We start from the raw sequence: 144,179 nt of genomic DNA on the forward strand, positions 1-144,179 counted from the left end.
TCATCTGCTCTGTTCCGAAGGTTGGGTATTATTTGTATCCTTAATGATAGGATCCAAGACTCCTGCTACTTAGATAGAAATGTTGTATTTCTACTTTGTATATCTGATCTGCTATGGCCACAACCTGTCTTAAGTTTGAAGACAGCAGTGACAGTGATGGAAAATGGTATCATAAAAGATTCTCCGAAAGCAAGAGAATCATCCCTTTGTCACACCCTTTGCCGATTTCTACCAATGTCTTTGAGTAATAGTAATAAATCCTTTTGGCCCAAAACATGCCTGCTACATTTCTTCTAGTTCTGAATACAACTTTAGACAATTGCAACAACTCCTAGAATGTCTTGGAAAATGTCTGGAAAACAGCTATCTTCCTACTTAGTATTAAATTTTGTTCCAGAAAAATTTAGTTATTTTCCTTAACTCATTGCTGATTAGTTTGGGTCAATAATTAGTGGGAAGGCAGAGTGCTTACGGTAACTCTCCAACCTTTCATCATGTCACAAATTTTATTAATTCAGGACGTCCTGTTTCAGGCTGAAGATAGTATAAATACAACTCCAGTTGTAAATTAGGCCTTTCCAGTGTTATTATGGAAGATTATTCAGCATACAAATATATCATGTTGCTTCTTACTCCCACAGGAAACAGGAGCCAAGGCCCCCTTGTGCGTTGCCAGCAGATTCTATATAAAGTTAAATGTAAAACTGTAGCATCTGCTCAGATTTGTTCAGTGTGCTTACAAATAGCACCTTTGGCAGCCCTGCTTATTGTGCAATCATCAGAAGATAAAGTTCGCAGTGACCCAGCAACAGAATTAGACTTTATGGCATTTTGTGCATAACACAGTCTTTCTGATGAATGAACGAAATGTCACCTAAGCTGGATAAAGGCTTTGCTTTGGAAGACAAATGGGACAGGAGCAGCCACAGATACACTTGTACAAGCACAGCTTTCAATCTTACCTTGCAATGGCAGCTGCAGTCTTAGTGTAAATCACTGAACGCCTGTGAAAATACTCACAGACCTTCCTACTATTCTGAATGTTGATAAGCATTGCTTACCAAACTGAATATTCAAAGATGCATCTTAGTTCTACGGGAAGGTTTCTAAAGCAACCGAGTCTATGGTGACTGTTTAAGTGGTTTCCACATTTCCCTTCTTCAGTGTAGCTCTATATGTAGTGCATAGAACCTCTGTGTCGACACGATTTGCATTCATAGCTTCAAGTGTTTTTTAAAAAATTATAAGCTGCCTGGAGCCATCTACGGTGAGCTTGGTGCTATATAAATTTGTTTAATAAATAAAATAAATTCTGATAAACCACCCCCACTCCTGAAAAGCAGATACCTTTACCTCAGGGGGTGGATTTATGTTTCCCATGGGAAACTATGGCTAATTTTAAGCCATTAAATGTAAATTACATAAAACATGCCATCCCTTTGCTTATGTTTTCTGCCGCAGACATCAATAATCAGATGGATAGATGGAAGATAAGCTTTGCTATTGCCAGAGGTGGGGCGAAACATTAACCGTAATTAAATTATTCTCTGAGGGAAAAGGCTACTTCAGACAACTTTGGCTGTTTCAGACTTGTATGGTATTTTTTTTTCCAAGTAATTGATCTAAAAACTCTGAAATGAGAAGTAATAACTGCATAGTATTTTATTGCTGAAAGGCCACAACCATTTCCAAAATTCCAAAAAGCATCATTTTTCTTTGTATATCAGAACTTTCAGTTTCTCTGTATGTACTGATCAAACCTCATAAAATACAGGTGGTGAGTCCAGAATTTATCTTGCTAAATGAGAAATTTGTTAAGTGAGTTTCGCCCCATTTTACGATCTTTCCTTGCCACAGTTGTTAAATGAATCACTGCAGTTGTGAGATTACTCACGTGGTTAAGTTAACCTGGCTTCCCCATTAGTCAATGCTCACCAGAAGTTTGCAAAAGGGGATCACATGAGCCTAGGACACGGATCATCATCAACACGAACCAGTTGCCAAGCATCTGAATGCAAATCATGTGACCCTGAGGATGCTGCAATGGATGTAAGTGTGAAAAAGTCACTTTTTTCAGGGTCGCTGTAATTTTGAACAGTCACTAAATGAACTGTTGTGAGGACTACCTGTATGTGTTTTTTTTCCAGAACAAATAATGTAGTCCAGATAATATAGATACTGAGTAACACATACTAACTCTACCATGTTCATCTGCATAGGAGAACTTCCAATTCAACATTTTCTTGAAACATCACCTCTATAATTACCTTGCCACGTGAAGTATTTCATATTGGATTTCCCTTAAGATGAATATAGGAAAGAAGCTTAGCAAATGAATATCCACCTTGCAACACGTATTCCTACTCAGTTCACAGTCTTAGCTAGAGCCAGGCTTAAGAAAAATCTGGGTGAAGAGTGTAGGGCAGTCATGACTTCTTTCTAGGGCCTGCCAAGAGCAGGGGAAGCGCAGGGGAGTCGTGAACGGGTGTGCCCACACCCGTAATGCTATGTGTGCGACCCCAGCGTGCATGTGCAAGCTCCCCCATGCGCATGCACAGCGCGACAAGTACTCCCCCCACCCCCGCTTTTGGCATGCTTTTTTCACCCTCCCCAGGCTCCAGAGGTTTTCCAGGAGGGCAAAAACAGCCTCTGCTGCCCCTCCGGAGGGCGAAAAACGGCCCAAAAAGAAGACCGAAGTGGAGTTTACAGGGCAACGCCTGGCACGCCCTAACAAATGGCTACGTGTGCCACCTATGGTACGCGTGCCATAGGTTCCCCATCACGGGTGTAGGGAAACCAGCAGCTCCAGTTTGTTGCTGCATAAAAGTAATGCACAAATAAGCATTTCCCTTTTGCACATGTGGGATTTGGAAAGCCTGCGATACTTGAAAATGCTGCTCCGGGAGCCCTTTCTATTTATCCCCAGAATATCTGCTTCACAGCTACCTTCGCAGGCTGGGCAGCTTCAAAACTAGGATGTTTTCTATACCAACGTAGAGAGATATCCGACTCTCTTTCTGACGGCAAAGCCAGTGGTAGAAGCTGAGACTTTGCATCTCCTGGCTTATCCCAAGGGAAGCATCTGATCAGTTCTGCGCACAGCACCTGACTGCTTATTCTTGCTCCTGAGGAAAAGCTACCCCACTGCCAACTTTTTCCTCAAATACGAGCTGAGAAATAGAAATCCTTTCACATGTAATCCTCGGGTTATGACTGTTTCCTTAGCGAACATTCGAAGTTATGTGATAAGCACCCCTACCGTTTGCGAACAAGGCCCGAAAGTACGAATTCTGCAACACCACAGCAGTTGTTCGCCTTATGGACAGCCGCAGAGGTTCTGCAACATTTGCCCTCCACATTGCTGGCCGATACGGAGCCGCCCCTCAGGAGCTCAATTTGGGCATCCAGAGGCCTCCCCTGGCCTGTTGCTGGCTGAAATGGAGCCTCCGAGGGCCTGATCCAGCCCTTCAAGGCTCTGTCCAGCCCTCTGCAGGCCTCCCCTGGGTCTTGGCCCACCGAAACGGAGCTTCTGAGGGGCAGTTCCCTGGCTCCATTTTGGCCTGTAATGGACTGGGGGGGAGGGCCAAACGGATCATTGGCAAGCCGGATTTGCCCCTTAGAAGCTCCATTTCAGGCGGCAACCTGCCAGGTGAGGCCTGCGGAATCCCGAGGAGAACTGCAGAGGGGCGCATGGGACTGAGATGCTGGAGGGGAGGCTGCCTGCTAGACCTTCACAAGGTAAGTGACCTGGAGTGACAGGTTGGGGGAGGAAGCGATTGTGGGGAGCGTGAGGTATTTCAGTGAGTCGTGGAGGCCTTGGTGGTCTTAGGCAGGTGGCCTGTTCCATCAGTGGGACCTCCATGGCCTTCACTGAAGTATCTGTTGTTCACTTAATGAGCCTCACATCTGATTAGCAAAGGCATGGGAGAAAGGATCCTGTTCGAGGTACGAGATTCACTCCCACGAATCCTTGAGTTACGAACGACATGGGCTCCATTACATTTGTAACTCGAAGATTACCTGTATTTAGTTATGATCCTCCTGAGTTTATTAACAAATCTTTGAGAACAAAAACAAATTTACAGTTGTTCAAAGATGGGGAAGAAGCTGACGGGGTCCCTATTTGACAAGTGGACAAATCCTAGTTTTGTTGTTTGTTAAATGGGGAACTTTCAGCTCTTTAAACAATCTGTGCTATTAAAACTCTCATTGTCAGGATCTTTAACTGGGTAAATCAGTGCATCAGTTTTTGAATTGAGTTATTTCAAATGGGCTTATAGGGTGTGTTCAAAATCTGGGATTCATGTTTCCTGGTTGAAGTTTGGAAGCATGGCTGCTTCAGTGCTACTGGCTGCTGCTGCTGCTTTGTTGGACTGCTGCTGGGGGGGGGTGTCATGTGACCTTCATTTTCAACATACCGTGGGAGTTTCCCAGCCACTCTTGCAATCCCTCACTTTCTCTACCACCTGGGAGCAAGGAGTTGACTCCTGCAAGATTGGGCACACCAACTGGAAAAAAGAAAACAACTTTGACAACTTTGGTTCTCTGCAGCCACAGCTTTCCTATGAAGTAATGGGAGCATCAAGGAAGGTAGGAGGCCTCCTCAAGCCAAAGTCTATGATGTCTCTTTGGCATCTATTTTCATTCCAAGTCCCAAGTTCCAAGAACCGATAAAAGGTTTCCCAAGGGAGGTTCTTTAGGGGACTTGAAAAATAGTCAGTGGTTGAAGAAGAAAACAGAAATCATGTTGCCAAGAGGCTTGGAGGCCTTTATCTGAGGACTCTCTCTTGTGACATCGGCACCTGAGGATTCTAACCCGGGAATTTTCCTTCTGCAATGAGAACTGTTGTATTTATTTTTATTTATTTATTAGAGCATTTACATTGCTGCCTATTTGCACGTGGCGACTCAAGGCGGCTTACAGGCAGGGGTGAAATTCAGTAGGTTCTGAAAAACCAGTGGTGGGCAAATACCATCTCTGGCTGGAGTGGGGAGAGAATGGAGATTTTGCAGTATCCTTCCTCTGCCCCGCCCACAGAACCGGTAGTTAAAAAATGAATTTCACCACTGCTTACAGGGTTATAAAAATATCATATAGATGTTTTTGTAGATTTTCACGTGTGTAGATATGCTGGTCTTGTTGTATTCGGGTCTTTTCCCCTGTAAGATTAAGATTGAGATTGTCTTGGCAACGTTTCAGCGGGGTCTCACTCGCCATCTTCAGGCTGGGTTTTGGGCTTAAAGTGTGATCGGAACTGCCATCTTTCTATAAATCTTGGTGGGTGGGTGTGGAGTGCTGGCTTTGTTTCAGTAAGTGGAACAATTGGTTGTGTGGTTGTATCATGATTAATAGATTGGTGCTGGCTGTGTGTCTATTGTGGTTTTGTGTTGTAACGGGTGGTGGCCGTTTTATATATATAAAGAAAATAAATAATAAAGCAACATAATAGTCCCCCCATCCCCCTAAGGACACATGCTCTCCCCCAAGCAACCTTCGTTCGATCAGCGTGATCTGGAGGGACTTGGGTGCTTCTCCTCTTCCCAGTACAAACCAGGAAGCCCAGGAGGGAGACCCCCCCAGGCAAGAGGGGGGCCGGGAGAGAAACAAGAGCCAGCCCTTTCCCACGGCTCTCTCGGGGAAGCTCAGGGGAACAAGGCTTCCCTCCTGGAGGCTTTGAAGAATAGCCTGGCTAAGCATTTGGCCGGGATAAAGTCTTCAGCCTGGCGCGAGGGGCCTGGGGGGAGGCTGGACTAGAAGACCTCCGGTGCCCCTTCCAGGATGTCCGTTCTTCGCCTCCAGCTGCAGGCGAGGGGAGGGGGAGCCTCTTGGCGCCGCCTCTCCTCCTCCCGGCGCTCGCCTCCCTCACAGCTGGCGGGAAAGGGGCAGCCAGGGGGGACCGGCCGAGGGGCCGAAAGCAGAGGCAGAGGCGCGCAGGGGAATCCGCGGCGGGGCGGTCGCTCCAGCAGCCCCCCTCCCCATCGCCTCCTCCTCCTCCCCCTCCTCCCCCTCCGGGCCGAGCGCTGCGGAGGTTCTCGCTGCTGCAGCCTCTCCGTCCGCGGCTCGCCCAGCCAGCGCTGCCAGCGGGGATCGCCAGCCGGACAGCGCGAGCTTTGCCGCCGCCGCCCCTGCTCGCCCCCCGGCAGTCTCGCTGGCCCTCGGCGGCATGGCGGGGAGCCTCCCGGGACTGCGCTGCGGGCTCCTGCTGCTGCTGCTCCTCTTGCCGCTGGCGTCCCCGCAGCCGCCCCCGGCGCCCTCGGCGCTCCAGCGGGGGAGCGTGTGGTGCCCCAGCCGCTGCCTCTGCTTCCGCACCACCGTGCGCTGCATGCACCTCATGCTGGAGAGCGTCCCGGCCGTGGCCCCGCAGACCTCCATCCTGTAAGTGGGGGCCGCGCTCGGGGCCGGCGGGGAGGAGGAGGAGAGGGGCGTCCCCGGCCCTTTGTCTGCCGCCCGCGGGGCTCCTGCGGGGAGGGGAGGGGAGAGGGGGGGGGGCTCGGCTGCGGCTCCCTTTTGTTCGCTCCGGCCGCAACTTTGGGCGTTCGCTCCGGAGAGTCCGCTGGCCGCCTCCCCCCCCCCGGCTCCAGGGGTTGGAGGGCGGGGAAGAGACCCGGCGACGTTCAGGGGCCTGAAAGGGAGTTTTCAGCGGTGGGAAACTCGGAAAGGATTCCAGAGTTGGCGACTTTCCGGATAAAATGTAGCCTGGAAAAGTTCGCCGTCTTTGGGACTCGCCTGGATTGTCCCACAAAGGCCGGTTGGGGCTCCGCTTGAATCCGCGGTGGGCTTTCCACGCCCCGGCAGAAAAGGCCGCCTGGGATTTCGGCTCTCGGAGTTGTTTGGCGTCGCCTTTCTTTTCTGAGGGTTTGACCCGCAGCTTCAAGGTCTTTTGTCTTTTAGTTCTGCACTTAAGCACTAAAGGAAGCTCCTTCATCTTTCCCCAAGTCTTTGCGAAGCCTTTGTTGCACAGTAGTGACTTTCCCCTTCTCCTGAATTCAGAATATATATGAAAAGATCTGGGATATCCTAAAAATCTTACAACTAGGCACCCGGTGATTTTTATGCATATACGGATTCTCCTTATGGGAATGTGAGCTTTGTATGGAGGGTTTGTATTCGGGTCAAGGAGAGGAGAGTTTCACACGTGAAGCCTTCAGAGGTTTTGTAAACAAAACATTCAGACATTAATATTTGTATATGAATTCTCATTTTGCCCCCTTTCCCCGTTAGAACCAGTTATGGGATGTTTTAAAACATAAATCTTATCAGTGGCTTTAAGTATGACATTTTTAATCAGAGAGGGAAACAATTGTGGGGAATACTCCATTGAAGTGATGTAAGGTCTCACCTCTCTCTCTCTCTCTCTCTCTCTCTCTGTGTGTGTGTGTGTAAAAGTGTCTTGTATAAAAACACAAGCCTAGTTGAATTAAAAATGGTGCAGAATTCTGTTGTAACATCAGTGCTTGACTTCATCTGTTTCTATGCAGTTATCTGGAAGTGATCCTGTAGTTTCCAAAACACTGAAATACATCTGTATCCATTTCAGAAAAAGATGCATAAACCACCTTCCACTTATCTTTACACTTATATATATCGTGTAGATGTGAACAAGATAGTTCCACATTTGCTACAAGCCATCCAAGTCCTAGTCACTTAAGAAACACATTCATATAGTTAACTTGGCAGCAGTACAGAAATGACTGGTCATTGCCTTCTCCAAGTCTCTTTTGTTGTTTTCCTGTCTAACTTCCAGTCCTGAGATTAACAACTAAAGACATCTGCTTTTTCATGTTGTGGTCATTCTCTGACAAAAAGGCATCGCCTGAATTGACTTTCCCCACTTCCAAATGGGATGGACTGTGTGACCCAGCATTTCCGGCACCCAGCTATATTGGCTGGGAATTTAAGCTATGTTGTCCACGGATGTTCCAGCATATTTGGGCAACAATGGAGAAGGTATTTGTGTACTCCATATGGAGAATGGCTTCAAATTCACAGGAGTTAAAGTCTGCAAGAGCCAGTTCCTTAAGGCTGCTATATAAATATTTTAAATTTTCTGGCAGTCAGGTATCTGGGATTTTCCAAGAATTGTCTTTTGGCATTTTCTTTTTTAAAAGTGTTTTTCAACTCTTTCTTCTTTTATATATATATATATATATATATATATATATATATATATATATATATATGTATGTATGTATGTATGTATGTATGTATGTATGTATGTATGTATGTATGTATGTATGTATGTATGTACACACATACACATACATACATACATACATACATACATACACACACACCCCCACACACCCCCACATATATATATACATACACACACACACACAAAATATATATATAAACAAAACCATTGATTCTTTTTTATTATTTGTAATGTTCACGTTCTTGTACAGTAACAAACTGCAAGGCTCCAATGTTCAACTTTACTTTCAGAAGTATTCCTGAAAGACAATTACCTTTTCATTCTTTATTTAGAAATAATTCCTCTACATGTTTCAGGATAACTTTTCCAGATAAATATGCTTGGAACTGTGTTTATTTGTGAATGTTACAATAATTAACCATACTGTAACATCTTATAAATCCTACTGAAAAATTGCTTTGAGTTTAAATTCCTCTAAAAATATTTTCTTTTGTTTCATAAAACCAAAAAATAAAAAGTGCTATTTTGCCATTAATTGAGCCTTGGCTTAATGCATGATCTTTTCATTGGATGTTCTTCAAAATCCTATAACAGTTGTTAAATAACTGACTAATGTGGAAAATGGGTGCTTAATGTTTCTTGCATTGCATTGAAAAACTACACTGACAGAGAACTTTTGTGTTGCTCAAAACGTTCTTTGACATTTCCTGTCATTCCCTTTTGCAAATGAACCTCAATGAGGCTTTATGTTGAAATTTTCTGTCAAGTCAGAAGATTTAAATAGATGTATGAATAATAGTTGATTGATAAAACTACTCATACAGCTAGTCCTTGACCTACGACCCCAATTGACCCTGGAGTTTTGGTTGTAAATCATTGTATTAAAAAGTCTCGATGTGAGTCATAAGTCATATTCTGTAGATCAAGAATTGACAATCTGGTGATATTACCTAGATGCTTTGGACAATAACCAACATCATCCTAGATTGTAGATCATAATGCTGGTTGAGATTTGTGGGAGATGTGATGCAAAATATTCAGAGGGTGTCACATCGCTTACTCCTGATACATAGGAACCAATTGTTGAATAATGAATAAGCAGGATTTGTATGCATATCTGCCCAATAAATATGAAACCATTATTTTATCTTCCATGTTACATTATCATAGTGTCTTAAGTTTTAATTATAACATGGACTTCGTGATAACATATGTGTTTTCGACATTAAATTATCACCAGATTTAAAATATATGAATGTCGTAAACTGGGTGTAAAATAATCAGGTTTCCTCTTCCATACTACATAGAACAGAAGAAATTTTATTTATTTTTTGTTCTGTCTAAAGCTTGTTCATGATATTAGATGTCATAGTTCGAAGGGAAATCTCTGTGACTGAGATAGGAATGAATCATTGTAAGCATTCCAGCAGAAGGCATTCTGTGAACAAAACCACTGTCTTTTATCTCATTGGTTTACAGGATGTTGGAACAGCATTTTATGGCTTGTTAAGTGAAGTGTTATGTGTGGAAACAGTCTTACGAAATAAAAGTAGGAAATTCTTTGTTTTAAGTCTAGATTGGTATAAAATTGGGCCATCTGTCTGGCAGTCTTGAAAATTGAAGGAGTGAAATATAAATGCATTCCTCTTCATATTTCTGCAACTTTCTGCAGTTTGAGTGAATTTTATGCTGATGACATAAGATTCCTCCTCTTTCTATTCTTTTAGTCTCTGTGATTGAGGATCGCCAAATCCCATGTTTTCCCAAAGAAACGTGAAGGGGTGATGCATGGGTTGAAGGTTTTCAAGATTCTGAGTTGGTTCTCTCTGTACCTCAGATGCCAATAAAGTATTATGGGCACCTTAGCAGGAATTAAGAAAAATGCCAAAGTTGAGTTCTGGTTTAATCATTTCATTACAATTTGCAGTGTCTGTCTGTGTGTGTGTTTGTGTGTGTGTGTGTGTGTGTATTTGGTCCCCCTGAATTTTCTCTGTAATACTATAAGTAAATTAGTCTTTCTAGTAAAGGTTGCACCTCGCTTATTATTGTCAGATCACCAGTAGGGACTTTTATCTTGTTCTGAGAACTTTTTTCTATTTCTTCATCTTTGGCAACGTCTTTTGATATTCATCCTTGATGCCTTCTTTAGGTTCATTCCACGGTTCCTCTGGTTCCTGATCAGTAAAGTTCAGGACTTCAAATGATGATGTTCTCTTTGAAAAGGATGGTTGTGTGGTTAAGATTATATCCCAGAAGCTTTAGCTTAAATTTGATCTTTCCATACTCCGTCTGCTGATATCTGTACATATAAGCCTCCTTTTGGTTGTTTCAATTGCTGGGATAATAATATAAGCAGCCCCAGTCACAGTGGAATCCTTCTGGATCAAATTAGGGGAGTGGGAGGAACATTCTTGTGGTCGTCCTTTCTCCAGGATTGTTCCAGGCTGTCTTGGTGCAGGAGGAAAAGTCTTTGCTGGATTCCACGCACTCCACCTTCTCCTGTCTAATAACTACACGAAGTTCCTGGGTGAGATTGAATGAATGTGAATAAAAGTTCAATAAAAATATGGTATGCAATCTGGAATTTTAAAAGAATGAAATTAATAGAACAAAAAATAGCTGCATGTTTATATCACAAGACAAGCTACTCAGAAGAGTTTGGCTAAATTGCCCAAGTGTTCTTTCTTGCTCTTTATCAAAAAGGAATTTATTCAAATGTTGATGGAGAGCAGACTCCTTTATTAAGTGAAGAGCCGTCCAGGGAGACATAAGAGCAGCCAAAAAGGAGCAGCCTGATTTCCTTATCACACAAAGAGAGTTACCTTTTTTATAGAAAAAAAATATATGTCTATCGGTATGTGTGAGGGGAGCTTCAATGGCCTCTTGTACCCAGGTTGAGAGAAACCCAGGTTGAAGATAAACAACAACAAAAAAAAAATTAGGAAAGAAAATAGGCAAAACAACTATTGGAGGGAACAGAATCACAACATCTTGTTGTAATTGATTCGGAACAAGGGTGACAAATGGAAATATTGAGGCTTTAATTTATATAGGTGTCATGCTTACATTATGTTAAGTATGTGCATTTCCATACTATACTTCCATATTAACCATCAAGTTTGTACATTTGGTAAATAAATGCATTTCCACACATTGTGTATTCTGAGTCTGCGCCCCAGATCTTTTCAGTAACTAACAATGCTGCTTCTGCATCTTTTTCTATTCTTTCCCTATTCAATCAAATCCTGGGAGCGCTGAGCAAACAGATCTAAGGCACAGAGCTTGTCATGTGCTTTGCAAAACTTTTTCCTCATGCAGTTAGAAAAAGGAGAGTGCTCTTATTTACGTATCGGTCCAGAATCCACCATTACCAGACCTCATGGCAGGCTTGGTAGTAAATACTCAATTATGCAGACGCTTCTCCCTGTATTCTGGAACTCACTAACAACAGGAATTCACAGGCATGGATAAGATGCTTTATTGCCGACAAGATTTAAGCCATATGGATGCAGAAGGTCTGCCTGCCATAGAAATTGGAATCTAAATTGATAGGGAGGTTTCTCATTCAAGTCTAGGATTTTTGTCTCAGCTGTTTCAAAAATGTGGCTGTTCTTTTCCTGGGGTTGAATGGGGAGAGACATTATTTAGTATTGCAGTAATATAAAGATGGATCTAATGGTTCTCAACCTGTGGGGGGTCATGACCCCTTTGGGGGCCGAACGACCCTTTCACAGGGGCCGCCTAAGACCATCGGAAAAGACGTATTTTTGATGGTCTTAGAAACCGAGACCCCCGCGTGCCAGTGTTTGGAGCCAGGGGAGCGGAGGGGGCTGGTGGCACCAGGCGCTGCCTTTGGAAAGACGGGAGCTGGAATTGATCATGCCTCACCTAACGGGGTGGGGATACTCATAAGCGTTACAGACCTAAAGTTAAGTCACGTATTTTCCGGCGTATAAGGCGATTGGGTGTATAAGACGACCCCCTACTTTTCCTGTTAAAATATAGGGTTTGTTCTATACTCGCCGTGTAAGACAACCCTTCTTCTGAGGAACACCAAGTAAAAATTAAAAAGCATCAGATTTGATTTCAATAGGCTAATTTTAATTCAAGTGTCTCTGACATATAGGTATTTAGCAGTTAAACCGTCACTTATAAAGGCTGTTTCTCATCAAACATGTCATATCAAACATTGCAAGTGGATTAAACTTTTCCTAATTCACTCTAAAGCTGAAAGGAAGGATCAGATGAAAAAACCCAGGGGGGGGGAGGTGCAATGCTGTTTGTTTTCTAAGCTGTCAATCAAACTGGAACTGATGGTGAGAGGGGGAAGATGAGGGACAATGGAGATGGAGAGCAACTCCCTGGTGAGTCAGCAACACCCATCATAGCCCCCCCAGCCCCCCCCCGCAACTCAACCGTTGCCTGCTTTGAGTTCTTCCCAGCCTCTTTCAACTGGCATAGTTTGCACTGGGCCTCCCAGGCCCCCTCTGGACTCCTCAGTTGCACCCCCCCCATTCTTCATCTGGCCCTACCCCCACTTCTCACTTAATGACTTGTAAGTCTTGGTCACATGATGTCATTTTGTTATGACCACATTCAACCCCTGTCCCAATTCCACTTCTAAGCCCAGGATTCTCTGCCTAAAGAATCAATGGATTCTGTCCCTTTGAATTCAGCGTTAACAGCTGCTATTCAGCCACATCTGTGTCTGTAGCTCGAAGGCTGCTTCTGGTTTTCAAACAGGGGTTCCCAACCTTGGCAACTTTAAGACTTGTGGACTTCAACTCCCAGAATTCTCCAGCCAAGGAGTTGAAGTCCACAAGTCTTAAAGTTGCCAAGTTTGGGAACCCCTGTTTTAAAATATAAACTTCGGAGGGAGAGAGAAAAAGGCAAAGTCTATTCAGGGTCCAAGGCTAAGATTTACCTCAGGAAAGATTGGGAAAACCTGTCTAGTTAGCAATATTGCATAAGATGATTTTTATTCTGGCGTGTGTGTTGGGCCTAATCTCTGACGTCTGTCGTCCCTCGTATTTCTCTGCCTGCACATAAATGGTGTGATTTTTATCCCTCCTGGCTCCCTCTTTGATCAGATACTTTCTTTGTTGGCAGACCCCTCATCTTCTGCCTGCCAAGGAGGTTCTCTTCTCCTTGAAGGTTTTCTGTGGGAGGTTCCATTAAGGCTCTGGCTGTGATTTTTATTCCCCTTCCGACTCGATAGTTTACCTTCGACTACTTGAAAATGAGAAGGGGGTTTTCTTGCCTTTTTAAAAAAACGAAGTAATTTTATTGATTGCTTGTAAGATTGCTCCATCTCCAAAAGAAAGGGGGCTGTTTTCCCCATCATGTGCTGCAAAGATGGTGTCATAAAAATGATTTCATTTTAATCATTTGGGTGGGGGGGGGACGATACTTGTCTCTAAGGCTGTGGATGATGGGACTCTTCTTCATTTGACATGCTGGTGTCAGGGGAAGGACAGCGGTTAAAGATTTCCCTTGGCAGGAGAGGTAATGGCACCAGGTAGCTAGGAAAAAGGCGGCCAAAAGGGGTAAAACCCAGAGTATTTTGGGAAAGGGGGCAACTGAGAGCCCCCACTATTCACTCTGCTCCTACAAATGCCTCTGTTCACAACCAAGTGCACCCATGTGCATAGAGTCCCATACTCTTTCTGCACCTTGTGCATCTCTCTGGGCGAGGTGAGGCCAATGGAAAGGAACCTTTCTGAGTGAGCCTGGGGCGTCTCTTGGTGCCAATCAATGGGAAGAAATACGATACTAGAGCATTGCTGTAGTGAAGCCCTCCACCCAGTGAAAAGGCTCCGTTTTCATGATTTCAGTTAGACATAAGAGAAAGTGGGGAAAACATTGTGATGTCCATAAATTTCAAGGTGGTTCCAAGCAGAAGCAAAATGAATCCTGGCCCAGCAGGGACGGCAGGTGTCGGAGGTTGGGGGAGGAGAAGGCTCCTCGTAGGCCACCAACCTTGGATCCCTGTCCTTCTGGGGCTTTTGATGCTGAGCTGAATAAAGGACTGAGACCCACCCGGAGAGATGGAGAAAGCCTGCAGGCTTCCTTTCATTTAGGCAGCTGAGACACGACAGTTGTTGCATCCCCCTATTTTCCTTCTGCTAACATTCTTCTAATTTGAGGGAAAGTTATTTTTCATCAAGTAGTGCATATAACACATACAATTCTCTTAGAAAGCCTAGAATGGAAGAGAATTGTATGGTGATGAAAGGTAGGGAAAAATAGCATTAAAGGGCCAACTGCAGTGCATTAACCTTCTATTGAAGGACTGTTAGAACCTATTTCGGTTACTGAGCGTGATTCCTCTGTTAGAATAGCTTGCTTTGGAATTTAAAGTTGGGGAAAACTCAGTCCACTCAAGTCTGCCTCTCGTCATGTGCTGAGGAAAGGGCCACTGGTGCCTATTGCATAAGCCTCCCTTATGTGTACACAGAACGAGGGACGCTATCAGGTCAGGATCAAGAGGCAGAGGTGAGCTCCATTCTGCAGAAGGAAGAGGATATGGACTCCAGGCGCTTCAGAAATCACTTGCTGCCACGTTGATGTGGTAAATCCCCTACGTGACCATTAAATCTAGAATTAAACAAATAGATAATGCTACTACGGTTTGCCACCTGCTTGCCTAAACAACTTCTGATTGCAGCTTTACTTACTGATGAGATCTGTTAATAACCTTCTATTGTCAGATCTACTTGTTAAGCTTCATTGCTAAAATACAGTGAGTAATATCAACAGCACCTATCTGCTGACTGAACTTCATCTGCCAGAGAATGGATTCTTTCACCCCTTTGTTGATGAAATCTTCAGATTTACTGGGACTCTGATGTCAGCAAAGGGAAACGGGGGGGGGGAGGAGATGTTTGGAAAGTCTCTTATGAAGGGAACCCAGGGACTCCTTTACATTGTTTGTAAATGCCCCGTTAGCATCCATTCCTTTTTTCTTTTCTTTTTAGAATTATCCCGCATGGTTAATTTCCAAATTATAATGATGGTATAGTTAATAGCAGTAGACTTATATACCGCTTCATAGGGCTTTCAGGCCTCTCTAAGCGGTTTACAGAGAGTCAGCATATTGCCCCCAACAATCTGGGTCCTCATTTTACCCACCTCGGAAGGATGGAAGGCTGAGTCAACCCTGAGCTGGTGAGATTTGAACCGCTGAACTGCTGATCTAGCAGTAGCCTACAGTGCTGCATTTAACCACTGCGCCACCTTGGTTAAAAGTTAAGAAGATGCACCATTAGCAACCCAGGTTATAAATTGAGGACAGATAGTCCTCAATCCTGAGCCGAGGTGGCGCAGTGGTTAGAGTGCAGTCCTGCAGGCTACTTCAGCTGACTGCGGTTCTGCAGTTCGGCTGTTCAAATCTCACTGGCTCAGGGTTGACTCAGCCTTCCATCCTTCCGAGGTGGGTGAAATGAGGACCCAGATTGTTGTTGGGGGGCAATATGCTGACTCTGTAAACCACTTAGAGAGGGATGAAAGCCCTATGAAGCGGTATATAAGTCTAACTGCTATTGCTATTGCTATTGCTAACTTATGGCCACAATTGAGCCCAAAATTTATGTAAGTGAGTTTTGCCCCATTTTATGTCTTTTCTTGCCTCAGTTGTTAAGTGAATCACTGCAGTTGTTAAGTTAGTAACCCAGTTGTTAAATGAATCTGGCTTCCCCGTTGACTTTGCTTGTCAAAAGGTTGCAAAAGGGGATCACGTGACGCAGGGACACTGCAACCATCATAAATATTAGTTGCCTGACATGTGAATTTTGATCACATGACTGTGGGGATGCTGCAAAGGCGGTGACTCTGAAAAACTGTCGTACGTCTCTCTCTCCAGTGCCATTGTAACTTTGAGTGGTCACTAAAGGAAATGTTGTAAGTCAAGAACTACATGTATTTTGTAAGCAAGTTGAACCAAGTGTGCTTGAGGGAATCGTCTCTTCATGAAGCATCAGTGCAATTCAAGTGAGCAGCAGCCCCTGGCTAAACGTGGTCCACTTGGGGAAAATTTAACAAGGTGAGACCTGATCACTACTTGAATGGGAAACCGGACTGGGAAATGGAAAAAAAATATATGAAACTATAGTAAACCACTTAAGTTTTGTCGCCAAGACTACGATTTGTCTCCATGAAATCATCAGAGCTAAGCTCAGTTTGAAGTAGACTTTCAATCATGAAGAAGTTCAAAATGAATCCAAAATGCTTGGAGATGTTCTGAAGGAGCCTCTAGGATGAGCAGCGAAACATCTTCAAGGAAAAACAGAGAAAGTCAAGATGCCTTTTGAAAAAGCACTTTGGGAACAACCATGATCTGGATTACTCTCAATCATAATAGACCAGTCTTTCTCAACCTTGGCAACTTGAAGAGGTCCGGACTTCAAGTCCCAGAATTCCCCAGCCAGCATTCGCTGGCTGGGGAATTCTGGGACTTGAAGTCCAGACCTCTTCAAGTTGCCAAGGTTGAGAAAGACTGCTATAGACAGTTGGAAACCCTGCCCACCCCCCACCCCCCAATGCCTATTTTCTCTCTAATTCTTCTTTCAAGATTTGTGGGATTTCAACTCCTGGGGATTCTAGCATTTATTTGGGAACAATTATTCCAAGAGTGACGAAGGAAACCTCTCCTATCCCAATCCTTTCTCCTGCTCTGCTTCCTATTTCCCCCAGGCTGCTTCCTTTGAAATCCATTAGAAAACTTCATATAAGCTGGAGACTCTGCTGTCATTTTGGCTTAGTTTGTGCTGTGAGGCTTGGTTTACTTGAAGAGCCCCGGTTGTAGGAAGGGCATCTTAACAAGTGTGGATGTAACACTATAACAGCAGCACAGAGTTTGACTTCTGGCAGTGAACCAAGCAGCACAGCCCCAGCTCGGCAGATATTATAACTCAGAAGAAGAAAACTTTGCATTTTTAACATAAATGTTATGTCGACTGGCCACCACGCGGAGGAGAGCCTTCTCGGTGGCTGCTCCGACCCTCTGGAACGAACTCCCCGTGGGGATTCGCACCCTCACCACCCTCCAGGCCTTCCGCAAAGCCCTTAAAAGCTGGCTGTTCCAACAGGCCTGGGGCTAGTGATTTGTAACCCCACTCAAATGGTATGACTGTTGTGTTTTTAATGATGTATGGTTCTATGTTTGTAACTTGTCTGTCTTTCCCCTCCCTCCAATTGTGAGCCGCCCTGAGTCCCCCCAGGGAAAAAGGCGGCATACAAATAAAGTATAAACTAATAAACTAAACTAATAAATAGCTGGTGCCTCCTGCACCTTAAGGACTAAAATGTTTATCATGATACTAATTTTTAAGAACTCTACTTCACTTTATCAAATACATGAAGGCTGTGCTGGCATAACGTGGGGAAACCCAGCCATCCGTTCTTCTAGTCAGGATATTCAGTTTTCGTATGTTGTCAGCATGCAACCCAGGGTGTTTGGTGTGTTATGTGTGAGTCGTTTTTTTTAAAACTCCCCAGCTGCCTGAACGAAATTGGGGGGGGGGGGGTGTTTATCACTTCCTGTTTCCTGACTTTAAACTTTTTTCTTAACTTTCACAAGACAAAATAATGTTCAGAAGACCATTGGAACATAGTCGCACAGTTGATACCACCGTTCCAGATGATACTTCCCCTCTTCCTATTTTTCACCATCCCCTGTATCGCTTATGGAGGATGGAAGCTATTTTAAAAACAGCAATAGGAGCTCGTATAGAGGATACTAGCTCCTTTTTAATTGTTATATATCCTGGCCTGCTAAATCAATTAATATATTGCATGCTAAGAAACATTTTCAAAATTTAAGGCTTAAATGGTAGAACCGTAAGGGATGAACTCCCTCCAAATTCCTTTGAATGAGAATGGCATCTTTATATTCCTATGTAAAATGTCTTGGAGTGAGTTGAAATGTTTGCTCATTTGATTTTTAATATTGCAGTATCTGATGTCTTCCCCCTCCCCCCGCCCTTCTTTCAAAGAGAGTGACATGTTTGACTTCCAGAGAATGTGGAACAATATCATTTGAACTGAAGTGAACTGAATACCTGATGTTAGAGATAACTCACTTTGGTCCTGTAGATATATATATATATATATGCATTTCACAGTTCTGCACTCGAGTTTTGTTTTCTTCATAGCCAGAAACTTTAATTTTATCTTCCACTTTTCTTTTTCTGTAACAACCATTCAATCAGCTTTAAAGTTTATGTCTGGTGAAACAGCTGCATCATTCTGATATATGAAGTATTCTTCTATTCCACAAAATTAGCAACTTGTATATTTGCATTTAATTCTAATTTTAGAATACAAATGTTTGCATCTGTTTTTGACCTCCTTAATCGTTGCCAGGACACAAGTTGTATTGTTGAGTTGCTTGTTCTAATTTGCACTCAGGCACAGTGGATTAATAGGCTCAGGCTGTTAGCAAACGTATACGAGACTAAGAAAACAATCTTGGAAATGGCAGGGAGAGAGCGGTGGAATTTGCAGGAGTCATATTTTCCCCCTGGCTTTTTCCTGGGGGAGAAAATTCTGGCAGGTTGAGAAACGGATGAGAAAGAAGAGCCTTTGTGTAGCACTGAATTGCTCATTCCTCACAATTCTAATGGAAGTGGGATATTTCAAACGAGGGAACTTTGAGCTACAGTAGATTCCACCAACATGCTCCAATTAAATGACGCTCCAGCCACCTTTAATAATATCTTTAGATAGACTAGCCACGTTTATGTTAATAATACATTAAAATGATTTGAAGCTTTTTATATAAGGCAGTGATGAACGTTCTTGATTTTTTAAATAGCTGAGCATTTTCCTTAAAGTTTACCACAGCAAAATGCTGTCGTGGAAATAAGAAAAGGGCTTATCTTGATTTTTAAAAAAAAATATTTATCCACCTCACGAGAAGATACAAAGCGAATGTACTCCCTGTTACTCTTCTTCAACAAAGGAGACGCTCTGTTAAGGCTAAACACATCACTTCAGATGATAATTTAATAATAATGATATAAAATTGAGAATTACTAACACTTCTATAAAGATTTTGACTGCTTTCTTTAAATTCTGGAACTAAAATAACTATATTTCTTCACCTACTGGCGATGTCTGTTTGTCTTTTATAGAGAACGTTATGTACCGTGGAAGAACTCTCTTGACTATTGCATTTATTTCTTATTTTGATTGATTTTATAATTTGATGAAATTGTAGTCCACCAAGAGTCTTTTGATTATCATTATAATTAAATAAATTATTTAATGGGTGAGTGGGCAGATGAATGAATGAATGGATTGATGGATTATTGTTTGACTGTGTGCCAAAAAGTCATTTTCAATTCCTAGCGATCCTATAGACTTTCTTCAAAAAATAAAAATATGGGAGCACTTGATTGCGAAAGTCCAGTGAAAAAGATGAAGGCATTATTATATTTTCAAATGGTCAGAACTTTCTACTTTCCCGAGTACTTGAGGTACATAATCTAATAAAAGTATGGATAATACATGCAAGATTACTGGAGGTTTGTGCTAATCTTGCTGCCTTTCTGCAGAATCCAGAGCTACCCAAAATGTCAGACAGGAGGAACAATGGAAGAAGATTGTCCTCAGGCTCTGCAGGAGAACTTCTTAGATGAATCGGGAGTTTTTGATATCAGGCAAAATCAACAGTAGCTGCAGAGAAAGTATGTTTGTGACTCTGACTTTTCAAAAAAAAAAAATAGTGGTCTTTTGCTCAGTGTAAAATCTCCTCCTAGCTAGATAGATCAGACAATGCTAGACTGACAAAGATTCTTGGTCCTGAGGTTAGTGAAAAATAAATAGTTGTGAGTAGATATTCCTGACAGATGTTAGTGATTATAATTACTCATGGTTCATGTTATGTGTGCAAGAGAAACACGTTATGTTTTTATGCATGAGAAAGAGAGAGAAATGCTACACTGATTAATGTATTCTCCCTTTGGTTCCCAATTTGAATATAGGAAGGAGATTAAATCTACTCTATTTGATTCTTTCGGGACTCCAATGCTTGACAACTTAAGTTTGGGTGGTACCCAGCTTTATTTCACATATTCAGAGGTTAGAAATTACATTGATGTGGAAACTTTTCTTGGGGATATCTGTTTCCAGATGATGCATACTTGGGCTAGATAAAATTTATTTTTGTCCTTGCGTTTTCCTCTTAATTAGCTATGGGCATCAGTTGGTGATGACACTGATACAAAATATCTGGAGGGACCCAGATGAGGGAAACTTGCTTTGTGTCTGAAGAAACAACACAGCTGTCTATATAATGGAACAACTTTATTTGCAGCTGGTTATGGGATATTAGCTCTTTTGTGTTGTGCAGCTTGGGTTCCATGGAATTACTAAAAGAATAAAAAGTAAAGTCCTCCCGCAAACTAAGTTTTGTTTTTGGGGTCTATATGTAGAGAGTTATATGATCTTTTTGGCAACAATATGGAAATGGTTTCTAATTGCCTTCTTCTGACATATTTTTCAACTTTGCAGGCTAGGCATTTGGGATTTCCTGGTAATGTCCCAAGTTGATCTACACTTATTTAATTTCATATCAACCCAGCTAGGCCGGTTGCTGTGACATAATAATCTCTACTGCAGTACAAACATCTTTCTGTGCTGCCATGGCTCTGCTATAATGTCCCTTTCATTATAATTTCTGGGACTTCTAGGAACAAGTACAGGTATTCCTCACTTAACAATCTCAATTAGAACCGACAACAGTAAATGACACAACAGTTAAGTGAGACAACAGGAGATAGTGACATACACCGTCATGGTCATTAAACTGTCACGGTCATTAAAGGGATAACTGGACTATTGAGACATCGTCATCTGAGTGCAACTTGTGATTTTACTGTCTTTATTGACTCTCCTTGGCAGAAGCCATCTGTGAAGCATTCAGATGAACATGTGAACATGGGACACTGGAACAGTTATAAATGCCTCCTGATTGGGAAGTCCGGATATCAATTACATGACCATAAATGCCAGCACCAGTTGCAAAGTTATTTTTCAGCATTTTTTTTTTCGTTTGTAACTTCAAATGGTGGCTAAACAGGGCAGTTTTAACTACAGACTCCTTGTGATATAGCTTTTACATTGTGGAACCTTTAGAAATTATGTCATTGACTAGCTTCATAATTTCTTTAAAATGCCCAGAATGTTAGTAGTATTTAATGGTAATCTGAAGACTTTGAATTCTACAAACATGTTGTTTGTTCATTATTTAGTATTGACTGCCTATGCCAAAAAGTGGAATATAAATGTTTAAAAGGAGCCAACTAAATATTCTCCAAATTTCCTTTATTGACAACTTTTGTGCAATAGTTTAGAAATGAATTAATGAACAGACAAACAAACAAACAAATTAGTTGTAGACTACACCTAAACTCTCTTGGCAAATGCTGATGTGGTGCTTTAGGATTACAGTATTGGCAATGTTTCTCCTATGCACCAAATCTATGCTGCCTCAATTTTTATAGGCCTATATTTGTTTCTGCACCTGTGTCCTGTTTCCATAACGGTTAAAAAAAGAAATTCTGTTGACAAGAATTATGTTCTTCTCCCTTCCCTTCAGCATTTGGTGCATTGTTGACCAGAATCCTTTTTTTTAATTTTTGTTAATTTTATTTTGTGAGATTTATGTGTGATCCAATAATGAATCACCTAGCCCAGTGGTCTCCAACCTTGGCAACTTTAAGACCTGTGGACTTCAACTCCCAGAGTTCCTCAGCCAGCAAAGCTGGCTGAGGAACTCTGGGAGTTGAAGTCCACAAGTCTTAAGGTTGCAAAGGTTGAAGACCACTGACCTAGCCTATATAGCTTTTTTTTCTAATTTAATTTTTCTTAAAATTAAGTTGGAATAAAATAAATTGAAGCATCAATGCTACTGACAGAGGGAATATTTGTATGTAGAATTCTTGTGGTAAAAGAATATTTTACATTCAAGTTATTGTAGGGAAATGTCTATAGGTGAGAAAGTCTTGCATACCTATGTTGGATATGTGGGAGAAGCAAGACTGTTCCTTGTTATTGTGAAAGGGAAATAACTCTGCAATCAGTGAAGCAAAATAAGAGGAAGGACACTTGGGAACAGGAATGTAAGGAGCATAAGGATGCCGGGTCAGAACATCTGGCCTCTTGAAGCCCTAAAAATTCCTCTCTCAGAAGAATTCCTAGGTCTTGTTTGTTAAGCCCTTCTTTTAGGCGTCTCCCTCCCACCCAGAATGATTGTGGAACTTCCGTCTTGTGATGCTTTGCTTGGAATTGGAGAGGATTGTTAAGAACAGGGAAGCTAAGAAGCAGGTGAAAGCTGAATTAACATCACACAAATGCTTGTTATGTCTTAAAGATTTATTTGCTAGAAGAGTTCTAAATTATGTTTTAGATAAAAGCTAAAGGCACCCTTGAGTGCAGGTCTGTTCCTGTTAATGACTACATCTGTCCTGTTTTCTTAGCAGCATTGCAGAAGTGGTATATTATTGCCATCCTCTCTGAGTGATTATTGACTGATTCAGTAGCCTTGGAAGACCTAGGCCAGGGGGGGGGTGGGGAGCAATGGCCCTTTTATGACTTGGGAACTCCCAGAATTTCTGAGCCAGCTGTGATGGTCATAGTTCTCCATCTCTGACTTAGCCAGTCTTCCCTCCAACTATTAACCAGGGCTGACTCTTATTTAGTATTTGAGAGCAGCCAAGGTTGGTTAAGGGCTACCACATTATATGGGCCTCCCTATTGCATTACTGTATTTTTGTGTGAAGCCACAAAAACTCACGTCCATAAATTTAATAACATTTCCAATTGCTGGAAAATTTAATCTGCAAATATTGCATGAAGTTTCTTGAAAGTAGTAGAGTAATATGCTAAAACAAACTTTTAGAAGGAATAAATGAAATAAACTGAACACAGGTTGAGAAACCAGAATTACAACGCAACCAGGGTTAAGTAGACCTTTCTTGATGAATATATTGACAGTAATCAAAGTTGCTTGTGTTACGAATCAGAAGTAGTGCGATTCAAGGACTGAAGAAGGTTGCTTTAATGGGGGGAAAAACTTGGATATATGAACTAGGCCTAGGAAAAAGGTAAAACCAAATGTCTGAGCTGGTAGAATACTGGCTGAAATTTTCAGACCACCAGAAAGGTCTGTATTTTCAAATGCAGAATGCAAGTTCTACCATAGTTGGTAAAGAAGCTGTAAAGATATCAAATCAAGGAGAATATCTGTAGCTCAAGGTTCCCTGAGGGGCCCTTGGTGCTGCTCTCTGAGCTTGTTTTGTGTTCTTGCAGGTGTTTCATTACCCAAACTAGTACTAGTAAGGAAACTACTAGCACTGATGAGGCTACCTAGTTTTGGTAATGAAATGTCTGCAAGAAAACAAGGAAGCTCAGAGAGTACTCAAAGTACCACTCAAAGGTATCAAACTCTAGGTATACACAACATTATCCATCCACATTGGCACAAAACAATTTATGCCGGCCTATGAAGACCTGACTTGACATTTAACCAAAATGGAGCATTCTAAGTTATTTAAGTTACTGGTCTTTAAAATGTGTTTGTTTGTGTGTGTCTGTGTGTGTGTGTATGTATTATAAACTTTAAGTCTTGTTAACATTATTTAAAACTATACTTTAACAAATACTTTCAAAGTAGCTCACCAAATCTAGCATACTGACATCATGTAGTTACGTTGACTTGGTTGTATAACTTTCTTTCTCTGGTTTTACATGCACTGTTCCGAGTCTTGTTTTTTACTATCCTCATGTCTGTTTTTCATTTCCTGCCACACTGTCCTTGAATAAAAGAATAAGCGGACATAAGCAATGTAGACTCGCTGTCTGGGAGCTGGAGATCTTTTATCATTCACTGCAGAAACACAGCGAAGACATAGTGAGTACATTGGAAGGAGGGGAAAAAAACCCTTTTTTCATGTTGACATTATTTTTAGTTGTTTTTTCTTTCATTCACTCCCACAAATGGCAGATTATTTAATCTTTCTTCCTAGGAAGGCTGTGCTGCAGGGGTGGGTTTCAGCGAGGACGCACCAGTATCCTGAACCAGTTGGTGAAATTTAGCATGCCATTGTCACATTCCGGCGTTCACGTTGCACTCAAACAGAGATTCAGTTTGTTTGCTGAAAAACTTTTATCTCTATCTAACAAACTACGTGATTACCAGAACTAAATGACAAAGGTAATCAAATCCAAGTCAGTTCTCACCAAGTTAACACCATCACCCATGCATATATACCATTACCCCACCCAGCTCCACCCACAACTCCACCCAGATGACACCCACCCACCATCACCAATCACCGTGACCCCCCACCCTCAGCCACACACCCCCACTCAATGTCCTCATAGCCCCTTTTCCTGGTTAGCCCCATCTGAGCAAAAGAGTTACATCAGAGGAGGCAGTTTTGCACCCGAGTAAAAGAGCCACAGGCAGCTACAGGCTCAATCGACATCAGAGAGGCAGCATCATTTGCCCACCAGGAATATATTTCACTACCGAGGGCAAAGGGGATCACCTTCACCCTCGGCTATCACATGCCTCCTTTCTTTCTTCGCCCGTCCGAATGAGCAGAAAAGGCGAGCCACTAAACTGCCCGCCCCCTCCTCTCTTTCGGCATGGGCTCTCTGGAGGGGGAGGGAAAATCCTGGCGGCACCCCAGCAATAGCAGCTGAGCGAGGGAAGGAGGAATTCTGGGAGTTGAAGTCCACAGCTGGACTTTCTGCCTGTAGCCTGGAACTGACTCCCCGGGATTGTGTTTCAGCCACCCAACCACTTCTGCTGTTGCTGCACTGCAGCCACCAGAGACTTCTTCCTCACTGCCACTTTATTTGGGGCTGAGAAGCGGAAAATCTCCCCTCTCACTTTCCTCAGCCTGTGTGCTATGCGGGGGGTAGGGGAAAGTTCCCCTTGGCTGCCCCTCCAGGAGGACCACCGCATATCCGCCACGGATGGGAGGTTGAAGGGGCGAGGGCAGGTGGAGAACGCCAAGGGGTTTTGGCAGTATGAGAGAAAGACTTCAAAGTCAATGGAGGTGCTGTGTGGCTGGTGTGCCGTTCCAACTTTCCCGGGGTGCAAAATGTTTTAAATAAAGTTTTAGGTTTTGGGGGAGGGAGGTTGTAAAGGGTTAGTGGTGCAAGGGTCTGGTAACTTGACAGCTTTAAGTCCTGCACACTTCAAATGCCAGAGTTCCTCAGCTAACCTGACCGGAGGAGGAACTTATGGTAGTTGAAGTCCACAAGTCTTAAAGCTGTCAAGTTTGAACACCCCTGGGGGTTTTTTCTAAAGGGTTAGGGGTGGAAGAGTTTTGGTACTTGACAGCTTTAAGACTTGCGTGCTTCAAATGCCAGAGTCTCTGAGCCAACATTTTGGTTGCTAAGCAAGAGCATTGTTAAGTGAGTTTCACCACATTTTACAAGTTGGCCACGCCCACCCTGCCAGGCCACTCCCACCCTGTCACATGCTCACCAAGCCACTCCCACCCGGTCACATGACTGCCAAGCCACTCCCCCAAAACAGGCCACACCTATAGAAAAAGTTCTAAAAAAATTTGAAACCCACCACTGCTATGCTGTAAGATACAATATCACTATAGTTAATGTATATAATATACAGTAGTTAATATAACCTAACCCTTGAAACTTGCAGTGTTATTATTTTAGGATACAGTTTTGAATTTTTCCAGCTAAAAATATTTGGTTTATGTGAGAGAGAGGGATTGACAAATTGGCATTTTTTGATATAGGGGGGATTGGCATGTTTAAATAGCTTGTTTTGATTAAGAGATGGTGATAGTGATAGCGTCTTCTTCTTATTTCTTACGAAAAGAGATGAATGTCAAAAATGCCCTCAGCTTTACAGTTGTGTAGCACAGTTTTTAGGCATTGAACACCAGCCATTTTGACTGATGAGTGCCAAAGTAACCAAAGTAGTTAGAAATGCTAAAATCATACTGTATTAAAGAATAATTCAGCAGCATGAAAAAAGAGAATAATGAAAATATTGGCTGGATAGATATTCTTAGAATGAATTGCAGTCCTAATTTGTTCTGCCTTGTTATGAAGAATTAATTTGGGGACATTTGAGCAAATAAACATTTGGGGAAAGCATGTTTGTGTGCATGCATAGATTTAATACTTGTTAAATTTATGTTGGGAGGAAATTTTTTGAAGGGATATCAAAAAATGACTAAAAAACAAGCCGGCAATGGCAGCAGGGACCAGGGAACCAGCTTGGGGGCATGGCCAGCCTGCCGTCTCTGCGGGTTTGGCAACCCAGGCCCAATTTCCACTGCCGGTTTGCCCAAACCGGTGCGAACCGGTATCAACCCATCTCTGGAGAGATTTGTTAATTGAGTTTTGCCCCATCTTATGACCTTTCTTAGCACAGTTGTTAAGTGAATCACTGCAGTTGATAAGTTAGTAATCTGGTTGTTAAGTGAATCTGGTTTCCCCATTGAGTTTGCTTGTCAGAAGGTTGCAAAATGGGATCATGTGACCTTGGGACACTGGGACTGTAGGAGTCTGTTGTCAAGCTTCTGAATTTTGGTCACATGAACATAGGGATGCTGCAAAGGTCGTAACTCTGAAAACGGTGATAAGTCACATTTTTCAGTGCCATTGTAACTTTGGGGACTAAATGAACTGTTGTAAGTTGAGGACCACCTGTATTTCACGTCTAAGACTTCTGAGTGGAATATATGTTCCCAGCCTCTGTGTAAAATGTTGTTGTCTGGTTCTGATAACTGATAATCGTTGAAGTATCTTTAATTAAATGCAGTGGAAAGTCGAGATAATTTTCTATTACATATTATTTAAATTATTTAAATATTATTATTTTAAAAATTTGCAGTTTGCTGTCAGGAATCCCCAGAGCTGTGAGCTGAAGAGAACCCCATGAGGAAGAATTACGGGACCGTCAGTCCTGAAAGAGCCTTTATTCCCTTTATTTTGGGAAATAAGGTTGGCTGCCTGCTGTAAAGTGGGAAAGGCAGAGACAAAAGAAGCACATGTATTCAAATTGGGTTTGTCAACTTTTATGATTTAGCACCTTGTATCTTATTATAATGTAGGAATGGGACGCTATCTCTAATCATCAAGATCTTTATTATAGCATCTTCCTTATTGACTTCCACCTCCTTCATTTCACCATTCAATCCGTCATCATCATCAAATCAATCAATCTTTATTCACTCCCAGACCAGAAAACACAATTAAATTCTGCACAGGAAGCAGTGAGGGCATTGAATGTGACGCTAGAGCTGTGTTCAAGAGCTACTGCTGGGTTTTCCTTCTCATTGACTCAGCCCTCCTTCCCCTGAACACAGGATCCTCTCTTTAGGACAGGAAGCAGGAGAAATGGCTGAAGATGCTACAGCATGAAGAAGGAAAGAGAAGGGAAAACAGATGGCTTTTAAGAGTAGGAATTGCAAACTTAGTCATAGGTCTTTTGTATCCTGCAGCTGGGAGGGGGAACATTTCAGTCTGGTGACATACAACAGACAGAGCTGCGCACAACCCTTCATGCAGCCTTTCCTAATTTGGACAACCTGCAGATTTCAGTTCTTAGTAACCTCAAGAAGGATCACGTTATTCTGGTGAATTCTGGAAGGTGGAGTCATACATCAGGAAGGCACCGTCTTGAGGAGGACGGCTCTGATTCAACCGTAACGTCTATTTCCTGCGGAGGAAACTGAGATTAGACAGCTGGGCTTCTTCCACATGCTTCAGATTCAAAGGGAAACAATTGGAGTAATACCTGTCAGCCGCTTCTTTAAACAGCTGCTGATTTTTCCTAGGACCGGACAAGGGCCTCCCGTGACTGTAGTACAGAGGGGAGGGAGAAGAGGAGGAATTGGTTGAAGGAGTTGCCCACACACTTCCCAAAGCACCTTCTTTCCTTTAAGTTAAAAGTACCGTACTCCACAGGGCTATTTTGCAGTCAGGCAAACGGGCTGAGCTGAATATAGTGTTGACGTATCTTGGAGAGGCATCACACGTTAGTAAAGCACACACCTCTGACACAGAGGGTCTCAAGTTGAATCCCTGGCATCTGCAGGTAGGGCTGGAGGAATTGCTACCTGTAATCCTGCAGTGCTACAGGTACTTATGGCATCTTTCAAATGAGGATCAAAACCTGAATTTGTTTGGCTTTGTGCATTCTTGGTGTTTTTAGTCTGCATCAGGGGGGGGGGGCTGCTGGGGGTTCGCAGGGGTTTGGGAGAACCTCTAGCTAAGATTCTGTGCCATTCGCTGAACCCCCAAATCCCACTCCTGGCTGGCCCCACCCATCCTGCCCCTCCCCTCCCAGGAGTCCCCACATAGCCCGTTTTGGATGCAGGTAAGTGGAGGGCGTGTGCGGAGGCCCTGGGGAGGGCAAAAAAAGGGCTATCAGGAAGGCCAGAAACGGGCCTCTTTCCACCCCTCAGAGGGACTCCGGAGCCCATCTTCGCCCTCCCAGAGGCTTGAGGAAAGCGTCCAGAGCCCAGGGAGGGGAAAAACACCCCCTACCATGGTGCAGGAGGTGCCCAACATGGCCACGCCCACGCAGCAACCCAGCAGAGAATCCCTTGCTAAACTTTTTGAAGCCCACCCCTGGTCTGCATGTGGCAATGTTCTGCCTTGCTCTGTCCTCCAGGTATGCTGTTCCATTGCCGCAGGGCATTCTGCCCAGCTTAGAAAGTTTGAGAGGGTTTTGTCCACGTGCTGCAATTTATTTTTGATTTAAAGCAGGAAGAGAAGCGAGAGGCTGCACAGTAATGCATTGCAAAATCCCAGCCTTCTGTAAAATTTCTAGCTCAAGATTAAATTGATATAGAAATGGTATTCCTCTGGGAATGAAGATAAAAGCGTTGTTTCCTTTCCCGGGTAATGCAGTATAAACCTTTTTTTTTTTAAGGATAAATTTTGAGAGATGTATTCATTGACTATTTTCTTCCAAATAAGGTTTGGGTATAACTGTCATTTTATGAAGCTAATATGAGAAATAAAGAAGGTTAAAGAGGGAAGAGTTTGTGTTTGTAACCAGGATATAGTGTAGATCAGGGGTGTCAAACTCACATCGTCATGGTGGCATCACTTGACGTATTGAGACTTTCCCCCCCTTCCCTAAACCAGGGGTGGGTGTGGCCAGCGCACGATACATCTGCCCCGCGGACTGCAAGTTTAACAGCCCTGTTGTAGATTAAACTGGCCTTTCTCAACAAATCTTATTAACGTGATAGTACATTGGATAGGTACCAAGAGCTTATCTTTAAAACCCCTTAAAGACCTTCCTTTAATTTCAGTTCTGTACAGAGATTTTGCTCTTTTCTTTTGAAGGAAGTTTTTTTTTTTTTCATGCTACGGTGACTCTTGAAAGAAATATCCTGGACTCAATCCCCTTTGAAGTAATAAATGCTATAAGTGCTTGTCTTAAAATTTGCTCTGAGTGAAGTTAGTAACATATTCTGGATTGCTTCTGTCCTGAAATTGCCAGGAATTGAAGAATAACTAAAATAAGCGATTATGCATCATGCCTGACCCTTGGCATACAGATGGAAATAAGTTTGTCCTCCAGGCATTTTCTTTATTGGAAGAACAAAGAATGTACGGGGGGGGGGGGGGGGAGGGGAGATAAGATCCCTGATTATTTCCAGGATTTGGAGATACCATTATCTGGAAAACATGTTGGTGCATTCCAGATTTTCTTGTCAAAAGAAACATTTGTTTATTGATATTTATTGTTACTCTTACACTGATAGCAATGTCTAAAAAATACTTATTCATTTCATGTAGGGTGAAAAAAGGTGATGGAAAATATGGTTGCGTTGCAGCACCAGAGGACCCAGGATGAAATAGATTATCTGGAACCTTTTCAGTCAGGTTTCAGGCCAGGCTGTAGGGGGGGAAAAAACATCTTTGGTAGATAAACTCTGGGAAGAGTGGGGGAGGGGCAGTGCATCCTTCTTAGTCCTTGTTGAACTCTTGGTAGTTTTTGATATCTGTTGGGGCCAGCTGTAAGATTTGGGACTGGATGGGCAGTTTTGTGCGGGTTTGGCTCCTTTCTCGGAGGCTAGTCCCAGTTAGTACATTTAGGGAGCAAGGAGTCCACCCCATGACTGCTGCTTTGTAATGAACCACAGGGCTCAGTCCTTTTGCTCATTTTTAACATCTACATGAAGCCACTAGGTGAGGTCATATGACAACACAGAATGAGCTACCATCAACTCCGCATCTCCGTCCCAGGTGATTCAAGTGTTGCGGTAGCTGCCTTTTCGCTGTGCCTGGAGGCTTGGGGGGAGGATGTCTAACCCTAATCCCAACAGGCCTCAGCTTGAGCCGTGGGAAGATGGAGTGGTTGTGGATCCATGGAGTTTATCCCCTTTGGTCTTTGATAGGGTTGCTGCACTCCCTGGGGTTCCTCACAACTCCTACTCAAAGAGCAGGTGGCAGTCATGTCCAGGAGAGCCTTCACTTCATTTTGTGTTGTGTGTCAGTTGCGCCATTTCCTAGGTCATGAGGCCCTGCACTTAGTCATTCATGTTTTGGTCACCTCTTGTTGGATTATTGTAAGGAACTCTGCATGGGGCTATCCTTGAAGCCACAGCTGGTATACAGAGTGCAGCTGTGCCGATGCTTCTGGAGGCTTCTGGGGTGGTGCATTTAACACCAATGTTATATGAGCTGCACTGGTTGCTGTTTGTTTCCTGGACCAATGCAAGGTGTTGGTTATTAGAGAACCTTTTGTGCAATTGGACTAGGTAATTTGAGGAATGGTCTTGCCCCACTGGGTTTGGCCCCTTCCATCCAGTCAAGGAATTGAGTTATGGGGCTTGAGGAGAAGAGCTTGGTCTGCCATGGCTCCTGCCCTCTGGGAAATCTTGCAGCCAGAGGTGTGAGTCCTTTCCAGCCTTCTGGAAAGTCCTTAAAACCAGGCTGTGCCAGTGACTTGGGGCCTGGATGATGGATTGCTATGCTAGTTGGTTGAGTACGAGACAAAAACCCACCCGCTTACTGTCTGTGATCTAGTTTCTCAACCTTTATTTTAATGGTTAATTTTAATGCTTTTAATTTTTTATCTTTATGTTTTTATGCCATTGTAAGCTGCCCAGAGTCAGTTTGGATAGTGAGATGGGGCAGGGGGGAATATAAATTTTGTAAATAATTAAATGTAATTCTTAACTTTGTTTCTTCCATTTTTTTTTGTTTTGTTTTGGAACAGGGCATACGGAAGAAAAATAGAATAATCTGGAATTCCAGATATAATTTTTTTTGTCATATCACACTCCCCCCCCCCTTTGGCTTTAATTAGAGAGAAATGCCATCGAAAAGGATGTAATACAGTTATTACCCAGTGTTTATTTTCAACTTGTTGAAATGTTAACCATAAAAGATATGACAGTAATCAAGGAATTTTTTTCTCCTTTCCCTAACAGAGATCTTCGGTTCAATCGAATTAAAGAAATCCAACCTGGTGCATTTAGAAGGCTTAAAAATTTGAACACATTGTAAGTTTTATTCTTCTTACAACTTTTTTTTTGCTTTTGTAAGCTGTTAATCATTTTTAATTGTATCTCCATTTGTATTTTGTCTCATTAAGACTTGTAACACTTGTTTCAACGTACAATAAGTTTTCCTTTCCATAGATTTCTGACTAGAGTTTTAAAGATTTTAAATTTAATCAGTGTTTTGTGTAATCCACATGGAAGAGCATAAGAAATCTGGCCGTCTGTAATTTTTGTTGACTTCCATATAAATTTATCTAATTTGCAATCATGTAAAAGAATTGACAGCCACTGGTCCACCAACAGATATCCTAGGGATCCACCATAATCTATCAATCTCTTAGCACTTTTACCTAAATATTTTTAATTTTTGAAAATATTAATGTAGTGTTTCCACATAGGCTTTTCTAAAGATAGCAGAAATAGTTTATATTCTCATTCCTATTGTTAGTTCCATAAAGACGTATCAGAACTTGCTCATCTAATTCATAGTACAGGTAATCCTCACCTTCCAAAATTCATTTAGTAACTATTCAAAGTTACAATGACATTGAAAAAAGTGAGTTATGACAATTTTTCACACTTACAGCCATTGCAGCATCCCCAGGGTCTCGTGACCAACATTCGGACACTTGGCATCTGACTCAGATTCATGAGGGTTGCAGGGTCTTTTGGGGGGGGGGGGTCATGTGATGACATTTTGTAAACTTCTGACAAGCAAAGTCAATGAGAAATACCAGATTCACTTAACAATGATGTTAACTGATTTAACAACTGCAATGATTCACTTAACAGCTGTGGCAAGAAAGGTCATACAATGGGGCAAAACTCACTCAACAGATGTCTCACTTAGCAACAGAAATCTTGGGCTCAATTGTGGCCATAAGTCGAGGACTACAGTATTGATAGATATTATTTCAGCTTTCCCTCTCCGGTGTCCTCCAGATTTGTTGGGCCAGCAACTATTTCAGCCACAGTAAGCAATATTAATAGAAATCACCATGGCCAAAATAGAAAGCATATTTAAATTAATCCAACCAAATGGTTACTAATAAAGTGAGCAAGCTTTTCAATTTTCCAATATTCCCATCAGATGATGATAATATTCAGAGAGCAATAGTAGTAATTTTGCCATTGAATGTAACAGCATACTTCGAATGTTGCATCTACTCTAGTTATCTTTCTGAAAAAGAGGTGTCGAGATTGATATTTTGGAATAAAGCATCTGGTCCATATTTATTTTTTTCAATCCATCATTTTAAGAAAATCCTGTTATTGTTATTTTGTAATTAATTATTACAGTTCTTCAGTGGAAAAAAATGCCTCTTTTTGTTTTCTATCCTAGACTCCTCAACAATAATCATATTAAAAGAATACCAACTGGAGCATTTGAGGACCTTGAAAATCTAAAATATCTGTAAGTGCAAACATATTCTCAGAGATATGTTGATACAAAACGTTTTTTGTGCACTGGGTCTGTGCAGGTTGACTATTGTTTGCTTAATGAAGGATTCTTTGGTTTCTTTCAAGCTTCCTCTTAGTCTTTGCTGTAGCCAGAAGTACTAGAGATGGCAACCTCTTCTTAGCACTTCTAAATGTTTTCCCAAGCTCTGTGTAAGAGCTGTGTACATCCAGAAGTCTCTTGGCTTTTGAAACTTATTGAGGTGCTGAGGATGGTTTGCAAAGCAATTCCTCTTCACTTTTAGTCGAACCATCTATGCTGTTTTGTGAATTAGCTTCAAGGAAGAAGTTGACCCAAATCTTCACAAAAGCAAAATGCACCTCAGAATTTCCACAGGCCAATTAAACAGTGTGAAAACCCCAAAGAGCTTTAGATGACAAAAAAGGGCTAGGATTACTATAGACGTTTCTTAATTTTTCTGCGGATTTTTCTATTAATAAAGATTAGTATTTAGGATTATTTCTTAAGGCCTTAAAATAATGTTTGTAGCATAGCATTTTCAAAGCATCGTAAAGGCTTAATTTACATTGTAGTAAAAAGTAATAGCTAAGTGTATATATTAATATTAATGTTAGCATGATATCATAGCAACCCCAAACTATGTTATGTGAGTTTCTGAGTTTTCCATTTATGGTTTTTAAGTTAGGGTGTGAGAGTAGTTTATTCTCCTTCAATGATACCATTGCAAAGACAAAAATTAGACATCGGCTCCATGGCCAGAATATATGAAAAAAAATGAATCTTACATTTGAATGTAAATAAAATTATTTGCATGATGAGGGACCCTAAGAAAGGAGTAAGCAGTAAATTGGATAAAACTTCCCGTTAGATCTCCCTGCTCAACATGGGAGAGTTGGGAATGAATCAGTTGGATGGATGTGTCTGTGGGAAGTAGATTCTTCAGAAATGAAAGGCCTTCATAAAAGTTCTTGTCTATGGTTATATAAAAACTAGTAAACGCAGGTTTCCAAGTATTCAGCAGAAGTTAGAGCATGGGAAAAGGAGAAGGAAGCTCGATTTATGACTAAAGGAGAAATCCTGGAATTAGTATGCTTAAATTAAATGCATGGCTGGGTGAAGGAGCTTTTGCGAATTCGAAGATTGCTCAGCCCCCTCCCCAGGAAAATAGGAATGCTGTCCTGTACAAAGAAGATGGGTTCCAATGTGCTATTTCTGCTGATTAACCCTCTCAGAACCTGAATACTTCTGTGGTGGCCTGAGCAAGATTTTCAGGATTTTTCCTGTTAATTCTTTCCCTACAATTTTGGTAACCTGTCTGCATCATTTGTCTATAATCTACTCTTCCTTCTATTTTCAAAGGTGGCTTGTTTAAATATGAGCTGGTTAATAACCTCCTTACACAGACACACTGATTTTGTTACCTGTATCACATTTGTCTGGATAGCTTGCAGTTCCACATTTTAAATAAACTTCCATTTATCTTGAATTTCATTCTCCTTGAATACCGTATTTTCACGACCAAAAGCCGCACCGGATTAAAAGCCGCAGTATCAATTAACGTTAATTTTTTTAACTTTTTCCACATATAAAGCGCACCGGGTTATAAGCCGCACATTTCCCGACGCTTCTGGACATCGCGAGGAGCGGCACGAGGGTTCTTGGCGCTCCGGGGGGCGCCGAGGGCGGCTGGGAGGGGCGCGCGGCTTGGTTTCTCCTCCCTGGACGTCGCAGCGGCGGCCCCGGGCTCACCGATCTCTGTGTTTTTCGCATCGGGGCATGCTCTTGCAGCGCGCCCCGATGCGAAAGGCACTGGGATCGGTGAGTTTGGGGCTGCTGCTGCGGCGTCCAGGGAGGAGAAACCAAGCCGCGCGCCTCTCCCAGCTGCTTTCGGTGCTTCCTGGAGCGCCGGGAGCCACAGATGTCCAGAAGCGGCTTTTGGGGCTGGTGGGGATTGGATTTCCGGCTCGGTGGCCCCTGTCGCTTCTGGACGTTGTGGGGAGCCAAGGAGAGTGTGGAGGGGAGCGCGCGACGGTTCTTGGCGCTCCGGGAGGCGGGAGAGGCGCGCGGTTTGATTTCTCCTCCCTGGATGTCGCCCGATCTCTGTGTTTTTCGCATTGGGGCGTGCTGCAAGAGCATGCCCCGATGCGAAAAACACGGGGATCGGCGCGCCCGGGGCCGCCGCCGCGACGCCCAGGGAGGAGAAACCAAACCGCGCGCCTCTCCCGCCTCCCGGAGCGCCAAGAACCGCCGCGCGCTCCCCCCCACACTCTCCTCGGCTCCCCACAACCGCAACAGACGTCCAGAAGCGACAGGGGCCACCGAGCCGGAAATCCAATCCCCACCAGCCCCAAAAGCCGCCTCTGGACATCTATTGCAGTCGCGAGGAGCAAAGCAGCTGGGAGATCTTTTTCCACATATAAAGCGCACCGGGTTATAAGCCGCACTGCCGATTTTGGATCAAAATTTAGGATTTTTAGTGCGGCTTATGGTCGTGAAAATACGGTACTTATATCTGTTGGACTAGGAAAAAATCATTAATATCTCAGCTTTTTATTTTCTTAATATCCTAAATCTTAAGGTGAAATGTTCACTTCAGACAAAAGTCTCCACTCCTTTCCAACCAATTATTCCATATTAGCGAAAGAAATTTTGTGATAGCTGATCTTCTGGTTTATTAGCCTACCTGCAAAAAGGTGAATTTGTTAGCAGATCAAATGAGAAATTTACTAGCTCCTCTATATTTTCAACAGAATAATGGAAATCTCTTGTGTTTATCATGCTTTCTCATTGCAGAAATTGGTAATCTGACCTTGGAAAGTATAATACTAATCTTCTGTCTCGTATGGTACTCTATGGCAAATGCATAGAATTATATAGCAATTATTATTTCCTGTTCCTTTTATTTTCTTACAAATGTACTTTCTTACTCTGATGTGACTTGGTGTACTATCATGGATATGGTTCTGAATATACGTGCATTTACAAAGGATATTCAAAATGAGTACTTTTTTTTCTTTTTCAACATCTGATTGTGTTGATAACAATGTATCATACTTTCTGTGCCATCTCTTAGAAGCAGATGACCACATCTCTTCATTGGGGTGCTTCAAGTCCATTTCTGTAGAACATTAATTGGAATAAAATGGCCCTTGGGACTCCACTCGTGTATCCACTCCTATTACTGTACCTAGTTTATATTTTTGTAAGAAAATATAGTAAGAAGTGAATTACCGATTGACCAAAGAAACTGTGTAATGGTAAATTGGCTAGATAATTTCACAATTGGTTCAATAACCTCTTCCATAGAATAGTAATAGATCAGCAGCATCTTGGAGAGAAATATCAAGTGAAGTACCATATGGCTCTGTCTGGGCACCCTTCAGTTCCATACTTTTATAAATTACTTAGCGAGTTTGGAACTCTGCTATCAAATCTGCAGAGTTAATACAGTTGCAAAGCTAGGAGTGGTGGCTAATACTTCAGAGGAGAGAAAATTTAAATGTAGATGTACAACATTAGACTGAAAAGAATATGATCGAATTTAACAAGGAGAAATATCCCGTTGTGTTACCTGGTTAGTAAAAATAGAAGACGTAAGTGGAGAATGGGGAAAACAAAGTTTGTCAGGGTATAGAAAGAGATCCGGATGTCCTTGTAAGACTGTAAGTTAAATAAGAGCTAGTAACATGATGCAGCTGTCCCATACGCATAAGAGCCTCTTTCCCCATCATAGGAAGTAGTTGTTCCATTCAGACTCCACTTACTGTAGAATGCAGTAGCCAGTTCTGGGCATCCCATTTCAGAATAACAGAGTTGAAGGGGACCTTGAAATCACCTGATCAACCAGGAGATCCCCTTCCATTCAAAGTGGAAGTCTGTCAAGTTGATGAGAGTTTATGAAGAACAAGTAAAGAATGGAGGTGTATTTAGTCTGTAGAAGATATTATTGGGGGGGATAGGATAGCAGTCTTTACATATCTGTATATAAGATACGTGACATAAAATTCATGTCACAAAGTTGTTAAGTTCTAAAAACTTGTAGAGAGCTAGGGAAAGATCCCTAGAATCTTTAGAAGTATTGCACAATACTTGTTTAGTTAATTGGTATTTTTAACTATTTAAATGCTGAATCTTAGATACAAGATTACAATCAAATTATCATAATTAAAAGAAATGGCATAATGTTTTTTAAACTGCATATAGTAGAATTTTCCTTTAGAATAAGTTTTCAAAAATTTAAATCCAATATGGCAATAATATAAATGTTTTTATTCTTGTTTCTAAATATTCCTTTTCTTTCCTGAAAATTCATCTATTTCTACAGTGTATCTGAACCTGGTTTCCAGCAGGAGATTTGAATTAAATTGATTGAATTGAAAATACAAAAGTGTACAAAAATATTTTAAATACCAGAAAATGCATTTCTAATCTTTCTTGGTTTATAGCCCATTTTCTCAGATTTTTCATTTGTTAACCTGAGAAAGAAAGAGTTTTTCAAGTTGCAGATTAATGAATAATAACATTATAGGGAAATGAAATCCATAAAGTATATAATGTTATATAATAACAGTTGCTATTCATAAAACATTAGGTGTGATAGTGATATTAGACAACTTATTAACACATATATTATGATAAAAATCTCTGTTTAATCTGTTTTGCTTTCCAGAAGCTGAATAGAATTTCTACCTCTCCAGCCATTCCCCTTGACTGCTGATTTTCTTCTAAATAGAATATTAATATCATTGTCCTGATGGTACTAATACTTAGGAAAATGCTATAGTCTGTAAAAGTCATAAAACACTGTAATGCATCTTTTAGATAAATGTATTTATATAAACTTGGAATTGAGTTTTTCAGACAGAAGAACAGCTTCAGTATGTAATTGACTATTTTGAGATCGAAATATTTTAATCCTATCACAGTTGTTTAATATTCTGTGAGCAGGAAAGAAATTTTTTTACAATTCTACGAAAAAACCCCACCCCAAGCGTAATTACCAACATGCTTTAAAACAATAAAGAAGCTAGACTTGATAACAAACAAATCTTTCATTTCTGGAAACTACTCTGCTGCTAGATTTATTTAGCATTAAGTTATCTTTAAATTATTTTATTGATATGATTGAACAATCAGTCTAGTTAATAAATACAAAGGGGTTGTGATTGTGCCCACCGTTAACTGTTTTCACTGTGCTTCTTGTGATATCTATTTATTTTTCATTTGTATTATCATATCTTATATCATGTCAGAGGTTTTCTTGCCACTCCTATGGTAAAGTTGTACTCTATTAATAATCAAACTCTTGTACAGTTACATTTTTAGTCGACTTCCTAAATTCTGCCCAATGACATTTTTTGATCTGCAATTTCTTTAACTTTTAAGATTAAAAGTTAATTATTTTGATAGAGTTGTTATGCTACATATCTGATAATGTATTTATTTAAGCTTTTCAAATTATTAATGTTTTGAAGAGAAACAATTAGTTCAGGGAAAATTCGTTCTCCATATTGAGTAGTACTAGAATCATGATTACAAGAGATGGACATAAATTACCTTAGTGCTATGAATTCGTAATCACACGGATGGAAGCTTAAGTCGTCATTATCTTAGTTCTGTGTCAAGATGGTTCCCAGGCCTGTTCTGAAGCTGCCTTCTCAAGTAGAAGTGAAAGCTACTTGGTGACTACATTTGAAGTCCAGCACAGTGTTCTGTTTGTACCCTAAAGCTTCTGACCAACACTCTCAAATGAAAAATGTTCTGTTGTGTATACATGTCTCGTTTTGTTGCTTTCCATTGTGTATTTGAAAAACTGTCCTCACATTTCAACTTAATTCCTTCACACATTAATGTAACACTTGTTTGTGTATACTAATATTACTGATTATTTCTTGTTTCAGCTATTTGTACAAGAATGAAATCCAGTCAATTGACAGGCAAGCATTTAAAGGACTTGCCTCTCTAGAACAACTGTAAGTGCCTTTTCTCTCCTGTGCTGTCATCTGTTTGGTTGCCTCAGAGAAAAAGCGCACGTTTCCCAGCATTTCCTGTCTGCATGCCTTCTTGCATGATTGCACGGAATGGGTTTATGGTCCAGCGTGGTTGCAATCCCTGGCATGCAGAAAAGCATATTTGTCAAGTATGTCATTTCTGTGTTTACGTTTTATTTGATATATTATTTCTACTTCAAGACAATCATGTGGCAGTTTCCAAAGGCAAGCATAATTTCAGCACCAAACATAAATATTTGTGCATAAGAATTAGGGCTCCTATTTCTACAAACAATTTATAGTTTTGATAAATAGAGCATAGAGAATACATACATAAATGAGCAAAATCCAGACAAATACTCCACTCTCTACGGCTTACGTATTCGGCTTATTCCATTAGTCTTTCAAATGGTTGAACTGTTTCTGGATATCGAGGGAGTAGGAACTTGTGTTGAAAAGATAATTATACCCTGTAATTTTTAGATTCAATTATAATATTGCAAATAGTTGGCTTAGAAAAAAAGCAGGCCAACAATATTATCTTCCTACCTCAAGATAGTCACAGGTAATAGGAATAGCAGTTTGCACACAAAGTTCATTAAAAGGACTTGATTCCACATTGCTGATTTCTGTCATTTAGTGCCATCCCAATAAAAATGTTTAACTTAATAACATATAGTATATATGATGCTTATTTGAACGAACTGCTGCTTCAAGGAAGGCTTTGCCTTTGAAGTGCCCATATCAGTGGGCGTAAGGAAACGCCTGTATATTTTTTGACTCTTACTGAAAAAAAGAGAGCTGTGATTCTAGGGGGTCTGGTAGAAGCTACAGCGACGACGTGAACATCGTAACATTTTTGAGCAAGTCATTACATCATTTAGAAAAATAAATTTTAGAGCCTGTTGAATATATTCTACCCAATTAGCTGTATTTTAAAATGGTTCCATGTACATTGATTGGCACTTCTAATTCTGATCACTTCAACATAGTAGTGAGAGCAATGGATGGTGAGAATTGGTATATCATAAAACTGACCAGGTTTCCTTCTAATCCATCCCAATCACTCTGAAAATAAGCAGGCCCATTCCCAGACTTTCCCTCTATCTTCCATCTTCTGGTTGCTAAACCAGCCAAGGAATAATCATAGATATTTCATTTGGAAATTATACCCAAACCATTTTTGGGGGTATTTTTTTTTACATTACTGTTATTTCTTAAAACGTGGAGTCTACATTTGCACAAAATAAGATTGTTATTAGCATATGTGTTTTGAAGGGTTTCATAGTTTGCATAGGACTTATGTGCATTTTAATAAACTCTATCATGGTGCAGACGTCCTATTTTTTCTTGCTTGGATCCATCCAGTAGCATGATCAATAAACCATCTGTTGCTTAACATATTATTCTACTGTAGCATCCTTTTAAACTCTCTTTGCAAGCTAGAATCATAGACTGATCCTTTGCTGACAAACCTTGGCTTTTTGGGAGCCATAAAGCAGGACTTGGCATGAGTTGAAGCAAGCAATTTCCTTTTCCTTGTACATTCTCCAAAAGAGCCAAATAAGAATGATTCCTTGTAATACTGCATGCAAATGCATCACACAATGTAAATTGAAGAAATATTCCAGCATTAAAGTCTTCCTAAATTTGGTATAGTTTATGGATATAAAAATATATTGTTATTAGTTAACAGAATGGCCATGGATATGTTTTTAAGCACGAGTGGTTTAACTCCAGTGACATTCTCATGAGGTTGATCTCAGATCTATCAACCTCATTTTCTTTGTAATATAATCCCAGACACTTAATTCTGGCATGGACTGTTTGATACTTAGTTTAAAGGAAAAAGCAGTCTATGATTTTTGCTACACTTGAAAAATATGCTCGTTACTCAAAGTAAATCCCCCTATTTTTCCCCATTTGGATTTTTTCAGGTTTTGGGAAATAATAATACAATCTTTAAGTATGCATGATAGTACTTTAAATTGCATGTAAGATAGAAAGTTTCAGAAACAGCACTGATAGAATCTGTCTTTATTCTGTTGAATATTTACTGCCCAAGGAATGTTTTGATAGTCATTGTTTTCAATTATTACAAAACTTCCTTCCTGAGTTTATTCACTTTCATTTAATAATCATGGAATAAATGAAGTAAATGCATAAATGAGGTTGATTGTAAAGGCAAATGTTCTTCGTGAATCTTTTGTTTTCAAAGTGTCTGAATTCAAAACTTTACCACAAGAAAGTTGCTGCTTATTCTGACCTCTTCATCATTCCTTCCCTCCTACAATTTTCAGGAAGATACCAATGAAGAAGCCAAATTGAAATTAATATAATATATCACTTTTCTTCCCCTCTGTCACAGCAGCTTTATATGGTAACAGGAATTCAATGATTTATTTTGAATCTCATCCTCAGTTCAGAAGTGTGCAAATATTTGTTTCCTAACATGTACCTCAGGTTGTGGTTTCTGATCTTAAGGCCGTTTAATAAACCCTCAATTTCCCCTTACATCTTCTACACTTCAGGTGTAGCTATGGGGGAACTCAAATAAAGAAACTAGTAAAAAAATCTGGTAAATCTGAATCTAATTTCAGAATTAGTATAGAGATGACAAAAAATGTGTCACATGGAGGACTTTATTAAGATTACGCCACCCCATCTCATCTACTTCACTGAGTACGTATTTTCTTTTATTAAAATAGAAGGTATTTCTGTTGTGGAACTTCTGCTTGCAGCCTGATGAAATGCTATCTTGGTTTGCCAGAGAAGTTGGCGGAGACGTACCTCTTATAATAGTTCAGGCAGGATACAACAGGCAGAGGGGAACAGCCAGCTGACCTTTCCTTGTCCCCCTGTGGAAACTTGCAAATTCTCCCATCAGTAGCAAGCCCTGAAGAAAAATGATTAACTAGTAATATAGATGTAAAGATTGAATGGAAGTAATTAAACATCCTTTCTAGACTTTGCTTCTGTAAGCATCCCTGAATTTGTGTTATTTCAGCCACACAGATTTGGAAATAGATATTTGCTGTGGATAACATTTAGTTCACTCTTTTGTGTATCTTTCCTTACTGTGAGGAAATTTTCATTGTATTTTTCTACTTTGGATTTACCTTTTTCGCTCTTCTGAGGAGAGAAAACTAATATCTACCAGACTTGCAGCCAATATCACTTAAGTGACAGTACTAGGAAGAGACTTTTGAAGGCTAAACAATGCTCCTCTTTTACCTGTTCAGGTGTGTCCACAGATGTGGTATGTTCATTTCAGCTTCTTTTCCTAGACTTTTGGACTTCCTCACAGGGAATAGAAAGAGTTGGGATTTTATATCTGATTGTTTAAATGCCAGAAGAATCCTAAGGGGATTCTGGTTGCTACTAGCTAAGAACCTTTGGTTTCTGAGGCAACCTGGGGTAAATGTGAACACAATGGCCTTTTAGACATTAGTGTTCAACCTAGTGAGATTGGGAACAAGAAAAGCAGAGCTTAAAACATTTGGGGGTGGGACAAGTTATTGACCCCCCCCCCCTTCCATGCTTTTTCCACATATTTTCCCATCTTGTCTGGGTATAATATCTAAAATTATCATCATAGCCACCAAAATAGGAACATAGCTCTTCATCCCATAGAGCTGAACTGCAATTCATAGCTTTTATTCCATATTCTCCTTTATAGCATAGCAATAGCACTTAGACTTATATATACCACTTCATAGTGCTTTAATGCAGTCTCTGAGCAGTTTACAGTGGCAGCCTATTGTCCCCAACAACCTCGATCCTCATCCTCGGAAGGATGGAAGGCTGAGGCAACTTTTGAGCCGGTCAGAATTGAACTCCCGGCCATGGGCAGAGTTAACTTGCAATGTTGCATTGTAATCATTGTGCCACCATGGCTCGATTATTTTCCTATACTTGATTATTTTTTCTTGTTTTGAATATGTAAATGTTTCTTATGTATAATTCACGTTCTGTTCAATGAAGAATTGGGTTTATATATCTAAACATATTTAAGCTGAAGCTTTCTGACTAGAGAGGAAATGTACAGCTGGTTCACAATGCTAACCCTTAGTTGGTTTTGGCTTAACCCTTTGTGGGAAGGCAGCCAGGTGTAATTTGAGAACCGTGGTTTCATGGGTTAACCTGTTGCATTAACTCAACTAATTGGACTTTATTCAATAATAATTAAGCAAACACCGATAATGTGATATGAAATCCCAGTCATACAATTAAATTTCTTATTTCTTTATCTCTATTTTTAAATATAAGCTGGGGATAGAAATCTCAATTGGCAGAATATATTTATCAACCATTAAAATTGTTCTTACATAGTATATAAATTGCTAATATAACTATATGTTCACTTTCACCATTATTTTTAGTGTGTAAGTTTAATTCTCAAGCTATTGGTAATGTTTCTTAATTATAATAAATTTGTGCAGAATGATATAAATATGAGGTAGTCTTTATATTTTATCACTGATTTTCAGGCAAAAGCTGAGGCTAGGATCTAACTATTTGAACATTTTTAAAAATAGGTTTTAATTTGCATTATTATCATCATCATATTATTTCTTTTTCTATATCCTCTTATTTTCTCTCTCTCTAACTTTTTAACAGATATCTGCACTTTAACCAGATTGAAACATTGGAGCCAGAATCATTCACTCATCTTCCCAAACTTGAAAGATTGTAAGTGTTTTTCTTTTTCATTTTCTTTCACCCATATGTTACCTTTTTTTTTTTTTTACCAAGTAGTGCTATTTCCATATAACACTTGAAAACATTAAAATTTCTGCTGAAACTTGGCTTAGATCTAAGCTTTCAGGATCTATGAAGATATATTTTTAATAGTAATTTTATTAAAGATTACAATTAGAAAAACAAAAACTTACAGAAACTGAAAACTTAGATGAATAAAAAGAAAACTAGAATATGTGGAAAAGAAATTAGAAAGAGAACAAGAAAAGAAAGAAAAATAAGAATAAGCTAAAGAAAAAGGAAATATATAAAAATGACTTTTCCCCTTCATCACAAGTGTAATAAAAGGTGTAAACAATTTTAATAACATATCACCATCTGTTAAAATATAGCACTTGATCTCTTCTTTCCATATCCCATCTCTGCATCCTCATATTAAGCCTTGATCAAATTCAACAACTGTACAGTCCTTTCTTTTACTTCCAACAATCTTAATCTCTATTAATATAGTATTATTATTTATTAAAATTTTATACCATCCATCTTCCCTATAAGATGACTCTGGGCAGCTTACAGATTATAAAAAGATAAATAGGAAAGTAATAAAAATATGACTATGCAAAATGTACAATAAAATGGGACTAAGGGATGGGCAGCACAAGGATGAGGCCTCCTCAGCTGGTCAGACACCTCCAGTGGTGGGCGGCCCCTGAGACCCCTAAGCCAACCAGTAAAACCAAATTTTAATACCCTTCCGGAAAGCCAAAAGAGCGGGAGCGGTTCTCACTTCTGGTTATGTTATTAGAATCTCTTATTTATATGCCAAAAATAATAACAGATATTGTAGATTAAACAATACTCCTAATCAGTCAAAATAGCCATTAACTTTCACACCAGAAGAAATTACCTATTAACCATAATCAAACACGGTTCCCATTTGTTCTTCTTCTACCCAGCAATCATTAAACCCCACGCCATCCACAAAATTCTAAAATTTGCTTTCTCTCAAAGCCCTTGTCAATTTTATCCAATTTTATCATTTGTAGTTTTAATCTAGCCTCACCAGCCAATCTCTTATTTTAGTTTACATAAATAATCCATATAATGTTATAGAACTTGCTATCTTTTTATCCCTCCTCACAAAATTCTGCAAAACTTTAACAAGTCTCTTTTGTAAATTATTTAGAACACTCTTGGTTTTTTGTTTGTGTATCCCTTTTCATTATAAAGACATCAGCCGATTTCTATTGTACGTCTAGTGTAACATATTTTTCCATGCCATTTTTGTAGCCTGTCATTTTGGAATCCACTTTGAATTCCATTGCAATCTTGTTAGGTAGAACACGTTCTTCTTCCATAACATCTTTCAGACACGGCCTCACCATAGAGGCAGATGCTATTAAAATTAACTTCTAAAATATCCTTCGATGTGTTCAATGTTAAAATACTTTACTTCATTCTGTAATTGTAAGTCGAGTAAGTATTCTTCTTCTTTAATTACAATCTTTACTTCCCTCTAGTTCCCGCTAGTCTCCAACATTTAAAATCTTACTTTTTTTAAAAAAAAGTTAAAAACAAAAGCATTTTCCCATAGGAAGCTTTCTTTATAATTAATTCCAAAATTTCATTTCAAATTTATCACAATGCTTAGACTGTTTGCAACTTTTAGAAATCAAAGTTTTAATTGCCCTTTTGCTGTTTATTAAAATAAAATTATTTAAAGTAAGGATCAGAGAAAATATAGCTAGTATTGTAAAATGTGTCAATCTAGAGATTTCTAATAGCTGAAAAGTTGTTAGCAAGCAGTTTCCAAAAGTGATTTAAAAAGGAAGTCTGTGAATTTAGTATCCTTTCGAAGAGATGACTGCATTTTTACCACGATGGGTATTGCATTGTCTCCCAGGGCTCTAAACCTACCAGAGACGGATGTCTTGCGGTCTTGTCCAGAGGAGCAACCCTCTGGAGCACTTGTGGCTGATCTCAGTTCTTCCCTTTGTTTTGAGAGGAATGGTTTACTCACCATCTCATCATTCTTCTGCAGTCGTCTGCTTTTCGCTGAACCATCTTCAGTCCTCCAGTTCTTTCCCAGAAACCCGTATTCTATTTGGATCTAGACCTACCCTTACTTGAGTGAAAGATAGTGATGTAAAGTGCAAAGTTTCACTTAAAACATACAATGCTGGTTACGTCTTTCTTATGATCTTACCATCTTTGTAAATCAAAGTTATTTTCTCAACTAAAGCTCTCTACACATTTGTGGTGAAGCCCATTGAATTTAGTAAAATTTAATATAGTATTAAACATTCATGAGTTTGCACTAAGCAGCACTTTTATTTTGCATTAATATCATTCTACTGAGTGTGTGTGTGTGTGTGTGTGTATGTATGTATGTATGTATGTATGTATGTATGTATGTATGTATGTATGTATGTATGTATTTAGTGTCACAACCCCCGATATGCCCAAATATGGGAGGAAGTTCACTACTTCCATTCTCTGTCCATCGGCTCGTCACAAGAGACCATCCAGACAGAAACCCAATATTTTTACTGTTGCCTTTGTTACTCAAATGCCTTTGAGTTGCCTTTGTACACAAATACAACACACAGACAAACACACAGACAAACACACAGACAAACACACAGACAAACACAGACACAGACACAGACACACACACACACACACACACACACACACACATATATATAATAGATTAGCCGGAATTCTTATTATTAGCATAACAGTTTAAGCAGGAAGGTAAGTTCCTTGTTTATATGAATGTGATCCTATATAACAAGAGACTTTGGTTTTCTTTAGTATCAAATTTTTCATTTTTAAATTCATTTTTTTCAACAGATTTTTACACAACAATAGAATTTCTCATTTAATTCCTGGGACATTTAGTCATTTGGAATCCATGAAACGTCTGTGAGTAAACAAAAATCTTTAAACTTTGCACCTGGTATTTTAAACATTTGTTTTATGAAGCATCACATTTTGTTTTCCTTATCATCTATTATTCACTCAAAGTTCCTGATAATTTTGGAATTGGTCGTGTTTATTCTATTGCCTCTGAACAAGCAGCTTTTTCTGGAGTTCACGATTACACGCATTTAAAATAGTTGGATTGAACAGAAGCATCCTAGCTATAAACATGTTTCCATGTCTCCTTTTTTTGTTTACGATGATCTGTTCAAAAATATTTCAACAAGGAAGACATTTCCAACGTTGAAGCCTTATTTTGAACTTGCTGGAAGTGTTCCAAAAAATGGAAGAAGCATTTCAGTTTTATTCCAAGTTTGTTTTGTTTTGATTTTATAAGGTCAGGAAACAGTGGTAAAAATTGTCAGGTTTGAGTAGGGTGGAATGTCTCAGCCTCAGTAGGATTTTCACAGCTGTGATCACAAAATGTAAATGGTAGGGATGAGATTATTTTATTTATTTTATTTTTTCAGTATGATTCAATTCATTTTAGGTGCTGCCTGATTCCAGACAGACTTTGGGCAGCCCACAATAAACAGATATGAAGAAGACAAGTAAACAAAAGGAGATCTGGCCACTTGGCATCAAACCATCTGCCTAGTGCATCCACCACGCGGTCCATCCATCCTAATACAAATCCTTGGAGAAGGTCCAGCTCTTCAAAGCCTTCTGGAACATCATCCTGATGAGAGCCAGATGGTCTCCAGAGCGATCTTTGTTCCAGAGGGCATGAGCCATAACAGAGATGGCACACCTCCCTTCTCTCCTTTCCTGAAGTTTGGAAAGTGACTGAAATTTTCCTTGGGGTAGCATTTACTACCTACACACGTATTTTAATATGGCACAGGCTTTGCTTTCTAATATCCCCAATCCTAATTCCTAAGAAAAGAAAGCCACGACCAAAGGAACTGGATTCTGTTTTCACATGCATCTGATTTGTAAGCTGACGTAAGTCTTTTGGGACTTGGCAGCATACAAACACAATGAAGTAACTACATTTTGTACGTCCTGGCTTTTGAGTTTTTCTGTTCTTCAGTGACTAGGAGGTATTGTAATGTGGTTAATAATATGACTGCATCTCATAGTTTCCTAAACAAGAGTCATAGAACAAACATGTGCAGTGCTGAGCCTTGTAAGTAGAAACAGTGACGATTTCTTGTTTTATCCAGACGTCTGGATTCCAATGCACTTCACTGTGACTGTGAAATATTATGGCTGGCAGAGCTGTTAAAAACATACGCCGAATCTGGCCATGCGCAGGCTGCAGCCACATGTGAATATCCAAGGAGGATCCAGGGAAGGTCTGTGGCCACAATAACACCAGAAGAACTTAACTGTGGTGAGATTGCTTTAAAGTTATGGATATGCTTCCTCTGTCTTTTTTGAAAGAGATCATATATTTTAGAGCAGGGATCTGCAACCTTCACAACGTTTAAGACTTGTGCACTTCAATTCCCAGAATTCCTCAGCCAGGAAGTCCACAAGTCTTAAAGTTGCCACGGTTTTAGACCATTGTTTTAGAGCCTGTCTTTAAAATGCAAGTTATACATATATAACATGTATGTGTGTGAGTAAATAAATATAAAAATCAACAACTCATTAAGTCTTTTGATGCCAGATGGGAGAAGACTACTGAATGTCTTTTGGGCAAGGTAAGTCCTCGCTTGGTTATCACAATTGAGACCAGCAGCTCTGTTGCTAAGTGGACCATGATGGGCTTACAAACGTCACTTCCTATTCAGTTGTTAAATCCCACAGTCGTTAAGTGAGACATCACTCCCTAACCCTAACCCAACTTCTCTGTTGACTCTGCTTCTCAGAAGCTGGTTTTGAAGTAAGCAGTTGCAGTCCTAAGTCTGAAGGACACTCTAGCAGCCATAAATGCGAGGACGGGCTACAAATCTTGTTTTTTTTTTTTTAACACTTTGAATGGCCACAGCAGTCGGTAAGCGAGGACTACCAGTATAAAGGCTATACTGGAAAGGAAGGCATTTTTCTAGAGGAGGTTTGCTGCTTGTGTTTTAATCTGTTTACGACACTAGGTGCTAGTCGTCACTTATAAAGCCCTTCATGGTATTGGACCTGGGTACTTGAGAGACCGCCTGCTGCCAATTACCTCCAACAGACCGATCAGATCCCACAGATTAGGCCTCCTCCGAATTCCATCCGCCGGCCAGTGTCAACTGGCGACTACCCGGAGGAGAGCCTTCTCTGTGGCTGCTCCGACCCTCTGGAACGAACTCCCCGTGGAGATTCGCACCCTCACCACCCTCCAGGCCTTCCACAAAGCCCTTAAAACCTGGCTGTTCCGACAGGCCTGGGGCTAAAGAGCTGTTGCCCCCCGCCCCGAATGGTATGATTGTTGTGCTTTTTAACTATGTATTGTTTTGTGTTGTTGTCAAACTGTCTGTATCCCCTTTCTCTTGTTCGAGTTGTGAGCCGCCCTGAGTCCCCCTTCGGGGGAAAAGGGCAGCATACAAATGAAATAAACATAAACATAAACAAACATAAACTACATTTTCCTATGATAGCAGCTTTTAGTATTAAAAAGTCATAATAATTCAGAAGTGCTTAGGCGGAGAAAATTCCAAGCACCATAGGTTGTCACTTTTGCTTTAAGTGGTTGCTTTTGGAATCTGGGGATAGAAGAGGGATGTTTTCTCTTTCTCTTTTAACTTCTGAACAGTGTTTTTATATTATTATGAAAATATTCCATTGTGCCTTATACAAAAGCTCCTTCTCAGCAGCGATATCATTAAAGAAGAAATAATGCAATGAAAAATCAAGAATTGTTGGGTGTTTTTTTTCTCCCCGCGCTTTAATACTAAAAATAAATATTTTGTTACAATGTGTCATGATTTATGATTTATTCTATAAAGCTAAGTACTCATCTAGGGCCAGAAGCTCTGATAATATTCAAGGATTACAGAAAATCTGAAATTGGGCAACTGGATACTTTTCTACGGAATTGTATACATTGGCATATTCCGATGTTTATACTAATTATCACACCAATGAGAAACAGTGATTGATATCCTATTTTAAAATTAAGAACTAAACTGCTTTTAAATCCCAATTTTATAGAGCTTTCTTTTCATATGCTTTGTTGATAAATCCAGAGAGGCCAAGAATTACATCAGAGCCTCAGGATGTGGACGTAACCTCAGGGAATACCGTCTACTTCACTTGCAGAGCTGAAGGAAATCCCAAACCAGAAATCATTTGGCTTCGCAACAAGTAAGTTTTAAAAAGCTTGTGTAAAATAATGGTTCTGATGCTGTATTTGCGTGGCGCCTTCTGGACAAAACTGTTTTCACCTTTTTTTCCCCTCGGTTTGAACATACTCGGTATTGAAAAGTGGTAATGCTACTCTTTCGTTTCCTTCTCCATAGTAATGAACTCAGTATGAAAGCAGATTCTCGATTAAACTTGCTTGATGATGGGACTTTAATGATTCAGAATACGCAAGAGACAGATCAAGGCATTTACCAGTGCATGGCAAAAAATGTAGCCGGAGAAGTTAAAACTCAAGAAGTGACTCTGCGATACTTTGGTTCACCAGGTAGGAAGATTTAATAATGCCAACCTTTTTTAAAAAAATATCTGTGTTTCCTGTTCAAAAGAGCTGTTTGCTACTTATTTAGATTTTTCTCCCCCCCTTTTTTATAAAAAAATGTTTGATCAAGGCAGTGTACATATTTTTTTCTCACATAACAAACTGTGGGATTGGATTATGCGGGGAGAAAGAGAATGTCAGCCTGAGTCAGCCAGGTGGCTTTCATGCCCAAGGGAAGATTGGAACTCAGACTCCCAGTTTCTCTCTCATCACCTTATCCCCACTATACTACCCTGGCATTGCATGTGCCGGTATAAGAGGCCTACAGATAAATTGTGAGATAGTTCAAAATAGCATAGCAAAAATATTTTATTGTAATGTCCTTATGAATCATAGAACCCCCATAATGGTACTTAAGGCCAATTAAATTAAGATACAAGGAGGAACAAATACCTTTGCTTTAATTGTGGAATAAGTTATCCTTTTCTTTTCACTCTTGCATTACTTTTACTGGATTTGAGTCAGCTACAAAGGAATACTTTTAGAGAAAATTGTAATAGAAGTAAGAGATCATCTTATTTCTTCTGCCAAACTACAGTATATCAGACTCCTGAGTTTCTTGTGCATGATAAGCAAACCTAATATGCATTCCATAATGTTGTAGCAAATGCAGTTGTTATTTTAAAGCATTTCCCCTTTTTGATGCTCTCTTTAATGTGGCAAAAACAACTGTACTTGTTCAGAGTTTCCTAACCTTGGGAGCTTTAAGGAGTGTGGACTTCAACTCCCAGAATTCCCTAGCCATCTTAAGTTTGATTATCAGTGGAAAGTATTATAGACATGCTCTCTTTTTAAACAGCTCGGCCAAGTTTTGTGATTCATCCACAAAACACAGAAGTTCTGGTTGGAGAAAGTGTCACCCTGGAATGTAGTGCAGCTGGGCACCCCCAACCACGCATCACGTGGACCAAGGGTGACAGAACACCTCTGCCAAATGACCCACGGATCACCATCACTCCATCAGGGGGGCTTTACATCCAAAACGTGGAGCAGGAAGAGGCTGGCGAATATACCTGCTTTGCAACCAACAGTCTGGATAGCATCCATGCAACCGCCTTCATTATTGTGCAAGGTAGGCAGAACTTTAAAAGGTGGTTTGGGCTAGAAGTTTATTCTGACCTGCAAATCATTTAACATTTTTAAAGGATACAAACAGGATTTTCCCCAAATGGAGTTCGTATTTCCAATGTCATCCCATATTAATCAGTTAATATTTGGAAAGTAGAATTGCATATTAACAGCTTTGATAATGACCTAATGCTTCTTTGAATGATTGATACGTATTTCATAGCCCAGGTGGCGCAGTGGTTAAATGCAGCACTGCAGGCTACTTCAGCTGACTGCTAGTTCTGCAGTTCGGCTGTTCAAATCTCACCGGCTCAGGGTTGACTCAGCCTTCCATCCTTCCGAGGTGGGTAAAATGAGGACCCGGATTGTTGTTGGGGGCGATATGCTGACTCTGTAAACCGCTTAGAGAGAGCTGAAAGCCCTATAAAGCGGTATATAAGTCTAACTGCTATTGCTATATACCATTATTATCTTACAAATATATTTGTATATTATCTGTGTTGTGATTATGTTGTTTTCTTCATAATATAATTTGACTTTTTAAAAAAGAAAAGAAGGTCAGGTATTATGAATCCAAAGAAGAGTTCTACTCTGTTGAGTAACACCTTTACTTTGTATTTTTGTTTTCATTTGTTTTTCATCCAAAGTCCCAAGTGGTCTAATACTCATGGATGGTTGCAAGTCTGCATGTGTTTAGCCAGGAACCAAGGATCTGTAGTAGGAGTGGTTCTCACTCCATAGTTCAAAGAATGCAAAATAAAATATGTTTGTGGTATACATGGTCTAAACTGCTTTAATTATTTGTCTCTCTTTTACACAGCTGTTCCTCAGTTTACTGTGACCCCTCAAGACCGAAGCGTGATTGAAGGGCAGACTGTCGATTTCCCTTGTGAGGCACAAGGATATCCACAACCAGTCATTGCATGGACTAAAGGAGGTCAGATTTTAGATCACAATAAAACACGAGGCTCAAAAAACGACAGAGTAGTTTATCCCCGCATGGAAATGTTGAAGTGATTTCTCTGATAGAGCAAAGTTGTGAATATTTATTATCCCTGCTATTGCTATTAGCTTGGTGGGACTGAATATAACCAAAATATTCACTATTACTCTGTGAATAAGACAGAGAGATTGATTAGTAAGAGAGATTCAGAGGTTTGCATCTCTTTTGAAGTATTTGAAGAACCTTTGGAGTTTTCCTCAGGATAATATTGCTGCCCACTACATTTACTTTATGAGATGAACTGGTTTTCTCCAAGATTATTCTACATGTTCTCTTTATCACACACTTTGCTCCTATCTTCAGGTTAAACATGACAATTTCTGAAATGAATAGAAGAAAAATAAATAAGCTTTTCATTGTGTCTCAGTTTACTGACACTTACATCTACATTATGCTGCTTGCGAAATAGATTTTATTTAAGTACTGTATGTATTGCTTACTTGGCACAGATTCTTGGCACTATATATCCCTGTTATTAATTTGATGGCATCAATTTTCAATAAACCTGAATTTCATGCTCATAAGTTAGTAAACTGGAGGATACCGATTCTCTCATTATGCAGATGATACTCTGGCCTAGCTCAGAAGAGTATGAATCTGTCATCCTGGGTAGAAAATATCTCATGCCCAATTATAAAAAAATCCAAAATCATGGCTTGGAGTAAAAATATGAATAGAAAATCTAGATTTCAAAGGATCTGTAAGTTCCTTGAAGTGTAAAGGGAAACACGTTGTATATTTCTGGCAGCATAATGATATTTTAACATTAGACACTTCTTTTTCTTCAGGGGCAGGATGATCCCTGCCAGTCTCTTAAAATATATATATTTTTAAATGTTTAAGCCCAAATGCTTACTTCTGATCTTATAAGGAGTCCAGGTAGGAATCTGTGTCACAAATAATACCATGGAAACAGTACAAATGAAAATTGAAAGCTGTTCTTACTGCCCCAGCATTTGCAGCTAATCTCTTACCTGAGGTGGGGATGCCTAAAAATATGTTCTATCTCAGTGATGGCAAACCTTTTATGCACCGAGCGCCCAAAGTGTGTGCATGTGTGGCAGAGACCCAAAACAGAGCTGAGGCGACGGCACACATGCCAGAGCGAGGGTTCTGCGTGCCACAGGTTCACCACCACTGTTATATCTCATGATTAGTCATTGGCTGAAGATCCTGTTGTTTTTTCACCCACCTATTACCCGTTGTATTGGGAGAGAACAATTATACAAGCCTTGAGCTCTAGGCTAATTAGAATTACTCAACCGCTTTTGGGATGCACCCCCCCCCACACACACACACCCTCCCCACAACTCAGATGCCTTCATTGATTTATCACTGGTTGATGTGATAACTATCAATCTATATTAAATATGTGCAAATGTATTGTAGGAAAAGTATGTGAGAATGTGTGTATGAGAATGAGAGGGAGGGAAGACGAGAAAGATTGTATTGATAACACCACCTTCATAAAATATTTGAAGGTAAATAGAGGAGGGAGATATTCACTTGGGTTATAACTGTTTTAGATCTATTGGTGACTTGGAGAGGATGGGGAAAAATTCTTATTCTCTCTGCGTTCATCACTTCCAATTGAGATAAGGAGAGAGCTTTGTAGGCCAATCTTCACAAGCTTCCTACTAATCCTTGTGTCTTTGGAGCACTGCAATTAAGCTGTGGCTATTTACAAGGTCAGAAATCTCCACTTGGAGGCAGGTTTCTCTATCTAACCCTGTCTTGAAGCAGGAGTTGTGAAGGTTTAAAAATGCATTTAGAAGTAATAAACAAGTTGGCCAAGAAAACTTCTTCTTGCTATAGCATTAGTGGGATAAATTGTCTGAAAGTAAGGAGAATCCTTTAGGCCATTAGGAAGCTAAACTTATTGTTCTTAGATCCATAACCTACTTAAAAAATTAACAGGTTTTAGGGGAATTAGTTGCCTTCTGCCTAGTCAGTGATCTTTATTGATGGAATTAGGTTTGGTGTGTGAACAGTCTTGAATGATTTGGATGCATTATTTATTGGGGCATCGGAATAGAGGACATAATCCCAGGTTGATTTCTCCAGTGATCACATTGCTGACGCCTTTCTCAGAAAGCACTGGAATGTTATCAGGGAAGGTGTTTTCCTCCAATATCCTTGCAGAAAACTTAAACAAAGTCTTCTGAATATTAATAGAACTTTTTCCCCATTACCTCTTGTTTTCTTTCTTTCTCTTTCTTTGTTGCAAACAAAAGAATACGAACATGAGTTTGTCTGTCTGTTGAATATGCGGTTCATGATTTCATTCTAAAAATTCTTCTTTCAGGTGGTCAGCTGTCTGTAGATAGAAGGCACTTGGTTTTGTCTTCTGGAACTCTGAGGATTTCCGCAGTGGCCTTACATGATCAAGGACAATATGAATGTCAAGCTGTCAACATTGTAGGATCTCAAAGAGTTGCTGTCCATCTGAATGTACAACCAAGAGGTAAACTTGCATAAGCCAATTTGCATGCTGTTATTTCTTCACAGTTTTGAGTATTTAAATTTTAAACTGTCTTTAAATGTTTCCTCTTCTTTTGCCAGGGCAGTGATGTAATTCTATTTTAAAAAGTACTTTTAATCTTTGCTTACTGCGGCTTACTTATATTTGCCATACTGTAACTATGTTGATTGAGTGGTAGTTCAGTTGTTTCAAAGATCTAGCAAAGATCTTTTTCTTAATTTGTTGTACAACTAGACTTAGTATCCCACGACTATCACTAAGTGTTGTATTTTATGATTTATGATGAATGTATTTTTATGATGACTATGATCATGATTTATCACATATAGCAGTGATGGTGAATGTTTTTCTGCTCAGGTGCAAAAGGGCGCACACGCAATAATGCATGCTTGTGTGCCCATGCCCATAATGCAATGCCCTCCCCCCACGTTTCCCCCATGCATGGGCACAGGCCTCGCTGATGTCTCTGGACTTCCGATAGGCCCGTTGGGCTGTTTTTCACCCTCCCCCCAGGCTTCAGGAAAGCCTCTGAAGCCTATGGATGCCAAAAAAATGGGCCCCATGGGCCTACTGGAAGTTTGGAAATGACCCCCCCATTGCCCTCCGGAAGGCCCAAAATCAGCTGGCCAGTGCACAGGAGCTGACATAGGGCAACACCTCACGTGCCCTCAAATATAGCTCCACCTGCCAGAGGTTCGCCATCAGGGATTTATAGTTTTTATGTACACTGAGAGCTTATGCACTGCAGATAAATTCCTTGTGTGTCCAATCACACTCGGCCAGTAGAATTCTATTTTATTCATTGTTTTCTTACAAACAAAAATCAGTATTTTGTTTAATGAAATGAATTGACTGAACTAAATATGTTCTAAGAAAGTGGAGGGGATACAAGAGGGTTAATATCTCATCCCCATAAATTTCTTATTAGTGCTCTGATCTGAGCCAGGTCCCCAAGCTTCCTTTTGAATACAGTAATGGTGTTTTTACTGATTGCATGTTTAAATAAAGCGTAGATGGAATCCAAAATTCAGCTGTTACTGGGTGGATAGAGAACTGAGGAGCAGAGGAGATTATATGTGGGGAAAATAGGAACTTCATAGTTGTTAAAGCATAACGATGCATTAGTCCTTGTATTAGGAAAGGAATGTTAGCATGAAGAGTTGAAAAACAATGGCTAAGAAACTAAATTAAAAAGTCCTTGTCCTGAATCAAGTCTTTGGAATGAGCTCAGGTTCATGTTTTATATTTATTAGAAATGTATTTAATCCTTAATTTTAGATAAATTATATTCTGTACTATATTAATAGTATGATGTTAGGCTGAAAACTAGGTGATTATGATTTGAATAAAAATTGCTTATTTTAAAAAAAATTATCAGCTTGATATTTCCTTCTGGGAATCTTTATTTTAGTAACTCCTGTGTTTGCTAATGTTCCAAGTGACATGACAGTGGAAGTGGGCACAAATGTACAGATTCCATGCAGTTCTCAAGGAGAACCAGAGCCAGTAATAACATGGAATAAGGTACTGCATGCCAGTTTAATATTTCCTAACTTTCTGCAGAGTTCAGTCTGTAAAAGGAATATGCTTGCTTCTTCACCTCCCTTTGTCTGAAACCACCCATTGTGGAGGCTACTCAAAAGGCAGTGAGATTTTAATTAACAGGCTACTTTGATTAGAGTTTAAAGTGTTACACTGAAAATCTAATTCCTTCCAATTATAGGTAATCCTAAACTATGAGTACAATTGAGCCCCAAATTTCTGTTGCTAAGTCAGACAGTTGTTAAGTGAGTTTTGCCCCATTTTATAACCCTTCTTGCCACAATTGTTAAGTGAATCATTGCAGCTAAGTGACACAGTTTTTAAGTGAATCTGGCTTCCCCATTGACTTTGCTTGTCAGAAAGTCACAAAGACTGATCACATGACCCCAGGATACTGCAACCTTCTTAAATATGAGCCAGGTACCAAGCACCTGGATTTTGATGGCATGACCATGGAGATGCTGCAACTGTCGTGTGAAAAACGATCATAAGTCACTTTTCAGAGCTGTCGTATCTGTGAATTGTTGTAAGTCGAGGATTGCCTGTATACACAGGATCTACACAATTCTGTTAAATTTCATTAAAGCATTAGGAAACACTATGGGTACTCCCAGGTAGATCTGGAAAAAAAAACCTGTTCAAAGAAATACAACATTAAAATACAGTTTTTATTCTATGGTGATTGTGGTGGAAAGCTTGAAGTTAAAGCACATATGCCTTTCAAATTATATACAGATAGTCCTGGTTTATGACAGACTTGGAAAGAGTTGCTTCCAGCTGCCATAAAACATGCCATTCCCATCTCCCTATGGCTACATTTTGGTTGCTTGGCAACTAGCTCACATTTATGACTGGTTGCCAAGGACCTTACAAGCAGAAGGGATGGAGTGAAGCTGGACTCCTTCCCCAGCCCCCTAAAGGGTTTCATCTCTGTGCAGCACAGAGGGGAGCTGAAATCCTTTGGTGGGCCGAAGGAACAGAACTGGAATTTTTAGAATTTCAGCTCCATTCACCTAAAATTTTGAAGATTCCAGCTCTGCTCCTGAAGCCCTCCAGAGGATTTCCCTTTCAAGCATGGAAGGGAGGTGAAATCCTTCAATGGGCTGCAAGAACAGAGCTGAAATCCTGAATTGCATATGGGGGGCAGGGGGGGGGAACTGAAATCTTTTGGTGTACATTTGAAAGTGAAAGGGCTGCCTGCCAGTAGGATTCAGCTCCATGTCGAACTGAAATCCGACAGACAGACAGACAGATCTTTTGCTCTCTCCACTTAAAGACCCAAGAGATTGCTTAACAATGGAAACATAGAGAGTGCTGGATTGTGGTCATTGAGCAAAGCAGTCATGTGCTTCTTAATCACTTAATCACAAATGCTGAGATTCGGGTTTCATAATTTGCATAATTTAATAACCATCAAGTCAATTGTAAGTTTTCAGCACTTTTGAGCCTCTTTATAAACTCTTGAAGTTGAGTCCAAACTTAGTTCTGCCTAGGATAAATTTCCTCAAGGCAAACGGATTCAGTCAGAGAGATAAGTTTGACCGTTAACTTAAATGAGTTTCCTCTAAGCATTATTAAATCTGGATGCAAAGCACTGAGTAGGAACCAAGAGGTCTGCTCATATGAATAGTATTTTTTTTCTCTCTCCTCCCTCCACCATTTTCTTACATTTGGTGCATCTGCTGTAGAACATTTTCTCCTAAAGGAGCATATTTGGAGGGCATATTCTGGGGTGCAGGAAGCAGTGAGGGAATCACATTTTTCTGTTTTGCAGAAGAGGTAGTCCCATCAGTGGTGTTTACTGTTTTCCTGGGAGACCTTACAGTAGTCTTTCTTAAACTGTTTAACTCAATTACAACTTTTCTAGTCTTGAATAATATGATTACATCCCCCGAAAAAGAAAACAGATTCTTTTTCACAAACTTCTCAGCAGTGGCCGTCCCAAACTGGATCCTAAACAACAATTTGAAATTGATTCATTTACCCCAGGATATATCCAAATTACCCCACGTTTAAAAAACACTGCCTTAGAAAAAGCTTTCAAAACACAGTTTATGCATATGAATCAAGAATTCCTTACCTGTTAGAGTTGGAAATTTAAATTTAGATTTTCCTTTGACACAATTTAAAGAACACACAACAAACACCTTCAAAAAATTTCAGTTCTTCTAAAACACTGCCTAAGTTATGGAATATCTTGGCCTTTTGATTGCTACAGGATGGTGTTCAGGTGACAGAAAGTGGGAAATTCCATGTTAACTCTGAAGGATTTCTTACTATTCGAGATGTTGGCCCGGCAGATCAAGGCCGTTATGAATGCGTAGCAAGGAATACGATTGGATATTCCTCGGTTAGCATGGTACTAACTGTGAACGGTAAGATTTATACATGAGAATAGACAACTGCAGATTAAGTATTGTGTGCATTGAATTAAATTATTAAAAGTTATCAGTGTAATGCATCAGTATTTTGGAGTAATTATTAAATTTGACTTTAATAATCAACCTCTCCTTTAGTAACTTTTATTTAATAAAACAGCACTGAGTAACATGTTTGTTGGTTGCAAATTTAAATCAAAGATAGATAGTCTAAAACTTAAATAAATGTTTAATGGAGAATTATTTAATGTTGAGTGTAATAGTTTATTTCAAAAGCTTTGGGGAAATTATACTTACCAATGGACACAAAAATACCAAGAGAAGTTTTGTTGGCAGAAAAAGTCTCATTTTCATCATATTCCTTTATCTTTTTCACTTTTTTTGTACCTTCTTTTGTCTAGAGGATGGGTGTCAAAACTCATTGCGTCATGATGATGTCATGTGTTGTATTGCAACGTTTTTTTCTTTTGCAAAGCTGGGTGGGTGTGGCCTGAGCGTGACACATCTGGGCCACGGACTGCCAGTTTGACACCCGTGGTCTCTAGAGCAAGAGGTTATTAAACTCCATGGATATATTTCATGGGATCCATATTCAGGAATGGGAGAAATGTCCCAGCTTTGTTTTCGCTACTTCACTAATTGAAATTTAGTTTCAATTGCCTTGTTATTGATTTAAAGGATTTTTTAAAAAAAGACATATATTGCATATTTGCTATTTTTTATATCTTGATCATTTTATTTAAAAATAATTAGTTTCCTTTTAGTACAATATAGGGCAATGTAGGGCAATATATTTTATTTTATGTTTTTGGATATGCTTTTATAAGAATGGATTGATAGGTTTAATCAGATGCTCAGAGGTGGCATGACGCAAAAGGTTTTTCTAGACATAAAATCTATAAGTTCTTCCCATGTTAGGGGCATGATGGGGATAATGGCTGCAATTATTTTTTCTTTTTTAATAATGGCAACAAATTACAAAAAGGGAGGAGAACAAGTATACTATGCTATTGAACGATATATCTTATATTATTTATCTAATAGTATATCAGATAATAATATTGCCATGCATCAAAAGTTGTCGTTCATACTTTCACTTAAATTGAGCACTCCTGTTCAGTGTTCCTGATCAATTGTTCTTTTGAAGGGAATTACAGCCCCAATTCTTCTCCACATTGCTTATTCTGTAGCTTACTCCCTCATTTTGATTGTTCTAAATATTTTTTTTCTGGGAAAAAAAATGGAAAGTATATTTTTAAATAGTGGTTGTGAAAGAGTAACTTTGTAGTTTTATAACATTCCCATCAGATGAGTAATTTTACAGAAAATTGTAAATAGAATTTTATTTTTAATACCAAAATAATGTTATGTCTAGACTTTGCTTATCTGTGTAACTCTGAAAAAAACGTTTAATTTCCCCCTTTTTTTCTTCTTAGTTCCTGATGTGAGTCGAACTGGAGATCCATTTGTAGCAAGCTCAATTGTTGAAGCTATTGCTACTGTTGACCGAGCAATAAACTCCACACGCACACATTTGTTTGATAGGTATTGTATATAATTGGAAGGATTCGTTTATATCATAATAATATATTGGTTGTCTCTTAATTACTTGATTACTTTACTTGAACTTGACTTGGAATCGCAATACCCTGATTCTTATAATCGTTTTAGTTGGTTCTTTCCCAGTTTCCTATCCTTCCACAAATACACCTGTTAGGTATTTGTGTAACGCAGTAGATGACAGTAGCCTATTTTCCCATTGGGTGATGGAACTTTCCTCCTTTAGGTCTTCTGGGTGTTTCCATTTTTCATACCAATTGAAGGGGAGGCCAGTTTAAAGCCAAGGCTGCTAAACATTGGAAATGAAACTTAATATTATTTCTTGATGGCTTAACAAAAGATTCCTCTTAGCAGCTGTCAAATGCTAATTTTTTTAAAATCTTTTTTTTATTGGCTTGCAGTACTGGATAATTACTTGAGGTATGTACTTGTAAATTGTTTAGAGATGTTTAATATAAGCATTATTGCTAATCTTGAATAGTGTTAGGATTAAAACTCGAGGTAAGTTAATCTTATTCTTCTAGACACTATGTTTATTTTTTGTCTTTTTCTTGTTAATTTTTTAGTCGCCCTCGATCGCCAAATGATTTACTAGCCCTATTTCGATACCCAAGAGATCCTTACACTATCGAACAAGCAAGAGCTGGAGAAATATTTGAAAGGACACTGCAACTAATTCAGGAACATGTACAAGATGGTTTAATGGTTGACCTTAATGGAACAAGTGGGTGTTTTTCTTTTGCACGCTGTAGGAGTGCAGGACGTGAGGCCAGAGCATTTCACCTCTTCTTGCCACCTCTCTTCTCCTTCTGAATTGTTGTTTCTCTGTTGTGACTGTGTGTACAAGGTTTGATTTCCTGCGATCAGAGCCAGATTCCAATATATTCTGTGGCCCATTGTGTGACAACGGGTGTGTGTGCGATTTAATGTCTTTTCTTCCCCCTCCTCTCCACTGAATACAGTGAGAGAAATGTGTTATCCAGCAGTGCTTTTTCCATCAAATTCTGCCATCAAATGCACAGGCACAAGGGAAGGGGATCCATGATTTTGCATAAGCAACGTTTTCCCTGTTTCCATTCTTGTCTCTTCTCGTTTTTGTATCTGATGGGATTACTGTGTCATCTTTAACTTTTTGTAACATGTCCGTCTCCCCAGTTGCATCTGCCAAATAACCATTTTCTGTCTCATGTTCCATCACATCTGCTCTCCGTCTCTCATGTCAGTCAGCAGATCCCGAGTACAGAATTCTGTACTCTGTAAAATAAGTAGAAGTCGAAATAGATTTCTAAAAAATTGAGTGAATCATAGATTTTCTGTGATTGAAACCACTGGGTAAAAAGAAGGGGCCAGCTGCTTTCAGTTTCCTTAAAACTGGGGGATAAAATTATAAATACCAGTGCAGTTAGAAACACAAGGGAAGAGAGAAGGGGGAGAGCAAGATGAAATTACAGAAAGTAACCAGAAGCAAGGATTGTGGTCTTCAAGATTAGGATCACACAATTGATGATGACGTTAATCTCAAATGAAAGAAAATCAATCAATCTTTCTTAAATCTGCCATGCCGTTTTATCGGGAGAGTCCAAATAAAAATAGATGCTTTGGTATTTATAAAAGCAATATCAGTTTTTGACTTGGGGTTATTTACAGTCATCCAGTGTTTCAAAAACTAAGCCTTGCTACATGTCAAATAGAATCTCTAGGATGAGCCTAATTTGGATTTTTCTGATTAATTCTAGAAGCAGCAGAAGTTAAAATTAAAAAAGCAATTGTTTAGTCATTCTTCCATTATCTGGCTATTATCTATTCTTTTGAGATAAGTTTCAAAGAATTTGATTTAGATTAAAACATTAGAGAAGCGAAATGAAAGGGAGTTGTTAAACAGTCTAGTATTATTAACCAGATTTATCAGTTGAAAAGAAGTATCTTTTGCTTAGCATATTTCTTGCATTTTGACTGTTTCTACAACTTAAAACCTAACTTCAGATTCTAGATTAGGAAATGTACAAGATTTGTGAGCATCTGCTTTGTCAATTTGGAACATCACCAGATTGAGTAATATAAGCTTCCCAAGGATGTCTGCAGCTGAACAGATCATTTATTGCAGCTATTTATTGCATGATTTCATATTCAAATATCAAAGCCAAATTGTTAGAATGTGTTTGACTTGTTAAAATCAAATAAATGCATCTGTAGCAGCACTATTCATGTTTTTTAAAAAAATTATAAATTAATACAATTTCCTTATTAAACATTATTGATGTTAATGTGTACTAAAAGATAATACACAAGTAATCCTGGTAAAAACTAATTTCAGGTTTAATGCTGTTCATTTATTACCTCATGATAGCTAGGTTTTAAATTCTTCTTCACTCTTCATCACTATGCATACCCAAGCAAAGTATAAGGAACCTCATAATAACAAGGATTGCTTGGCAATAGGGTTATTAACTCCAGGCAGAAATCCTTTACATATAAGTAAATTTGTGGATCAGAAAAGATCTCGCCTATATTTTTTTACAAAGGGTGGGGGGCAGAATTCTGTCCAGGAGTCTTTACATTTGCAACATTTCCTAACACATTCTTCCAGTAATTTCCTTAAGAGTCAATAAATTAGTCATCCCTGCAAAAATATTTTTGAATCCCTTCATTCTCGAGAATTTCATATCATTTTTTGAATAGACTTAGCAGAGTAGCAATTTTGTAGGGCACCATTTTTACTTTGATTGTCAGCTAAAGAATTTTGATTGATCAGCCATAGACTTTGAACCAATGATTGGATTACAGTAAGTGATGCCTTTGGGAATATCATTGGAAGTAGAAGTTAAACTTCAGCATTTTCATACAGGTTTCCATACTTAACTTACACACCAAAATATTTTTAATTTTTAATTTTTCTTCCTCATTTCCTGTTATTGTACAATCTATAGAACTAAAAGACCTTAAAATACAGAATTCCTGCTCAAGGTGATCTTTAGCCAGTTATTCCGTCTGCTTAATAAACTGATGAAAAAGGCTCATCGTACTTGAGGTTTTTTTAACTACTTCTCCAGCATTTCTTGATTGATTTGATTTTTAGCCTGCCTTTATTACTTTATGAGTAACTTATTTTTCTCTCTCTTGTCTGTTCCAGGCTATCACTATAATGATCTGGTATCCCCACAGTATTTGAATCTGATCGCTAACCTGTCAGGCTGCACTGCCCATAGGCGTGTGAATAATTGTTCCGACATGTGCTACCATCAGAAATACAGAACACACGATGGGACGTGCAATAATCTCCAGCATCCGATGTGGGGAGCCTCCCTCACGGCCTTTGAACGACTGCTGAAATCAGTCTATGAAAACGGTTTCAATTTGCCAAGGGGCATCGGATCTAATCGACATTACAATGGATACACGCTCCCAATGCCCCGTTTGGTATCAACTACGTTAATAGGGACCGAAACAATAACTCCAGATGACCAGTTCAGTCATATGCTAATGCAGTGGGGCCAATTCCTGGATCATGACCTTGACTCCACGGTGGCTGCCCTAAGCGAAGCCAGGTTTTCAGACGGTCAACATTGTAGTTCAGTTTGTACCAATGACCCTCCGTGTTTCTCTATCATGATCCCGCCTAATGATCCTCGGGTCAGAAATGGAGCACGGTGCATGTTTTTTGTACGTTCCAGTCCCGTGTGTGGAAGTGGCATGACCTCCCTTCTCATGAACTCCGTCTACCCACGAGAGCAGATCAATCAGTTGACCTCGTACATTGATGCATCCAATGTATACGGCAGTTCAGAGCATGAAGCGCAAGAGGTCAGGGACTTGGCAAGCCACCGGGGCCTCCTGAGGCAGGGTATTGTGCAGAGGTCCGGAAAGCCTCTCCTCCCATTTGCGACGGGCCCTCCAACAGAGTGTATGAGGGATGAGAACGAGAGCCCAATTCCCTGCTTCTTAGCTGGAGACCATCGAGCCAACGAACAGCTGGGACTCACCAGTATGCACACACTGTGGTTTCGGGAACACAACAGGATTGCTACTGAATTACTGAAGCTGAACCCACATTGGGATGGCGATACAATATATCACGAAACACGTAAAATCGTTGGTGCGGAGATGCAGCATATAACCTACAGCCACTGGCTGCCCAAAATCCTGGGAGTGGTAGGCTTGAAGATGCTCGGTGAATATAAAGGTTATGATCCCAACGTTAATTCTGGCATAACAAACGAATTTGCAACTGCAGCTTTTAGGTTTGGACACACCTTGATCAACCCTGTCCTCTATCGATTGGACGAGAATTTCGAGACTATTCCGCAGGGCCACATCTCTCTCCATAAAGCTTTCTTTTCCCCATTCCGGATTGTAAATGAAGGAGGCATCGATCCGCTCCTTCGAGGGTTATTTGGCACTGCTGGTAAGATGCGTGTGACTTCTCAGTTGTTGAACACTGAACTGACGGAGAGACTCTTCTCCATGGCACGGGCCGTAGCTCTAGATTTGGCTGCCATGAATATTCAGAGAGGGAGAGATCACGGAATCCCACCCTACCACGAATTTAGAGTCTTTTGTAATCTGTCTTCCACACACACATTTGAAGATCTAAAAAATGAAATAAAGAATCCTGAAATCAGAGAAAAACTCGAACGGTAAGCTCCCAATGTCAATGTTATTTTTATTGGTAAGTTATTGAGGTGTTCTAACATAAAGGAGGAGCTGTTCATTGCCAGAACTGTATGATGCATACGTGAAACTTCCCATATATTGGTTTCATACACACATTTCAGAAGGAGATCCAAATCCATTTTTTTATTATATTGGGAGAAGGTTTTAATCCTCTCATGTACAGATAGTCCTTGACTTATGATCACAACTGAGCCCAAAATTTCCATTGCTAAGCAAGACAGTTGTTCAGTGGGGTCTGCCCCATTTTAGGACCTTTCTTCCCACAGTTGTTAAGCAAATCACTGCAGTTGTTAAGTTGGTAGTGCAATTGTCGTGTGAATAAGAGTCGCCTACTGACTTTGCTTGTCAGAAGGTCCCAAAAGATGACCACATGATCCTGGGACACTGCAATCGTCATAAATATATGCTAATTTACAAGGAGCTGAATTTTGATCACACAATGGTTGTAAGTGTGAAAATCAGTCGTTACTTTTGTCAGTACCATGGTAATTTGTTGTTGTTAGTTGCGAAGTTGTGTCTGACCCATCATGACCCCATGGACAATGTTCCTCCAGGCCTTCCTCTCCTCTACCATCCCCCGGAGCCCATTTAAGCTCATGCCTACTGCTTCAGTGACTCCATCCAGCCACCTCATTCTCTGTCGCCCCCTTCTTCTTCTTTTGCCCTCCATCGTTCCCAGCATGAGGCTCTTCTCCAGTGAGTCCTTCCTTCTCATTAAAGTGGCCAAAGTACTTGAGTTTCCTCTTCAGGATCTGGCCTTCTAAAGAGCAGTCAGGGTGGATCTCCTCTAGGACTGACCGGTTGGATGGCCTTGCAGTCCAAGGGACTCAATGCAGGAGTCTTCTCCAGCACCAGAGTTCAAAGGCCTCCATTCTTTGGCGCTCAGCCTTTCTTATAGTCCAACTTTCACAACCATACATTGCAACTGGGAAAACAGTAGTGTTGACTATACACACTTTTGTTGGCAGGGTGATGTCTCTGCTACCATGGTAATGTCAGTCACTAAATGAATGGTTGTAAATCAAGGAGTACCTGTACTATAAAAGCAAAGAGGTAACTTCTCTGCTTTCTGAGCTGCATTGTTTACCAGTAAATTTCTATGTTTAAGCTTGGTTATTATAAAGCCTTACATTTTTTAGCGTGATTCTTTCCAGGACTGTCTGTCCTGGAAAGGGATCAAGTCTATCTATATAAGATAGACTTGATCCCTGTAATTAAACATGTCACCTCGAGGGACCCAGGGAGCCGATCTGCGATGTCTGTCCCCTGAACAGCATCCCTATCCAGAGATTAGTTTGGCCTCCACCCGCCTCTTCTTCAAGTTAACATTAAAATCATGGCTCTTTCCTCAGGCCTTGGGTAGCAGGTCTGGTGTATCCCTCTAGGTTGGGGGGGGATGTGGGGAGGGGGGAGGGGTAATTTCACTGTTCTCTAGGACAATTTTCCTTCTTATATAACATTTTCCCTGTTTGGAGTTTAATGAAGCTATTCAGAATCCTTTTGGGAGTTGGGCGGCCTAGAAATTGGACAGATAACTATGTAAACTCTGCAATTCCTGAAGAAGAGGTTGCATTGCTGGTCTCCTCCCCCGCCATCCCATCCTGTCCTTGACCTTCCTAAGGGATCGAGGAAATATTAACATTTGCAGTTGGAGGCCCTATGAATATAAATGTCTCTGTATGCAAGCTGTCGGTTTTCTTTCAGAAGGCTGAATACAAACATTTAAGTGGCCCAGAAATCCATGAAGTTATGTTAAGTAGAATTTATTACTGAGCAGCTAAGAAGTCATGATGAAAAAATTCTAATAACTGTCAAACGTCCAGTGCAAGTGTGGCTCATATAAAGAATGGTCGAATTCCTTGGGCCTGTTTCTCCTCCTCCTCCTCCTCCTCCTCCTCCTCTCTGGGCATAGGATTACGTGACATTTATCTTAGTTAAACGTCTCTGAGACAAAGACTTTCTTGTCCTTTGGAGATTACTGTTTTTTTCTTTTGGTAACAGCAACATCAAGACCAGGATTCTCCAACTTGGCCACTTTAAGACGTGTGGACTTCACCTCCCAGAATTCCCCAGCCAGGCTGACTGGAGAATTCTAGGTGTTGAAGTCCACATGTCTTAAAAGGGCCAAGGTTGGAAACCCCTGCTTTAGATATCCAATTGTTTACTTTTAACCATGTAAGAACTAAATTTCAGATAAGCTTTCACATAACAGATGTTTACCCTAAAATTCATGGTCAATGGGAGATGTAGATAATCATTCTTCATTGTAGCTCTTTTCTCTAGTTTTCATAATCATTCCCTGGATTTGAAGGAATTCGGTTTTTTATGCCAAAGTAGAGTATTGTTTTGTTACTTATTGTCTTATACATGAAGACTTCCCACATCCATATATTATTATAAAATCATTTTTGAAAGTTTTTAAAAAAATCTAAATTATTTCCTGACATTCTAAATGAAAAATAGTATGCAGTTCATAGTGTGTTCACATTTGGATGCCTATATAGTATACAAGCTTTACATATGGAGAATGGTAGTGTACATATCTTGCCAGATGTTTTCCTGGATGAAGTAAGCTACCTAGAGAAAAAGTTCCTTGAACCAACCAAAGTTTACTATGGTGGGTATCATATTCTGTACCAGATGTAAAGAACCATGTTTTGGAAATCAGCTGATACTGCTTAAGATTGATGTTTCTTTACCTTTTTAAAAACATTTTTAAAAAGCTAGAGAGCCTCCTATTTTTTTCTACCAGTATGCAGTTAATCTCTTTCTTTGAAGACAGTTGCATCCTACACAGGTTCAAATATAGTCTTTCTGTAATACGTGAAGAAAACGCTGACTGCTTGTTTTTAACTTTGTAGATTCAGAACTAAATCCATTGAGCACTGTTTCAAATTAACACATAGTAAATGTGGCAAGTAAAACTTGAGCCAAAAGATATAACAAATCCAAAATAATTCCTGTTAGTTTTAGTTTTTAAGATTCAATATAACACTGAATTCATACTTTGGGTCAACTGCAATCATTTATTTTTCTTGCATAGATTATATGGTTCACCACTGAACATAGATTTATTTCCTGCTCTTATACTAGAAGATCTAGTTCCTGGAAGCAGGTTGGGACCTACACTGATGTGTCTCTTGAGCACACAGTTTAAACGTCTCCGAGATGGAGACAGGTAAGTTTGGTATAAAACTACTCATCCTACGCTTCCAAGAGTTCCAGTCAGAAGATAACAACCTAGAACCAAACAGGCAGCAACAGTGAGCAATCCTTCTCTTTGCAACTCACTCTATCATTTGTGAAGGGCCATTTCTTCCCACGGATACCACAGGAATCAGCAGCAGAGAAGTCTTAATGTTTAGGAGTATAATATACTTTCCTGTGTGAAGTGAATAGCAGTAGCACTTTGACTTATATACCACTGCACGGTGCTTTACAGCCCTCTCTAAGCTGTTTACAGAGTCAACCTATTGCCCCCCCCTGAGTCCTCATTTAACTGACCTTGGAAAGATGGAAGGCTGACTCAAACTTGAGCTAGTCAGGATCAAACTCTTGGCAGTGAGCAAAATTAGCCTGCAATACTGCATTCTAACCACGTGCCACCAGACTGTGTGTGTGCAGGATTTAGGATTGCAAGGAAGCTTTTGCATGCAAAGCTCTTGTCAAGGATTCCTTGTTACATGCCATTATATTGCCATTATGGACATTGATGCTTTGATGCTTGAAAGATTGATAGAAGGCATAGAGGGGCTTTGCAGCTCATTTGAGTTATCCATAATGAGCTTAGATTTATTCAGATAATACTAAAAAGAATGTCTCTTTTTATCTTTTATGGTATGTTTTTCTAAAAAATAATTTACTTTTTCAAGAACTATCAGAAACAGTGATGGCATAGAGAAAGAGAAAGTCAATGTAATGAGTAATGTTCTGCCATTAAACATAACCATGCTTTAAATGTTCTGTTAACACAGTGTTCCTCAACCTTGGCGACTTTAAGTCCTGTGGACTTCAACTCCCAGAATCCCCCAGCCAGCTCAGCCAGCACTTAAAGTCGCCAAGGTTGAGGAACACTGTGTTAATGTGAATAATATATTCCTCCCTTTTCTTAGTTCTGAATCCTTTTCTGTTACCCTGAATGCTGACTAAGAGTTTATTCTTACTTGACGTGAGACTACAGGTTGTGGTATGAGAACCCAGGTGTGTTTACTCCAGCCCAGTTGACTCAGGTCAAGCAGTCGTCCCTTGCAAGAGTTCTCTGTGACAACGGGGACAACATAACCAGAGTGCAACGGGATGTTTTCAGAGTGGCCGAGTTCCCACACGGCTATGGAAGCTGTGCTGAAGTTCCCAAAGTGGATCTCAGGATGTGGCAAGACTGCTGTGAAGGTACAACCAGATATTTTCTTCTTTGGAAAAGCAAGGCTTATGGGTCTCCAATAAAATAACATCGTGAAATGCAGGAAGTCCTCGACTTACAACAGTTTATTTAGTGACCGTTCCAAGTTACAACGGCACTGAAAAAAGTGACTTATGACCGTTTTTCACAGGACCGTTGCCGTGTCCTCATGGTCACATGATGAAAATTCAGATGCTTGGCAACTGGCCCATATTTATGACAGTTGCGGTCATGGTGGCCCCGCGATCTCCTTTTGAGACTTTCTGACAAGCAGAGTCAACGGGGAAGCCACATTCATTGAACCACCGTGTTACTAACTTAACTGCAGTGATTCACTTTAACAATTGTGGCAAGAAATGTTGTAAAATGGGGCAAAACTCACTCAACAAAGATCTCGCTTAACAACAGAAATTTGGGGCTCAATTGTCGTACGTTGAGGACTATCTCTACTTCGTGTCCTGTGTAAGCAGGTCTGATCAAATTACTTATAAAGTTGTTCTTTCCGTTAACTGTCAGACTTCCACTCTCCACGCACAGATCTCATTGAACGTTCCTGTCTTAGAGGAGACCTGGTTTCATATCCCCCTTGAGGGTCCCTGGGAGACCTCCTGGATGATGTGTTATATAATTCCTATGTAAACCACTCATTGTATGATGTAGATGTTTCCTAGGCGTTGGGCAAGAGCCGCTCATACTTTGTAAACAATGTTAAGGCAACATGTTAGTTCCCGTCGCCTTGCTCTTTACGCTTTAGCGAGTTTACATTTCTGAGATAGAAACAGATCGTATCAGCCAAACCTAGTAACAAATAACCTGGCAGGAGTTTGTATGGAATTGGGTCCTTGACCTAGACGCTAACCTCTCAAATGAAAACTTTAAAAGCCTTTATCGTTCAGAACCTAGAGGGCAACCAGTGAAGAGTATTGAATGGAGGTAGGAGAGTAGACTAAGGCTGCTTATTAAAAGACAAATGAAGTTCTTGATCCAAAAATGATAGTTAATGTGCACAGAAATTGTCCTATTTCCTGCCTCTGCGGTTTCCGAGGTAGAAGAGACTTTAAATCTTGTGATTCCACAACTTCTCAACATTTCTCAAGAGCCTCGTTTCCTAGAAAAGATTGGCCAATGTTGTTGCTTACTTCGTCTTGAGTAAGCATTCTCCATCATTATGGGGGAGGTTTGTTTTGATGCTCCCTGGGTGGGATAAAGTTTTGGGAAATGGAGCGGAATCATAGCTGAGGTAAAGAACCCCTTTTGAACAAGGTCTGAATTAGAAGAGGCGTGAACCAGGGCTGGGTTTTGGCAGGCACTGCTGCCGGTTCGCTTGTGGCCACGCTGCATGTGTGCTTGATGTGTGCTGCATGAGCAGTGCAATAAAAATTGTTCTGCGCAGAAGCAAAAAACAAGATGGCAGCGCCATAGGCGCCACCCAGAGAACCAGTTCAGGGGTGTGGCAGGCAGCGACCAGGCCACCAAACCACTACTGGTTCGGCCAAGCCAGTCCAAACCGGTAAGAACCCACCAGTGGTGTGAACTCAGTTTTAAAAGCAGCCAGATTCCTTGAACTGGGAAAGTTTTAGAGTGTTTTAAATTTGCTAGTTAGATTTGTCTCCGGTGGCTTCGGTTTCTTCTTTGGCGATCGGTAAAAACTAGTCACCATTATGAGATGGAGGAAATACAGGCTAATGTACAGCTAACTGTTGTCTAATGGCCACACTTGGTTTGGGAGTGTGTGTGTGCATCTATAGCAGTGGTGGGTTGCAGGTGATACGCCCTGGTACGGGCCTAGTGGAGCCTGCCCGGAGCACCGGATACCATTCCGGTACAGTGCTCCGGAGGGTCCACCCGCCCGCCTGAGCTCCTTACCGGTCTTTTAAGTCATCAGCGCTTCCGTGCATGTGCATGGCATGTACAGTGCCTTCACGATACTCCATTGAGCAGCTGGAGAGTCACAGAGGCGCTAAGATGCATGCGCGTGCTGTGTGCATGCGCTGCGCTCATCCATGTGGACACTGGCGGAACCCACCACTGATCTATAGCTATGACTTATCTTCTACCTATATATCTTTGCCTATTGCAGGGGTGTGAAACTTGCAGCCCGCGGACCGAATACATCACATGCTGGCCACGCCTACCTCCGGTTTAGCAAAGGTGTAAAAAGTAATGATGTGTCACGTGATGACAACGTGACCCTGCAAGTTTGATACCCCTGCACTATTGGAACAATAAATTTTTGATGAAAATAGCTAGCCATCGTTCTAGATTTGTGTGTGAAAATATAATAAGGTACAAATTTCTGGGAACAAGGACTTCTTAGTTTGGTATAATTCAAATTCCAGAATTTATTCAGTTATTCCATATTTATTCTTGTGTTTGTAAAGTATCTGTTTTTATTATTTCCTGTTTTTTTACTCTTAAATATTTTTCCAGGTTCAGTATGATATTTTTTAAAAAAATGTTTTGTCTTTGGAACATTTAAGTAAGTGCCAGCTTAATCATAACAACATAAAGACAAACACACACAGCAACATTTCTTCCACGTAATAATAAAACCAGGAAATGGTCTATTTCACTGTGTGATAGATGGTTAGTATTCCAGCTTTGTCTTATTTTTGTCTGTGACCTCTGACAAGTACTCTGTGCCTTCCACTCAGCATCAAGGAGTCTAACTACCAAATTTTTCCGAGTATAAGATGCTCCAGAGTATAAGACACACCTTAGTTTTTGGGGAGAAAATAAGAAGAAAAAATTCTGCCTCTGCCTACCAGCTTCCATGGTGCTCAGCTGGCACATGGTAACAAGGTCAGCCAATGAATAGGCATAGCAACCAAGTCAGCCAATGAGGGCTATTTGGACTCTGAAATTTGCTGTGTGAGTCAGGAAGGAGCCTGGCTTAGCCGAGAATTGAAAGTGAAACTGCTTGTGTTTTGCTTGTGTTAACTACTTCTTTGGAAAGTCTGCTTTTGATAATGTATTGTGTGTGATTATGATTTTGAATCCTGCTGAATCAGTTACTGTGCTGTCTGAATGTGATGGCTGCTGCAAACTCTGACCAGCCAGGTCAGCTTCAGCACTTATGGCAGCCTGATTCAGCACAGCTGATTGGCGGGTGGATCGGACTGCCAGAATACCTCTCCAATCAGCTGTTCCAGGCTGCAGGGATTGGCACAGACCATCGCTGCCTCCATGCCTCACGTTTTTGGACTCTGGTGGGGCTACATTCAGTGTATAAGACGCAGCCAAATTTTCACCCTCTTTTTGGAGGGTTGAAAGGTGCGTCTTATACTCCGAAAAATACAGTAGGTAGATCTGTGGTATGAAAGCCTCAAGTCTCTGCTTTCATGTCACAGATTTACCCAGTTAGACATCCTTGATGTTTGTTCAGACATCTGACTACCCAGAACAGTGCAGCCAGTGGAGCCTTTTAATGAACAACCCTAGGAAGAGATAACAATTTTTTTCCCCATAAAATGCCGTTTCATCATCAGCTACGAAGTTTAACACAGAAAACCTCTCAGTATCACTGATATGGGACTGTGAAATCTTACTTTCTGATTTTTTTTTACAGCATTTTTCTTGGGTTAAGAATATTTAATTTTGTTGATTCGGGGAAGCTTGGAACATTGTACTCCAAGCCGCCCTGAATCGCTTCAAAAGGAGATGGGTGGAAAACAAATAAAAAAACCCTGAAGATATCAATTTATACCTTCAATTCTGCCCCATTCATGCCTTCTCCGTGCCAGAGACGGTGGAGCGGAATGCTGTTTTGCAGAGCTTCACAAAGATCGGGATGAAGAGAGCTTTGGGAAAGTGACCTGAAGGCAGTTGCTGAATACCTTCTCCTGCAGCATCTGCCAAAACTTCCTAATTTCTAGGCATGCTGGAATACAACACCTCTGTCCTGCTAGGCTCTTGACCCTTATGCAATTCAGCTACCACTTATATACTGCTCCACAGTGCTTTACAGCCCTCTCTACGTGCTTTACAGAGTCAGCATGTTGCCCCCAACAATCTGGGTCCTCATTTTACTGACCTTGGAAGGTTGGAAGGCTGAGTCAACCTTGAGCTGCTCAGAATCGAACTCTTGGCAGTGGAATGCAGAGTTAGCCTGCAAAACTGCATTTTATCCACTGTGCCACCATAGCTCATTATGCAGCCCATCATCATATTCTGGTCCTGATCTCTTGATTTCCCTGATTCTTGTGACTCAGATGATATCAACGTCTGTCTATCCCACCAGCAAACTGATAAATGTACTCCATATTTCATATTGACCACCCCAGCAGTGTCCTACGAGTATTAAACAGCACTAGGGACAGAATGGTGGTCTGAGGAACCATATTTCTATGGAGAGTCTCAATCATCCATGCCATGGCTGTCCCAAAGATAACCAGATTTTCTTGATTTCTTTTCCTTGAAAACATTTTGCTCCCCATGCAAGAAGCTTCTCCAGTCCTTATCTTGGATGAGAAACAAAACATTTTCAAGGAGAAAAACAAAAAAAAAGGCCAGTTGTCTTTGGGAAAAGCACCTTTGGGACTGTGGAGTTATAATTGCGATAGGATGAAGAAATTGACATCCAATCCTATCTTTTGAACACATTCTCATTAGTAAAAATTGAGCATTATACTACAGTGCCTTCAATGTACAAAGTTGCTGCAGAAAGGGTATCAAAAGCCGTTGCAGAGAAATTTGCAATTGCCATATCTCTCTTCCTATAAATGTCATTGGTCATATAAAAAGCAATCCAATATGATTCAGTTCCAGAGCCATGCCTGAACTAATAGTGGAATGTGTCCATTTCTTCCAAGATCTTCCTGACCATCCTCATCAGGATAATGGCAATTAAATTATAGTTATTAATATCAAAGGGAGCCAGAAAATATTTTGTAAAGAATCCTATGCTATCATCTTCTCCAGCCTATTCCTCATTCAACAATGCATTTACCATACTCTGAACCCATAATTTTCTTTCTCCCTTGCTTTCCAGCATCAGTAAGTAGTTTTGCTTGCGAACCTATAAAAAGCAATGCAATATATATTATCTAGACTAGTTGATTACGTCTGTTCGTGGTAGACTCTTCTCAAAAATGCATGAAGTTTCACTGAAAAAACGGAAAGGATATATTTCAATTTTCCAATACAATAGTTTCTATTCTGGAAGAAACGTTATTTGTTCATGCCTTAACAAAGTTTGAGATCTTCTGTTTAATTTCAGATTGCAGAACTAGAGGACAATTCAATGCATTTTCTTACCACTTCCGAGGAAGACGCTCTCTTGATTATAGTTTTCGGGAAGATAAGCCTTCAAAATACCTAAAAATTCCAAGAGCATCAAGGTACATATCACAATTCCGTTTACTTGTTACTTTTAACCTTTATTGTACCGCTTAGGATTTAGTTGCTGAAGGATAAAACCCAAAGCATCCCAGAAAGTGTTTCTGTTTTTTTTAATGCGATCTCTGTCCAAGTTTTTATTTCAATCAACTTGATTTCCCCCCCTCCAACACGTCAATTTTGGGGGAAATGCCTATAGCTTGCCAACCTGTTCGATAAGTCAAAAAATACTTCAAAAACAATTCCTAGTTAGGTGCAATATTACAACTAATTTTCCAGATTCCAATGAGAAATTCCAGGGAGTAATTTTAAAAACTTCCTACAACCCTTTTAGAAAGAGAGTTAATAGAGATGCAGTTTAAAATCTCCTTTTTCTGGCAGTCATGACTCTAATTTTAAAACTCTACAAAATTAAAAAGCATGTTTGGGCTATTATTTATTTCACAATATGCACAAATGTGTTTTGCTTCCCAAATACAGCACAACCGAGGCGTCTGTTAATTATTCACTTAGTGTTAATTGGAATCCATTTAGGATTAGGGCTAGGTTTGGATTAAGCAGCCTAGGGTTGCCACTTTTCTTGATTAGGCTCAAGACCTCAGCTCTGGTAGGAGTTGTGATCTTGTGACTCCGCCATTACATGGGAGGGGTTGTGGATGCCATGATCCACTCAGGATCCTGACCTGGTGATGGCTGCATCACATGGAGTTCTTTGCTTTGATGGCATCACTGATTGCATTGCACTCGTGTCAGAAGAAGCACCAAGAGGCTTCCGGATTGAAAGGGTTAGCAGTGACCATTGGCTGGGGAACGCCCAGTTGTGGCTTCCTTTCATGTCTCTGGTATGAGTTGGAGTGAAGGACAGGAGCTCATCTCGTTCCAGGGGAGCAGTCGGGTCTCAAACTCAGGCCAACCTAGCATCCCAACCATGCAAACCATCTGTTCTCACATCACTGATTGAACAAACAGTTAAGGCATCTCAAAGTTAGTATATAGATAGTCCTCAGTTTATGGCCACAAAGCTCAAAATTTCCATTGCTAAGCAAGACAGTTGTTAAATGGGTTTTGCCCCCATTTTATAAGTTTTCTTTCCACAATTGTTAAGTGAATCACTGCAGTTGTTAAGTTAGTAAAATTCAAAGTGCCATTAACGGATTTAGCAATAGCAATAGCAGTTAGACTTATATGCCGCTTCATAGGGCTTTCAGCCCTCTCTAAGCGGTTTACAGAGTCAGCATATCGCCCCCACAATCCGGGTCCTCATTTCACCCACCTCGGAAGGATGGAAGGCTGAGTCAACCCTGAGCCGGTGAGATTTGAACAGCCGAACTGCAGTCAGCTGAAGTAGCCTGCAGTGCTGCATTTAACCACTGCGCCACCTCGGCTCAGCTGGATTTCTTGCAACCCAGCTTCCTCACTCTATGTCCCAGGCATTGAGTTCTTCATCATTCCCAGATTTATTCCAAAAAGCATCAGAATTCTCCAGAAGAGATTTTGAAATGGCCAGCCAACCTGTAATAAAAGAAATGGACAAGGCCATTTGATCTGGGTAGAAACCACGTGTTTTTTAGACTGGCAAAAGTCTCTTCTCAGGAAGTATTTATCCTGCACAATGGGGGTCTATTTCAGGGATGGAGTCTCAGAAGCCGTGAGCCATACTAGATTCAACAGTACTCCAAGAAAAAATATTTGAGTTCATTCTGATAATTTAAAGATCTTTGATGTACTTCATTAATCCTGATTAAGAAAGTAATCATAATTCCATGAACAAGTACAACTTACATAGTTTAAATCACTGCAACTTCTGTTGCAGTGATTTAAACTATGCTTGTATTCAGATTTCTCAACCAGCAAATTGGGTGCGATAACACATTAAAGATAGCCTGTTTGATAAGAAGCTAGACAATCAGATTTGTTCAAATCAACAATGCCTCTTCTGTGCAATATGTGCAATTATTTTTCTTATTCCAGTTTTACAAGAGGGAATACATTCTTTAACAGCACTACTTCATCCTTTAATGAGCATAAGAAATCCCCCATAATGAATGATTTCAAAGAATTTGTTGGAGATATGCAAAAAACAATTACAGACCTCAGAAAACAGGTGAGTGTGAAAAGTTCTTCCAATAACATTAAACACTAAAATATTTTTGCAGTCAATTTAAGAGGTGAAGGGATACTCCAGGTAGAGTAGGAGGGTGGCAACTTTCACTTATTCCCCATGCCGCCAAAATGTGTTTGGGGCAATTTGTGGACACACTATGGATCTTTAAAGGTGCTGTAGAATTGTGGAAAATCAGTAGAAATGTCTGTTATATCATCATCTCTTCATGAACGAATTCTGATTATAATTTGCATGCTTTAGGAAAACCTATTTGTGTAATAGTTTAATAGCTTAATGTTTTCATTCAAGCCAGGTATTATTTTGAAATGCACTGAGGTCAAATATTATCCTGGATTAGGATTTGGGATTCTCAGGTTTAAGTTTCCCTCACTCATGAAAGCTCACTTTCTCAAAACACAATCTGGCTTACAGGGCTGTGGGGGGGAAGTTGGAGAAAGGGCTATTAATGTATAAATTGACTTGAGTTCCTAGGAGAGAGATGTCATATACATCTAGGAAACCCATCACTGTGGTGCAGAAATCACCATTTGGTTTGACCCAGGAAAATCCAGATTCATCTTAGCTTTGAAAAGCTCTATGAATGACCTTAGATCAGAAATGTGTAAGGATAAAGTTGAGGGACAAATTGCACTAAAAAAGGAGAAGAAAAAACATCCAAGGAATCCTTTTCTTCCAATTGTATTTCTGGTCTACAATCTCCTCACACTTTGAAACCAAGATCCATGTATGACATGCAGAACTGGATATGGCCAATAGTTCTTCCATGATTAAATGTAGTTATGACTGGGTTATCACTGTGTGTCTCCATCACATCCTGCTGGTTCTCCTCTGACTCTTAGTTTAATTAACGGAGAAGCAAAATTCTTCCCAAATCTTTATTTCTTCTTTTGAAGGATGGTGAAACAGATTCATATCCTAAATGACATTTTCCCCAGGCAAGGAACAGTTGGAGGGGGTTATTTTAATGCACAAAATGTCAAATGAATTCCAAAGGGATCTTGTGACTTTTTAGCTTCTGAATCCTCCCCTTTCTTATTCATCGCCCTGCAAAGCAACTTTAGCATCTCGTGTATCGTATGTTGCCCTCTTAGTACAGAATTTCCCAGTAAAAGGGACGTGAGCTGCCATGAGGATTTTGAAGGGGGCTCTTTGACTTTCTTGCATTGCACATAAAAGGAAAGAGAAATGCTTTTGGCACTGATGGATAAACAACGTGTCTCCTCTCCAGATAAAGAAACTTGAGTCACGGCTGAGCAGAACCGAATGTACTGATGAAAACGGCAAATCTTATTTGAGTAATGACACATGGAAAAAAGACCCCTGCACCACATGCGAATGCAAGGTGAGTTTAACATGCTTTTAGGCACACATGCATGCGTGTCTTCTGGGCCATTTGTCTCCTGGCATTTAGGGAATCTTCCTGATAAATTTGTAGAGGGCTGCAGCTTTCTACATTTATCCTCAGGAGCTTCTTCTTCTTGCTCGTTTGCAAATGTTATTGTTATCATAGTTTCTCAGTCTTTGGGCTCTGCTGCTTTGGCTGCCAAAGAGAGAAGCTGCTGCTGCTCAACTAATGATATTGTCTCCTTGCCAAAGGAGTCGCTGCCAGAGAATGTGGAATTGGCAAATTGGACTTCCTGAACAGTCTCAACTGCTGCTACTTTAAAAAAAATTCTTAGAAAACTACAGCAGGTTTCTAGCCCATCTTTTACACACACACACACACACACACACACACACACACACCAACAACAAAGGGATAGTTTAATTCACAGCATTCTGTTCTGCCCTGGGGTTACCACACACTTTGGTGCCTGAATTTTTTCTTGTCCTTTTAATGGTGAGTAAAACCAAAATGGGACGTGGTGGCTCAGTGACTAAGATGCTGAGCTTGTCAATCAGAAGGTCAGCTGTTCGAATCCCTAGCGCCACGTAATAGAATGAGTTACTTGTCCCAGCTTCTGCCAATCTAGCAGTTCGAAAGCACGTAAAAAATGCAAGTAGAAAAATAGGAACCACTTTTGGTGGGAAGGGAACAGCGTTCCGTGCGCCTTTGGCCAGCAACATGACCACGGAGACATCTTCGGGCAGCACTGGCTCTTTGGCTTTGAAACTGAGATAAGCACCAGCCCCTGGAGTTGGGAAAGACTAACACATGTGTGCAAGGGGAACCTCTTTACCTTTAAAACCAAAATAAATGGCTTTGAATCAGGATAAAGTTGGACAGTTTGCAGGACTTTTACCCTATTAAATTTAATCAATCTTCAAGACAGCAAATTCTGAATTTCTGCCTCTATATTTTCTGTACCCACTCGAGTTTGTTTATTTGAAGGGGAAATCTCTTAAGATTGCAGTCCTGCTCAGAACGACTTGGAAATAATCCTCATCAAACCTGATATGACTCACTTCTAAGAAGAGCCCATAAAAATCCACTGCTTGTCTGTTATGCACAGTCGTATTTGAAAGTTTGAGACAATCCAGCTGTGGCCTTCTCTGTGTGTTTAGCGAGGAGCTTGTGATCCATAAAAATGCACGCATTGTGAAATTTGTTTCAAGTTTTTAAAATGCCTTATGCCTCGGAGGCACAGCAGTGTGTGTGCTGCTGCAGGAAATTAAAACAACTAGTCCCTGGAAACTTTCTGGAGCCCTGACATCAAGAACATTTAATAACATGATGTTATATCTGGGACTTAGTAATGTAAATATTTCAATTTATGAAATATTGGTGGGGAGCTGCCAAATATGTATATGTTGCTGGGTTCAGAATGTCATCATGCAGCCCTTGGTGCTTCCATTCATGCAAATGGTTGAAAATTTGGAGAAACGCTCCTGGTTCAGAGCAAAGGTCCATGGAATGAAACATTTTGTCTCACACGGCAGCCGACCAAAGACAGGAAAAAAATCCAAGCAGAAGAGCATGAAAGTCCTCAGACAAAAGTGCACAATGTGTTTTTAACAATTCCTGACTTTTATAAAACCATGAAGTGCCCAATGGAAATAAGCCTCTACAGGATTGTCTGCCTGTCTTGTCAAGAGATGACTAGCAGTCATTGAACAAGCTTGCTTATTAATATGTGTTGGGGGTTACAGTTTTATCATCATTGTTACTCCAGTTTATACCTTATCATCCTGGATGATGGCATTTAAGGAACAGAGGTCTCTGTGATCTATAAATGGAGTAAGATCTCTTTGTCTTTTGATATTCTGTTTGATCAAAAAATTGATTAATTTCAAGAAAACAGTGACCCGCTCTAGTTACAAACAATGACTACAAAGATGTTTCCCAATTTATCAAGCAATATGAAGCTTTCACCACTCTTGGTCTGTTGATTTTTGCATACATATTTTCATTCAGAATTCAGCAAGCAAATTAAAGTTAAAATGTTTAGACAGCCTGTACTAGATCCACAATACAGGTCCAAATCCCCAATGTACATTCTTCCGTAATGCTCATGTTCATCTTTCTCTTTTCTTCTTGTTCTTTTTTTTTTAAGTAGCTAAACTGTCACTCTCTCTTTTCAAATGCAGGTTGGTCAGGTCACCTGTTATGTGGAATCGTGTCCGTCACTTGATTGTGCTACACCTGTGAAGCTGAAGGGCATTTGCTGTCCCGTGTGCCTAAAACAAACTGTTAGCAAGGAAAATGCACCCTAAGTCCCAATTGTCACATGTCAAAGTCATATTGATATCTGCTGATGGCAAATACAGGTAACAAATACAGGCTTTAAACCACAATAGAGAACCAAGATGTTAAAGGAGAATAGCATTCAGATGATGGGGTAACAGTGTTTCTTATCCATTGGAAAACCACCAGGTGAAAGCATTGAAAGGGAATACACAGTGTTAGTCAAGATAATTTTGTGTTGAAACTTCTCAGGTTCAAGAGACTAAAAACTGGTGCTATTTTTTTAAAGCATTTGTTTAGTTTTTTTAAGGCTCCCAGGTTGATTTTTCTTTCTTTGCACACTGGTAGGAAATCAGGTGCCATTGGAGGAAATAAGGTCCACGTAACAACACCTGGGTTTACACATTGTATTATGTGGTTCTGTAAACCATGGCTAGGTGTATTTTTACAACCATTATAGCTTAGTGAATGCACCATGGTAAAATCATGGCTTAGTGCAATATATGTGAACACAGATATTGCCTGCATTCATATATCATTCAATTGATACTTGACCATGTCATACTGAATAAACTACAGTTGGCTGAATTCAGACAAGGTTAGGCCTGCCATGCCTGGGCTGCAGAACTCTGGAGTACCACTAGATGGCAGCAAAGGATGTATGAGAAAACAATATTTGGATTTTTGGATTCCGGTTCTGTGGCCCTGAATAATATGCTACGCTATAAACAAAGTTTTTCAAAGACCAGGGTGGCTGGTTTCACATAATCCAGTAACTAGAACTAAACAAACCAAAGCAAATGTTTTAGTATGATACAAACATGAGGTCAGACTTGAAAGGTATTTGACTTAAAAAGCTAATCATGCCAGAATATCATTACCACAATAACAAAATCGTACTTAACTTGCAGTATTAATTCTAATTGAGTCCAAGAATAATTTAAAAAACTGCTTAATTTTGGCATCTGGTTTTTACACCCCTGTAGAATTAAATATTTCCCTATCTGATGCCTGCATCTTTCATCATTTAACTTCCAGTGTAATACAATGTTTCCCAAGTTTGCAAACTTTCATGTTTTTATGAACTCCAGAGCTGGACTTCCTTGGCCAGATTGGCCTTTACGGGTCATTCTTGGAGAGAATGAAGCCCAGAAAAAGATACTGATGGAAAATTAAAATCATATCACATTCTCATACTTCTTGGTTTAAATTTGCTCAGCTGCTTTAGATTTTTCACCTATGTTACGTTTCCCTGCTTATCCCTGAGTCCCTCCTGGAGAAGGGCGGCATACAAATAAACCAAATACAAATACAAATACAATGTTCAGGGTATCTGTACTTCCATTTCCCATCTAAATTCGTCTTTCTTATGTATAGTACTGCAAACTTGCTCAAGTTGTCCAAGAAATCTGCCACATCAGAATTTAATTTATAGATGTGTAATAATCCCAGAATTCAAATCTGTCTGGGAACTCTAATCCTTACGATGTGGATATTGTCTGTATTCATTCAATGATAATATTTGACCTTGCCCTTTATCGTTACCTTCCAAGGCTGAGCCTCCTATTGAAAAAGGTTTCTTGGTGCTTCATATTAATTCTGGCCCCCATAAATATTCAGCATCTGATGTTTTAGGCATCCATTATTCATTATTCATTTGCTACAAACATATAGATTCTTATTTTCCTACTTTATATCTTAGTAATGCTAAGATATAATGTAATATTTGTGCTGAGAAATAAACCATTATGGAAGTCTCCTTTATCATAATAAACCTTTGGCACAGAATGATGGCTGAAGGGGTGGGAGGCATTATGCTTTTCTGGAAAATATGTAGTAATGGAGAAATTAATCAAACGGGAGTTAAGAACCATCTTGGGAATATTATCTTTGCATATGCCACCATGATTTTTGAAATCTATTATCTCTTCTAGCACCTTTCTGACATGTAACATATTTCACTGCTGAGTGCATTCTGACCTCCCAGAATCCATTTTGATTTTTCCTAATAGATCGGGGCTATCAGATCAGCATTTCTTTGTTGTCATTTAGTGGTTATCTGAATTCTAGCCTACCAAATCCAATAGCCTTAAATACGTTCATGTCCTCTTAAAAATGCTCCAAGAATGTCTTTTACAAACTTGGCAAATGTAGGATGTGTGGACTTCAACTCCCAAGAAATCCCCAGCAACACATGAGTTACACTCATCTTAACATGGTCAAGATTGAATACATTGTCAAAGAGCAATGATGTCTTAATCAATTGTTCCAGAATGTCAGGTTCAGCAAAATTGTTCTTTGTATGATCCGGATCCTACAGTTTTAGAAACAGATACAGCTATAGATGTAGATAACAGCATTTTTGGCCTGAGTACCAGGAAGGTTTAAATTATGATTCTGCAATGTGCTTTTCCCCTGATTTACTAACTGAGAAAATACCTTGAAAATGTGAACATTAAAAGCCCCAGGAGGTGAGGGTTTCAGGAAAAGATGACAAACATCACACTGGTTAAGTGTACATTTTTCCAGGAAAAGACATTCCAAAATGACATCCGCCTTCTGACCTGAATTATTCTGTGGCCTGAAAACAAATGTCATGCATTCATCGGTATATAAAAGGCACCAACCTTTAATGAAAATGCTGCTAAAGCTCCTCTAAAATACTTTGTGAACAAATGAGATGTACTAAAGCAGTGTGCATAGAACAGCACCTAAACTCTATTGATCCTGGATAGATTGTTGCATGATTTTGAAATAAAATCTATTAGTGTGAAGGAACCAAACATTTCAAAGCCTTTGATTACATGGCACCAGTTTTCCCTACTTAATACTTGTGTCAAAATCATGTTAAACATTACTGTTTGTGAATCTCTATACCCAGATATGTGTTTTAAGGACTGTTGTTATTATGTCTACATTAATATACCACTGTTTACCTTTGTTTTCAATATCGTCTTTTTTTTATAACCAGCATGTATTGTTACAGTCAGAGAAGAAAAGCTGTCATACCTCACTTGACCGAAGTCTTTGTCTTCATGATGCAAAGCATTAACTTGTAGTATTTAGCTGTCTTCTGAAGTGACATTGATCAGTTTTCAGGGGTGAAAGCAAAATCATACAGTTTTAATAAGAGGAATTAAAAAGAGGAATTTGTTTAGTAAATACTCTACCAGGATCTGTCAGTAGCTGCTTTAGAAAAGTATTTTGGGAATACATAGTAATTGACCAACAAATTTTACAGAACTATTCAAAGAGTACTATCTTAAACATTTTTACTTAAAAATAAGCCCAAACTTAGTACGACTTACAACCAGATCAACAGGCACAGGGTGGAACTCGAAAGGAAATTCTTAGATAAAGATTTGATGCCCATGAAGTGAAGACATACTTTAAAAATTGTACTTTATTTTAAGGATTACCTCTTAGGCCTTTCAGGACCTCAGTAAATTCTCTATTTCACAATCCAGATCATGTTTTTTCCTGTAGGGGTTTTCACTAGAATTCTTTCATATTTCTGCAAATTAACAAATTATGCTAGATAACCACAACTGAAGTATGTTTCTGCAGGTACAAGACAAGGTGCAATCTTAACAAATTACTAATGACCATTTATTTAGGTGCTGCAGCTACACTAAAAAACAAACAAACACCCGCTCAGGTATTTTGCAATACAGGCATCTGCAAATCTATTCAAACTAAATCATATTCAATATCTGTAAAGGGGTATAGGGTTACATCATGGACACTGAAGAGTATATTTTCCAAGAATCTGTAACCAAAGAACTCTGGCTTCGTATATTGAAATAAAACAAATATTTGATCAGTAGGGTTAGGGTTATCTCCATGAAAAAGATCCAGTGAGTCATTGAAGAGAAGGTTTGCAGCCCATTTCTGTTAACACTATAATCAGTATTGTTCAAATAGTATGTAAAATGATGTAACTTCCAGCATTTATAGCTAAACAAATAGCAGAAAATGTTTGGTGTTAAACCAAATTAGGAAATAGACCTAATTCTATAATTATCACGTAAATCAAATATTATAAAATGATTTTTTTTACATTTTTGCCAATTAAAAATTCATGTAGCATTTTTGAGACAGTGGCCGATGGCTGAATGATCATTTTTCTCAGTATTTTGTTGGAGGCAATTGTTCCATATTTATTTACTTTGTTAAAATTCCTACCGAAAATTAAAATAATTACTGTACTTACTTTCTTGTACTTAATAAATCTACCAAAGAATTGTTTGCACTGTTATGAATGCTTTTCATTTACAATAAACAGGTCACGTTTTTTAAGTTGGAGTCATGATACATTATTTCAAATGATTTAATCACATCCACCATGAGCTGCACTGATGAAATGCATAGTAACAGAAGCATTGTGGGGAATTCAAATGACGACAGGTGTTGCTCACACCATCCAACCTAACCTTTTCTAAATGCTGCCTGTATCTAGTTTATCTAGGTTAATGAAAAGAAGGACTAGGGGAGACATGATAGCAGTGTTCCAATATCTCAGGGGTTGCCCCAAAGAAGAGGAAGTCAAGATATTCTCCAAAGCACCTGAGGGTAAGACAAGAAGCAATGGGTGGAAACTAATCAAGGACAGAAGCAACTTGGAACTGAGGAGAAATTTCCTGACAGTCAGTACAACGTGCCTCCAGAATTTGTGAATGCTCCAAAACTGGACGTTTTTATGAAGATGTTGGATAACCATTTGTCTGAAGTGGTGTAGGGTTTCCTGCCTAAGCCGGTGGTTGGACTAGAAGACCTCCAAGGTCCCTTCCAACTCTGTTATTCTATTCTGTCTACTGTCTGCAAAAAGAACTTACAACATCAAGACAATGCAAACTACTAGGTTGAGAACAGGAAGATCCATCACTAGGAGAAAAAAGCTTTTCTGAAACAGGCCATTTCCAGAAGTTGCTAATATAACACTTACATAGCTACACGATTACAATTTTGACCAGCAGTGTTTGCAGCAAGCCACAGAGAAATCAAAACCACAATACTAACGCAATGATAAAGGTAAAGGTCCAGTCGGGTCTGGCTCTAGGAGGCAGCGTTCATCTCCATTTCTTGGCCAAGGGAGACTGTTGTAGGAAGACACATCTGCATGCTTTTGAACTGCTTAGGTGGTGGTGTGGCCCAGCAGGAGCCGTTGGAGCTGCCACCAGACTCCGACAGCAAGGGGTCCTATGAGTCGGCTCTGGAGGATTGGACAGGGTTCCGACTCCAAGCAGGGCACAGAGAGGCTGGTTGGCCACTAGGAGGCGCCTGAGCCTTGGACCAGTGGGGAGGAGACAAGGGAGTGTGATCGTGATGTCATGCATTGGAGCAGTGGGGAGGAGCCAAGGGAGTTGTTCCTGGATGCCCGGCAACGGAGAGCTAATAGGCGTAAAGAACAGTTACGCAGTTACAGGAGATAATTGCACTCAGCTGGTGGTAATTAGGCTCCTCTTAAGACTTTAAAAGGAATGATTGTGCACACGCCCTTTGCAGGAGTCAACGTATTCACTAGAGCTGGAGAACTCTCGTGGCTAGCTTGGCAGGCTGGCTTGCTGCCAAGGTTAGTCTGTGCTGGTTTGCTGCCAAAGTCTGGACTGTGCTGGCTTGCTGCCAAGGTCCTGTCTCTGTGTTAATAAATCCTTGAAGTATGTTTGTCTCGGCGTGCTTTGGTGTAGGACGAGGGGGGTCAGAACAGGTGGGCAGCAATTGGGGCAAGGAACAGGAGGTCACTCTGTTATGCAGCACACGGGTCTCGAACCCGGGCTGTCAAGTTTCCAGTTGATAAGCTCAGCATCTTTAATTGCTGAGCCACTGCGCCTCCCTCAACATGATACCATTGCACAAACGCCACCACTACATAACTTGTGTTCTTAAATCTGATGTCTTTGTGTACATTGCAACAGTTGTGTGATGTCACCATGCATATATCATTTGCTCTCCCTATCTCCAAGCGCCCGTGCTTGTGAGCAGACGTGGTGAGATTCCACTTTCTAGAGTTTGAGGCACATTTTCCTGATCAGCTGCCAGGTTATGTGAAAGGATAAGTCTTCATTCCAGGGACTCTGCCATCCTTCTGATTGTGGACTCCTGTTTGAGTGACTATGTTGGCCTATGGTTGGGTCTTCATCCATGGTTGGGTCTTCATCTGTGGCTGTACCCATATCGTTTCTCAACCAGAGCAATTTGCCAAGATTTTTCTTTTCTCTTCCCACTCTAGCCTAAGAAGTTTGCAACCTTGGTTTTTCATGTGGGTTTCTCATTCAAATATTAAGCAGGGCTAGGATTAATATTTGTATTAACTTTGAGAAGATGGAATAGAAAAACTTGGTCAGATGACAAGATGGGATTGTGGCTTTACAATGTGCAAACTACTGGGAAAAAAGCTCCTTAAGATCTAATCCTAATATAATTACTACATGCACAATCAGTCAGCTTCATCTCAGTTTAGAATCCGTAAAAGCAGATGATCTCTGCTAGCTGGAGGCTGTGTGATTCCACTTCGCATTCCAAATGTGGACGATCTTCCCATTTTTATATTTTCATCTAGTTTATTACAAAGGTCCGGGTGAGCCAGTTGTTTTGCACCATTTTGCAAACCAGAAATTTGGACTTTTTTGAAATTACTGAACGCCTCTTTAGTTGTTATTGTGGAAGACAAGCGTCTTTGCTTTGCTTTCTTTGTACTTTAGGTTAGTTAAAATGAGTACCTCTCCCCCTCCCCCTTCGCTCTCTTTCTTTCCTGTTTTCTTAAGAGCTCAAGGCAGTAAACACGAGAATTTATCTCGACTTTTTACCCCTATAACAGGCAGTGGGGGACGGTTGCATGGAGACAATCAACCAGTGACTCCTCATTTTTTTATAAGTAGATTGTCTGCTGTATGTGTTGGGATTTGCTTTAGATCTGGCAAAAAAGAAAGAAAGAAAGAAAGAAACTTCAAAGCTCCACTTCTACCTACCTTCAGGATCTGACGTGACCTTTCAGTATCACGGCTTCTGTTTGTTTTCTTAGCTTCTAAGCTTTCCAAAAAAACCTGGTTATCATCATCTGTCTTGCAGTTCAAAATGCTGTCTATCCCAGGGCATCCCTGGAAATTCCTGTTTCCCTCAAACTACAAAAAATAATAACTACTCATTTTAAATACTCGTGTTAGACTTCAAAACAATTCTCCCAGGGTGGCTTACAACTCTAAAATGTTTACCATTTAAACAGTAAAAATACAGGTAGCAGAAACTGAATGTGTAAGTATTACATATCATAGGATCAGGGACACGGCGGCTCAGTGGCTAAGATGGTGAGCTTGTCGATCAGAAAGGTCGGCAGTTCAGTGGTTCGAATCCCTAGCGCTGCATAGCGGAGTGAGCTCCCCTTACTTGTCCCAGCTTCTGCCAACCTAGCAGTTTGAAAGCACGTAAAAAATGCAAGTAGAAAAATAGGGACCACCTTTGGTGGGAAGGGAACAGCGCTCCGTGTGCCTTCAGGATTTAGTCATGCCAACTACATGACTAAACTACAGAGACGTCTTTGGACAATGTTGGCTCTTCGGCTGTGAAATGGAGGGGTGCACCTCCTCCTAGAGTCAGGAACGACTAGCACATATGTGCAAGGGGAACCTTTACCTATCATAGGATCAGTCCAGCTGCAAGGGATGGTTCATAAAATCAACTCCACAGAAAGGCTAAAACTACTTTTATTAAGATAGACTATAACAACAGATCCATGCAAGTCTGATTTAATTTAATAAATTAAGGAGGTGCTTCTGAAGTTATCGCTCTGGCCTTTGGGGGGGGGATATTTCAGCCATTTTTATCTTGGTAACAGTTTATTCATGCCTCTGCCGAGGTCATGCGCTGTACTTTCTTCACCCAGTTAACCCAGCCAAAGGTTTGAGAGAATAAATATCAATTTGTCCAGGGGGTGAAAAAGATGTCAGATTGGCCTCATAGCTGTGGAAAGGAGGTGTGTTGTTCAAGGTGTTGTCCCTGGTGTGTATTTGGATGCTTTGCCAAATTTGACCAACGGTGGATGTCCTCGCCTGGCTTGTCCTTTGCAGACTTGGTTGAGATGTTCTGCAGGAATACAGCTGTCCTGCCATTCCTCTTCCTGAAGATCTGGATGGAGATTTCTTTTCTTGTCAGCATCCTCTCTCATGCCGAGTTCCCTCAGATCTGCCAGATGTGCTTCATTTTAATGCAAGTGAACCTAGAACATTACTCGTGTGGGTGTCTGGGGAATAAATGCTAGCTAAAAGCCATTAAATCAACGTCATAGAATTGGAGAAGAGAAAAGTCATGGTTTATGCTCACCTTTCCGCTGGGTTATTAGCTTAAGCAGAGCCACACCTGCAAACAGAGAGGCTCCATTTTGAATCCATGCAGGCATTTGGAGCTCTCTGTCGAGCGACCAAAAATATGTTTATATCTTCATTCTTTGTTGCTTAATTCCCAAAAGATTTACTGATTCCAAACATGGTAGCTTATTGTGTGAAATGCTTGGGTTAAAGAAGAAAAAAAGGAGGAGAGATTTAAAGCACTGTACATGCTGTTGCAGAGGAAAATAGCTTATTTTCTTTTGAGGAAGTAAGAGCAGGCTTTCTTCTTACTTAAAGAGTACTTACTTTTCTGCCAAAGCAGAAAGCATGAAACAGAAAACAAAGGAGAGTTGACAGAACTCATTTTATATTATTTATTTTTTAAAAATTGGCTGCTCATCTTAAGCAACTCTAGGCAGCTTATTTGTTTATTGGTTTAAAAGATTTACGAGGCCGCCCATCTGACTGAGCTTGTTTCATTCCTACAGCAGCCTGGGGGGGGGTGTTTAAAAATGCAACGGAAGACATCACTGAAGTGAGTGGAAGGTCAAGGAAGTTTAGGCAAAAGGAAGAAAATGTAGGGGAATGTGGCTTTCTAGGAAAAGACAAGAAACAACCATTTTAAAACTTCCCACCCAGTGGCTCATTCCTTACAGTGGGAGGTTTATATTACCTGAATTAATGCACCATCATGTATCCACGGAAACAATAAACCAAGGGATTGGCTACCCTTTGTCCAAAGTGGTACAGGGTCTCCTGATGAAAAATAGTGGGTTTTTTTCCCACTGCCCGAATTTAATGAAGGTGTCGAGAGTAACTAAGAGAAGGAAGAGAAGATTGGCTAATCGATCTGTTTTGATACTGAAATAGTTGGAAGGAGGGAGGGGGGGAGAGAGAGATGCAAAAGTAAATGGTAAGGATTGTTTACTTATTTGCCATACTTGTAGACCCCTCCAGTAGCCTAGTGGCCACTTTCTGTCCCATTGACTGCCCCGGAATAATCTCCAAAAGCAACCCCTCTGTTCAGCTGTGGAGAGCAGCCTCAGGTCGTCTGCAGGGGCTGTCATCGGAATGGAAACCATCTGAAGGGAAGCCATAGAAAGCAGATCCTGGGGAGTGCTGGGCCGTGGGGGGCAACTGTGTTCTCCCCCAAGCCTTGCGCACCCTGAGGAATGGTGAGAGGTGATCTTTTTTGAGTGGGAAAGATGGCATTAGTGGGGAGGCTTAACCTCCATGCTGCTGCCCAATGCCAGTGTCCAAGGTGGCGTAGATGGGGGAAGAGGACATAAGTGTTTCTCGTGTGTGTGCGTGTGTGTGCATGACAACCAGCAGACTCAAATTATGGGGTCCTCGGTTGCTCTTTGAACTTGGTTATTTTCTTGGAAATATTTTATTACCAAACCAGGGAACCTCATCAGCAGGAATGTTACCTAGTTGGGTAATGAGATCTGCAGGGAAACCTCCAAGCTCACCCCGAGCTAAGAGAGGGCTAAGAGACCCTGCAGTCCAACCCTGAGCTACACCGATTCTCTTCTATCAGAGTCAAATTAAGCATTTTCTGAATTTTGGACACACCAGATTGAAAAGGTTCACCATCGCTGGGGTCTAAAGGAACAAGGTTGCCCTGCTGCTAAAACTCAAAGTAGAGCCACGGCATTTGGTTTTGGGAATGCTTTGTGGGTAGACATTCGTGGGGCTAGTCTCTATCAAGCAAAGCTCTGTCCATCCCATCACCCAGCTGCTGCCAATATTTTCCATTTCTTTTCTTAGTGGATTGTTCAATCTCACAAACTAACCAGGGGTGGGTTCCGGCAGAGGCTACTGCCGGTTTGTTCATGGCTGTGCCGCGTATGCTTTGTGTGCCCTTGATGCGTGCTGTGAACGCATGCACGGTGCAATAAAAGTTGCACATGCGCATGCGCAGAAACAAAAAACAAGGTGGCCGCGCCTATGGGGTCGCCCAGAGAGCCAGTTCGGGGGCGTGGCAGGCCTGGGTCACTTCTGGTTCCAGTAACCCAGGCTGCCAAAACACTACCGGTTCAGCTGAACTGGTAGGAACCCACCACTGAATCTCATCCTCTCCAGCTTTAGAAATATTCAGAATCCTTGTTCTGTCTTTCTAAGTCATGTTTAACTGATTGTGGTTTCCCAAATAGGACAGGATCTCTTGTTCTAGTAGTAGTTTTCTCCATTGTGCCGAAGAAGTAAAACTACACTTGAAGAATCCTACTGAGAAGGACAGAAATATTTTTTCCTTTTCTCTTAAAAAATATCTATGAATCTGAATGAATAATACTTTTATTCAAGGCCAATTAAATGGCCTGAGAATGTGCAAACTTCTCCAAACTTCTTCATTAAGAAAGATGTGTGTGGGGGGGGAAGCAGGAGGTGGGGAAAGGTTCCCAAATCATCCCAGATGTTCTCAAAACAAATGCCAAAAATAATATTCTTACACTCCACAGTCATCTCTTCACATTCCTTTTTTTAAAAAAAAACTCCAGTGCCGGTGCTTATCTTGGATAATTTTATCAAGTGTATGCATGAGGATGGCAGTTTGGCACAAAACAAACGATTCATTAGAAACCCACTTAATTTCTACTGAAGGACTGAAAAAGAGAATTGGAAAATACTGTTGGGTTCGGTTTGATTTTTAACACGAATTATGAGTCGCTTTCTGAAACCTAGGAAAAGTTTGGTTCTCAGGTTTCCTGCTGAAGGTTTATAAAAGGGATTTCCAAGTTTGGTTTCCTTGAGAACTTTCCAGAAACATCAAGGAGAGATCGTAGCTACATTCCTGTTTATGGAAACTGAAAATTGCCAGGACAAATATCTTTGAAGATATGAAAATAATTAGGCAGGAAATACTTGTGGCATTTGGGAAGTGTAGTAGTTAGTCTTCAGCTACTCCACATTTAATGTTTGAACAGTTGTCACTTAACAACACACATGTACACACACACAGTCACTTTAAAAAGACTTTTTGTAACTTTTGCCTACTGTACTGTAAAGCTAAACCAGATGGTCAAAGGCTCGTGAGATTGTGGATTGTTGTGTTTTTGTCAATGAATGTGAGAACAGAACCAAGAGAGAGAATACCATATTTTCCAGATTCATTCTGGAAATATCTGATTAGAGAAGAGACAATATTTCTTTTATTTATTTTATTTTTATCCAACCTTTATTATTTTTATAAATAACTCAAAGCATATATAACTCAACATATGCAACACACTTTCCTCCTCCTGTTTCTTCCCAACAACAACAGCCCTGTGAGAGTAATTGGCCAGAAGTTCACCCAGCCGCCTTCCATTGGCTACGGTGGGACTTGAACTGGTGCTCTCCCGCTTTCTAATCCAGTATCTTAACCACTAGACCAAACTATGTACATTTTTTGATGACTGGAAACTCCTTATGAACTTTGGGAAAAATGAATTTACAATCTATGATTTTGAGAGGATAGATTATACAAAAAATAAGAATCACTGTGTAACTTTAAAGAAAGAGATAAATGTACAAGTTTGCTTGTTAACAGCTGAAAAGAAGATTGGACACTAATTTTTATATCTTTCTTTTCTATTTTTCTTCCACTTTTTTCTTTTTACACTTATTATCTTTTTTATTTCCTCATTTTTTCCTTTTTATTTCTTACTTGATTTCAATTTGTGTTAATTGTTAATTAGTTTGTGTTACTTTTTCCTATGTGTTTAAAGCTTTTAATAACATTTAAAAAAAAATAGACTGAAAGGCATTGCAGGAACTGAATGCTGGATTAGATATATTTTTGTCCCAATTCCACACATTACTACATTTTTCTGAAGAGCAACAGGGAAAACGTCTTTGACAGTTGAAGGAAGCTGTGCCACAGAGGCATATTCGGTCCTCCTTCTCCTTGTATTCTAATAGGTTGAGACATTTTAAGCCTGAAAATCTTAGGCTGAGTTTTAGGAATATGGGAATCTTTTAGGTTTCTTTTATCTTTTAGGTAAACATTAGGTCACAAACATCGGAATACTGTCTTCACCGCATCTTTTTCACTGCATTGAGCGAAGGGAGGGTGTCAGTGTGGCCCTGCTGTCAAAAAGCAATCAAAAGAAGCTGTTGGTGGTTTTCTGCATTCGTTAATTCCAGTTGAAAGGCCGTATTTATAAGCCTACACACCTACACCAAGTTAGATCACAGATTGCAAAGGGAGCGTTGAGAGTATTTGTTCCCTGTCGATGGGGAAGATAGTCTGGAATGTTATGAGTCAGAGCTACTGTTAAAGAAATGGGCCCTGCAGGAAATGCATTCTTTCTTATACAATGAAAACTTGGCAGATATCAGCAAGTAAAGATTGGGATAAGGCTGGGTCACTGGAACAGATCATACCCTGCTTTGAAGAGGGACCTAAAATATGCTGCCTCTTTCTCTTTGTAAAAATGCATTACAGAAGAAAAATGGCATCACAAACCAGAACCATGGGCCTTAAAAATGGGATACATCTGTGATTGCAACAGATTAATTTAAAATGCCATAAAGTAAGCTAAATTAATAGATACAGAATGATTTCATTACCACAAAAAAAAAACAAAAAAACCAGAGACTATAAAACTGCGGTCAGTGAGTGAATAGCATATTTCCCTGTCTGTGTTACATGAACTGAGTACATCTGGATTTTTGTGTCCATAAAAGTGCAGACAAAAGAGGGTGTCCAGCTGGAACTCAGTGCTATGCGGAACTTTTAAACCTTATAGGAACTTTGTGTGCAATTTTCAAACGCCAATTTTGGGGTAGGTAGTTGGAGATAATCTTGGAAATACTGATTCTTTCAATGCTTTTGAGGATATGAATATGGAAAATGGGGGCCAGATGACCCTTGCCCTCCTGGCTAATTAAATCGATCAGGTCAATATTGGCTCCATAGTTGAACTAAATGAAGGCCATCTTGCATGAGGAAGTGTTCCTACTTGCTTAAATAAGGTGAACTTTGTAACAGAAGGCATGTGTAATCTCTGGTTACTAAATTTGTGATGGTGCAGTGGTTAGAATGCAACACTTCAGGCTACTTCTGCTGTCTGCCAGCTGCCAGCAGTACAGCAGTTCAAGTCTCACTGGCTCATGGTTGACTCAGCCTTTCATCCTTCAGAGTTCGGTAAAATGAGGACCCAGATTATTGGGGCAATATGCTGACTCTGTAAACCGCCAGCTATGCTTGCTGGGGGATTCTGGGAGTTGAAGTCCCCAGGACTTCAAGTGGTCAAGGTTGAGAAACACTGTCCTATGATGTGTGACAGTATTACTGGCGTGGTGTTTTTCAATGCGGTGCACTTAATGAGCTGCAGATGGGGACCTGGGGAGCCTCAAAAGAGGACAAAGCAAGACTTCCCTTTGAAGGCTCAGTTCAGAGTGATTGCAACGCTTTGATCCAGACTTTGAAAGTGGCTTCTGCGCATGCGCTCCGTATTCATGGAGTGAAGCACCTGGCTGAACAATCGCTTCCCACTGAGCCATTGGTGGAGAAACTTAATTTTCTAAGTCGAAATGTCTCGAATCGGTTCACTGCAATGGGCTGGGCTTAAGAAATGCCTTGATGTGGAAGAGCGTGCTTTGTGCAGTCTTAGTCAGCGTCTTAAAACATGGAACAATAAAGTAATTTGTTCCTTTAGAACCAGAGTCAAACAGAGGGTTAGTTAGGCTTTCGTGCCTTTCAGGCAATGCCTGCTTTGTGTCAGATGATCACCAAGGGATTTCAAAGCAAGACCAATCTTTGTATGACTTGGCTAAGTCTGACTGTGGTCCTTCTTTTCATTGTTGCTTTATTTCGATCGCACACGCCCTTTGGGAGCGCTAACTGGTGCACGTGAAGGACTCTCTTGGGCTAAAATTTCTAGTCTGCAAATACTCAGAACACCTCTCATTGCAGCAGAGAGATAAGGACCATCTAGTTCTTGGCTGTCATCAGCCTAAACCTGGTAATCCTAGATCTGCACTCATTTTACCTTCCAAACTACAAACATCATCCAATGAGCATCATACATGCAGAGGAGACTTGAATCTGGCTCCCCCTTAAGCCTATCTCAACATCTTAACCAATAACCATTACGTGTCTATGGAGATTCTCAAACATCCAGGTCATGGTTGTCCCAAAGGTCCTTGTTCAAGAGACAGCCGGACTTTCTGGTTTTTCTTTGAAGACGTTTCGCTTCTCATCCAAGAAGCTTCTTCAGCTTTGATCCAATCTTCTTGAACGAGAAGCAAAATGTCTTCAAAAGAAAACCAGAAAGTCCGGTTGCCTCTTGAAAAAGCACCTTTGGGACAATAGGCATTACAGTATCTTGGCTTGCTTGAATGATCCCCATTTCCTGGATTTACAGGGGCAGCGGGGGGTGGGGGTGTAGCGGTGGTTATTAGGGAAAGTCTCGGACCTCAGGAGGTCACTGTGCCTCAGATAGGCCGGTGTGAGTCTCTTTTTGTGAAATGGGGCCTTGGAGTTTTTGTTACGTACCTGTCTCCCTGCTACGTTTCATCGGCCCTGCCGGAGCTGCTAAATGTGTTAGCCGGATTGGCGCTTGATTTCCCCAGGCTTATGATCCTGGGGGATTTCAATCTGCCTTCCATTGGCGAGACATCCGAGTCAGCTCAGGAGTTCATGGCTTCCATGACAGCTATGGACCTAACTCAGTTAATTCAAGACCCCACCCATAACAGGGGACACACGCTCGACCTGATTTTCGTCTCTGGACAGTGGATGAATGATCTAGATTTAGGGGATATTTCTATCCAACCCTTGTCATGGTCTGATCATTTCCTAATCAGGCTTGACTTCCATACTGCTACCCTTCGCTGCAGGGAGGCGGGACCGACTAGATGGTTCCACCCCAGGCACCCAATGGACCCTGAAAGGTTCCTGATGGAGCTTGGGACTTTTCCTGAATTGCTTGCTCACAGCTCGACCTAAGGAACAGTCCTGGCAGGGGAATCTGTTGAAATTGAGATGAGAGGAATTCTTAAGCTCTAAAGGAAATTTGAAAGGTTCCTCCTAGGATCTGATGCTGCTAGTAGGAGTGTTTGTGACTGCAAAATATGACAAACAAACACAAATATTATAACATTAAACACACTGCAGCAATCCGGAACATCAGAAAAGAGCAAACAAGTCAGCTATAATCTCCTTAAAAAATCAATACTCATAAAACTTTACCAAAAAATCCCTGACTACAGCAGAGCCAGCACAATCTATGAAAAGGATAACACTACCATACATCAAAAACATCTCACAAACAGCTAATGAACTATTACTACCACCTGGCATCACCGTAGAAGACAAATCAATGAAGCATCTTAAGTCAAAAGACCCAATAGTCCACAAGGGAAAAAAACAGGAGTCAGATACACCGTATAGTGTAAGGACTGTAAAAGACACGATGTAGAACAGAAAGGCAGAAGACTAGCAGAATGCATCCATGAACATCATGAACATCCATCAACTAGCAGTCAGAAGACATTATGAAAAGGCCCCAATTTCACAACAGATGGACGGATTTAACCATAGTTTCAACTTGGAAATTGTAACCATCCTAGATGAAGCTAAATCCAAACAAGCTAGGGAATTTTTAGAACCTTGGCAGCTAAACAAATCAGCTATCACCAGGCACATAGAGATAAACTGCATTTACACACCATTCAAAAAAGACAAAAAAAGCTAAAAAGGAAACAAAAAGATCAGAACACTTCTTTGCCACCAATCAACACACATAAAATCAGGGATTAACACCATGGACAACATCAGAGAAACAACTGAGCAGTGAAGTAGTCAAGGGATTATCAAGGAGAAAACCACCCCCCATTAACAGTTACTATATATAAACAGAGCAAAACTCCACTCCTAACACTTAGGATTTTACTGAAAGTCTGCATGAAAACAACTAGGCTGAGAGAGCACCAAGAACTCCATTTGCCAGAAACCATTTATTATCTTCTCCTTCAAAGATAACAAGAACCAGGTTATGGGTTATATATTTCTTGCTCAAGGAAGTTGAAGAACTTTTTATAGCCACAACAGCAAAATGTGATCTATATGTCAAAGAAAGGATAAATACGTGAAGGTGAGTAGCATGTTGAAAGCAACAACTACATGCCTGAAGTTAGACTGAGTTAATCAGCATTTCCTTTTCAGCCATTACCTCAATACTGCACTGAAGTTGCATTTCTGTATTAGAAAGACCATCCTGGGATAAGATGGCTAATTCACTAGTCTTTCAAAAGCCTCGGAATTCTTCATTTCTATTTCCAAATGCTCATCGCTGAGAGTTGTTTTCCTCTGATGAATCCAGGCTAAATTAGGATTCCTATTCATGTTCTTGGCAATCCATTCCCAGCTGGCTGCAGTTGTGGTGGTGGGCGGTGGGGCATTATACAAAAGGAGATACCCTTCCCCTTGGGTGATTTATTCCTGCTCAAATGTCTGAGAATGAATTTTAGCAATCTCTCTCTTCCAGATGAATGCCAAAACCAACCCGAACAAAGCTGGTAGTTGCGCTACATTGTTCCAGTGAAGAAAATGCCAAGTATCTTAAGAATTAACTGATTTAGCATGGTATGGTTTATGCAGTTCAGTCCGTTTGTTGCTGGTCTAAATTAGCATATGCACACGTGCCTTTATGTGCATGTGGGGGCAGCAACATGATGCCCTTAGGGGCAAAGAGTTCTACAGTATCACCTAATAATGCTGGTATTGCCCCCAAATTTAAAAACAGCAAAAAAAAGACATCTGAAAAAGAGCTACTATCTCACAAACTTTCCAAATCATTCATATTCTTGTTGACCTTATCTCCTTTCATATGAAATTAAGGATTTCAGTATTTTCCTGTGACAACTCGTCATGGAGAAGGTTTATCTGTGTGGTCGATATCAACTTGTGGGCACACAATCAACTTCAGAGTGGGCTAAATCTCTTAAGATGGCCAGAAATTTCTGAATTGAAACAAAGCCTGGACAGGACAAATAGGGCAAAGTTGCTTGGTGTCTCTCCTTTCTCCAGCCTACAACTCCATGTACATTCCCACCAGTTGTGCAACCCTATCGTAAAACCTTCCTTCCTTCCTTCCTTCCTTCCTTCCTTCCTTCCTTCCTTCCTTCCTTCGCTACCACTCCTGGCCCCAAACAGTATAGCTATCAAATGCAAAGGATCAGGACCACACATTAAGACCACATGTTAAGTTGCAGTTGAAAATCTGTATTGTTCAAGCCTATGGACAAGAATCTACTCAACTAAAGTTCAGTACTAAAATGGCGCCAGATAAAGTCAACAGACTTTAAAAGAGGTTGGACTTGGTTCATTTATGGGAATGAACTCTAAGATAATGAAGTGCTAAACTCCACCCTTCCCCAGTTCTACCTATTCTTCTCCTACAATATCTCACTAGTTCCAATATTCCTACTACTGTTTCTTCTCTCCCTTCTTTGCCTCCCCTAGCAATGAAAGTCCTTGTTCTTTGCTTTTTTCTATAGTTCGTCCTATCTCTTCATCCTCGAACAAAGCATCCCTATTTTATTCTGTGCATGGATCAAAACAAGAGGAACAGGTGTATGGTTGGGTTGAGGCATGGCCCACCAGAAACCAATACAATCCCCTACAGTCCATGTGAGAGAGAGGGAGAGGGAGGGAGATACAGAGGGAGAGGGAGCGGAGGAGAAAGAGAGAGATGGACGAGGCACAAGACTGAAGAGTGAATTGGGGCAGGGCCATTTATTGGCCCTTCCACCTGAGGATGACAAGACCTATATACTTTAATGAGATCCCTGCTTTGAAAGACAAACACCATTCGGGAGCACTGGTGGGAGCAGTGTGGCTGAGTTCTAATACTGTAGAGATAACCTGCATATCATTCTCTGGAAAAACCCAGGTCCTTATCTCAGGCTCAAAGCAGGGAACAGGGAAATTGCCCAGTGCCAAAACCCAATTACTAATCAGGAATCTGGACGAATGTTACAGAGCAGCCAAATAACTAAGTTAAATCTTGTGGTTTGAGACTGACATCTTCTGCTAGCTCGGAAGCAAAATATTCCTGAGAGCAGAAAAACCAGTTGGGTTTCTGTAGCAGACTGGATTAGATTACAAATAAATCAATTACCTTTTAGCCCAGCATGTTGTATGAATGCATCAGAGCTGGGTTGCTGCTGGTTCATCCCAGATCGGCCGAACCAGCAGTAGTGGCAGCGGGAGGCTACTCCCACCCGCCCAGATGCTTCTGCACATGCACAGAAGGGGTGCGAGTGGAAGTGTAGTTAGGAAATTGGCAACCCACCTCTGGGATGCATCCTGTGTGGCTGCAGGAGTTTATGGTTTGTTGCATTGTACAATCCTCCCTTCTCTCCCCCCAAAAAACTTCCTGGGTCAGCTGAGACAAGTTAAGTGGTTAAGTTAACAAGAGAAAATGTGGTGTGAACACATTCCCTGGATAAATCACAACATACGCAACACGGGTCCCTTGGGAAGCTGGCAGGTCTTCCAGTTGCTAAGCAACATCCAAGCAGACACTTGGGTCTTTCTCTAGTTGATCCAGTTCATATATTTTTAAGGCAGAAGAAAAGTTAATCATCGGCTTGGACTCTGTGAATATCCAGTGTGTCCACAATCCCAGTCAGGGTCCCCAGGCCTTGTGTCTTTCCTCAGCCCTTTGAAGCCTGAGGAGTTGTTTTGGGCTACTTCCTTCTTAGTGGATAAATGTTCGTCCATGCAGGTTAATGGTGGGTGTTGGGGATTTTGTTATTGCTACTGAGGTGTTTGTATATGATGATAATCTTACCGCTAGGTTGTATATGCTGCTCATAGTCAGCTCTACTTGGAATGACATACAAGCCAGAGAAAAAGAGAGAGAGAAATTAAAGATAGTAACAGTGAATCCAGACAATGAAGCTCTATTGCAAACCTTCTTCTCCAAGACAAGGGATGCCAAGGGCAATTTCTAGATGGCAGCAAAGAGATATAGAAAAATCTAAAGCTATTCTGCCATCTAGCGACTGTTTGGAGTTTTGCAACCCAGATCAGGTTATTCTACACCAGGGGTGTCAAACTTGATTTCATTGAGGGCCGCAGCAGGGTTGGGTTTGACTTGGGGGGGCGCAGGGTGTGTGTGGCCGACTTGACATCTCTCATGTCGGGGGTGCCTATGGTGAGCCGAATGCTCTACCAGCGAAAATGGGTTCTTGAGCTCCGTTTTCAGCTGCAACGGCCTCCTGCAACCGTCTGCCGGTGAAAAAGGAGCTCAGGAGGACCTCCGTTTTTGGTCGCAGAGGCGCTGCAGGCCGGTCCTTTGCTGCTTTCAGGGCAGCCCCACAGGCCAGATCTAAGCACCTCACAGGCTGGATCGGCTTCCCGGGCCTTGAGTTTGACACCCCTGCTCTACACCAAAATCAGTCCAGTCCAGTGGGGGAAAAAGTAGTGTGCGCCTCCTTCTCAGTGCCTGCATAAACCCCAATACATATTGATGTGCAGTTGTTTGAAACAGAAAACAGCTCTAGCATATTTATATATTGCAGACTAGAGTTTGAGCTCACAAGAAGATTGAAAATAATGGAGCTACCTGCTGATTGCATAGATGTTAAAGTTGCATATCGGACAAAGGTTTTTGTCATTTCCAGATCCTGGGCATCTGGCAGGCATTAATATATCCACCCAAACTGGAGCTCTCAGCCTCTGTTTATGCAGAATTTCAGCTTCAGGGCTAATTCGGTTCATTGTGATGTTGAATCATTTGGATGTATATAGTTTTGCCATTTGAAGCTGCCATCCAACGCTGATCTCATAAGAGAAGGGCTGGTTCCATTCAAGGGGGCTGGTTTCTGAATAGCTCTCCGTGTAGCTGAACAGTAAGATGTTTGGTGCCTGCTTAAACAATTTTAGCCAAGAAATTAAAAATTGTTCCTGGGGAGGAAAGCTATGGCAAATCTAGACAGCCTACTAAAAAGCAGAGACATCACCCTCCAACAAACGTGTGTGTGTACTAAAGGCTGTGGTTTTCCCAGTTGCAATGGATGGCTGTGAAAGTTGGACCATAAGAAAGGCTGAGCGCCAAAGAATGGAGGCCTTTGAACTCTGGTGCTGGAGAAGAAGACTCCTGCATTGAGTCCCTTGGACTGCATGGCATTGAGAGACCGCCTACTGCCAATTACCTCCACTCGACCAATTAGATCCCATAGATTAGGCCTCCTCCGAGTTCCATCAGCCGATCAATGTCGACTGGCAACCACGCGGAGGAGAGCCTTCTCAGTGGCAGCTCCGACCCTCTGGAACGAACTCCCCGTGGAGATTCATACCCTCACCACCCTCCAGACCTTCCGCAAAGCCCTTAAAACCTGGCTGTCCCGACAGGCCTGAGGCTAAAGACCTTAACCCCACCCAAATTGTATGAATGTTGTGCTTTTAACAATGTATTGTCTTATGTGTTTAACTTGGTTTGTCCTCCCTCCCTTTGAACTGTGAGCCGCCCTGAGTCCCCCCAGGGAAAAGGGCGGCATACAAATAAAATACCTATACCTATACCTATACCTATCAAACCGGTCAGTCCTAGAGGACATCAGCCCTGACTGCTCTTTAGAAGGCCAGATCCTAAGGATGAAACTCAAATACTTTGGCCACCTAATGAGAAGAAGGGCTCATTGGAGAAGAGCCTCATGCTGGGAACGACTGAGGGCAAAAGAAGAAGGGAGAATGAGGTGGCTGGATGGAGTCACTGAAGCTATAGGTGTGAGCTTAAATGGACTCCAGAGGATGGTAGAGGACAGGAAGGCCTGGAGGAACATTCAAAAATCAACATTCTCAATTAGCTTGATAATCATTGTTGCAAACATGTCCCACTCTCACTTGCCTGATGAACAGTTCTTAAACTTGAAACTTGTAATGACTTAACTAGTGAGCCTAATAAAAGTTTATTATGTCATGTGGGATTCCCCCCCCCCCTTTACGGTCAACACAACTGCTATCTTTATTTGGGAGGGTTGGGGATAGGATTTATAGATCAACAAAGTCAGTCTTTCTACTGTAGGGTAGAAGAAGTCTTTATATTAGCATGCCGGTATTATTACTTGAGAATCTCTCCAGTCCCCTATAAGTAAATGGAAAGCCTCGTTCACCTTCAACTTGACACCTTTGGAAAAAAAGCTCCCTGGCATTCTCTTGGCAGAGAATATGGAAGTGTTTTGCCCATTGTCTTATTCGGATGTGGCTTTTTGAACTTCCCAAACAAAACTACAAATTAGTTTTCCAAAATAAATCCCATCAAAGTATTAACCAAGCCTGAAGCTGCTTAGCTTTTGATCCTCGGCAAAAACAACCACATGTTGCTGTTTGACTTTGATTGACTTCTGATTGAGTTGAGATGAACAACTCAAAAGCTGTCAAGCTTGGCCAGGATTAAAAGCTGCAGTTGATTTTCCCCTTCCATGAGCTAAGTGATTAATTACCTTGATAAGAAACAGTTTCAATGTTATCAAATGGATTTTTTTAAATACTTGGAACAATACAGATATTATAAATATATATTTATGTGCTGGAAAGCTTCTCTATTACACTCTCTAGCCAAGTAGGATGGTTCAGGGAATGGCTCTTATACTGATGCTAAAGGATTATTTTAGGATAAATTCATTTATTGAAAAAGTTTAGGTTCCAGAAATTTGAGATAATTTCAGTCTGCCTCTCCAGAAGAGACTCATGCATGTTTATCTCCAGGGTGGAAGAACAAACTGTAGAGAAATCAATATCTGCATGCTCTTTGTACTTATGTTAAATGATGAGGGGTTTGTGCAATCATACTTACCAAAAGTAATGAAAAGAGAAAGAGTATTGGTACTTACATTGTTCCTGAATTACCTCTACGGTTGTGTACCTGCTAATATATCCTGTGCTTATGGGGTTCCACTAAGCCTCCACACACACGCCTATAAGCAACAGTGGCACAGTCCAGTATTGCAGGCTACTTCTGCTGCCTGCTGGCTGCCTGCAATTTGGCAGATCGAGTCTCACCAGGCTGAAGGTTGACTCAGCCTTCCATCCTTCCGAGGTGGGTAAAATGAGGACCCAGATTGTTTTGGGGGGCAAGAGGCTGACTCTGCAAACCACTTAGGCCTGTAAAAGCAGTGTGAAGAAGTATATAAGTCTAACTGCTATTGCTATTCCATCATTGCCAAAACTGGTCTGGGATCAGGTGGCCAATTCAGTCACCTTACAGCAGACCCATCTTACTCTTAACTTTAGGCAGCCGAAAACTTTGGGTTGAGATTAGAAGTATACTCTTTGCTTTTTGTAAAGGGGAATGTGATTTTATGAAGCATGTATCTGACAGTATTAAGTAGTCCAAATAGTCTTTCCAGCAGGAAATAGAGCAGTTACTTGAACATAGGTTTTATTTCACTTTGGCCCTTACAGGCATCGCTTTAAGGCATCACTTCGGAAAGCACAGCGGGTCCAGCTGCATATTTTATTTTTATGGTTGCCATAAAACATTCCTTGTGAAGATTCCCTTGTTTTCCCAGACCTAAATCTCTTTAGAAATTGGCAGCGGTATCTGAAAACCCAGTTCCACCAAAATTATATCCTTTTACGCCTGGCTGAGAACAAAAGGAGACCTTTACTGAATTGATTTCTACCTGGCTTTTGAAGCCAAGGATCCACAAAACTGCACATGTAAAACTTTACAATACAATGGAAGATGATATCAAATACTACTGTCAATGATTTATACCTAGCTTGAGGTAGGACAAGTCCACGTCCTCCTCCAAATCTTTTTATTACTGAAGACATTCTGGGAAGAGACTTAAGTCTCAGGAAAGTTGCTTAGATGACAGCTGTTCCCCCTTCATTGCTTGTCTTTTAACCGGCTTAATTCTGCAATCTTTTCTGTTGTCCAGGGGTGTTGGTGGTAGGTAGGTAGGAGAGATGAAAACCTACAAGATGGTGGACATGTCAAGCCATGGCCCATTTATGCACCAGGGAACTGTGATGCATTTAGAAAAGGGGAGGTTCTGGGACCCTTCGGCCATGCCCACCACTGCAAATCTTTGAAAACTCCCACCTTATGATGCCACTGAACTTATTTATCCAGGAAGATAACCTAAAGGTACCTAAGGTTTTTTAAAAGTGTGTCTTAAGGAAAATAAGATCTCCTTCAGGCAACATTCATCTCCAAGAGGCTTACACAAATGAAATGTTCTTAGCAACTGTCCAGAAGGGTTGTCAAGAAATGGCTGGCTGGCTGGAGAATGCTGGGAGTTGAGGTCTTAAAGTTGCCAAGAGTGGACACCCACCCTTGGTCTCTACTGTGCACACAATTACTAGGCAAGTGAGTATTTTGACCATATAATCATTTTTATGAATGTTTTTCACCTCCAAGCTGTATGAATTTGAATGTTTATGGATATAAGAATGTCAGGTGAGGAGTATTTGTGTAATGATGGAGGGAGTGGTCAGAGGAGATCAGGGCTGTCAAACATGCAGTGCAGATGTGTGACCTGCAGGCCACCTCCACCCAAACTCAGTAAATGGAGGGGGGATTGGAAAACATCATGTGGTGGCAACAAGATGCGGTGAGGTTGACAACTATGCCCTGTATCAAAGTGTGCATAATTATTAGGCAGCTTCTTTTCCTCAGGCAAAATGGACAAAAAAGAGATTAAATTGACCCTGAAAAGTCACAAATTGTACAGAGCCTTTCACAGGGGTGCAGCACTCTGGAAATTGCTAAGATATTAGGGTGTGATCACAGAGCCATAAAATCGCTCTTAAAATTCGCCATAGTGGCAAATATCTGTAGTTGGGGTCCAGGATGACAGTGAGGGTTTGTTATTGTTCTCTGAATCCTGGGATTCAACAGTGGTTTCCTGGTCTCATGTCTAATGAACCGTAAGGCTGCTCAGCTCTTGAAAGTGGACAAGATTGACTAGGTTCCTTTCTGGGTCTATGGAGTCCAGGACAATTTGCTGGGCCAACTAGCCATACGGCAACTTGCCACAATACAATTCAACACTGTATTAATCATTTCATTCAGGCACTTTTATCATTGGTGACCTTTTTTTTTAACAACAATATTCTACGTGTCTTTATTATTTTATTTCTGGATTGACTTTATTTTATTATTATTGGCCTCTTTCCAAAATTAATTTCACTTTTGTATTTGTTGAATTGTTCTGCAGCGAATTGTCCCGCGTCGAGTGGGCTCTGGTGACTCGTCCCATTCTGGTGGAGATACACTATAATTGCGTCCGCTTAAACTGCCATCTCCAAATGAAACGGATAATTTTTATGGAGTCCTTCCGCTTTGAGTTTAGCCCTATTGAGAAATCAATCTATTCCACCCATATGCAACCTTTTGAAGTAATTGCATTATTATTAATGTTGCATATTTAACATATGAAATATTTAACACATATGCAGAAAGAGAACAAAATTAGAATTGAAGGGAAATGCAGAGATAGTTCAGATAAAATACACAGGAGAGGTTTAAGCGGCCCTGATGTCCTATTGTCCTTGGCATAGGACCTGGTTACTCGAGGGACCACCTGTCTCCCCTAGTGTCTGCCTGACCTCAATTTGATCTGGCAGTTTTGGCGTCCTCTGAGTTCCTTTGAGTAAACAATGTCATCTGCCAGGTCCCTGGAAGCAAACTTTCCCTGTTCCAGCATCTGTTCTCTGGAATGGGGTCCTTCCCCCACCCTGATATCTGAGTTGCCTCCGTCCTCCTCTTGCTTAGAAGGACCTTGGAGGCCTGGGTGTTTCCCTTGGTGAGGGTGATCACCACCCTCACTTCTTTAGATTTCTCTGTTTGCTGTCTTTTATTCCTTGTTCTTGTCAACTATTATATTCTTTTTAATATTGTTTATTTGTAAGCCATCCTAAATTATTAGGAGTTGAGCAATGTCTATGGAGATTTTCAGTCATCCAGGTTTTCCCAAAGCTGCTTTTTCAAGAGGCAACTGGACTTTCTGTTTTTTCTTTGAAGACATTTTGCTTCTCGGATGACTTGTAGTGCATTAAATCAGGAGATCATTAAATCAGGAGATTTAATTTGAAACTGCAGAGATTAGTCTAGGCAGTTACAGGACCCAACACTGACTTGAAGGTACCAACAAAACAAGCAAACACATTAGGAGATGGAGAATGGATCATGCCAGACTAATCTTATTGCATTCTTTGGCAAAGTGACAAAATGCTGTTGATATAATTTACTTGGACTTCAGTAAGGCATTTGAAAAAGTAGACCATAACCTACTACTTGATAAAATAGAAAAATGTGCGTTAGAGAGCATCACCACCAGATGGATTCGTAACTGGCTGACCAGCCGCACTCAACGTGTAGTCCTCAATGGAACTGCATCTACATGGACGGAAGCATGCAGTGGAGGACCCCGAGGCTCTGTTTTAGACCCAGGACTCTTCAACATCTTCATCAATGACTTGGACGAGGGGATAGATAGGGAACTCATCAAATTTGCAGATGACACCAAGCTGGCAGGAATAGTCAACACTCCAGAAGACTTAAGGCTTAAGATACAGAAGGATCTTGACAAACTTGAACATTGGGCGCTATTCAGTGGTGAAAAAAGTAAAGTTCTACATTTTGGCAAGAAAAACAAAATGCACAGGTACAGTATAGGTGGTACCTTGCTCAATAGTAATAACTGTGAGAGGGATCTTGGAGTCTTAGTGGACAATCATTTAAATAGGAGCCAGCCGTGGGCAGCAGCTGCCAAAAAAGCCAACACAGCTCTAGGCTGCATAAACAGAGGGATAGAATCAAGATCACATGAAGTATTAATACCACTTTATAATGCCTTGGTAAGGCCACACTTGGAATACTGCACTCAGTTTTGGTCATCACAATGTAGAAAAGATGTGGAGACTCTAGAAAGAGTGCAGAGAAGAGCAACAAAGAGGATTAGGGGACTGGAGACTAAAACATATGAAGAACGGTTGCAGGAACTGGGAATGTCTAGTTTAATAGAAAGAAAGAGCAAGGGAGACATGATAGTCAGGGTTTGCCACAAAGGTGAGGCAGTCAAACTATTTTCCAAAGCATCCAGGGGTAGAACAAGAAACAATGGGTGGAAACTAAGCAAGAATAGAAGCAATTTAGAACTGAGGAGAAATTTTCTGACAGTTAGAACAATTAATCAGTGGAACAACTTGCCTCCAGAAATTGTGTGAATGCTCCAACACTGGAAAGTTTTTAAGAAGATGTTGGATAACCATTTGTGTGAAATGGTATAGGGTTTCCTGTCTAGGCAGGGGGTTGGACTAGAAGACCTCCAAAGTCCCTTCCAACTGTGTTATTCTGTAATATATTCTGTAATAAACAGAGTCCTTTCTGGTTAAAATGCATGTTTGAATAAAATGGAAAGAACTGCACAGGCTTTTCGAGGTTGTTGTGTGTAGACACACTAAAGTTCTTTGTAGATTAAATAGTAGCACTTTATTTAAAAGTGACCATGTACTTTTGTGAGATCAGTATGTATCTCAGCTTTATTTTCATTCTAGAGTGATTCACTAACTGCCCCTAACTATTCCTCCATCCCTCCCCCACAGGTATTTTGGATTTGCCCTGATAATGAAATAACTGTGATTAAAAGGGTTGTTTTCCATCTTAAAAGAATCTGATGGTCAAAAGAAATAGCAGTTCTACTCCCTAAATCCCAAAGAACAGGGGGAAAATTGTTTGCAGGCCTCAGATGAAATCGGAATGACTCACCTGAATTGAGGGGATTGTTTTGATGGAAATAGGCAGCCTGCCAAGAAGTAATACTATACTTTTTAAACACAGCCCCTCTTCCCCTTTTCACAAAACAGCTTGTGTAGATGTGTAGGGGGGGGGGCTGAATGAAATGTAGTACCTCCACTCCCTATGTTTGTTTTAAATGGGAATAATTTAATACATTAAATAGTAAAATTTCCATTGAGGTGCTTATTACTTTTATTTGCAAAGCACAGGTTTCTTTAAGCATTTTCAAAAGAAGCCCAAGCTTTGCCTCTTCAACCAAGCCTTGCTGGTCCTTTCCATCTCTTCATCTGAGTTCAACAATGCTCGTAAAAGGATTGTTTCCATTTTGGACGAAGCTGGACGTCTCGGGGTGACATTGCTGGGCTGTGTGGTGAATCGGGTAACACAAAGAGAAGGACCTTTGCAGTTGTTTCTTGGGTGACTTGTGAGGTGTGGGATCTAATACAACATTGTCGCGGAGTTTCCTTCTTGTGTTCTTTAATTGTTACTTCAAAGTTTGGAGCCTTGGCTTGGAAGGCCACGCCAGGTTCTTGGAAATCTGTGTGAATAATGTCAGCATCCTCCAAAACTGTGAACTTGAGTTTTCCTGAAGAATCCTGGGGTTTTTGTTTGTTTGTTTGAGTAGTTCTTTGCTTTTGTAGATGACACGTTGTGAGGATATTCCACGGAACAGCTCTACTTTCTGGGTCATAATTATGTGGACCCCATGTGAAGAAATTCCGTATCTTTATATTGATAGTGCGACAAAATAGTAAGGAGACCCCATTTACACAAACTTTCCGATATTGAAGAACATCAAATTATGTGACTCACGCAATCATTTCCTTTTGATTTGCATGGATCACATTTTTTTTTATGTTCTTCAACATTATGAGCAATGCCATGATTTGGAAAGAAAATAGGATGGTATATAAATCTCATCAATAAATAAATAACTGTTAAGGTTATTATCTGGCATCATATACACTTCTGCAAGTGACAGAAAAATAGGCTTATTAAGATCCCAGAAAAGAGTCAACAATAAATGCGTCTCAAGAGAAAACAAATCTAATTCATCTCACTGAAATATTACTCACACAGTACAAACTCTCAGTACTTTTGTTTTAAAGGAAGTCAAGACGTGTGTTACGTTTGCAACATTTCCCCATCTCTCCTGGAAGCAAGAAGTGCAGCCCATGAGTTGTGGCTCAGAGGGAATTGAAATTGCTTCCCAGATGTTGTAAAGTACAAGCATCTAGAGAGCGCATTACTGAAAGCTAATATGGTCTGGAAATAATCTTCTGCATATTAAGAGCCCATTCTGACTTATTGCAAAGTGCCCGCTGAGGAGGGTGCATTCAGCCCAGGGTTAACGATGTTCCTTGACTTAGAACAAATAGTTCAGATCTGTCTTGCGTAACAGCACCGAGTGGAATTGAGGGAATTGCACAAAGAGTCATGTATGTTAGGGCAGTTTTGAACCAGCAGTTCCAGGGGAATTTTGCCCGGAACAAAAGGAAAAACTCTGCTGCAGCTGTGCTTCATTTAGTCTGAAGAATGTAGGAATTAGGGAAGCACAGAGTTCAGTCTTAAATCCATTTCGAGGGAGCTTTCCAGGTTTGTCTCTGACTCCATTCTGTCCCTTACTTTGCCCTTTTCTTGATTCCAGTTGCTCTCCTGCACGAGAGTCTCTAACGCAGGGAGCTTAAAGCTTTGTGCGTAATTTTTTTTTTAGTACAACTTTACAACGTGAAGCTACCTGAAGCTGTGGGTCTTTTTTAAAAAAAAAGCACACAGCGTTATCCAAATCTCCTTTTTTTAATGGTTCCAAGTCACATTTACTAGAATGCTGTTTTTGTCCAACAATACTCTTCCTCAAAGCCAAGGAACTCTCTGGTAAAGCAATATGTGTTTTTGTAAGACAGGAAACGAACATTGCCATACACTTGGCAAAGCTCATATCATGTATTACAAACATATGTCCTGCTTTGGTAAGAGAAGAAGAGAATTAGCTGAATTGGTGTCTTGAGTACTGAGACCGCAAGACACCTCTCAGTCCGACAAACGGACAAGAATAGATATTGATTATGCAAGCTGCATGTTGACCAGCAAAGTAGATTTGTGCTCTTCACACTTCACACTTTCCCATCCCTTGTTCCTGGAGGGTGTAATCAGCACTGTATCATTGCTAGAGAACTGTGCCATCGTCACTGTCATCTATAACTAATAACAATATCAATAAGATTATATATTACTTTGACATATGTATGGAGGAAGTCAGTAGGGCTGTAGACTGAATGGGGACTAGTTAATTACAGGAAGTCCTCGACTTACAACCACAACTGAGCCCAAAATTTCTGTGGATAAGTGAGATGGTTGTTAAGTGATTTTTGCTCCAGTTTATGACCTTTCTTGCCAAAGTTGTTAAGGGATTCACGGCCATTAACTTACGGTTACTAACCCATTGACTTTGCTTGCCCTAAGGTCCCAAAAGGTGATCACATGACCCCGGAACGCTGCAACCATCATCAATACGAGTCAGTTGCCAGGTGGGTGAATTTTGATCACATGACCATGGGGAGGCAGCAATGATTGCAAGTGTGACATCAACCACATTTTTCAGTGTTTCTGTAACTTCAAATTGTCACTAAATGAACTGCTGCAACGTATCGACTAACCTGTATTCCCCATCTCTGTTGCACCAGGCTCAGATTTGCCATATTTCAAGCAAAATCTGTAGGGCTTTTTTTTTTACATCCCTGGGATGTATTTAGGGTTTAAGATAGGAAAATCAAAATCTTATAAACAAATCCTACTGAATTGATTGGGAATTGAATTCCCACATAAATCTTGTCCTTTAACGGACTGCCATAGACGCATTAGGTAGCTTTGGTTTAGAAATGTCAACCCAGAATTGAAGGACACCAAGCCATCTACTGCTTCATCTCTTTATCTAGTTCATAGTTATCTAGTTATTGGGTTGGGAGAATGGATAGCAGGACGTATGGACGTTCAACTCTTGCTAAGAGTTCTTCAATACCTTAGAGAGGCAGTGCACTTTTGAGCCTCAAACAGTGTCCCTTTTCAGTGGAATTGGATCTCTCATAAATACCATCCAGCACACTTAATTGGAATGTCCTCTGGGATCCTCAGCTCCAGGACATCTGCTGCGTGGGTTCTACTAAGGTTTTGCTTCACATGAGCTTTTCTGCAAAGATTCTGCTGGTGTTTGGCATCGGTTTGCAGTTTCTCTCGCTCTCTTTCTCCCCAGATTCAGTTTCTTTTTCTCTGGGAGTTGCTGTGCCTTTGTGTCAGTAGAAGAGCAACAACATCTCTTTGTTTGTGCTATCAGACTAAATAGCATCTGGCTGTGCTATTGTTTAATCTCAAGAGAAATTCTTCTGACAGATATGGAAAGCCTCTTAGGATAAGCAGACAAAATAAATGCCTTCATTTAGCAAACCAGGCACTGAGATCTCAAGCAATGCAGGGACGAGAGCCAAGAATTTGCCCTCTTGGTTTTCCTAGAATAATATCATAGTTTTAATGCCGTTCTCCTAATATCTTTACTATCAGCCAATCTTTACTATCTTTACCAAACTGCTGCCTTTTATGGCATGTTAGACAGAATATTCCTACCTGAGTCCTGAGCTTCTATTATCAGGTTGTATTTCTAGTAATCATTAGTGAGTTCTAATGTTCGAGTCCAACGGAACTCCAAGTTCCATACAATTGATCTTGGACAAATGTGAAAATCTGGGCTGCAAACATTTGGATGACCACTAGATGCCAACAATTTATTTCTCTTATATTTTTTCCCCGCGATTTAGATGTTTAGGTTTTGGCATTGATGGGACCCAGTAAATTTTTAAAATTAATACTTCCAGCTTATTCAGCTCCATTTACTGATTTCCAACAGTAGACAGATTTAGATACATTATCTGGCAGTTGGAGAGAGAGAGGGAGAGCACAAAAGCTCCATATTTCGGAGAAGGATATTGTTTAATCTGCATTTCTTGCTGGCAGTGATCCTGCTTTCCCAGAATGTCATGACTTTCTCTGGGTCTAAGTGGATGTTGTTGTTTTTTAATTGGCTTCTGCTGTGTCTCTGATGAGAGGGAAAGGGAGATGGAAGCTATTCCATTAGAGAAGGAGATGGAAGCTATTCCAATTGCATAGCAATTATTCAGTAATAATTACTCTGAATACTCTTATTATTGTGGGATGTCCTTGAGTTGTAAATCCAGCCTAGATAGGACCGTACTGGAATATTCTAGATAACCGCTCAATTTATGCAATTATATTGTTTATTAAAACTATAATGCTGCCAAATTGTTGTCTATAATAGCAGCACAAGAGACATGATAAAAAACATTAAATACCCAAGGTAAACATATTCCCACTAACTTCTACATAACACGCAGCACTGAAGCACACACAGTAAGAAGAAAAGGCACCACATTCATTTGGGAAATAGTATCACTGAATAATAATCTCAGTCCTAAAATCCATTCCAATAATCTCATCTAAGATTTGGGTCTAAGGGCAAAAGTTGCAGGATGTTCTTCATGTGGAGACCGGGAGTTCTAGTCCCACTGTGGTCGTGAAATCCAGTTGCTCTTTCTCAGCCCAAATCACCTCACAGGGTTGTTGTTATGGGAAAAATAGGAAGAGGAGGTGCATTGGATATATTTGCTGTCTTGAGTTATTTGTAAAAACAATACAGCTGAGATAAAAATCGATTAATAAACCACCAAAGTTGGCAAAGGCCCACTATGGCTTCTACTGGTCCTTCCGTCAGGAGCCAAGAGAGAGGAACCGCTCTCTCCTCTTTCAGGACTGGTGCTTCCTCTTTGAGAGACTTTAGGGCTGATGAACAGAGGACCAGATCTATTCACCTCAAGGGCGATTCCCAGCTTTTCCTGCTGTTGTTGTCTCCTCCTTTTCTTTTCCTTAACTTTTCTAAGCATTGTGCTTTTTTCCCTAGTCCATCATTGGTCCATGCCATGTGTTAATTTCTTTCTGCTAATAATTTCCTTTCCTTTATTCAATTAAATTTTCCCCACTCTGGAAGACTCTGGAAGACTTTACAAACTCTCTGCAACTGGACTTTCTTGTTTTTTCTTTGAAGACGTTTTGCTTCTCATCCAACAAGCTTCTACAGCTCTGACCGATGGTGGGGAATGGAAGGATTTAAATTCCCCACCATCCAGTCAGAAACATCTTCACAGAAAAACCAAGAAAGCCCATTTGTCTCCTGAAAAAGCACCTTTGGGACAACCACGAGCTGAATGACTGAGAATCTCCATAGACTTTTAGCTATGTACTCTGGGATGAACATCTTTCAAATGAAAGGATTTCCAGAAAAATTGCAGACTACAGAAACCATTTGAACTACTCAGGTGGCCCTGAGGACACAGATAAACCTCCAGGTGGTCTCAATGACTCTCTAAAAGAAGGGTACCAAACTCAATTTCATGGAGGGTTGCACCAGGGTTGTGTTTGATCTCGAGGTGGCTGGGATGGTGGTGGCAGCTAGCTTGATGTCACTTCTATCGTGGGCCCGAGCACTCTGCCAGCGAATATGGGCTCCCAAGCTCCGTTTTCGCTGGCAGAGGCACCATGGGCCGGTCCTTCGCTGTTTCCAGGATGGCCCTGCAGGCCAGATCTGGCCCTGAGCCTTGAGTTTGGCACTCCTGCTCTAAAGGGAGGCAAATGACCAGCTGTCTGGAAGGAATATAAATCCTTCCATTTCTCACCATCCAGTCGGAGCCGAAGAAGCTTCTTGGATGAGAAGCGAAACGTCTTCCAAGGAAAGTCCAGTTGCCTCTGAAAAAGCACCTTTGGGAAAACAAAGCTTTGTTTTGCTAGAAATAGTCTTATCTTTCGTGATTTGTCATTGCCTTCCTCCTCAGGGTTAATCCCTTTGCTGCTCTGCATTCTTTTTATGCATTCTCTGAGCCCAAGAAAATAAAAGCTGTTTACTGCTTTCACTTATTCACCTTAATCTCTGATGGCATTTTAACAGGAAACCTGCTTGTCAGCCCCATTTGTCTCCCCCTGCTTACCAACCAAAACAATTTTGTTGGAAAAGATAGAAGCAGCTAGTTTGGCATACGTCCTAGGAGGTGATTTGAAACGAATTCTGTAAAAGTAGATAAGCTTTGAGGAGAACTTTCCCAAAAGTTAACGCTTGGGACTCCTCTGCTTTCCTCCGAATGACTCAATCCCAGCTCCTCTGAATGTGCTTTGACTTGTTTTGACAAGTACCAAATATTTGCATTGATTAGAGAAGAAAGCCTTCAAAACGGCCTGGGAAATTGGCTTCGGTAACCTCATGGTCCGCTTACCATAGTCAGCCAAATCCCTCACTCCCCTCAAGGCCTCCTCATTTCCCTCCATCTTGTCACTCCCATAGAAACTGGTAGCAGGTTCACCCCACTTCATTGTCGGGGATTCAAGGCAACATGGGTTGAGCTGAGCCAACCGGGAGGAATTAAATCTCGGAGTCTGCCACCCACATGATCTTTAAAGCCTCTTAGGAAAGCTTTTATTTGCTTTCCGGGGAGACAAAGGAGTCACGGATTCGACTCATTCAGCAGTTTGAAAGAGAAGAAAATCCCTAGAAGAATCAAATGTTATGTTTGTATATCAGACAAAGGATTGTTTTAGAAGGTGAAAGATTAAGCTGGTGCTGAACCCAGATGTCACCGACTCCTCTCACCACAACGGATTCACCGTTAGGTTGCAAAAATAAAAGGCAACGGAGCTTCCAGTCGATCTCAAACAATATTGGCAAGAAATTCAGGCAAGCCCTTTTATGGCAGCTTTCACATGAGAGAATGTAGAGCACTGGGTGAGCCCACCCACTTGAGAAGGAAAACAAAGGGAATTAAATCCAGAATAGTCTAATTCTAGTCCAATCCCCCACTCAACCAAGGGACCCTATTCCAGTGATGGCTAACCTTTGTCTCCTTGTGTGATGCAATGGTGCATGTGCGCGCTATCACGTGTGCTCTCACATGTGTGTGCGTGCCAACACCCTCAATGCAACACCCCCCCATGCAACACCCCCCCATGCGGCCTATTTGTCCTCCTGCACCACGGTGGGGGTGGTGTTTTCATCCTCCTCCGGCTCCAGAAGCTTTCCTCGAGCCTCTGCGAGGGTGAAAATGGCCTCCCCTGGGCTCTGTAGGCCATCCCTGAAACCTCCTGGCACCAAAAGCAGAGGGGGGGGGCACCACACCCTGAGTGCACTCCCCTCCCGTGTGCATGCGTGTGTGTCTTCCACGCATGCGCATGCATCTCCCGCGTATGCACAGCAGAGACCCCAAAATTAGCTGGCTGGCGACGGCTCGTGTGCCCGCAGAGAGGGCTCCGCGTGCCACCAGGCTGTCCTCTTCTCTTCCATTTCCCCCTTCTTCAGAGCGCTACCAGAGGTATTTACACATTGTGTCTGAGGATGCCTTGACTGAGAATTGTGAGTTGCTTGAAGATCCACTTGTTGGTTTTCTTGGCTGTCCATGGTCTTCTCTGGAGTCTTTTTTCAACGAGAAAGTACAAAAGCATAAATATTCTTCCTAGGCTGCTTCCTCAAAGTCCAACTCTTGCTTGCATGATTCTGACCTTTGTAGGAATATAGACCTATCATGACATCTGAATATATTTTCTAAGGTCTTCATGGCTTCCATATCAAGCATTAGATTGTGGCATATTTCTTAACAACCCTTGAAAAGCATTCGGAGACTTCAGCTTGTCCAGAATGCAGCCACACGAGCGATTGTGGGTGCACCCCGGTACACGCACGTTACACCTATCCTCCGCGAGCTGCACTGGTTTCCCATTGGTCTCCGGATACGCTTCAAGGTGCTAGTCGTCACTTATAAAGCCCTTCATGGTATTGGACTTGGGTACTTGAGAGACCGCCTGCTGCCAATTACCTCCAACAGACCGATTAGATCCCACAGATTAGGCCTCCTCCGAATTCCATCCGCCGGCCAATGCCGACTGGCGACTACCCGGAGGAGGGCCTTCTCTGTGGCTGCTCCGACCCTCTGGAACGAACTCCCCGTGGAGATTCGAACCCTCACCACCCTCCAGGCCTTCCGCAAAGCCCTTAAAACCTGGCTATTCCGACAGGCCTGGGGCTGATGAGTTCCTGTCCCCGCTCGAATGGTGTGTCTGTTGAGTTGTTTTTAAATTGTGGTATTGTTTGTCCATGTCTTTTTTCCCCCCTATTTGTATCCCCTATCCCCCCCCCCCGACTTGGCTTGTGAGCCGCCCTGAGTCCCTTCTGGGAAAAGGGTGGCATAGAAATATAATCAATTCAATTCAATTCAATTCTTTGCTGTTGATGGTTGATCCTAAAAAGCAAAGGCTTCCCCCACTTCATTAGTTTCATTAATGCTGATTGTTCTGCCTTTTGTCATTAGTTGTCCTCATATTTAATTTTTATTCCATTTTTCACTGTGTTCCTTGACTTCTATTACTAGACCTTGTAGATCTTTTGCATTTTCAGCTATTTCTTCCTCCAATTTAAAAGCCACACAAGTCTTCCAGCAGTCAGTTTCCCTTAATACATATTCAACATCGAAATTGAATGAGGGAGAATTAAATGAAATTAAATAGGGCTGATCCTTGATCCTTACCTGCCCTTGGTTTTACAGAACTTTCATATAATTAAGTTGTACAAGTGGTGACACTCTCTGAGCAAGTCATATTTGGTGACAATTCAAAGCCTAGATTACATCTTATCTTGACTACTACAATACATTCTATTGTACTTCACTGTGTTTACTGTTTGATTGCCTATTTGAGTTGGCAGTTCCTTGATTGGGGCATAATTCACTATGTGATTGTGACAGTAAACAACAGGACCGAGGACTTCACTAAGTGCCCTTTTGCTACATGGTCCAAGAACAGATACATTTTCAAAACTTTTAAAATCAGATTTACACCACCTAAGGAGGAGGAAACTCAACAATGAGTATTATAAAACCTTGTCAGTCTGAAGGGCCTTAATCTTGCCCATAAGCCATAAAATAATATTACTAAAAAGTGATTGGGAAACGAGGCTTGGTTGATCTTAGTGTATGTAAAAGGATGCTATGTTGAGTATGAGTTTAATGAAATCTCAACTCCCAGATACTACACTCATAAGCGGGTCACAAAATGGCAGCTGTCCAGAGCAAAGTGGATAATGTCTACAATCGCTCCTTCCAGAGTGGTTTTGATGGTTGGGAATCAAACATCCAGTTACAATTTTCATCAGAAATTCTGCCCTGCGAATGAGCAGGACGTTGGCTCGTTATGGCCATCCCAGGAAGTATCCTCTGAAAAGCTCCAGTTCCATGATACGTGTCCATCCACATTGCCATACAGGCCTGCAGAATTGTGGGCACACACCAACATGCATTTCCTTGGATTTGCAGGCATCCGTGCATTTTTTTTCTTTGTGTGATCCAGAGCTAGCATTGTCTGTGAAAAGGACATTTTCGTTGTGGATACACGTATTGGGTTCCCATGAACGGCATGTCTTCTAAACTGAGACTGGCAGAGACAAAACTCCGGCAGCTTTACTGCCAGAACCACCAAAACATTGTAAGCCCGCCAGACTGAAGAAGACAGGTATAAAGCCCAGGTAAGTTGCATTACCATCCTGCCTAACCGTCAAGTCAACTGACTTCAATCATTAGTCTTCTAGCAAAGATGTACCAGTTGTGGTTCTCCACTCCTAGCAGAAACTGTTGGAAGTAGTAGATCAACACATTCTTTAACTCTATGCCACATCTTAGATTCATACAGAACAATGTATATGTCTGTGTCTTTAAATGTGTAAGAGAAGACTGCATACCTCCTGTTTCGCTACAGTGTGCCTTCCTATCTGCCTGGGATCTCTTTCTGATCTCAGAAAATGACTTTTTAATTATGTCTTGAGAGACCTATTCAGATGAATGCAGACAGATGCCACATGACCAAGGGCAGGTCACTCCAGATGTTCCTAAATTACTACTCCTGCATCTATCATAATTGACCACACTTCCCAGGGATGCAAAAGCATAATTCAGTAACAGCTGGACAGCTGCACTTTGCCTACCTTTACCTACAATGCTATCAGCACGCACATTATTAAAGGCATAATAGGTTATGTACAAGAAATGTACTCTATTTGTAGAGATGCTAGCTGAAGAAACCATCACCTGATCACACACGAACATTCTCTTCCTTAAACTTCCACTTTTTAATCAACTAAGAAACTCTGACAGCAAATTTCATTCACTGCTCAAATGGCATGACAGGCTGTGGCAGCAGAAGGCAGGAACAGATCTGGAAAAGCAATAAATAGAAATGGCGGGGGAAATATTGTGATCCTTCATGCAGAGATAAAGCAAGCAGCAGACTGAGCTTGTTCAAAGAAATACCTATAAAATTTTAAACAGTTTTTACAGCCGCAGCTACTTGTGCCCTAGAACAGAACTTTTTCATTGAAAGCTAAAGAGTGTCTGATCGTAATATTTTGCAAGTGCCCATTCTGCACACACAAGCCGCCTTCTGGAGAACTTCATAGGCCTCTGCAAAAGCCTTTTATTCATTTTGAAGCCTAGATAAATCTTGCTGGGGGATCAATGACACATTTGCTTTAATACATGTTCTCTCTCTCTTTTCACATTCTCTCCCTCTCCCTCCCTCCCTCCCTCCCTCCCTCCCTCCCCCCTCTCTCCTACACACAGATTTAACATGTCAATGAAGACTCAATCATCCAGGTCAAATGGGTCTAAAGGTTGAATCATGGCCACTGGACCAAAATTTGTTAATCTGAGATGTTTTGTTGCTCATCCAAGCAACTTCATCAGTCAAAACAAAATTAGTTAGGCAGAGTTAAGAGAGTTGTTGGAATGTACCAACTCTTGCCAAACCAACTTCAGGGGTTTCTCCCCAAAATGGATTGCAATATGTCAATGAATCATCCAGGCAATGGAGACTCAATCATCCAGGCGCACAGACTTAATGAAAGCATGTCCAGAGATATGAATGCAATATATGAGCAGACTCAAATATATATATATATGTCAAGGTGATTCTTATCCCCATCTGAATGGTGAAAATCTGAATAGAATCTGCAATCATATTCTGCTCCGTGTGTTTTTTGAGATTCTGTCACTAAGTTCAGCCTGTCAGGGAATGAGGCAGTGGTGGGTTCCTGCTGGCATTACTACCGGTTTGGTGCAAAAAATGCTCCACACGCCTCCGCATTTGCACCTTAAAAGGTCTGCGCATGCGCACAACATTAGAAAAGGGAAAAAATTACATTTTTCCAATGAAGATTGTTCTGAGCATGTGCAGAACAGAAAATCAAGATGGTGGTGCTGAGCATAGAACCGGTTCGGGTGCGTGTCCGACCGAGTTACTACCTACTCAACCGAACTGGGCCAAACTGGTAGGAACCCACCTCTGGAATGAGGGATCCGGAAGGATTGCCCAGGTCCAGATGAGTCCTCTGTGGCTATAGTTGCCCCTGTGGTTTGAATGATGGCTTGCAATGCTATGTTGTTATTGTAAGATCTTTCTAATGTAATGAACTATCGGTAGGAGGAGTCTACAACTGTTAGTAAAGTAAATTATCCCAGGGACAGGCAATTAGTTTTCTCAGAGGGCTTAATTCTACTCAATATTAATTTTATTGCTTTATAAAAGGCAATAAATTATATGGTTTTGAATAGCTGCTACTGGTAAGAATACATATTATGTCTTATTTACATTTGATTTCTAATTCCCAGCTGGCCTCAGTCAATAGACGTAGGAAGAACAGAAGCAGCCCAAGGACTGGATGTGGCCTGGAGCCCATAAAATGTCCAGGTGTGTTTTCTCCTGGGATTTGCTTAGCTTTTGCGATGCCTCGATTGAGGCGGCCTTATTGAGGCAAGTGTCAAAGAGGGAAGATGAAGTTTAGGGGCAACTGTTTTGGAGTGGGCAGCCAATGATAGGAGAAATGTTTGTTAAAGAGCACAGAATGGGGTCGATCCAAGGGCCCTTTCCAGTTTGGCTGGCAGCTCCACAGGGGACCTCAGGAGAATCCCACTCACCTATTGGGGGTTTTCAGCACTTGGTCTTCAGATGAAACAGCCAAGTGTAACATGTATGCGTGACGGTGGCTGATTGTGGTTTATGATTTGATAATGTAAACACCTTCCATATTAGCAAAACAGAGGTGCCCCCCCCAAAAAATTGAGGGACATAATTATGGATGAAGACATTATTTTGGCAACTAAATTTAGTGAAGATTACTGTTTAATTCCACACTTTTAATGGAGTGGTGTTTTCAGGTATGTTTTTTTTTTAAAGCGTCCAAGCAGTATTTCTTGTGCTGCCTACTTGTGTTGGATTACAATTCCAGAAATCCTGTTAGTTCAGCCTTTAATTCTGGCAGGAAGAGTAGATGAAGTAAATCCGAATGCTTAAACAGCACAGGGAAGCCAAATCAAGCTATGACGGGCAGCCTCCTTGTGCCTCTTCCTTTTCACCAGGTGGTGCTGTTTGACAAAGAATGGGTGTGTGTGTGTGTGTTTGTGTGTGTTTTGTGGCACACAAAGATAGGTGTAGCAGAAATCCTGATCTGTGTGTACATATTGAGAACAAGAAGCAGCAAAGAAAATACTCCAGAAGAAGAAGAAAATAAATTTGCTCTTATCTGGTGCTGTAATAATTTAACTGCCACATAATCTATGATGTTAGGTAGGTAAACAGGTAAGTAAATAGGTTTGTGTGCACTTTACGCCTCTTAGAGCAGGGGTATCAAACCCATAGCCGCTGGGCTGGATGCGCCATGTGCTGACCCCAACTCCGCCCAGTTTAGCGAAGGGGAGAAAAGACCTGATACGTCATGTGATGCCACCATGATAATGCGAGTTTGACACCCCATCTTAGATAAATAGATAGATTCTGAAGTCAATTTTTGGCAACCACACTGCCATTAATTGACAATTATCACCTATTAGAAAGAGCCGTGGTGGCACAGTGGTTAGAATGCATATTGCAGCCTAATTCTGCCAACTGCCAGCAGTTCGATCCTCACCAACTCAAGGTTGACTCAGTCTTCCATCCTTCCGAGGAGGGTAGAATGAGGACCCAGATTGTTGGGGGCAATAAGCTGACTCTGTAAAACCTCTTAGAAAGGGCTGTACAGCATTGTAAAGCTGAATATAAGTCTAAATGCTATTGCTATTGCTACACCATCTAATTGATTGGCCAAGTTATTATAAACATTTCAGTGAAGGGTTTAGAGGAATAATGCAAAGTGTTTTGGCATGCCATTTATTGAAGCCAAACGGTGGGAGAGAGGTTGCCCTATTAATGGATAACTTTTTTGCTCCTAGTTATCAAAAATGTTATTTCTTCTTTTTTATATTTTGCCTTTTTAAAATTTCCTGGACAGACAAGTAAGTTTTCCCAAAGAAAGCCCCAGGGCCATAAAAGGCTTCCAAGTTCACTGAACAAAATTTGATATTTCTATTTAATCCTGCATCTCTCCTGATCACGTGGTCCAGAAAGGAAACTATTATTAAGGAGTCAGAAAGAATTCCAAGAACTTGTTAAGGCAAGTTTTGTTGAATATTATTGTGCTCAGCTTTTATATGTTGAATTGTTTTGCTTGTAAACTGCTTCTTGGTGCTTTGGTATGTGAAGCAATATATTAAATAAGCAAAAAGTTCTGTTGCTTTAAAAAGAACAAGAATAATCCTGCATTATCAAGGCAGTGTCTCTTTTGCCTTACAAATAATATATTAATATCGAGAGTCATTTTTCCATCAAAGTTTTATTTTCTACCCAATGTTCAGTTAAGCTTCCTTCCTCCCTAGCCAGCAAATGAGGGTAAGTGAACCAGAAAGAATTGCACTGATTTGACTTGATAGCCATTTGGAATAGCACTTGGAATATTTGCATCCGGTTTTGGTGGCCATGATGTAGAAAAGATGTGGAGACTTAGAATGCAGAGAAGAGCAAGAAAGAGGATTAGGGGACTGGAGGCTAAAACATATGAAGAACAGTTGCAGGAACTGGGGATGTCTAGTTTAATGAAATGAAGGACCAGGGGAGACATGATAGCAGCCTTCCAATATCTCAGGGGTTGCCACAAAGAAGAGGGAGTCAAACTATTCTCCAGGGCACCTGAGGGCAGGAAAAGAAGCAATGGGTGGAAACTAACCAAGGAGAGAAGCAAGTTAGAACTGAGGAGAAATTTCCTGACAGTTAAAACAATTAATTAGTGGAACAACTTGCTTCCAGAAGTTGTGAAAGCCCCAACACTGGAAGTGTTTAAGAAGATGTTGGATAACCATGTATCTGAAGTATTGTAGGGTTTCCTGCCTAGCCAGAGGGTTGGACTAGAAGGCCTCCAATGTCCCTTCCAACACCGTTATTCTATTCTATTCTAGACTTTGCAGATGAGTCTTTCCTTTGTTTGCTAATGTAGTCAGGTGCTTGAAAGTAAAACTGATAATCTCCCAAGAAACTCTGCATATGTGTGAGAGGCTGAACAAGATATATTTTCAGGGTTTTTTTCCCTCCCTCCCTTCCACTCTCAGTCCCCTTGGGGGTCTCTTAGCTGGGCTGTTTGGGACACGCCTGACTCTCTCTCTCTCCAAAATGGAGGAGACCCCACGACAGGTGCTTTGCTAAATAGACTTCAGAAAATCAGGCTTTTCTACAAAAAGGGTCTTTTCTTAAAGAAATCTATTCCCCCCCACCACATGAGAACCAGCCACAAAAATAAATTATACTCCTTAGTTACACTCCTAGCGTGATTGTTTCTCTCTTCAGTTATTATTCCACAGAACAAATCTATCTGCCACGTAACATACAATTCAGTTCAACGTGGTCCCTTTGTTCTGTTCTGGGAACACAAATAACATTTTAAAAAACCCTATATTCCATTTTCTATTTTATGATGAGACTTATTTTTTGCCATAAGAATCCAAACAATGACTGAAAGAAAAAGGATTAGCTAGTTTTAATGAAAATTGGCTTATTCTGTTGTTTCTTTTTTCTTTTTTGTGGACTTGATTGAATTTTGAATTTGTCAAATAGATTCTCCTTGCTGTAATGGGAAATTTATCAGGTTGCAAATTATTTCTTAAAGGCTGGATTCTTTCATAAGCCACCCAAAGCCATTTATACAATATTTTATAATCCACTCAGTGCAGTTAAATTGCTAAATAAATCAATAAACATCATTTTTGATTAAGATTACAAGAAAAAAAACTTTAGGTTCTTATGCTGCCTCAGTTGTTATAGTCGAGAAATGTTTGCTTAAAAACAGCCTTAGGTTATACTTTTAACTGGACAGAGCAGGTATATACAGAATTGCACTGTAAAAAAAAATTAGGATTCCAAAGGCTAATAATATATTTAAAGTCCAGCCGAAGTTTAATAATTGTTCCTAATAGTGAATTAGACTGTAGGTTGGTTAGGCTCCTGGTTTATTCAGATTTCATTCTCTGTCTCTATTTTTTTTTTAATGTAGTCCAATTGATACCTGCTTCCCCATCAGCCTTCATGTGCAATATCTCATGAAAAGTTTATGTTTTTGCCTAGCATGTACATTATATGATGTAGTTGCATGCATGTTTCCTAAAGTCCATCTTTGGGATGCAGCTCTCCCTAATGTATAGTTTTGCAAGCATTTTTCCTTAATGTGGTGAGATGAATGTGGTGAGGACTTACCTTGGCACTTTTGTGATAAATGGTGTGCAAAGCTCACACAGTGCATATTTTGACATCTAAGTGATTTTAGTTTATTTATCATCCCCGGAAGTATACAGGTGATAAATTTGCATCACTATGCAATCCAAACTATTTCTCTCATATTGCTACTTCCTAATTTAGTATAACTGAAACGGACCCCTTTTCATGATATCCACAAGCATCCAAAAATAGGTTTTAAAGTGGTTGGGGGAGATATAGGTTGACCATCTGTCCAGAACTGGCATTCATAAGCAAATAAGTGCTTTAGTTAATTGAGTAAGAAAATAAGAAAAGAAACCTCATTCCATCTTTCCTAGAGCTTCGGAAAAAACAGCCCCTATTAAATAAGCCCCAGCAGGAAAACTCATAACAATATGCTTTCAAATATCTAAGAAGGCAAAGTGGGGGGGGAGGGGAGTTAGCTGGTGAAATAGATAAAAGCTGAATGCTCCAGGACCACAAATAAGAATTTATTTGGCTCCAGTGTTCTTGCTTATTTATAGCAAGCACACTGCCTTCATCAAAATGGGCAGTTTGAATTTATCTGAGATTAGCTTCACACTCTACAAATTCATAAGCCACTAAAATATCTCTGGGGATACAAAGTTAGTTCTCATCTTGTGACTTTGGGTAGACTTTAAGATTAGTTGCCCTCCCTTTCTTGTTCCTTCCATCCTTGCTTAGACAGAAAGCACAATTGTTAGTTCAAAATGATTAATTGCAAGAACCCCTGTGGTGTTAATAAATTTGTATTGCCTCGTGGGACGTTAGCATTTTATCCTGGAAAGAATACAGAGAGTATCTTTTTGCGAGTCTTTTCGAAAATGTACCACAGTATGAAGTAGTAAATGCGAGGAGAAACCAATTGTCTTTTCGGAGCTACAGGACATAGAACAGGGAATGCTGAGACATACATGGACATCTTGGGTGTATTGTGAAACCAAATCTCTCACAAGAGGAAAAAAGACAAAATCAACAATCCTTCTTGACAATTTTGCTTTTTGTTTTAAACTCTGCATCCAGATGAGTGACTCCTCAGTCCAACTCACCTTCCAGGGTTTGTGGGAAAATGAGGAGGAAGTTTTGTTAGATACATTCACTGCCTTGAGTTATTTGTAAAAATAACAAAGGCACGACGTAAATAAAGTAAATAAATTAAAATTTATTAATGAGGCCATGGGAAGCCCCGGAAGCTAGCCCTGGGGTATACAATAATATGTCCCGGGCAGGGAACACTACCCAGAGGACATGCTTCTCAGGCGTTGTGTGGGCCCTGACCACTAAACTGGTGGGTCGTAATTGTTTTACAAGGAACGGCTCCGTGTCCGTCAGATGCGCAGCATAACCAACGCTGTTTCCTTGCTCGTTGAAAAGAGGGCAGCTACCAGAGCTCCTGCAATGTGGAAATATACCATCCCGGCTACACATGAACAAAACCCTAACATTTATGAAACTACACATTAATCCTTTGATTAGGGTGAAGTTTCAAAAGGGGGGAATGAGGCAGGTGGGAGAAGATGAACCAAAATATCACCTGGTTATATAAGAGCCCCAGGCACTACTAGCTTCTGAGCATTAATACATACTTAATCTATACTTTTATTTGCTCAGTTTCCGTTAACATTTATTACTGGAAAGTGTGGCAAGACGCTGTAAAGGAGGGGCAAGAATCCAAGCGTGGGTGTAAGAGAGAACGGAGGTGAAACTGCCGATAGCTGAAGACATTATAGGAACTTCTCCTTTTGCATTTTTCCTATGTGCTTCTTCTCTTTTTGTAACATTCCAAAATGAACCTCTCCTTTTCGAAATGTCCTGTTTGTCTCTTGTATGGAAACGCCTCGAGAAAGCTCAGTTTGGAGCACGAAATAAAACCAAAGTCCAGTTCAGATCTTGGTGTGTTCGCACTCTGAACTCGATGCATCAATAAACCTGTGTCTCTTTTCCCTTCGTGGTCTCATGTCCCGTTCTTATAATTGACATGTGGCAGAAGCTACTGGCTGCTGCTACAATGTAAGTATAACACCAACAATGCCCTTAACCTGAGTATCCCTGTCTGGATAGCCTAACATTTCACCCCCCCCAAAAAAAAACATAATAATAATTTAAGGCTGCTGCTCACATTGTCTGCCTCTTCGGCCTAAACTAAACATGTTGCTAACCAAGAAATTCATGCTTATGCACCGGGTTATGTGCATGTATATTTGCATGTTTTAAAAAAAGTAAAATATGGTTCGGGGCCATCATCAAACACATGGTTGAATCCTTTGCTCCACCATGGTTCCAACCCAAGAGCTATGTGCTCTTGGTGTATCCACTAGATTCTAGATGGTTGAATGGTTTTATTATTAAGCTGTGATATAAGTGTTGTCAAATAAACAGCTGAAGATAATTAGTGGCAATGTTAACAGGATATATAAGCATTTGGGAAATGTTGCAGAGTTGACAAAAATGCTACATACAGCCGAGGACAATGATATGACCTAGAAAGGAATGCTACAAATAAATAAACATATCCATGGAATAGGGCATCTGCTCTGTTGGTAGCAACTGTGGTAGGAAGTGTACAATCTGGAACAGCATGTGTTGTGTCCGTAGCACCATGGCAACCGCGGGATGTCAATCAACACCAGCGGTTTCCCAGGATTGGCTAAGACGTGCAGGCGTTGTCAGTGAGAGTTGGCTGTGTTCTGATTGGTTGCCGGTTTGACAGCTCCACTATAAATAGCTGACAAACCGGAGTTACTTGTTCTGTCATTAGTTGCTGTTCGAATTAAACATGTGTGTTACTGCATAGATGGCCTCAGTCATTATTCCTTCAGCTGAGTACAAAATAGCATATACATTAGATCAGTGTTTTTCAACCTTGGCAACTTGAAGATGTCCGGACTTCAACTCCCAGAATTCCCCAGCCAGCATTCGCTGGCTGGGGAATTCTGGGAGTTGAAGTCCGGACATCTTCAAGTTGCCAAGGTTGAAAAACACTGCATTAGATGACGTATGTTTATATGTCCAAGTAACACAGGTACAGATGCAGTAGAACACCATTTTCCCAGGAACATCCTCAATGGCTGAAAATGCCTATATAATATATATGGAGATTCTCAGTCATCCAAGTCATGGTTGTCCCAAAAGTGCTTTTTCAAGAGGCAACTGGACTCTGATTTTTTTAAATAGACATTGTGCTTCTTATCCAAAAAGAGCTGAAGAAGCTTCTTGGATGAGAAGCGAAATGTCTTCAGAGCAAAACCAGTAAGTCCAGTGGCCTCTTGAAAAAGCACTGTTGGGGCTGCCTATCCAATGGTTCTCAGTCCTGGTGGACTTAGACAAGCAGAGGTTGCGAAGAACATCAAAAGAACCTTTGTCAACCTGTAGTATGAGACACTACAGATTAGAAGGAGGAGAAAAAAGGGATGGGGAAGAAGAAGGTGAAGATGGAGGGGGAGGAAGAGACTTAATAATGGTGCAAGTGCAGAATCCGTGTTTAGACATAGCAGGTTGCTTAGAGTAAACAAGAAAATAGAGCACATTAGCATACTATGGATTTACAATGACTGGCTTTAACCCGAGAAATGAAATATACTAAACTAGGTGGGATCTTTTAAGAAAATGGTTCTCTTTACCAGGCACAGTTCTTTGTTGTCAACCACTAGCACTATAATGGAACGAAACTGATATAAGCTATTAGTTCCCTTAATCTTTAAACACTCACTTAGCTACACTGAGTGCATTAAAGTCTAATGACTTTGCAATTGTTTTGCTTTTTGTTCTGACATTTCTATCTCTGTTGAAACTTCCTGCAGGAAGAGAGATAATGGAAGATCTCTTGGCACTTTGAAAGGCAATTTTCTTAACAGGAGATGTACATCTAAATTTGGTGTATGACAGTGATAGATTAAAACACAACATTATTGAGTGTGGTGTCATAATTGCCATTTCAAAATAAATGAAGAAAGATTATTGTTGTTATGGAATCCTTTGTTGGGCTGAGGGCACAGAGGTTTGGCATACATAATGTAACGGCTGGATCATTTATTTATTCTCTTGTTTTGATTCAAGTCACCTTTTTGCTTTCTATTACCGAGCTCAGGCTGATAATTCCACAATGCTTTGCAACAATTCACATGCAAAGTAAACTGCAGGAAGGACTAGGATGACCCTTGAGGGAAAAGTAAACAGAGGCTGCTATTAATTTCTCATTTAAATTTGGCTTCAATAAACAGCATGCCGAAACACCTTGCATTCCTCTGCTGAACCCTTAACTGTAATGTTTATAATAACCTCGCCAATCAAGTAGGTGGTGAAGCAATAGCGTGTAGACTTACATAGCATTTTACAGTGCTGTACAGCCCTTTCTAAGCAGTTTTACAGCCTATTGCCCCCCAACAATCTGGACCCTCATTTTACCCACCTCAGAAGGATGGAAGGATGAATCAACCATGAACCTGGTGGGATTTGAACTGCCAAATTGCAGGTAGGTATCTGGCAGGCAGCAGATGTTGCGTGCAGTACTGCACTCTAACCACTGCACCACTGAGGCTCTTAAAACTACTGTGTTTCCCTGAAAATAAGACAGGGTCTTATTTTCTTTTGACACCCCCCCCCCTTTTGGCCTTATTTTCAGGGAGGTCTTATTATTTTTGAGGTGCAGGAGGGGCAACCGTGGTCACCTCATGGCCGCTTTGGTTTGCAATATTTTGGGGAGGGCTTATTTTCAGGGGAGGGCTTATTTTAGCACATGCGCTCAAAAGCCCAATTGGGCTTATTATCTGGGGAGGTCTTATTTTTGGGGAAACAGGGTAGTATAACCTTTGCAAAGCAAACCCAAAATATGTAGTGGCAATTCTGTGTGTTTGTCATACTTAATTTCATGGCTTTGGTCAATGCAAGTTGATAGTGTGAACCAAAATGATCCTTTTCTCCCTCTTTCCCCTTCCATTCCTGATATGGCTCCGAATTGTTTTGTGATAGGATTTTACTCAATTGCACTTTTACCTCAGATAATAGAAAGCATTCATTGCAACACCCTGGGCATGATTAATCATTTTTAATCTGGAAATGAGATGACGTCTTCTATTTTGGGAAATGATTCCTTAGACCATCTTGGGGGGAAAGGTTTAGTCCTGAAATTTAAGCCCATTTATATTAAGATTCTAGCACGTCTTTCTGGAAATGCCGCCTGTTAGGAAGTGGGAACGTGCTATTATTTTCATGCCCTGCATCTGTCTGGCCATGAAAGTGGGAGCATGGATGAAGTGGATTTGTGGTGTGATCCATTTTTTGGATCTCTCAAACATTTTTTTAAACTTGAGTGCCATTCTTTTGGTACAATTCACATACACAAACCAACAGTATACCAGAAAATGGAACATAACATGCATCGGTAAGATGAGACAGATACTTAAAGTATACCACAACCTGATCACATGTAAGACAGTGGGAAACAACAGGTGTCTAGGTAAGGGAACATCTGTGTAAGGCTGAAGTATAATCCACATGTTTGAAAAAAGAAACAGGGGGTGAGTGTTTTGGGTGAAATCACATAGAAGGAGGCAATCAGCGGTGGGATTCAGCTGGTTCAGACCGGTTCAGGTGAAATGGTAGCAGAAATTTTGAGTAGTTTGGAGAACTGGCAAATACCCCCTCTGGCTGTCCCCGTCCTCCTGTCCCTGTTGTTCCTTTTCCTATATTCCCTTGTCTTTTTTAGCTCAGCTGATTAGTGTGGCAGAGTGAATTGCCGCGACTCAGCTGAGCTAAAACACAGCTCAGCTCACCAGCACTGACATTGAGGGCGGTCTTTGAGTGCTGTGCATGCACACATGGGCGCACAAAGTACACTCTCATACAACCGGTAGGAAAAGATTTGGAATTCCACCACTGGAGGCAATGTGAAGAAGGTTTGTATGTCAAAGAAACTGAAGGTATCAATGCCTGGTATAGCAATATTTTGTTTTTCTATCTTTTTTGTTTACTGGAAACACACACACACACAGACATGAAGTTGAAATAGGTGTATCCTGTACTTTTGACTGAAAAGTCAGGAGACATTAACAAAACCTGCTAGTACATATAAGGTAGTCCTTGGCTTACAACGGTTCATTCAGCGACCATTACAGTGGCTCTGAAAAAAGTGACTGATCACCATCTTTCACACTTAACATTGCAGCATTCCCATGATCCTGTGATCAATATTCAGATTCTTGGCCACTGATTCATATTAATGAAGATTATGGGGTCCCAGGGTCGGATGATCAACTTTTGCGATCCTCTAGCAAGCAAAGTCAATGGGAAATACAGATTCACTTAACAATCAGGTTACTAATTTAAAAACTGCAATGATTCACTTAACAACTGTGACAAGAAAGGTTGTAAAATGGGGCAGAACTCACTTAACAATGTCTCACTTAGCAACTCAAATCTGGGGCTCAATTGCGGGCATAAATAGAGTAGTACCTCTATTTGATTTCTTAATTCTGGGGGTTTTGACCTTTTTTGCAGATTCCTCTCACTATGAATATATTCATATATATGAGTATCTTTATATTCTCATACTCCCAGATATGAGGCTGGACTCCAGTATGAGTCCGAAAGTTTGGAAGACAAAACCTCTGATCTTGGTGACCAACTCAGAGTGGATCCTGCAACATTATCCCGGGGAATGTATATTCGCCTTCATTCTTAATGATGATATTGTTGTGGCCCATCGGGGCCCAGTGGATCTGGCAGCAGATTTGGATAGTGAGGAGGTTGGGGAGGAAGATGGGCCAGTCCTGGAGTCTGGGGAAGTCTCTGTGTCAGAGGCAGAGAGGGGGCCAAGGTCGTCTGACAGTTATCAGCTGCCTTCAGAGTCAGACATCAGTGGGGCAGAAGAACAGCTGGAGCCTGTTCCCAGTGTACACATGCACAGAGTTGCCAGATGAAAGGAACAAGGGGCAACTTGGGAGTAAAGCCACAGGTGGATGGTGAATGGCCCCTCCCATAGGGAATAAAGAGGGGCAAAAATGGAGGTGGGTTTGCAGAAGACAATTAGTTCGATTCATTAGAGTGAAGATCTGTTCCTGACTTTTTGCCAAATATTGTCTGCTACAGAGTGGCGTTTGGAAGATATTGGCCTGGCAGCTCTCCAAGCCTCATAAAGGTTGTGAAATCTCTTGAAAGACTGTTGGCCGGAATTCACTTTAAACTAAATAAAAGGGGTCTTATCTGGACAAGGAGTCGGCTTCATGCTTTTGGGAAGCCTAGATGAGAACAGATGTAACCCAGCCATGCTGGCTCGGGAATTCTGGGAGTTGAAGTCCCTACCTCTGATATAACCAATGATGCCTATCCTCCCCCGATGAGGACCTTCCAGAGGTATCAGGGCTTCCATGCTGGCTAGGAATTTGGGCAATCTCTGATCCAAGTCTGGGCGCCAGAATGAGTTAATCCCAAAGAAGCATTGCTTATCTTCATCAGAGGTTTGTCTGTCTAGTGGAGCAACACAATGAGCCTTAGCCAGGCAGAATGCTTAGCAGAAGACATCAAAGCCTTATATTTTGCAGGGCCACAGAAAGATATTTAAATTTGATGGGGATGGAGCAGATGCAAGGTTAAAAGCAATCCCTGCTCCAATTGTCATGTTTGCACAAAACCCACATCCTAATGTCCCAGCCAGCAACGCTGAGTGTGACAGCTGTTTTCACCTTTAGGTGTGTGAGCTGTCTGAAGTGACTAAAGACATCAAAATCAATTTAGTGCAACGGTATTTAACAAATGTCCCTTTTCTCCTCCAAAGAAAGTGTTTTTCCCAGAAGCAGAATATAGAGAGATTTCCTCTTTCCAGGCCCATTTAACAGAAGAACAGAGTTGGAAGGGATCTTGGAAGTCTCCTAGTCCAACCCCTTATTCAAGGAGGAGACCCGATGCTGTTGCAAACAAATGGTTGTCCAATCCAAGGGTGTCAAACTCGATTTCACTGAGGGCTGCATCAGGGTTGACCTCAGGGGGGCTGGGGGGGCATGGCTAGGGTGGCATGGCCAGTTTGACATCACTCGTGCTGGGGGCACCTTTGGTGGCCAAGTGCTAAGGCAGGACTTCCCTCAGACCATCCCTCGCTCTCATTATAATCTCCCTCCCTCTTTCTTTTTCTTCTTTTTCTTTTCCTCTTCATTCTCCTTTCTCCTTCCTTCCCCCCTTTCTTTATTTTTCCTTCATTGCTCTCTTCCCATCTTCCCATCCCTTTCTTTGCCTTTCCTCTTCCCCTTCCCGATACTTTCTTTCATGCTCAAAGGCAAAAGGGGAAACATTTCTCCTTTTGTTCTGTTTTCAGTTTCTTTTTTTAGCCCTCTGCCAGCTAAAATGGAGCTGGGGAGGCCCCTGGGCAGCCCCCCCCCCCGAGCTCTTTTTTCAGCCACAGCAGCCTCCTGCAGCCCTTTCGCCAGCAGAAACTGTGCACAGGCTCCCACGCTCCGTTTTCATTGGCAGAGGCCCCACGGGCCAGTCCTTTCCCAGGGTGACCCCACAGGCCAGATCTAAGCCCCCTGTGGGCTGGATCTGATCCACAGGCCTTCAGTCTCAGACCCCCGTGAGCCTGTGCCTATAAACGCCCACTGATGCAGCACCCACAATTTCTGGAGGCAATTTGTTCCACTGATTAATTGTTCCAACTGTCAGTAAATCCTTTCTTAGTTCTAAGTTGCTTCTCTCCTTGATTAGTTTCCACCTGTTGCTTCTTGTCCTCCCCTCATGTGCTTTGGAGAAAAGTGGGATCCTCCACCCTTCTTTGTGGCAGCCCTTCAGTTATTGGCACAAGCTACTGTTTGTGAGCTTTGATTAAGTGTATCCTTATTCACCAAGATTTAGGCAAGATGGGAAATGTGCTCCAAATGCCGCTTAAATAAGCTTTAGCTCGATTTGTCAGATGAATCGTGGTACCCAAGAGAGTCTAGTAGGGTTGTAACTTTCAGCCTCTTCCTGAGAAGGTTCTGCTTGTGGAATACTTGATTTTTCTCCTCGCTAGGCTGGCGCTGATCTTTAAAGCCAGAACGTCCAGCATTGCCCCTCCCCCCCCCAAGATCAAACCTGCTGCTTGTGGTTGACAAGACAATTTCTGAACAGCAACAAGAGTGAGGCGCTTGTGCTGGCTAAGAAACGACTTGTTGAGCCTTCCTAGAATGAAATCCTGACCATGTCTGTAATTGGATGAAGCCTTTGCAATAACTTTGGAAAATGCCACTGGGAAGAAATTCATCTAAAGGGAACAAAAATACCACAATTTTTCACTTTGCCACTTTGTCAATAAAACCTGGACACACTGTCACATCAAGAGCCTCAAAACTCCATTTCCCCTTATATCTGTGTGTGTGTGTGTGTGTGTTTTCTGGATGTTTTGTTATTTTATCATCTCCCAAATAAATGTTTATTTGGAAACTTTGCTTGACGCCATGCTTGCCCTTGCCCACCCACACGCAAAGCTGCAAGCAATATTCTCGTTGCAACAGTTTATTAAAGGTGAAAAACGATGCGTGAAGTTTTCCTCCACTGGGCCACCTTTCCTGCGCGGTCCATGCAGATGAAATGTGGCTGGAGGCCTGTATTGTTCTGAACGGAAACGGAGGGATCGAATATGTTCGGCTCCAGCTGCTTATAGATAATTTGAGCCAGGCTCCGCATCCATTTTTAGAACAGTCCTGTGGTTCTGAATGACTTTCACAGAGGCTGCATCCAAAGAGAGAGCTGAATGCAGCATTTGTAGAATGAGATAAGAACAGTCATTTATAGGCAAAAACAGAAACAGTTGGTTTGGCTTAAAACACACACACACACAAACACACACACACACACACATTTTACTCCTTAGCACCTTTTACACTTACACCCCCTCTCTCTCTTTTGTGCTACTGTACTTGTACCATAGGATATCAGTAGTCCTGTAGCCCCTTCCCACTGGAATGAAAACAAGATGATTAACTTGACAGTTTCCTGCACAGAGGGCAGTTCTCAACTTGCAAACATTTGTTTAATGACTGTTTGACCCTTTTTCACATAACAGTTGCAACATCCCTTTGATCACCTGGTCAAAATTCGGGCACTTGGCAACTGACATGTATTTATGCCAGTTGCAGGGATGTGATCACCAATTGTAACCTTCCCAGCTGGCTTCCAAGAAGCAAAGTTAATGGGGAAAGCCAGATTCACTTAATGACCGCATGATTTAAAGAAACACTCAAAGAAGTAGTGCAAGATTGGAAGACGTGGAGGGACCTGGCCTCTAAATTTGCAAGAATTGGACACGACTGAAAGGAGAATCTTATCATAGAGTGATGCCTATTTTCACCCATGCTTCAAAACCACAAGAAGGTAATAATTCTACCTTATTATTCATCCCCCTTAAAGTATAAGGACTCACATGCTGATTTTCCAACTCGAAGGTCACAAACTCTCACTTTGCTGGGCTCTTTCAGGTCAACATTTTGCTGGGGAAAATGTGTCTAGGACAACATTTGAATAATGAAGCACCCCAGGTAGTTACTGTCATTCATCAAGGCCCCGTTTTTGGCTGCAACGGCCTCCTGCAGCTCTCTGCCAGCAAAGACGGAGTTCGGGGAAGCCTTGTGCGGCCCTTTTGAGTTCTGCTTTTTCCGGCAGAGGCCCTGTGGGCTTGTCCTTCGTTGTTTTCAGGGTGGCCCCATGGCCAGATCTAAGCCCGCAGGCTTTGAGTTTGACACCCCTGCTCTTCTAGACCTTAACTGAACTATGATCGGCACCATCCTTTACCACTCGCTAATTTAGTACTGTAGTTAAATAATATTCGAAGGTTCTCAGTGTTATATTGATTACATCAATGTTAATAAAGGAATCTAGTCCCAAATCCGGCCTTAGCTATGGAAGTCACTGATGACTTCGGACAGTCCTTCTTCCTGCACCCAACCTCCTCTGAAGGGTTGTTGGAAGCAAGCACAGTACATTTGCTGCCTTGAAGCCACTGGAGGAAAAGGCAGGATATAAATCTTACAAATAAACAAATCTAAGTAGATTCTACTTAGGTTCATTCATGGTCAGGGGTGGGTCCAGCAGGCACTACTGCTGGTTCACTCATGTGTGCACCACACATGCATGCGTGCTTAATGTGTGTTGTGCGCGCATGCACAGTACAATTAAAATTGTTCTGCGCATGCCCAGAACTAAAAAACAAGATGGCAGCGCCTATGGCGCCACCCAGAGAACCAGTTCAGGGGTGTGATAGGCCTGGGTCACTGCTGGTTCCAGTGACCCAGGCCGCCAAGCCACTACCGGTTCGGCTGAACCGGTCCGAACCAGTAGGAACCCACCACTGGGCCCAGGTATGACAATCGGGGAACTTGGGTGTGACTGGATTCAGGAAGATGTATGACAATGATGGCTTCTCGGGGAAGGCCTGCAGAAGTTTTTCTCGGACTCTGCTCCCTTACGCAAGGGGAAGACTTGTAATGAATGTCACTTAGAAGAGAAAATCAGCCGGAATGAAGTCTGTCTCGGGATGGTTACATCGCTGGCAGAGTCACTGTTCTTTGTAAAACATGAAACCGATCTGAAGAGAGGAGAGGAGAGCCTAAAGCACCCTTGAGAATTCACAAGATCACCGTGTCAAATTTCATTTGCTGAATGCTCTCCAGATTGCAGACTTAACATTCAGTCGCTTCTTTCCCATTGGAAACGAGGCAGCATTGCAGGCTTTAGATTGCCAAGCCTGACAGCCTCTTAGCGGGATAGTTAAGGATTGTTTCGGAGAAACTTTTAGATACCTCAGCACTGCAAAATTAAGGCAGGATAAAATTAGGAAAGTTGAGCTTTATTGTTGTTAGTTGTGAAGTTGTGTCCTACCCATTGGGACCCCATGGACAAGGTTCCTCCAGGCCTTCCTGTCCTCTACCATCCTCTGGAGTCCATTTAAGTTCACGCCGACTGCTTCAGTGACTCCATCCAGCCACCTCATTCTCTGTCGTCCCCTCCTTCTTTTCCCCTCAATCTCTCCCAGCATTAGGCTCTTCCTTCTCATTAGGTGGCCAAAGGATTTGAGTTTCATCTTCAGGATGTGGACTTCAAAGTTGAACTCCAAAGAGGCAAATTGATTATATATATATGTGTGTGTATTTAGTGTTACAACCCCTGGTATGCCCAAATATGGGAGGAAGCAGACTGCTTCCTTTCTCTGTCTATCGGCTCGTCACAAGAGACCATCACGACAGAAAGCCATTATTTTTACTGTTGCCTTTGTTACATTTGTGTTGCATTTGTGCTGATACCACAGATTGTTGGGGGCAATATGCTGACTCTCTGTAAACCGCTTAGAGAGGCCTGAAAGGCCTATGAAGCGGTATATAAGTCCACTGCTATTGCTATTGCTATAAATACTAGTCTCCCTTTATTTATTTATCAGCACAAATGCAACACACACACACACACACACACACACATTCAGTTATATTGAGGCAAAGATAGCACTACCTCATGTAATTTTTTTGTTTAACAGGACACGTCAGTTGTCCAGATTCATAGTAAAGCAAGATTTTGGATCTGACCTAAGACTAACACAGCATTTGGCACATACAGATAGTCCTCCACTTACAATATTCTGTTTAGGGACTGTTCAAAGTTACAATGTCACTGGAAATAGTGATCTATGACTGTTTTTCACACCTATGACCATTGCAGCATCCCCATGGTCATGTGATCAAAATTCAGACGCTTGGCCACTGACTCATATTTACGATGGTTGCAGTGTTCCAGGGACATGTGATCCCATTTTGTGAACTTCTGAGAAGCAAAGTCAATGGGGAAGCCAAATTCACGTCACCATGTCACTAACTTAACTGCAGTGATTCACTTAACAACTGTGACAAGGAAGGTCATAAAATGGGGCAAAATTCACTTAAAAGCTTAGCAACAGAAATATTGGGCTCAATTGTGGTTGTAAGTCAAGGACTATCTGTACTTTTGGACAGGAGATTAATCAACCGTTTTGGGAAGAAGTGAAATTAATGAATAAGTTACCTTTACAGGCTCCTTGGCATCTCTACTCTCGGCATTTCAATGTTTTGGAGGGTCATTAGACTGTTGGCTTCTTCCATGTAGGATCAGCTAAAGTGTTCAAAGAAATAAAAATTCTCAACAGTTCTATAATTTAACCATAATAACTTAATAACAATTTGTATGGAATTTAACAGCAAATAATAATATATTCACTACCTCCTAAAGACGTCCAAAGGCTTGATATAAAGCCTTTGTGAGAAATAACACATTTTGGAAGGTATTAGTGTAGATCTTTAAAAAAATTTTTTTATGAAAAGTAGGCTTCATGCAAACATTTCTTGTCGGTCTTTAGTCTTGTGCACTCAGCACTACTTTATTTATGAAGAGAATTATTTAAGCCTTGAAGATTTGATTTCAATATTATTAACTCTGTGCATCAAAATGAATGAACCGTGAATATTAAAAATAGTTAGTTTTGCCTGGATTATGCTCATAGATTTATTTTCATCATTCTCTCCTAAAGACCAAGTACCTATAACATAAATTTAAATCTGAAATGACTTCAACTGATTAAATCCTTCCTCATGTTCAGAGTCTTAATCTGACCTATGGGAATTTAGTCCACTATAGACCAGACCAGCACTTCTCATAGCTGAAATAAGCTCATCCTAGTCACAACCCCCACCTACATATCTAACATGCTGTGCTGACAATATTTTTATTACTTGGAGCAATTCGTACAGTTCGCATGTTGATAGTCAAGAAGTTCATGAAGTATAAACGTTGGAGGTCACCTTATAAGCAACACAGACTAAGAGACGTCAGATTGTGATAGGCAGAAAAGGAGAAAAGTGGGAGGGGCTGTGATGAATGGTGAGAAATCCCTCAGGAAACAGGCTGCCTTGCTATATACAGGTCGTCCTCATTTAGTGACCACTAAATCACATGACCATCACTAGGCTTAGGATTTCATTTCAACTTTCCATTGCTTTGCTGTATCAGAAGGACATGAGCCCAAATACCTAGGTGAATCCCAATGGAGGGGAAGAGCAGGGGATGTCTGCCTGGTTGCTGGGTGGGCATGGCCAAGTCAGCCTCCTGCACCATGGGGAGGGGGGTGTTTTTGGCCTCCTGGGCTCCGGAGTCTTTTGTTGAGCCTCCAGGAGGGTGAAGACGGCCTCCCCAGGCTCCGGAGGCCCTCCCTGAACTTCCGGTAGGCCCATTTTTTGCCCTCCCCTCCACCCGCGCTCTGCACTTACCTGCCTCCAAAATGGACCGCGTGGGGACTCCTGGGAGGGGAGGGGTGGGCAGGGCCAGCTAGTGGGAGTGGGATTTGGGGGTTCTCCAAACTGCACGGAATCTTAGCTAGAGATCCTTCTGAACCCCTGCAAACCCCCAGCAGCCCTGGAAGAGGGAAGATTTCTGGGATTCACGTGGAAGCTGGATAAAAGGGAGAGGCTTGTAGTCCTTTTCTTTCCCCCACTCCCCAGACTCTGCTGGGATAATTGCCAAAGAGAGAATTGATGTTTGTGTTTATCTTCCTTGGAGAGGAAGGGATTACAAGAGAGGAAGCAGGCACACACAACGGGAAATACACGTGAAGAGGTGCTATTGGCTGTTTACTGGTCTGCTGCAGGTTGTGAGCCAGGAGTTGCCTGGGAGCAAAGAAAAGCCTGCTGTGTGACACTCATTGGGGTCTTGTGGATGTCAGGCAGCAGCGCCAGCTGGCCAGAGAGTTCAAATCAACTAATTCAGGTCACGGAACTGAGCTTATTATCTTGCATTTAGTCCTTTTTAGGGATGAGCTGCACTGGGAAGAGAAGCAGCCCAGGAAGAGATCACTTGTTTAGGCAATCTCTCTGCTTAATTAGGATTTCGGAGGAGGGGGAGGAAAAGGTGGGTCGGAGCAGGACAACATGGACTAAATTACTGTAATAGAGAACATGTGATTGACTGGAAGATGTGGAGGACCCTGGACAGGGTTCCGACTCCTAGCAGGGATCAGAGAGGCTGGTTGGCCACCAGGAGGCGCCTGAGGCATGGAGCAGCGGTGAAAGCCAAAGGGAGTGTGCTCCTGACGTCAGGCCTTGGAGCAGTTGGAAGGAGGCAAGGGAGTTGGTCCTGGATGCCCGGCAATGGCGGACAGATCAACGTAGAGAACTACTACGCAGGTACAGAAGATAATTGGACCCAGGTGGTTGTAATTAGGCTCCTCTCAATATAGTATTTAAGGAGAGACTCTGGGAGGAGTCTGTTTGCAGGATTCAACTTAATTCTCAACGTTGGAGAAGCTGTTATCTGTATCTGTCAGAGTCTGAGTTGCTGCCAAGATTCTTTATCTGTTCGTCGTGCTTGGGCTTTCAGCCACCAAGATTTATGTTTCCTGCTAATAAAGTGTTGTGGCATTCCAGCTAAGCTTGTCTTGGCATTCGTTACTGGATGGAGGAGGGGGTCAGAACAGGTAGGGCAGGGTATGTAGGATAGGATAGGATATTTTATTATTGCTTTAACTGTAAACTAATCAGCATATCATTACATTCAGTTCTCAAAACTTAACCATTCATCTTCATTTGAGAAAAGAATAGACACAGTTGGGAAATTAGGATAGGAAAAACCTCCTTTGTGTCTGTATCATTTTCACTAAGTGGTTACCTGCAATGCCCAGGGATAGTTAAAATTAGCATTATAGGCAGCTCTAAACCTTTCAGCTGCACAGGGGAAATAATTACATTACAGAATATGGTCCCCCAGTCCTTTGACACTAATATTCAAAAAGCTTATTGTTGTAGTAGCCACCTTTAAGTACTTGATTTAGTGAGAGGAAAGCTTCCTTCTCCCTCCCTTTATATATAGGGAAATAATCACACACAGAGACACCCTCACACACCCAGTAATTTACTGTTTTAGACCCTCTTTCTCCTTGGGGTTCTAAAACACTTGTAGCAAAAAAAAGCTTCTATTGCAGACTCACTTAAATATTTAGAATAAATGAATTTAACTTAAATTACCATAAACTTGGTGGAAAGCAGAGAATGCCACAAACTAAAGATGCTGAAACCGATTTACTTCAATGAAATATTTTTTTAATGGATCACATGTTTATAGAAAAATGCAAAACCTTTCTGACCTTGGGACCGACTTGTCTCTATCCTTAAGGTGTTAATAATAGCAATAGCAATAGCAGTTAGACTTATATACCGCTTCCTAGGGCTTTCAGCCCTCTCTAAGCGGTTTACAGAGTCAGCATATTGCCCCCAACAACAATCCGGGTCCTCATTTCACCCACCTCGGAAGGATGGAAGGCTGAGTCAACCCTGAGCCTAGTGGGATTTGAACAGCCGAACTGCAGAACTGCAGTCAGCTGAAGTGGCCTGCAGTATAATACAGAGCAGCAGGTGAGGCTTTCAGGAGGAACATTTGATACATCCTTTTGGAGAGGAAAAAATGGCTACACCAAAAAAGAGGACATTTAAATACATACATGAACAGAACAGCAGGGATTAAGTTTGACTGGAGTCGAACCTTTGTGGGACTGTCTGAAAATCCTCCTGACCCCGAGAGATGTTTTTGTTCTCCTGCAACTGGAGTTTGGCCGTTTATCAGTGCAACATTCAAATTATGTTCATTGTCTTCTGGGTGGCCTTTCAGTGAGAACGACGCCAAAATAAACATTTTTATTTTATTTATTTTGTCAAGCATGTATAAGATAACAGATACAAGTATAAACATGATAATGAATGCAGGAAATGGATACGAGTAAGTGGGGACGATGGGCACATTAGTGCGCTTATGCACGTCCCCTTAGAGACCTCTTAGGAATGGGGTGAGGTCAGCAGTAGACGGTTGAAGGTTAAAGTTATGGGGGTTTGGGGATGAAAGCACGGAGTCAGATTCAGTACATTCCAGGCATTGATCACCCTGTTGCTGAAGTTGTATTTTCTGCAATCAAGTTTGGAGTTTGGAGTTTAATAGCATTTACCCTGAAGTCCTTTATTAAAGTACTAGTCCTCCCGAAGTCAATATGACAAATTGGTTTAATCTAGTGAGCCCTTTCTGTGACCCAGACTCTCCTTTTGACTGAAACTCCACTTTGCAATTGTGCCTGTAAACAACGTGATGCCCTTTAGAAAGACGGTTAGCTTGTTAAAGGCCGTGCTTTTCTTGGAAATAGTTCCCCAAAAGTTAGGCAGTTATATTATTGTGCTCTGTCTTTGACTAAAAACCACAATGTGTGATATCCTTTCCAGTCTGCTTAAATTTATCAGAGAGCAGATTTGGACACTGTCATCTGAGGAGTTAGCAATAGCAATAGCAGTAGACTTATATACCGCTTCATAGGCCTTGCAGGCCTCTCTAAGCGGTTTACAGAGAGTCAGCATATTGCCCCCAACAATCTGGGTCCTCATTTTACCCACCTCGGAAGGATGGAAGGCTGAGTCAACCCTGAGCCGGTGAGATTTGAACCGCTGACCTGCTGATCTAGCAGTAGCCTGCAGTGCTGCTTTTAACCACTGCGCCACCTTGGCTCTTAGTTGCTGGAGTTATTAGCATTTTAAGAAATAGTGGGGTAGATACAGGCAGTCCTCACCACAATTGAGCTCAAAATTTCTGTTGCTAAGTGACTAAAAGATTTATTGAGTTTTGCTTCACTTTATGGCATGTCTTGCCACAGTTGTTAAGTGAATCTTTATAGTTGTTAAGTTAGTGACATCGTTGTTAAATGAATCCCAGCTTCCTCGTTGACTTTGCTTGTCAGAATGTTGCAAAAGGCGATCACGTGACCCTGGGACGCTGCAACCATCACAAATATGTTGTCAAGCACCTGGATTTTGATCACATGACGAGGGAGATGCTGCAATGGTTGTAAGTGTGAAAAAAAGTCATGTCACTTTGTTCATTGTCATTATAACAGTCACTAAATGAACTGTTAGAAATCAAGGACTACCTGTGTTTAGTTTAGACCAGGGGTGTCAAACTGGCGGCCCCTGGGCCGGATGTGCCACGTGCTGGCCACACCCGCTCCCAGTTTAGCAAAGGGGGAAAAGTCACAATATGTCACATGGCAACAACATGATGGCGCCAGTTTGACACCCCGTGCTTTAGAGGAGCCTCATGCTGAAATGTAACCTACATACTTGTGAATATTCCTGGAATTCAACCAGTGCAAAATATAGTTGACATGTACACACACACACACACGTACAATTTTATACATATGTATATATACACTAGACTAGAGAAGGGTTGGACCAAGATCCTTTAATCCAATTACCAAATCTGCTGTGCTGACTTGTAACATATTCTAGCTCCAATTTATACCTTCATATGATTCTGATAGTCACAGACAAACATTGTGACAAAAGATGGCACCAGAGGGACACAAATGTTGTTGGGGAAAGGAAAACAGGCTGTCTTTCTTGCCAATAACCTTCTGCTATGCATAGTTTACCGACTTCTAAAGTTTTCAGATTGGAAATTTCTGAAGTTCCATCTAAACATGCCAGTGATTCAATCTGGGATCCCTCCCCCTATAAATTACATGTTTCATGAGCCTTCCTTCCTCTTAGAAAAGTGAATCTGACATTTTGCCATGTAGAGAATCTGGAATTTGCTCTCCTGCAAATCACCGGCTGAGGCCAGCTAGCAGGAAATAACCCCATTCTCATAGGGAAGGCTGCATTTATACATAACTAGCTAGAACCGTTTTCTTATCTTGAGCTGTTATAAACAAGCAGCATGCTGATTGGTGCAGCTCATTTGCGTCTAGTTTACTCCTTTCTGTGCAAAAGCTAAAATAATCTAGACATTAAGTCTGTATGAGGGTTTTAGATTTAAATAGGTGGTTCAAATGGGGTAAAAAAATGCATTTAACAAAATGCATTACCCCACCCACAACTTGAATCACGTGGCAGTTGTGTGATCCTTGGGAAAAAGTTGTAGATGGGAACAATCTTTGCATGCACTGTTTGATCTTTGAACCTTACTAGAAATGAACAGTGTGAAATCTAAACCCTTATCCTTAAAGATTGCCCCCAAATATATTTGGATTCACAAACAACGATAAATGGGGTTGTATTAGTAGCTTGTTTGGGAGCAATGAACCAGGAACCTGGCATCACGTAAACTTTTTTTCCCATTCCTGATTTGTTTTATTCCTACATTTACAGACTGAGCTGTTTGTACCAGGAAACCATGATAAACCAACAATCCTAAATTATTATGCAGGGAGAAGGCAAAACCTTTGCAGAATTATGTGTAGCAATGCTATATTTCTCCCTGTAAGAAGCTCCCCCATTAGTCTGGTTGTTGTGCGTATTAGGTATTGATCCCCTTTAATTTTACTTTATGGATTAGAAGTTCTGTGACTGTTTGTCATGTCTAGTTGGTTCTAAAATGGAAGCGCTTTAGAGTATGTAAGAATAAATAGCTGTTGATTGATTGAAACAGAAACGTTTAATGAAACACCAACAAATTTATAGTTTGTGGAAAAAAATATAAATGAGTCCTAAGGAAGATGGTGTGGTATAACCATTGATTAACAAAGTTTTATTGAGGATTGCACTCGTTCATGACTCACAAATGACATACATGAAGTGAAAACGACTCTGCAGAAGTGGATGAGAGCAAACACCAAGGAACCAATGAGTAGACAGGCTTCTTGGATCCTCCCTTGAGAAGAAGAGAATTGGAGATCGCCCACAGACAAAAATCCAAGAAAGTGACTTCCCACCCTCATCATGACTAGTATAAACAATTTTACTATCTCTCCAGCTCTTCTTAATTAACAAAAGTCTTCACCCTATAACTCAACATTAACTATACATGTGTCCAATAGGCGACATCTTTTTCAATGCAGGTGTCAACAGAAAGTCCAAACAGAGTCCTAATCACATTCATTAACAGATGCAATATTAACCATTGCATATCTCAGCTCTTAAATATAAGCAAATCTGTGTTTCACTGGAACTAGAAAGTAAAGTGGTTGAGGTTTTGAAATTCAAAAGGGAAATACAAATGATGAACCAAGACAATGACCTAGGTAACTTTTTGCTCTTGAATTTGCAAAACATGCTTATTATAGCCTCAACGAACTGGCGGCAATGGGACAAAGAAGAAATGAAACCAACATTTGTATGTACTAAAGACTAAGAATATTAGAAGCAAAAGAATGAATATAACATTGATTTATATGATTCAAGTTAAAACAACATATGTTGTTACTTCTGGCAACTCTTTATTGACTTTCTGCTGACATGAGAACTAAAAACTTACGGTTTGTTTATAGAGATGGGAAGAGATGGGATGTGGGAAGAAGAGATAACTGGTGATAACCTCAGAGGGAATGATTTTTTTTAATACTGTGATGAATGTTGGAAGTTTCTTTTTATGTATTTCTTTTCTTTTTATTATATTTGTCCCTCTTTTTTCCTTTTCCTTTTTACTCCTTTTTATTCTCTTTTCTTTCTTGAAGTTTAATTTATATTAAATGTTACTATTATGAATAATATTATGGTAATTAAAACAGTATTGGGTTCCTGCAAGTTTACTTAAACATTTATTTTAAAAAGAGAAATTTTACACTGAACTTTATATTGAAAAGTCCCTGGATATTGGTTATAATGTACTGGAGATTAGTTTGCTTCTGCCATTCCACTTAATTTAAAACATTTTTTTCATGCTCTGTTCTGCTGTTTTGATGTTCCTAATTTGTTTCTATCATGTTGCTTCACAGTGTGATTAGATTACTTTCATGGCATACATTTTTTGCTTTTAAAATACTTTTAGTTGTTAAAGGAACCTTTACTCTTCAGAAAACTCATAGATA

General features: G+C 40.9%; 1 protein-coding gene across 3 annotated transcripts; it reads left to right on the plus strand.

Moving 5' to 3' along the window:
• Nucleotides 1–6,119: 6,119 nt before the first annotated feature.
• PXDN (peroxidasin) lies at nt 6,120–81,781 on the plus strand. Of its 3 annotated transcripts, XM_087702787.1 has the most exons (23): nt 6,120–6,376; nt 31,607–31,678; nt 33,021–33,092; nt 38,999–39,070; nt 43,709–43,780; nt 46,646–46,717; nt 47,941–48,110; nt 49,891–50,008; nt 50,164–50,333; nt 51,187–51,459; nt 52,276–52,392; nt 54,764–54,922; nt 56,352–56,464; nt 58,701–58,857; nt 60,297–60,405; nt 60,987–61,144; nt 63,551–65,054; nt 68,135–68,269; nt 69,272–69,480; nt 74,709–74,829; nt 76,799–76,931; nt 78,181–78,294; nt 80,481–81,781. In XM_087702787.1, the coding sequence occupies exons 1-23, from the start codon at nt 6,165–6,167 to the stop codon at nt 80,604–80,606; spliced, it is 4,458 nt and encodes a 1,485-aa protein (XP_087558913.1). In that variant the 5' UTR covers nt 6,120–6,164; the 3' UTR covers nt 80,607–81,781. The 3 variants fall into 3 exon arrangements, with proteins under 3 accessions (XP_087558913.1, XP_087558914.1, XP_087558915.1); XM_087702788.1 differs by lacking the exon at nt 38,999–39,070; XM_087702789.1 differs by lacking the exons at nt 6,120–6,376; nt 31,607–31,678; nt 33,021–33,092; nt 38,999–39,070 and adding an exon at nt 39,077–39,237.
• Nucleotides 81,782–144,179: the final 62,398 nt, after the last annotated feature.

The sequence above is a fragment of the Thamnophis sirtalis genome, unplaced genomic scaffold (assembly GCF_051295495.1).
Source record: "Thamnophis sirtalis isolate CommonGarterSnake01/CBP01778 unplaced genomic scaffold, rThaSir2_p1.2 scaffold_16, whole genome shotgun sequence".
In the NCBI taxonomy this organism is placed as follows: Eukaryota; Metazoa; Chordata; class Lepidosauria; order Squamata; family Natricidae; genus Thamnophis; species Thamnophis sirtalis.

Excerpts from the sequence above, each read along its gene's own strand:
- PXDN (XM_087702787.1), top strand. The coding sequence starts at position 6,165 with ATGGCGGGGAGCCTCCCGGGACTGCGCTGCGGGCTCCTGCTGCTGCTG. Across the intron at positions 52,393-54,763 it reads CATTGCATGGACTAAAGGAG|GTGGTCAGCTGTCTGTAGAT; the intron begins GTCAGATTTTAG and ends TTCTTCTTTCAG. Across the intron at positions 58,858-60,296 it reads CATGGTACTAACTGTGAACG|TTCCTGATGTGAGTCGAACT; the intron begins GTAAGATTTATA and ends TTTTCTTCTTAG.